General features: G+C 38.7%; 2 protein-coding genes and 1 pseudogene across 6 annotated transcripts; 1 reads left to right on the top strand and 2 right to left on the bottom strand.

Moving 5' to 3' along the window:
- Positions 1–48,262: 48,262 nt before the first annotated feature.
- LOC112628396 lies at positions 48,263–55,861 on the bottom strand (annotated as a pseudogene).
- A 3,003-nt stretch (positions 55,862–58,864) lies between these two features.
- DHRS7 (dehydrogenase/reductase 7) lies at positions 58,865–83,572 on the top strand. 4 transcript variants are annotated; one of them, XM_025391258.1, is made up of 8 exons: positions 58,873–59,032; positions 63,107–63,535; positions 72,551–72,703; positions 74,720–74,826; positions 75,598–75,837; positions 78,158–78,280; positions 78,780–78,995; positions 83,337–83,572. In XM_025391258.1, exons 2-8 carry the CDS (start codon positions 63,403–63,405, stop codon positions 83,382–83,384), a joined length of 1,020 nt encoding a protein of 339 aa, XP_025247043.1. In that variant the 5' UTR covers positions 58,873–59,032; positions 63,107–63,402; the 3' UTR covers positions 83,385–83,572. The 4 variants fall into 4 exon arrangements, with proteins under 4 accessions (XP_025247045.1, XP_025247044.1, XP_025247043.1 ...); XM_025391260.1 differs by lacking the exon at positions 63,107–63,535 and having other exon boundaries at positions 58,865–59,032; XM_025391259.1 differs by lacking the exons at positions 63,107–63,535; positions 83,337–83,572 and having other exon boundaries at positions 58,865–59,032; positions 78,780–79,401.
- PCNX4 (pecanex 4) lies at positions 59,587–137,438 on the bottom strand. Of its 2 annotated transcripts, XM_025391255.1 has the most exons (11): positions 136,942–137,438; positions 120,386–121,127; positions 113,510–113,689; positions 112,928–113,415; positions 112,577–112,677; positions 112,336–112,455; positions 109,691–110,054; positions 107,002–107,105; positions 103,086–104,116; positions 102,520–102,706; positions 93,473–94,282 (listed from the first exon to the last, which is right to left on the bottom strand). In XM_025391255.1, exons 2-11 carry the CDS (start codon positions 121,072–121,074, stop codon positions 94,031–94,033), a joined length of 3,516 nt encoding a protein of 1,171 aa, XP_025247040.1. In that variant the 5' UTR covers positions 121,075–121,127; positions 136,942–137,438; the 3' UTR covers positions 93,473–94,030. The 2 variants fall into 2 exon arrangements, with proteins under 2 accessions (XP_025247041.1, XP_025247040.1); XM_025391256.1 differs by lacking the exons at positions 93,473–94,282; positions 120,386–121,127 and adding an exon at positions 59,587–60,025 and having other exon boundaries at positions 136,942–137,437.
- Between the last annotated feature and the right edge of the window lie 6,741 nt (positions 137,439–144,179).

The following is a 144,179-nucleotide window of genomic DNA, read 5'->3' as shown; positions in this document are numbered from 1 at the left end:
AAGGCATGGTGGCATGCGCCTGTAGTTCCAGCTACTGGGGAGGCAGAGGCAGAAGAATGGCCTGAACCTGGGAGGTGGAGGTTGCAGTGAGCTGAGATTGCACCACTGCACTCCAACTTGGGCAACAAGAGCGAGACTCCATCTCAAAAAAAAGAAAAAAAAAAAAAAAGAAGTAGATCAACCAGTTGATAATGTACTCTACCACGAGCACATTTTAGTCAGCTTAAGTGTTGCAAGAAAGTGAAAAAAGTAAGTGGCCTCTCAGAGTAGTGGTTTTTTGTTTTTGTTTTTGTTTGTGTTTTTATTTGTTAAGAGCTACTACTAGCTGACTATCCTTTTCACAGACAGTTGAGTCTCCACAGCAAAAACTCCCTTTACTCTCAGAATATGTGTGGATAACCCTCAGAGTGGCAGGCTAAATGCAGTAAAATATTAAAGAGGACTTGGAGAACGTTAATGTTGCTAGAGAAGGAAAGTGAAATCATTTTTTTTTTTTAATTGACATTGAAGAAGTTGTTTCTGAAGCTTCCCCTCGCTGTCAGTGTTGGTAGAGTAAGAGGTGGTGGTCACTTGCTAAGCGTGAAGAACTAGAGGTGGAAAGTATGGGACATGCAGCACCTAGCACTCCAGAAGGGCAGCAGAAACCGTGAAAAATCTGCAGGGAGCAGGTGCAGCTTAGGGGTGCTAAAGAAGGGGCACAAGAACTAATACCCACAGGATTCACTTTAGGAACAGTGTTTTAATTGCCTCCTCCTCACCTCATTGACGAGGGAGGGTTTTTTGCTCTAGGATCATGGGAATGAGAAACACCCAACCCCCAACACCGGCCCGATGAGATCAACAGCAGTGTGTTAGTCACATATGCTTACAGCCCGGGAGGACACCTAATGCCATGCAGGGCCGCATGGGGGTTGCACTTGGGAGTGGAGCGAACAGAGAGGGGCTGTTGGAGGCAAGCTTTATAGGATCAAGAGGATATGGTGCCTCCGGATTCCCACAGGAGGACGTGATTGGCTTTTTTGAATACTGTGGACTGAACCCCACTACTCAGGGATAAGCAGGAACGGTTCTTGGTCGCTTTAACCAAGGTTGTTTAGATAGGAGACTTCATCTACAAGAGCAGAGTGAGGAAGGGAACTTGCAGTTAGGCCATTCAAGGACCTCCAGATTTTACAAGATGTCAAGGTAGAACATAAAACGAGTGCCTTGATTTTTGGCCTTGCACCACAATGACACTTAAGGGATTGGTTTATGCTGGGTTCCAGGGGCTGTAAGGAGAGAAACTCAGGTCTTGGGCAGAAGTAACTTTCTTCCTCCAGAAACCAGGGATCTCAAAACAAAATGGCAGAAGCAGAATAAATGATTAAGACAAGTTTGCGTTCGAAGGATTGCTCTGAGAAGGATCCTGCCAACAGTAGCCGTCAAGAGACTACTTATTGTCCCAGATCTATACCCGGTCGATTGAGTAAATAGAGACACCACCTATCTGCTATTTAACTCACCCTCTATAAAAAGTATTTTTTCAGCCAATGTTGCACATGTTGCACTGCAAGGAAAAGAAAAGAGAAAGTAAATTCCATGAGCCTTGTCTCTAGAGACCCACATATCCTGTCACTTAGGTAATGGGAGTGGGAAGTTACCTTGGTAAGCAGAAAGAGAAACTTGGTAAGCAGCCAGATAAACTTTTGGGGGTTTCCCAGGGTTGTTTTGTCATAGTGTGGCGAAAGGTGCTGGGGTGGTATCTTCTAAACAATCCAGCCCTATCTTGGATCTAGGTTTAGCACAATAAAGTACAAGATTCCATGATATTTAATATTTCATCACGTGTTTGATGAGTACCTTCCAAATACTCAGAATGCTGTATAAGTTTGCATCAGGACTGATCCCTTCCCTCAAGGAGCTCTCAATCTCCTCAGAGAAATAACATCGTTTTATATAAAATGGCAATGTGTAAATATGTTCCAAGATGAAGAGCATGGAAAAAGAATGTTGTAATAGAAGTCAGTATATTTTCCTTACAATTGTATTGCTTACATTTTATGCTTTAAATAACTTACTGTACAAAACACATTACAAGGCAAAACACTTTCTTGACCTATGAGCTGAATCTCTTATGTACCCACAAACTAAACAGTGGTTAAAGTTTCTTTCTGCTTTAAAATGTGCCCATTTTAGTGCAAGTACTTGCAGATATCAGTTAAGGTGTGTGTGGGGGTACAGGAGGGAAGTCTCCTCACTCACTCTTCACTACGTTTGACACTGTTTGACAGCCCCTGAGTCTGAAGGTGTACAATCTGTCTAATCCTTCAGCCAATCTTTCTGTGGTCATTCTCCCTCTTTCATTTCAAGTCACTTAGGAGACACCTGGGGGTGACAATTGGAGGAATAAATTAAAGTGTGATCATTTAGAGAAGTCAGACAAATACAGAAGGTCTAAGCTATTTGGAGATTTTCCTAATAAACTTTCCTAAGTGGGACATTTCCCACTTTAGCCAAACTTCTATTTAAGCGTACAGTTTGAATCAGGTTATGTTTCTGTCCCTGCCATCCATAGAACTTGGTCATATTAGTGCTAGCCCTGGAGAGTTCTGCCCCAACTCCAGGTCATTCTTGGTCCATAATCTGGTGGTGAGCAGTCTTGGCTTGTCATTAAAACTGTGGGGCTTTTAACTCTACAAGTTCAGGTCCTGCCCCTCAGAAATTCTAATGTAGGGATCTGGAGTTTGTCCTATGAAATCCACTGTGTCAAGGTTGAAGTGAACTGATACCCATTTAATGTAAAGGGAAAACCTTAAACAATTATTACTGAATGACAATGTAATCACCTTTCTGTGAATTCATTGTTGCTGGAAGTTTTCCAGCAGAGGCTACACTTTTGAACTATCAGTCCTCTTTCTCCAGCATAAAACATAACTATGCCCTAAGCACCCTTTCTACATTATCTCATTAATCTGTACACATTTCCTGTAGGGAGGATGTCATTACTATTCTCATTTTACAAATGACAAAAGTGAGATGCAGAGTGTAAATGATTTGCCTAAGATCAAACAGCCAAGAAAAGATGAAGACAGGACTACCGTGAAGATAATTGCTGATCTACTACCCCATGTGTTCTCAGTCCTGTAGATATGCCCTGGCCCAAGGAGATGGCAGAAAGCCTAGGCCACTTGTCAGTTTATTTGAGGACCCTTAGATTTGATTGGACATCAGGGTGGGAAGGGGTGGGGTGGCTAGAGCCAGAGATTACACTGCTGCAGGTTTTCCTGCTAGTCCCACCTGCTTATGTACCTTGAGCCCGTGAGTTCTGCTGGGCAATCTATATAGAAATAACTGCTATTATTTACTGAGAGTTTGCCAAGTGCCCAGCACTGTGTGAAATGTTTTACTTGTAAGAGCTTATTTAGTTGCTGCAGCAACCCTATGAAGAGAGAATTAGATCTTCATTTTGTAGATGTGGAAACTGAGGCTGAATGTCTTGCCCGGGTCATACAGCAAAGCCATGAATCAAACTCAGGTATATGTGTGCTCAAAGCCTGTGCCCTACAAAGGGATTGTTTTGGAGACAGTGATGTTCTGAGGGGCAGGGAGGACCTACTGAGATTGGTTGTCCCCTCGGAGTGTCTCAGTGTAGACCAGTGAATATTCACTTGGTTAGCCTGAGAGTGTACCCTGGGAGCTATTTCAGCCCCGCAAATGACATTTCACTGGGACATAGCCACTCCGAACTGTTATCAGATATAAGAGACTCCAGGATTTCTGAAATGCAGATACAAGTTATAATATGTTTTGTGTGGAGATGGAAATACTGTGTGTGTGTGTTGTGTGTGTGTGGACACCTGTATATATGCACATGTACATACACACATGTAAGTGTATGGTATAGAGAATGTCAGGGGAATGGGGTTCTACCCCTGTCTGCCACTCTATATTCAAGAAAGTCCAGAAAGGAAGTAGGGCAGACCTAGGGCTTTTTGAGGACATGCTTTCACTCTGCACATGAAACAGGCTGCCAGACTCTAAGAGCTTCTAAAAGGCCTTAAAACCAACTCCCAGGTTTCCAACCTCCAGCTCAAGTACTCTTTGGCAGCTGTGAATTTCTCAGGCCTCATTGGTATCACCAACCCATCTCCCTGGGGGTCCTGGAACTTCTCAGGAGTCTGGGGTCTGGGGTGCTGGCACGGAGGCCCATGGGGGTCACAGGCTTGTGCTCCTGGGGTATCTAAAATCCACTACCACATCTCAGGACTCAGAGCCCCAGGAAACCAGGACTTCCAAAGGCCGCACTGGCTTTCCCTGCTGTGCTTAGGACAACAGGCTAGTTTAAAGCATGAAAAGGATAATTGTGTCCACACTTGGTACTCAGAATGGCTACCTTTTTGTCCTACTGCTATACTTTCTGACACGGAACATTACACCTGCGTCTTTCATTCCCCTGCTACACCCTCCACCAGGGTCTGGAATCCCACAGAAGCTCCAGGAACCAGGTGCTTTGGGGAGGGAATGGGTAATGGCAGACAGGAGTCTGCAGCAGCTTGTTAGTTTGGCACATGGCTTTGGACTCAGACAGACTTGGATTTAAATCCTGACTCTGCCTTGGAGGAGCTTGATGGTCTTGGCAGGTCACATGCTTCCTTGACCTTTGTTTCCTCCTCTGAAAAACAAAGGCACTAATGCCTGTCTGTGTGGTGACCTGGCACATCCCCTACCTTGGCCATGGCAAGTGCCCAACACACAGACGTGGTGCGATTTCAGCCACAGTGAGAAAGGACCCTTGGGCCAAAACAAATCCTTACCTGACAATTTTCTGACATGATCTGGCTTTTATGCACCTCTTTAGCCTCAAACAGGAGTGGTGCCCGCACTCTGCTTCCTTGAATACCACCATGATCTTTGTCACTGCTGTTCCTTCTTCCTAGAATGCTGTTCCCCTCAGACCTCCACTCTGTTCATCCAGTTAGCACTGGCTTCCAGGTCTCCTCAGTCACCTAGAAGAGAACCTTTAAGGGCTCCCCTGGCTCAGCTTTGTCCTCACTTGTGTGATTATTTTAATGACGTTTGTTAATTAATTCAACTACAAACTGTGGATGAGACAAACGTTAAGCAATGTAAACTCCATGAAGGTGCCTGTTTTACTCACCAGTGCCTGGTACATACTAGGTCTCAGTAACTATTTGTTGAAAGAATGAATGGATGAGAAATGCAATCGTTTAACTGAAAGGAATACAGTTGTCACAATGCTAGCGCTCCCTCAAAATGTTAGTAGTTATTCTGAGGTCAAAAAGAGGTCCATGGTCAAATTGGACACTTTGGGTAAAGCAAGTTAGACAGGTTTCTTCTCAGTAGAACTTCTCAACATCTTAATACGCTAATGTGCATTATGAATTTCTAGTGGGAAGAGGCTTAATACCAAACAAGGAACCTCCTTTGTCATTTGCACCTTTCTGTGAATGAGTTTAATCAAAGCTTAGCCAGAGCGTAAGTGATGGGGAAGTAGAAGTTCCAGGCTCTGAGGGTGAGGAACTCTACCTGTCTTCAGCCTGCCCCCAAATGCAGAGCCTCTGGGCTTCTGGGAGCAAAATCCACTTGAATACATGAGGAAGCTGGCCTGTTCACAACTCACCCCCACAACTGAATCTTGGCACAACAGTCTAAACCTGGACCTAAGTTGTCATTACTGCTATTTTTACCAAAAGACCTCTTTCTTACATTAGCCATGGAGGGATTTAATCTAAAAAATTTTTTTTTGCTGTTTATCTTCTTCAATAAAAAGTGACTTTGAGAATGTGGTGTAAGGTTGATGTGTCCCAAGAAACAGACCTGTTCCCTGTCTGGATTTGTTTTCTTTTATTGCTTTTTAAATCCAGCATTCCTCTTTTCATTTCTGGCTTAGGCTACAGGGCAGTACTGGTTTTGCTCAAGTGGAGTCTCTATTTGGAGTTGATTGAAAAAACAAAACTGGCTAAAAGAAGGATCAGGACAGTCCTAAATATAATTAAAATAGAAATAAAAGGGAGACACATAAACCAGATGGGTATCCAAACCTGGATGGTTTCTGTGTTCCAAACATTGACTTCTGAGAAGCTGTATTTGAATGCAAGAATGGAGCAATGCCTGATGCCTCACAGTGGATGTAGCATGTGGATGAGGTTGGATAGAACAGAGTTGACATGTTGACTGCTGTGATTCATGGTGCTTCCAAGATGGCGCCACCATAACAGAGTTGGTATTTACAGGCAGGGCAAACTGCAAAGCAGGGAGAGTTTATCTCTAGTTCTTCTTTCTCCAGGTTCAGCAGGGAAACTCAGATTGCCCTCTCACTAAGGGTGCTGTTGCTGTCTCTCGGTTTTCTTTGGCCTAGCATTCCAATTTTTTCATCTTACTCGTTCGAGATCCTGATCCTGGTTCTAAAACTAATCCAATAAATCAATTCACTAGCTAATGGATGATGGTTTAAAAATGTGACTTCCTCCTTTTACCTAAGATACTTGTATTTCGACAAGGATCATCTGGTTGATATCAAACAAGGCACTCTAATGGTGAAAAGTCAAGCAGTAGGGAGATGCCGCGTAGATTGTCCTACAGTTCCCTTCAAGTTCTACAGAGAGGCAGCTGTCTGCTCTGGCTGGGTAGGGTTGGCTCTGTTACAGATCTTTGCTGTGCAGTAAAGGTAGGTTAAAGGGCAGCACCGAATGGAACGAGAATAGAAAACAGCACATGGAGATGGTATTTTGTCCATGGATTGGGGATTACTATCCTAAGCAGTCAGAATTTTTCCAGCAGAGTTTTATACAATAAAATAAATGTGTTCTGCACTTTTAGTGTTTAAATAAACATGGAGGATTTATTTCTAGCTGTAATGTAAATTGGTGATGTAGAAAGTTATGAAAAGAGAATGCATCCAAAAACTTGAGACCTCCTGGTTTCTGTCACTGCTCTGTAAGCTTAAACAACACTGATTTCTACATAAATAACTCACCCCTTATAAAATATATGTAAAATAATTTACTGTAAGAATTTTCCCCTTAAAAAAGTACCTTTAGTGTGAACAAAAGTTTATGGAAACTAGCATGAGTAAACCAAGAGCAAAGGGCAATATATGTATGTATAAATATATAATATATTCTCTGGATCTTCTAATTTTCTATATTTGTATTTGAAATTATAATCAAAGGCCATGACCCAAGATAGCCATTCCTATAATATACCCTGAAATAGTGGTTTTCCAACCTTCTTCTACTTTGACCTGCAGTAATAAATCCATTTTACCTTGCGATCCAATACACACACACACCCTGAAATAAAAATTTCATAAAACGAAGCTAACGCTTGTTACATGCAATAGCTCTGGTATTTTTATTCTATCTTCTTCAATTTCTTTTTTCCTTCTTGTTTTCTTAAAAATTGATATTACTAGTTCACCAGCAAATTGGTACCCACAGTTTGAAAAGCACTGCCCCAGAAACTCTCACACACATAAAATGTGTATAGCAGCACTGTTCGAAATAGCAAAGAAGTGGGGAAATGTGTATGGCTAATGATAAACATTGTGTATCAAAATGGAGTATGACTTGGATTTGGAGGTTAGAAAAGGACTTTTGAGGAAATGACACTTACATTTAGACTAGAGGGTAAAGCCTGGCAAGGAGTATTGGACACTGAGCAGGCTTTGAGTAAACAAAACCTTGGCACCCTCCAGGAACTGAAGAAGGCTAACGTGGTGGGGCCGTAGCCAAGGAGACAGATATGTCATAAGATTGGGATAGTGGGAATAAATTGTGCAATGTTTTCTAGGCAATATTAAGGATGGAAGATTTTAATTTATCTAAGTGCAGTGGGTAGTCATCGAGGGGTTTTAAGCTGGGAAATAACACAGTCAAATTTATCTTTTTAACCATTGCCCTGGCTCCTATGTGAAGAATGGATTCACATAGAATGGAAGAAAAAGGATCAAGGGACCAGGTACAGTGGCTTCTGACTGTAATCCCAGCACTTTGGGAGGCTGAGGTGGGAGGATCAGTTGAGCCTGGGTGTTCAAGACCAGCCTGGTCAACATAGTGAGACCCAGTCTCTCCAAAAAAATTAAAATATTTCCCAGGTGTGGTGGCGTGCACCTGTAGTCCCCTCTACTCCAGATGCTGAGGCAGGAGGAGTGTTTGAGTCCAGAAGTTTGAGATTATGGTGAGTTATGATCATGCCACTGTATACCAACCTGGTTGACAAAGCAAGACCCTGTCAAAAAAAAAAAGAAAAAAAAGAAAGAGAGAGAGAGAGAGAAAGAAAGAAAAGAAAAAGAAAAGAAAAGAAAAGAAAAGAAACATGGAGGAAAACCAGTTAAGAAGCTATTGTAAAAGTCTGATGGCTTGGATTGTGGTGAGAGCAGAAACAAAGATAAGTGGATTCCAGGGAATATTTTAGAGAGATATATCTATGGGACTCAGTGATGGCTTAGTTAGAATTGAAGGTGGGATTGAAGGAGAGAGGTGAGATTGAAGGTAAGGGCTATATCAAGGATGACACACCAAGTATTCATGCTAGAGCATCTGAGTAGATGAAAATGTTATTTATTGATGTAGAAGACCAAAGGAAAGCACATTTGAGCAGGCAAGGATTAAGAATTTGGTTTTGTAAATCTTAAATCTGAGATGCCTGTGAGACCTCCAAATAGAGAATTCAGGTTATCAATTAGCTATGCAAACCTGGAGCTCCACAAGGAGACTAGATTAGAGATGTATATTTGAATCAGCAGCCTATGTAAATGCGATCATCCTGGAATGACAAAACAGAGCATGAGGAAAGGATTGAGCTCAGGACAGAGCCATGAGGAGCCCCAACATTCAGATGTGGCTTGAGAAGAAGGGATCAGAACAGGAGTCTGAGGCCACGGGGTAGTAGGAAACTTATAGTGCATGGTCTCATAGGGTCCAAAGGAAGAGATGGTTTGATAATTGGTTAGTAGTTAACAGTGTCAAGTACTGCTAAGAAGTTAAATATGATGAGATTGCTCTTCCCCTAAGTGACATGAGGTGATCTGTGAAAATAGTTCACTATTCACTTGACCCAGAAAATCCCACAAAATTATGCAAATCAAGAGGTTCAAATCTTTGTGTTCACTTTCAGAACACTCATGAAACTGCCCAGGCCATCAGGCATATGCACATACAAAAAGCCACTGAGCATCTGAAAGATGTCACTTTACAGAAGCAGTGTGTACCATTCCGACATTTCAGTGGGGGAGTTGTTGGGTGTACCCAGGCCAAGCAGTGGGGCTGAACATGGGGTCAGTGACCCAAAAATCGTGCTGAATTTTTGCTACATATACTTAAAAGTAAACAGAGATTAATGCTGAGCTTAACAGTTTAGATATAGATTCTCTGGTCATTGAGCATATCTAGGTGAACAAAGCACATAAAATGTGTTACCGGACTTACAGAGCACATAGTCAGATTAACTCATACATGAGCTCTCCCTGCCACATTGAGATGATCCTTACTGAAACAAATTTTTCTTCTTGTTCAAGAAGAAAAATGAGTGAAGTATCCAATTATTAAAGTAGAACCTGTTTATTTTTTAAATGAATAACAGTGGGTATTAAATCACTATGGTATTTTTGTTCTACTAGCTACATTTGAAAGAGTGGTACAAGAGTTTTATTATTTAATAGTAATTTAAATTTTATCAGTAATTACGTTTTTATTAACCATTCAAACTTCTGATAAAAGTGGTTAGATGTTGATTTAAAAATATGTGAGGAGGTGCCTAACTTTCACAATTCTTCTCTGCTATCAATAGTAAAAAATATCCCTTGATTTAGGCCAAATGCAGTGGCTCATATCTGTCATCCCAACACTTTGGGAGGCTCAGGTGGGCAGATCACTTGCACTCAGGAGTTTGAGACCAGCCTGAGCAACATGGGAAACCATATGTATACAAAAAATACAAACAATAAGCCAGGCGTGGTGACACATGCCTATGATCCCAGCTACTCAGGAGGCTGAGGTGGAAACATTGCTTGAGCCCAGAAGGTCGAGGCTGCAGTGAGCCAAGATCACATCATTGCATTCCAGGCTGGGTAACAGAGTGAGACCCTGTCATACACACACACACACACACACACACACACACACACACACACACTCCCTTGATTTAGTACATCAGAGCTTTACATTAATGTACAATGTACCACAGTAAGATTTAAGAAGGGAGAAATGTATGAATTTCTTCTGTAAGGTGGAAAAGGGTAATTGTGAAAAGGAAGATAAGAACCAAAAACTGGCAGGTGCATTTTCAGGTGGATAGGTTTATAAAAATGTACTAAATTGTTTTAAATTTTGCAAAAGGTAGTTGAGTATTTGTGCCCATATTCCGGGAAGTCTTTGTGTTCCACTGGGAGTTCACATAACACAGGTTAAAAACTGCTGGTTTAGCCCAAACTTCATTCTGCATCAACCAAATAAAATTAGGATTCTGTAAACAAAGACAATTCTACAGTATCTGCAATAGGTAGTCTTCTCAGAGTGAGTCAGAGAAATAGCAGTGGCAGAGAATGGGAGCTCAAGCTTTCTAGAGAACAAAGGTAAGATTGCTGGGCCATGTAGACCACCTGCTGATACCTATAATTAAGATTTTATTGTGATACAAATCTGGATTGGTTTTGTGATTTTTACGGCCACGCTCAGCTGCTTAGGCATTGACACAGGGGAGGACTGGGGGTTCTGTAGGCAGATGCTGTGAAAGGAGAAAAAGCCAATTAAGCCTCGCATATTTGTGATAGGATGATTGTAATGATGTGCTCAGGAATGTAAGCTGGTGTGGGAGAAGGGAAGGCAAAAGGGCATGATGGCAAAAAAGTGGAAAGGATCATAGATCAAAAAGCCTGAGCCAGGCACAGTGGCTCATGCCTATAATGCCAGCGCTTTGGAAGGGTGAGGTAGGAAGATCATTTGAGCCCGGGAGTTTAAAACCAGCTTGGGAATTATGGCAATACCTTCATCTCTACCAAAAAAAAAAAATTAGCCTGGCATGATGGCATGCACCTGTAGTCCCAGTTGCTTGTGAGGCTGAGGTGGGAGGATAGCTTGAGCCCAGGAGTTCAAGATTGCAGTGAGCCATGATGATATCACTGCACTCTGCCCTGGGCAACAAAGTGAGACCTTCTCTCAAAAAAAGAAAAAAAAAAATCTAACAAAACTAAGCAGGAAAGCTGGAAGGAAGAGATAATGGATGACTGATATGGTTTGGCTGTGTCCACACCTAAATTTCATCTTGAATTGTAGCTCCCATAATTCCCGCATGTTGTGGGAGGGACCCTGTTGTGGGAGATAATTGAATCATGGGGGTGGTTTCCCCCATACTGTTCTCCTGGTAGTGAATAACTCCTACAAGATCTGATGATTTTATAAGGGGTTTACCCTTTCGCTTGGCTCTCACTATTCTCTCTTGCCTGCTGCCATGTGAGACATGACTTTGCTCCTCCTTGCCTTCCACTGGGATTGCGAGGCCTCCCTAGTCATGTGGAACGGTGAGTCCTTTAAACCTCTTTTTCTTTATAAATTACCCAGTCTCGGGTATGTCTTTATCAGCAGCATGAAGACAGATTAGTACAATGACAAATGGGATGTTTGAATTTACGATTTGTTTTAAAAATGTCTGTTCCTGCCCTTTGCCTACCTTTTAATGGAATTATTTGTGTTTGTTGTTGTTGAGTTGTTTGAGTTCCTTGCAAATTCTGGATATTAGTCCCCTGTCAGATGCATAGTTTGCAAATATTTTCTCCCATTCTGCAAGTTGTCTGTTCACTTTGTTGATTATTTCTTTTGCTGTGCAGAAGAAACTTAAACTTTTTAGTTTAAGTCCCATTTGCCTATTTTTGTTTTTCTTGCCTGTGCTTTTTAGGTCTTAGTCATGAATTCTTTGACTAATGTCCAGAAGAGTTTTCTCTAGGTATTCTTCTAATATTTTTAAAGTTTCAGGTCTTACATTTAAGTTTTTAACATATCTTGAGCTGATTTTTTTATTTGGTGAGAGATGGGAGTCCAGTTTCATTTTTCTATATATTGGAATCCAATTTTACCAGCACCATTCAGTGAAAAGGTTGTTCTTTTCCCAGTGTACATTCTTGTCACCATTATCTTCAGTGAAACAAGACGCAGAATAATAAATATCACATGTTCTCACTCATATGTGGGAGCTAAATAATGTTTACACATGGACTTAGAGTGTGGAATGATAGACGATGGTGACTCAGAAGAGAATCGCAGTGGGAGGAAGATGAATGATGAGAAATTCCCTAATAGGTACAATTTATGTGAATTGGGTGATGGATACCTGAAGGCCCTGATTTCACCACTATGCAATCTATGCATGTAACAATATTGCACTTGTGCTCTATAAATTTAACAAAAAAAATCCCTTTGGGTTTTGATGCGATGAATTTCTGGGGGTGAAAAACACAAGGGGGTGACCATGGCCATGGGTAGCTGTGCAGGAATGGAGATAATCACGAATTAGAAGGGTAGGGAACTGAGATGCAAGGCTGCTGGATGAGCTTCAAGGGTAATATCAGGAGCCATGTGGAGAAGATGGCTGTCAATCAGGGTCTTCAGTGAGTTTGAGTAGGAAGCAAAAGGGTGATCAGCAATTTGTTATTCCATGGTAGGTGGGGCGTGGTGTAGTCCATACAGTGCAAGCCTAAGAGGAGAAGAGGTTTTTATAAGAAAGTGGAATGAGGAGGAATGTCTGAAAGTGGCTCTGGAGAACAACAAACAGAACACTTCTACTTCTCAACCCTGAGGGGTATGGTGCTTATCAGATTTTGAAGCTCTTTGTGCTGAGAGAATACCACTTTCCTTTCTACACATGAAGTACACTGTGATTATAGCTCTCATGTGTGGGTGAGTATAATCCTGAAGCTTTACATACACAACACTGAGAAATACAATCAAACTGGAAAAGATATTTTAAAATTTATATTTTCCAAATATATGGAAATGTATAGATTCTTATTTTTATAGACAACACGAAGAATTTCCAACATTTTTCAGTTTTCTGCTACTTCTTTCGTATCCTTATTTTCCTGAATTTAGGCCTTTTTACTCTATGGAAAGATACTGAGATACAATTTATTTGCTTCAAATTCTATCAACAGAGTAATTTTTGGTCTAGTGGCCTGTACCGCTATTTATTTTTCCACTGCTTTCTGTACTTACATGAACACCTGGTAAGTGTCAGGCACTATGTTAGGCACAGATGCAGTAGTTAACAAGACCTATCCCCTCCCATCAAGGAGCCTAATCTAATGGGGAAGATAATGTAGATTAACATTAGATACCGCATTCATTTATTTATTTATCCACTCCTGCATTGACTTTTCCATTCGTTCATCCATCCATCCATCCATCCATCCATCCATCCATCCATCCATCCATCCTTCAGTAAACATTTATTAGGCACTCAACTTAGGCATAGCACTACCTTAGCAACCTTGACCACGGTGCATTTGTGGAGATCAGTAACCCATAATTATGGGTCTGATCAGTAAAAATAAATCTGGAATTCCTTAAGGTAAAAAGTACATTTTACTAATACTTGCCATTGGATAAAGGGCATGTGGATGACCACAAAAAATACTCTAACTGTCAATATAATGTGTCTACAAGCCTGGACTCTGAAGTCAGATCAACTTGAATTCAAATTCTGGTTCTATCACTTTTTAGCTGTTTGCCTTCAGGCAAGTTTAATCTCCATGCTCCTCAGTTTTCTCAACTGTAGTATGGAAATAATACTTATTTCATAGAAATGTTGAAATTGAGCAAGATAATATCTATATAGCTTAGAAAATAAGTGCCTATTAAGTGACATGATGCCATCAAAAAATTATTAAGGCAAATAGAAACAGACAACACTACATGGCCACACTCCATCACCTCTTCTTTTTTTGGGTCAAATTTGGTAATAACCACTTTGAAAAGAAAGGACATGAACACACACACACATACATGCAAGCACACATACATGTGCGCACACACACAACTGTGACACAAGAATCTGGACAGTGGAGAGCCCTGACAGCCCAAGGAGTCCATGTAACTTCTGTGACACAAGACCTTTTCCACTTTAGCAGGGAATGAGCTGTTTACAGCACTGGCGGTCAAATCCAGTTGTCTAACAGAATTAGGTTTACATTGGCAAGATGCTTTACCTGGGGCTGAGAAAGCCACTGGTTCAGATCCAGCAGTGTCGGAATTTTGCCACATTTCTATTGGTGGGGGCTTTGGCATAAACCATCAAGGCTCCCATCTGATAATGATAACAATGAGTGAGAGGTTGTTAATTCTAGCAGGTTAACTAATACATTAACTTCTTCTAGAGAAGAGGCTTTCAACTTGCCGGCACCTTGGAATTGCTATGGAGCTGTTAAAAAGGACTGATTCCAGGTCCCACACCCAGAGATTCTGATTTAATTGGTGTGGGATTCAGTCTGAGCACAGGGATTTTTAAAAACTGCTCTAGTGATTCTAATGAGCAGCTGGGGCTGAGAACCCCTGCCTTAGAGCCTAAGGTCCCATTTCGAGTCATAGGGAAGTTCCCATCTATATTGCCTAAAGCCAATGGTTCGTGTACACACATGCGCTCATTCTCTCTCTCTCACACACACTCATACACATACACTCTAGCCACCTTCTAATCTTTGAAACCTCACTGAGAAACAAGAGTGATAAAGTGAGTAGATACTAATACAGTTTTAACTAGAACGTAGTTGAAGGAAGAAATACTTCACAGTTTGTAGGCAACAGAGAAGGCATTCAAAGAAAGAAGTAATACAGGTCTCATTTGCCAGTGGATTTCCAGCAACTGGGATGAGGGGAATGAAGGGAGGAAAGGGAAGAAGCAAGAGAAAAGAGAAACGGGGAAGGGAAGAGAGAGAGAGAGAACAAGAACACAAAGATGTGCAGATTTGGAGCCTCAGTGGGGGTTGGAGGAGGTCTAAGAAAGTCCCTGACAGGAATTCTGTGGAAAGCCCACAGGATATAAGCACAAGTTCTGCTGAGGAAGAGAAAAGACTCAGTCGATGCTGGGCACATATTTTATTGAGTTCCCATCAGTTGAATTTGTGCTTTCTTCGGCAGCGACACCCCAATCTTGTCATGCATGACCATGACCCCAGTTTAGGAGATTCGGAAGACCCTTCTGCCCTGACTCAGCATATTTTCTATTTCTTTCTTTCTTTTTATTTCTTCTCCCATTGACCTTCCAGTAGGCACTATGGCCCGATTCTCAGCACAGCCTGCAGTCTATGCACTAAGTGTAATGAGTTCTAATCTGCTCGAGAGCTGTGCTCCGCCCTTTGAGTGGTGCCAATAGATCTGCCCTGATGTCACGCACATGGTCTTGGTTGGGCTTCTCATAATCTCAGCTCTCATGTATTAATTCTGGCAGGGAACAATATGTGCTGAGGAAGAAAAATGCAGCTAAGTGGCCCAGGAAGTGATTATACCCAAACTTTGATCTTTTTATATATTGTTTGGTTCAAAGGGTAGTCATTGGTCTCAGCAACTCCTTCCCAGATACTCTCATGTGATCCTAGGTAATAAAGCCTAAAACAGTACACTTTTCTCCCTGACTCATTTTTACCAGAACAATCATCATGAAAATGTAATTATATGACAGAACACCGAGGACATAGAACTTTACTCCTTTGTTGAGGTAGTCTTTTCACATAGAATTTTCATTTGCCAGTAGCTTGATATCTGCTACTCCTAGAAAGATTTCTTTAAGATCTAAAGATTACACGATGCCCTAAATTTGAGAATCTTTGAGCTCCCTATCGACCCGTATTCTACCAATTGTGAAGTGGAACAAAGAACAAAGGACAAGTTTAAGAGGTTTCTACAAAAGAGCTGGATATCAGCAAAAGACATGACAAAAGATATAAACAAACCATAGAAATAGGAAAATGTATAGTAAAATTTTATGTGTGTGTCATTTAGTTCCTCTTCTCTTAGGAAATTATGATACATTGGGAACAATTAATACAATGATGATATATAATAAAAACATTATCATGACCTAAATGTTTATCAGCTTGATTTATTGAATAAATCATGGTATATAAATATAATGGAATATTATGGACATTAATAAATAAGATGGAATACCACATTTATTGTATATGTTAAGTGAAAATGCCAATTGCAGAACAGTGTGATCGAATTTTGAAAAAAACCTGGAAGAGACACACTACAATGTGGTAGGGTGACAGAATTTCTCTTCTTTGTGTCATTGATTTTTTTTTCACAGTAAGCATTCATAGCTTCTATAATCAGTAAAAATACAGAAACTTTTCCACCCACACCCCATAAAACAAAAAAAATGAAAGTATTTGTTGAGTAAGTAAGAATTTACAAAAAAGTGATACTACTGCCCTCCTCCGCCCACCACACACACATCTTTTTCCCCTGGTACTGGAATTCAAAGTCACCATCACTGTGACAATGACAAATAGGCAAAGGTTTGGTAGAGCCATGATGTTCTGAGATTTTTGTTAAAGAAATTCACAAGCCTGATGATTTGAGGAAAGCCTAAAAAGCTTTCTCCTTTTATGGTATTGTGTGTATATGTTTGCATACCCTTAGACACAGCTTCTCATGCATCTTTTCCAGTGACTCGCGGAGACTCTGGGTCAATGTCAAGGGGGCAGAGTCTTTTCATATTCCCTCTCTCCCTTCCTGATCCCCAGAGGAAGGCCTTCTTTTAGAATCCTTGGCTGCACCCAGCACCAGCCCTGGGAAAACTTCAAGTAGAGGAGGCTCTACCCATATTCCCTCTGCAGGACCATCTTCCTCCTCTCAGCTTCCCCTCTCACCAGTCTCTGTCACCTGAGATACCCAAGCTACTCCCCATAGCCTGTTTCTGTCAGCTGTGGTCCCTCACCACACATACCTCTCACAGCCTTTCAGGCTCCAGAATAACACTGCTTTCTATTCCTGGCTGCCAGTTGAACCATGACAACTCCTATCATGGCAGGGCAAGGTTCCTGGTTAAGAGGAATTAAAATCTCAAAACAGTGCAAATAATCAATACTCTGACAAGTAGTCACATCTCAGAAAGAGAGTTAACCTGGAGGAATGAATCTGTAATACTGTAATTTTAGCCAGGATTACAGACTAATAAGGACAATATTTTGGTGGGTGTATGTGTTAGAGTGGGGGTGGAAGCAGGAAGCTAGTTAGCAACAAAACAAGGACCAGAACTTTTGTTTCCCTGTTGCCCAATCCAGGGCTCTTCTGGCAATAGTTTTTTGCCTTTTTTTGCTTCTTCATTGGAATTTAACACTCTTAGTAGTATTTTATAATTTGAAGAAAATTTCATCCTTCAATACTTTAAAGAGAAAAAGTATTATATTGCTATAGAATGTGTGTAAAAAGCTGATTTGAACAGTGTTTGTAGTCATTTTGGCATATCAAAGGATTATTAAATCACAGTATCTCCAGTTTAAAGCAAAAAATCAAAATAGTATTAACCCCTGCCATACTGCTTGAGAGACAGTGAGCTCTGGAATCAGATTGCCTGGGTTGAGTGGGCAGGCAGTCTGATTTACATGCAACGGCTAGCTTAGCCACACGCCAGCTGTGTGACCTTGGTCAAATTAACCTTGCCTCTCCATGCCTGCGTTTCCTCTTTCATAAAACATGAGCAATAAAGGTATCCACCTTACAGGATTGCTTCTAGCATTAAATGAGTTGATGCATATAAAACATTTAGAACAGAGACTGGCACAAAGTAAACACCCGATAGATCAGCAGTTGAAGAAATGAAAGTATAGGTCACAGCTACATATATATTTTGTTGGATGCTCAAGTCAGTAAAAAATATGTTAAATATATCGGTGAGAATAGTCAGGAAAACTTAAAAAGAACAATGATAAAATGAAGACTTGCATTTCCAGGCATTACTAACTTTTATACCACCCATCAGTACAATCAGTGAAATAAAATGAGACTGTAGCAACAGTAAACAGAACAATGGAACAGAATAGAAATCTCTAAAAGCAACCCCAAACACACACGTGAATTTAGTACTAACAAGATTGACATTTGAAATTTGGGAAAAAAAATTGAGCCACCCAATAAATAGTGGTAAGACAAATGGTGAAACATTTGGAAAAGTCATCAGATCTGTTTTTTAATAATGTATACCAAACTAGTTTGGGTAAATAGATTGGATTTTCCATATGAAGGAATAATATACAGTCACTAAACCATGTTTTTGGTTGGGAATGGTGGCTCATGCCTGTAATCCCTGCACTTTTGGAGGCCAAAGCAGGAGGAGAACTTTAGGCCAGGAGTTCAAGACCAACCTAGGCAACATCTCTACCAAAAAAAAAAAGAAAAAAACCAGACATGGTGGTGCACACCTGTAGTCTCAGATACTTGGGAGGCTGAGGCAGAAGGATTTCTTAAGCCTAGGAGTTTGATGCTGCGGTGAGCTGTGGTCATGCCAATGCACTCCAGCCTGGGTGGCAGTGCTAGACCCTGCTTCTAAAAAAAAAGTTTATTTAATGACGTGGAAAACTTATCAGAGTATACGATGTTAAAAAACAAACTGGCTTATAAAACAGTTCAATACCAGTATTTTAAAATACGAATTCTTAAAGGGATGAAAGAATAAGTCTTAGCAGTTGCTTATTTCTAAGTGGTGAAATTGAGGATTATTTTGATTTTCTTCATTTTTTTCTTTATTTTTTATTTTTTTTACAGAGAGCATGTATTATCATTTTAGTTAAAATTTTAATTGAGACAATTATAGATTTACATGTAACTGTAAAAAATAATAGAGATCTGTGTACCCATTATCTGGGTTCCCCCAATGGTTATATCTTGCAAAACTATACTATGATATCACAACCAGGATATTGGCATTGATACAATCTGTAGGTCTTATTCAGATTTCCCAAGTTTTACTTGTACTCATTTGTGTATGGGTATGTATTTAGTTCTGTACAATTTTATCACATCTGTAGGTTTGGGTATTCACCAGCATACGCAAGATACAGAGCAGTTCCTTTACCATAAGAAAGACCTCTCCTGTTGCCTTTATACCCTCACCTACCTCCCACTTCTTTAAATTTTTAATTTTTATGGATACACATTAATAGAAGTTATATGTATTTATGGGGTATATGAGATATTTTGCAACAGGCATACAATGCATAATAATCACATCAGGGTAAATGGAATATCCATCACCAAACATTTATCATTTCTTTGTGTTACAATCATTCCAATTATATCCTTTTAGTTATTTAAAAATGTACAATAAATTATTGTTGACTGTAATCACTCTGTCATGTTACCAAATACTAGCTCTTATTCATTCCATCTAACTATATTTTTACACTCATTAACTATCCTGACTTCAACGATCCTTCCCAGCCTCTAGTAACTGTCATTCTACTCTCTCTCCATGGGTTCAGGTGTTTTAATTTTTAACTCCCACAAACGGGAGATAACATGTGAAGTTTGTCTTTCTGTGCCTGGCTTATATCACTTAACATAATTACCTCCAGTTCTATCCATGTTGTTGCAAATGACAGGATGTCATTATTTTTTATGGCAGAATAGTAGTCCATTATGTATATCTACCACATTTTCTTTATCTGTATGCCTGTTGTTGAACACTTAGGTTGCTTCCAAATCTTGGCTATTGTGAATAGTGCTGCAATAGACATGGGAGTTTATTTCTTCAGACTTTTCTTCAATATACTGATTTCCTTCCTTGTGGATGTATACCTAGCAGTGGGATTGCTGAATCACATGGTAGTTCTATTTTTAGTTATTGAGGAAACACCGTACTGTTCTCCACAGTGGTTATGCTAATTTACATTATCACCAACAGCATATGAAGGTTCCTTTTTCCCCACGTCCTCTCCAGCATTCATTATTGCCTGCATTTTGGATAAAAGCAATTTTTAACTGGGGTGAGATGATACCTCATTGTAGTTTTGATTTGCATTTCTCTGATGATCAATAATGTTGAGCATCTTTTCGTATACCTGTTTGCCATTTGTATGCCTTCTTTTGAGAAATGTCTTTTCAGAGCTTTTGCCTATTTTTGTCACGTTTAGATTATTACCACATTTTTTCCTATTGAGGCGTTTGAACTCCTTATATATTCTGGGTATTAATTCCTTGTGAAATGAAGGGATAAATATTTGTTTGCAGCTATTTAATCCCATTCTGTGGGTTGTCTCTTTGTTGATTGTTTTCTTTGCTGTGCAGAAGCTTTTTAACCTGATGTGACCCCATTTTTCCATTTTTGCTTTGGTTGCCTGGGCTGGTGGGATATTACCCAAGAAATCTTTGCCAAGACCAATGTCCTGGAGAGTCTCCCTGAAGTTTTCTTTTAGTAGTTTCATAGCTTGAGGTTTTAGATTTGTCTTTAATTCATTTTGATTTGATTTTTGTATATGACAAGAGATAGGAGTCTAGTTTCCTTCTTTTGCATATGGATATCCAGCTTCCCAGTACCATTTATTAAAGAGACTGTCCTTTCCCAGCATATGCTCTTGGCACCTTTGTTGAATGAGTTCACTGTAGATACATGAACTTATTTTTGGGTTCTGTATTATTTCACATTGGTCTTTGTGTCTGTTTTTATGTCAGTACCATGCTGTTGTGGTTACTATAGCTTTGCAGTATAACTTGAAATCAGGTAAAGTGATTCTTCAAATTTTGCACTTTTTGCTTAGGATGGCTTTGGCTATTCTGGGTCTTTTGTGGTTTAATATAAGTTTTAGGATTGTTTTTTCTCTTTCTGTAGAGAACATCATTGGTATTTTGGTAGGGATTGCATTGAATCTGTAGATTGCTTTGGGAAGTATGGACATTTTAACAATATTGATTCTTTCAATCCATGAACATGGAACATCTTTTCATTTTTTTGTGTGTCCTCTTCAATTTCTTTTATCAATGTTTTATAGTTTTTGTTGTAGAGATCTTTCACTTCTTTGGTTAATTACTAGGTATTTTATTTTATTTGTAGTTATCATAAATGGGATTACTTTCTTGATTTCTTTTTCAGATTGTTCACTGTTGGCATATAGAAATGCTACTGAGTTTTGTATGTTTATTTTGTATCTGGCAACTTTACTGAATTTGGTTATCAGTTCGAATAGGTTTTTGGTGGAGTCTTTAGGTTTTCCAAATGTAAGATTATATAATCTGCAAAAGGAATAATTTGACTTCCTTTCCAATTTGGATGCACTTTATTTCTTTCCCTTACCTGATTGCTCTAGCTAGGACTCTGGTATTATGTTGAATAACACTGGTGAAAGTGGGCATCCTTACTGTGTTCCAGGTCTTAGAGAAAGAGCTTTCAGTTTTCCCCCATTCAGTGTTATACTAACTGTTGTATATGAGTCTGTTGTATATGAGTCTGTTGTATATGAGTCTGTTGTATATGACTTGCATTGTGCTGAGATATGTTCCTTCTATATCCAGTTTTTTTGGAGTTTTTTATTATGAAGGAATATTGATCTTTATCAAGTTCTTTTTAGCATCAATTGAAATGATCATATGTTTTTGTCTTTCATTCTGTTGAGAAGATGTATAGTGTTGATTGATTAGCATATGTTGAACCATCCTTGCATCGCTGGGATAAATCCCATATGGTCATGATGAATGATCTTTTTAACGTGTTGTGGAATTCAGTTTGATAGTATTTTGTTGAGGATTTTTGCATCGACGCTCATCAGGGATATTGGCTTGTAGTTTTCTTTTCTTTTCTTTTTTTTTTTTTTTTGATGTGTCTTTGTCTGGTTTTGCTATCAGGGTAGTACTGCCCTTGTAGAATGAGTTTAGAAGTATTCTCCCATTCTCTATTTTTTGGATTAGTTTGATTAGGATTGGTATTAGTTCCTCTACAAATCTTTGGTAAAATTCAGCAGTGAAGCCACTGGGTCCTGGAATTTTCTTTGCTGGAAGACTTTTTATTACTTGATCTCATTACTTGTTATTCATCTATTCAGGTTTTGGATTTCTTTGTAGTTAAATCTTGGTAGTTATAATTTATCCTTTTTTTAGGTTTTCCAGTTTATTGGCATTTAGTTACTCATGGTAGTCTCTAATGATCCTTTGAATTTCTGCAGTATCCATTGTAATGTATCCTTTTTCATTTCTCATTTTATTTATTTGTGTTTTCTCTTTTTTTCTTAGTCTGTTTAAAGGTTCACCAATTTTGTTTTTCTTTTCAAACACTCAATTTTTCACTTCATTTATCTTTTATATATTTTTCATTTCAATTTCACTTATTTTTGCTCTGATCTTTATTATTTCTTCTACTAATTTTGAGTTTGTTTTGCTCTTGCTTTTCTACTTCTTTAAACAGAATCCTTAGGTTGTTTATTTGAAGTTTTTCTACTTCGATGTAGGTGCTTATCACTAAAAACTTACCACTTAGTAGTGCTTTTACTGTATATCTTAGGTTTTGGAATATTGTGTTTACATTATCATTTGTTTGAAGAAATATTTCTATTTCCTTCTTAATTTCTTCATGGACCTACTGATCATTCAGAGTATATTGTTTAATTTCCATATGTTTGTATAGTTTCCAATTCCAATTTCTCTTGTTATTGATTTCTAGTTTTATTCCATTGTGGTCAGAGAAGATGCTTGGTATTATTTCAATTTTTTGACTGTTTTAACACTTACTTTGTGATTTCATATTTGACCTATTCTAGAGAATAATCCATGTATTGAGGAGAAGAATGTGCTATTGGATGAAATATTCTGTATATATCTGTTAGGTTCATTTGATCTATAGCACAGACTAAGTCCGATGTTTCTTTGTTGACTTTCTGTCTGAATGATCTGTCCAATGTTCAAAGTGGAGTGTTGAAGTCCCCATCTATTATTGTATTGGGACGTATCTCTCTCTTTAACTCTAATAATATTTGCTTTATATCTGGGTGCTCCAGTGTTGGGTGCATATATATTTACAATTGTTATACCCTCTTGCTGAACTGACCCCTTTGTAATTACACAGTGACCCTATTTGTCTCTTTTTATAGTTTTTGTCTTGAAATCTCTTTTGTCTGATATAAGTAGCTACTCCTACTCTTTTTTGGTTTCCCTTTTCATGGAATAAGTTCTTTCATCCTTTCATTTGTCTATGTGTGTCTTTATAGGTGAAGTGTGTTTTTGCAGGCAACAGATCATTGGATCTTATTTTTTAAAAATCCGTTCAGCCACTCTGTCTTTTTATTAGAGTATTTAGTCCATTTACATTCAATGTTATTGTTGATAAGTAAGGACTTACTCCTCCCATTTTGTTATTTGTTTTCTGGTCACTTTATAGTCTTCTCTTTCTTCCATTTTGTCTTCCTTTTAGTGAAAATGATTTTCTCTGGTGGTATGTTTTAATTTCTTGCTTTTCATTTTTGATGTATCTGTTGTGGGTTTTTTGACTTGAGGCTACCATGAGGCTTGCAAATCACATCTTATAACCCAATATTTTAAACTGATGACAACTTAACTCTCATTGCAAAGATAAACAAACAAGTGAGGAGAAAACTAATAAAACTCTACATTTTAATTTCATTCCTTCACTTGTTAACATTTTGCTGTTTCTATTTATATCTTATTATACTGTCTTATGTTTTGAAAAGTTGTTGTAATTATTTTGATAGGTTCATCTTTTAGTCTTTATATTCAATATAGGAGTAGTTTCCACACAACAATTAGTGACATAATATTCTGTGTTTTTGTCTTGGTACTAACCATTGCAAGTTACTATTGTATCTTCAGGTGATTTCTTTTTTTGTTGCTGTTGAGACAGCGTCTACTTATGTTGCCCAGGCTGCAGTGCAGTGGTGCAATCTAGGCTCACTGCAACCTCTGCCTCCTGGGTTTGAGTGATTCTCCTGCCTCAGCCTCCTGAGTAGCTGGGTTTACAGATGCCTGCCACCATACCCAGCTAATTTTTGTATTTCTAGTAGAGGCAGGATTTCACTATGTTGGCCAGTCTGGTTGCGAACTCCCAGCATCAGGTGATCCTTCCGCCTTGGCCTCCCAAAGTGCTGGGATTATAGGCATAAGCCCCCATGCCTGTCCTAGATGATTTCTGATTGCTCATTAACATCCTTTTCTTTTCTTTTTTTTTTAAATTATTATACTTTAAGTTCTAGGGTACATGTGCACAAGGTGCAGGTTTGTTACATATGTATACATGTGCCATGTTGGTGTGCTGCACCCATTAACTCGTCATTTACATTAGGTATATCTCCTAATGCTATCCCTCCCCCCTACCCCCTCCCCACAATAGGACCCAATGTGTGATGATCCCCTTCCTGTGTCCAAGTGATCTCATTGTTCAATTCCCACCTATGAGTGAGAACACGTGGTGTTTGGTTTTGTGTCCTTGTGATAGTTTGCTGAGAATGATGGTTTCCAGTTGCATCCATGTCCCTAAAAAGGACATGAATGCATCCTTTTTTATGGCTGCATAGTATTCCATGGTGTATATGTGCCACATTTTCTTAATCAAGTTTGTCACTGATGGACATTTGGATTGATTGCAAGTCTTTGCTATTGTGAATAGTGCTGCAATAAACATACGTGTGCATGTGTCTTTATAGCAGCATGACTTATAATCCTTTGGGTATATCCCCAGTAATGGGATGGCTGGGTCAAATGGTATTTCTAGTTCTAGATCCTTGAGGAATCGCCACACGGTTTTCCACAATGGTTGAACTAGTTTACAATCCCACCAACACTGTAAAAGTGTTCCTATTTCTCCACATCCTCTCTGGCACCTATTGTGTCCTGATTTTTTAATGATTGCCATTCTAACTGGTGTGAGATGGTATCTCATTGGGTTTTGATTTGCATTTCTCTGATGGCTAGTGATGATGAGCATTTTTTCATGTGTCTGTTGGCTGTATGAAAGTCTTCTTTTGAGAAGTGTCTGTTCATATCCTTTACCCAGTTTTTGATGGGGTTGTTTGTTTTTTTCTTGTAAATTTGTTTGAGTTCTTTGTAGGTTCTGGATATTAGCCCTTTGTCAGATGAGTAGATTGCAAAATTTTTCTCCCATTCTGTAGTTTCTTTTGCTGTGCAGAAGCTCTTTAGTTTAATTAAATCCCATTTGTCAATTTTGACTTTTGTTGCCATTGCTTTTAGTGTTTTAGACATGAGTCCTTTCCTATACCTATGTCCTGAATGGTATTACCTAGGTTTTCTTCTAGGGTTTTTATGGTTTTAGGTCTAACATTTAAGTCTCTAATCCATCTTGAATTAATTTTCATATAAGGAGTAAGGAAAGGATCCAGTTTCAGCTTTCTACTTATGGCTAGCCAGTTTTCCCAGCACCATTTATTAAATTGGGAATCCTTTCCACATTTCTTGTTTTTGTCAGGTTTATCAAAGATCAAATGGCTGTAGATGTGTGGTATTATTTCTGAGCACTCTGTTCTGTTCCATTGGTCTATATCTCTGCTTTGGTACTAGTACCATGCTGTTTTGGTTACTGTAGCCTTGTAGTATAGTTTTAAGTCAGGTAGTATGATGTCTCCAGCTTTGTCCTTTTGGCTTAGGATTGTCTTGACAATGTGGGGTCTTTTTTGGTTCCATATTAACTTTAAAGTAGTTTTTTCCAAATCTGTGAAGAAAGTCATTGGTAGCTTAATGGGGATGGCACTGAATCTATAAATTACCTTGGGCAGTATGGCCATTTTCACAATATTGATTCTTCCTATCCATGAGCATGGTATGTTCTTCCATCTGTTTGTGTCCTCTTTTATTTCACTGAGCAGTGGTTTGTAGTTCTCCTTGAAGAGGTACTTTACATCCCTTGTAAGTTGGATTCCTAGGTATTTTATTCTCTTTGAAGCTATTGTGAATGGGAGTTCATTCATGATTTGGCTCTCTGTTTGTCTGTTACTGGTGTATAAGAGTGCTTGTGATTTTTGCATATTGGTTTTGTATCCTGAGACTTGGTTGAAGTTGCTTATCAGCTTAAGGAGATTTTGGGCTGAGACACTGGGGTTTTCTAAATATACGATCATGTCATCTGCAAAGAGGGACAATTTGACTTCTTCTTTTCCTAACTGAATACCCTTGATTTCTTTCTCTTGCCTGATTGCCCTAGCCAGAACTTCCAACACTATGTTGAATAGGAGTGGTGAGAGAGGGCATGCCTATCTTGTGCCAGTTTTCAAAGGGAATGCTTCCAGTTTTTGCCCATTCAGTATGATATTGGCTGTGGGTTTGTCATAAATAGCTCTTATTATTTTGAGATATGTTCCATCAATACTGAATTTATTGAGAGTTTTTAGCATGAAGGGCTGTTGAATTTTGTCAAAGACCTTTTCTGCATCTATTGAGATAATCATGTGGTTTTGGTCTTTGGTTCTGTTTATATGCTGGATTACATTTATTGATTTGCATATGTTGAACCAGCCTTGCATCCCAGAGATGAAGCCCACTTGATCATGGTGGAAAAGCTTTTTGATGTGCTGCTGGATTCGGTTGGCCAGTATTTTATTGAGGATTTTTGCATTGATGTTCATCAGGGATATTGGTCTAAAATTCTCTTTTTTGTTGTATCTCTGCCAGGTTTTGGTATCAGGATGATGTTGGCTTCATAAAATGAGTTAGGGAGGATTCCCTCTTTCTATTGATTGCAATAGTTTCAGAAGGAATGGTACCAACTCCTCCTTGTACCTCTGGTAGAATTCGGCTGTGAATCCATCTGGTCCTGGACTTTTTTTTTATTGTGTTTATTTGATTCTTCTCTCTTTTCTTCTTTATTAGTCTTGCTAGCAGTCTATCAATTTTGTTGATCTTTTCAAAAAACCAGCTCTTGGATTCATTGATTTTTTGAAGGGTTTTTTGTGTCTCTATATTCTTCAGTTCTGCTCTGATCTTAGTTATTTCTTGCCTTCTCCTAGCTTTTGAATGTGTTTGCTCTTTCTTCTCTAGTTCTTTTAATTGTGATGTTAGGGTGTCAATTTTAGATCTTTCCTGCTTTCTCTTGTGGGCATTTAATGCTATAAATTTCCCTCTACACACTACTTTAAATGTGTCCCAGAGATTCCGGTATGTTGTATCTTTGTTCTCATTGGTTTCAAAGAACATCTTTATTTCTGCCTTCATTTCATTATGTACCCAGTAGTCATTCAGGAGCATGTTGTTCAGTTTCCATGTAGTTGAGCGGTTTTGATTGAGTTTCTTAGTCCTGAGTTCTAGTTTGATTGCACTGTGGTCTGAGAGACAGTTTGTTATAATTTCTGTTCTTTTACATTTGCTGAGGAGTGCTTTACTTCCAACTATGTGGTCAATTTTGGAATAAGTGTGATGTGGTGCTGAGAAGAATGTCTATTCTGTTGATTTGGGGTGGAGAGTTCTATAGATGTCTATTAGGTCTGGTTGTTGCAGAGATGAGTTCAATGGATATCCTTGTTAACTTTCTGTCTCATTGATCTGTCTAATGTTGACAGTGGGGTGTTAAAGTCTCCCATTATTATTGTATGGAAGTCTAAGTCTCTTTGTAAGTCTCTAAGGACTTGCTTTATGAATCTGGGTGCTCCTGTATTGGGTGCATATATATTTAGGATAGTTAGCTCTTCCTGATGAATTGATGCCTTTACCATTATGTAATGGCCTTCTTTTTCTCTTTTGATCTTTGATAGTTTAAAGTCTGTTTTATCAGAGACTAGGATTGCAACCCCTGCTTTTTTTGTTTGTTGTATTCAGGAGACCCATCTCACATGCAGAGACACACATAGGCTCAAAATAAAGGGATGGAGGAAGATCTACCAAGCAAATGGTTAACATCCTTTTCTTTCAGATTGAAGAACTGTTAGCATTTCTTATAGGATAGGTCTGGTGTTCATGAAATCCCTCAGCTTTTGTTTGTCTCGGAAAGTCTTTATTTCTCCTTCATGTTCAAAGAATACTTTTACTGGATAACTATTCTAAGATAAAATATTTTTCCCTTGAGAACTTTAAATTTGTCATGCCATGCCTTTCTCTCCTGGCCTGTAAGGTTCCCACTGAGAAGTCTGCTGTCACACCTATTAGAGCTCCTTTGTATGTTATTGTTTCTTTTTTCTTGCTGCTTTTGGGATTCTTCCTTTATTGTTGGCTTTTGGGAGTTTGATTATTAAATGTCTTGAGGTAGTCTTATTTGGGTCAAATCTTCTTGGTATTCTATAACATTGTTGTACTTGAATATTGATATATTTCCCTAGGTTTGGAAAGTTCTCTGTTACTATCCTTTTGTATGAACTTTCTACCCCTATCTCTCTCTGTACCTCCCCTTTCAAGCCAATAACTCTTAGATTTGCCCTTTTGAGGCTATTTTCTAGCTCTCATAAACATGCTTCATTCTCTGTTATTCCTTTTTCTTTTGTCTCCTCTGACTGTGTATTTTGCTTCTTTTTTTTCCCCCTTTAAACTTATTTTTGAGATGAGGTCTTGCTCTGCTGCCTAGGATAGAGAGCAATGGCACAATCATAGCTCACTGTAACCTCAAACTCCTAGACCCAAATGATCCTCCCACTTCAGCCTCCCAAGTAGCTAGAACTATGAGCATGTGCCACAATACTCAGATAATTTTAAAATATTTTTGTAAAAGTGGGATCTCACTATGCTGCCCAGGCTGATCTCGAACTTCTGACCTCAAGCAATACTCTTGCTTTGACCTCCCAAAGTGTTGGGATTATAGGCATGAGCCACTGTGCCTGGCCTGACTGTGTATTTTCAAGTACCCCATCTTCAAGTTCACTAATGGTTTCTTCAGTTTGATCAATTCTGTTGAGAGACTCTGATGCATTCTTTAATATGTCAATTCCATTTTTTAGCTCCAGAATTTCTGCTTGACTTTTAAATTTTATTTCAATGTCTTTGTTAAATGTATGTGATAGGATTCTGAATTCCTTCTCTGTGTTATTTTGAATTTTTTGAGCTCCCTCAAAACAGCTATATTGAATTCTCTATCTGAAAGATCACATATCTCTGTCACTCTAGGATTGGTCGTTGGTGCCTTATTTAGTTCATCTGATGAGGTCATGTCCTCCTGGATGGTTTTTGTGCCTCTTGATGTTTGTCAATGTCTGGGCATTGAAAAGTTAGGCATTTATTGTAGTTTTCACAGTCTTGGCTTGTTTGTACCTACTCTTCTTGGAAAGGTTCTCCAAGTATTCAAAGAGAATTGACTACTGTGATGTAAGTCTTTGGTCACTGCAATTGTATCTGCATTAGGGTCCCCCGCCAGACCCAGTAAAGTTGTGACTCTTGCAACGTTATAGAGGTACTGCCTTGGTGGTCTTGGGTTAGATCTGAGAGAATTCCCCAGATTACTAGGCAGAGACTCTTGCTCTTTTCCCTTACTTTCCCCCAAACAAATTGAGTCTCTCTCTGTGTCTGTGCTGAGCTTCCTGGAGCTGGGAGAGGGGTGACACAAGCCACCCCGTGGCCACTGCCACTGGGGGCATGATGGGTCAGACCTGAAGCCAGCACAGCACTGGGTCTTACCCAACACCGGCAGCAACCACTGCCTGGCTGCTGCCGATGTTCACTCAAGGCTTAAGAGCTCTTCAGTCAGCAGGTGGTGAGTCCAGCTAGTGAGTCCTTGCTTTCAGGTCAGTGAGCTCCCACCCTCTAGCCTAGGGTGGGCCCAGAAATGCCATCTAGGAGCCATGGCATGGAGCCAGGAGCCTTGAAATGTACTTGCTGCTTCATCTTACTGCAGCCAAACTGTCATTTAAGCTACAAGACAAAGTCTTTCACAATCCTTCTTCTTCTTTCTTCAACCAGAAGGAGCCCCTGGTGAATACTGCCTGACTACCATCAATATTCACTCAAGGTCCAAGGGCTCTTTGGTCAGCTTGTGATGAATGCTGCCAGACCTGGGTCTCTTACTTCAGGGAATTGGGCTACCCTCTGGCCCAGGGCAGGTGCAGAAATGCTGTCCAGGAGCCAAGGCCTAGAATCTGGGACCCCAGGAGCCTGCTTGGTGCTGTAGTCCAATGTGGTCAAGCTGGTACCCAAGCTGCTAGACAAAGTCCCCTTTGTTATTCCTCTCCTTTTCTCAGGCAGAATGAGTCTGTCCCTGTGACCACCACACATGGGAATGTGATGGGTCACACTTGAAGCCAGCACAGCTCTGAGTCTCACCCAAGGCCTACGGTGAGAACTGCCTGGGTACCACTTCTGATTACTCAGGGCCCAAGGGCTCTTTAGTAAGCAGGTGACGCATCCTGCCAGAACTGGGTCCTTCTCTTCAAAATAGCAGATTTCTTTTGGCCCAGAATGTGTCTAGAATTGTCATCCAAGAGCCAGAGCCTAAAATGGAGGCATCAGGACTCTTTCTGGTGCCCTGTTCTTCTGTGGCTGAGCTGGTATCCAAGTTGCAGGACCAAGTCTTCTTTACTCCTTCTTCGTCTCACGCAGAAGGAAGTAGTCTCTCCTGGATTTGCAAGTTGCAGTGCCTGGGGTTGGGGGAAGGGTGGTGTGAGCACTCCCTTGGCCACCCAGGTGGCTGTCTCACTAGGTTATATGCACCCCCAGATAACTGATTTCAAGCCCAGCACAGCAACAGGACTTGCTCAGAAATTGTAGACATAGATGGCCTTTCAAGTTTGTTTAGGACCCCAGAGCACTGTAATCCATGCTGGCAGAGCTTGCTGGAACTCAAATTCCAACTGTTCGGATGGGCAACTCTCCTCTGGCTAAGGCTGGTTTGAATGCTTTCTGCATGGGCTCCAGGTGAATTCCGCCTCATGTTGCTTTCCTCTGTGACACAGCAGCACTGAGTTCAAATGCAAAATCCCACAATCACTTTGTCCTCCCTCCCCCAAATGCACAGTTTCTCTCTCAGTGCTATGTAGCCGCTGCTGAGGATTGGGGAGGGGTGGTATCGATAATTTAAGGCTGTCTTTCATGCCCTCTTCAGTGCCGCTTTCCTTGATATGGTGTTAAAACTAGGTACTGTGATTATTGACTTGATTTTTGGTTCTTATGAAGGTGCTTTCTTCTGTGGATAGTTATTCAATTTGATGTTCCTGCTGGGGGGATGATTACTGGAAGGTTCTATCTGACCATCTTACTCTGCCTCTCTCCTCTCTCTTGTCCCACTTTTCAACTTTGGTTCTTAACTAAGGAGACCACTAGCCTGTTCTCCACTTCTGAAATTTTATGTTAAATATGTGCTTAAATTTGTTAAATAATTTTAAATATTGAATGTTAAATAAAGGAATATTAAATGTTCAAAATGTTAAAATATGTTAAATGTTAACGAACTGTTGTTAAAGAAATACGGTAGAATCGTATAGTATGTAACTCTTTAGGATTGACTTTTCCCCCCACTCATCATAATTCCCTGAAGATTCATCCACATTATTGCACATATCAATAGTTTGTTTCTTTTGATTGCTAAGTAGTATTTCATGGTATAGATATGTCACAGTTTATTTAACCATTCATCCATTGAAAGTCCTCTGGACTGTTTCCAGTTTTGGCTATTATGAATAAAGTTGATATGAACATTTGCATGCAGCATTTGGTGTGGGTATAAGTTCATTTCTCTGGGATAAATGCCCAAGAGTACAGTTCCTGGATCATATGAGTATTTGTGTGTTTTGCTTCTAGAGAAACTACCAAAGTATTTTCCAAAGTGGCTGTACCATTTTATATTCCCACCAACAATGTATGAGTGATTCAGTTCTCTTCATTTTGGTACTGTTACCATTTTTTTTTTTTTAATATTCCCCTTCTGTTAGGTATAGAGTGATTACTCACTGTGGTTTTAATTTTAATTTCCTTGATAGCTAGTGACGTTGAACATCTTTTCATGGGCTTATCTACCATCTTCAGAGAAGTGTCTGTTCATGCTTTTGGTCCATGTTCTAATTGAATTTTTTTTTTAGTATTAGGTTTTGAGTTTTAATTTGTTACATATGTAGTTTGCAAATATTTTTCTCCCAGTCTGTAGCTTGTCTGTTTATCTTCTTCATATTCTTTGTTATTCACATGGTCTTTCACAAAGGAAAGGACTTTTCTTAGCCTATGGATGTCAAGTTGAGTTTCAAATCCGTGTAAAGAGCATTTGAGAAACTAGGTGTCTTTGACAGTGCTAGCATAAGATTGCTGGGTTATATGCAAAACTGGTTAATGTCCAGTAGGGCCATAACTATAACTTTCGTGGTTATCTCTTCTATCAGAAAGAAATTATCTGCATCTCTACTAGATGAGAACTTTTAAGCTCACTTCTACCCCCACAGAGTTGTAAAATAACCGAGTCAATACAAAGTTAAGTTCAGCACTACATTGCAAGAGCACCAAGTAATCTCTTTTGTTTCTTTCCAAGTTTCCAGTTTAATAGTGTGCCAGGAACACAACACTAAACTTAAACCAGTGAGAATCCTCAGGTCTTGAGCTGTAAATGATAGATTTCAAATTCACAGGTAATCAGCACAATCTTTTGGTTTTTGGCAAAATGTTTAGTATGGGGCGGACTGCCCAGGTTGATCAATCAACTGAACAGTTGCTAGGTATTTTGCTATCCATGGCAGTTTGAAGAGGGCTCGATAAGACTGAGCTTGAAACTTTCCTGGGCAGCAGTTTATAAGCAGGAGAGTGAGTCAGGTGACCTCACTGGCCATAGTACAATGTAGTAAGTACTCTCCACTCTTCACTACTATGCTATTCTGGGTTCCGTTTAAGACTGTTGGAGTCATGCTTTCAGTCTAACAGTCCCTGAAATGCTTTCCCCCCTCATTTCAGAGCCCTCTCATGGGCCACCATGCCCAGTGTGGATTGGCCAGTTAATAAACACCCCTGTGTCCATGACTTTATGACAGGGATGGATAACCCTAATGTGGATCTAAAAACTGTAATCTTGACTTCTCTATTGGCAGGTCCATGCCTCCCTCTTGAGTTTGTCAGTCAACACTGCATGAGATGAAGAGGCAGAAGCTGGAGAGGATACAGGAATAAACAAAGTGAGGACTCCTTCCCATGCACCAGCCTCCACAACCCACAGAGATCTCCTTTCCACTGCCCTGGAGCCTTTCAAAGGCACAATTCCTGGTGATCTAGACTTCCCATGGAGGAATTCAAAAGATCATATTTATTCATTAAGTAATGCTTCTGAACCCTTCTCCTCATTGATAACCAAATCCCCGAGGTGGCTCTGCTTTATTAATCAAGATCTTAAACTAACTTCTTCAACTCCCACTTCAGTGACCCGAAGAGGCTTTTTGTTTCTAGAAATGTGATTTCTCCACTGCCTAACTCCTGACATACAGACCTTTTTCTTAGAGTCTCCTTTTTTTATTTTTAAAAAATAAACTGTAGGCTGGGCGCAGTGGCTCACACCTGTAATCCCATCACTTTGGGAGGCTTAGGCAGGTGGATCACCTGAGGTCAGGAGTTTGAGACCGGCCTGGCCAACATGGTGAAACCCCTTCTCAACTAAAAATATAAAACTTAGCCAGGCATGATGGTGTTGGTCTGTAATCCCAGCTGCTCGGGAGGCTGAGGCAGGAGAATTGCTTGAACCCAGGAGGTGGAGGTTGCAGTGAGCTGAGATCGCTCCATTGCACTCCAGCCTGGGTGACAGAGCGAGACTCTGTCTCAACAACAACAACAAAACTATAATATACACATAAAAACGTATAAAATACAACTGTCCCACTGTTTAATGCAAAATGACAAACATGTGAAAAAACAAACAAACAAACAACCTTGTCTAATCAAGAAAGAATATTGCCAGGCCAGAAGCCCCAGTGTGCCCCTTTCCAAACACAGCTCCCTCTTTCCTTCCCTCCTCAGAGGTACCCACTATGTTGACATTTGTGATCATCATTTTCCTACTTTATAGTTTTACCAATTTTATATTCATACCTTAATAGCATAGCTTAGTCTTGCCTGTTTTTAAACTTTTCACAAATGGAATCATACCATATATCTTGCTGCCTTCATTCATTGTTATGTTTCTGAGCCTCCTCCATTTAGTTGAGTCTAAATGTAGTTTATATATACACTCATTTTTGTATAGCATTACATGATTACACTATATATTTACTCATTTTTATCCATCCTACTAGTGATGAACATTTAAGTTGTTTTAAGTTTTTGTTGAATAGGAATAGTGCTGTTATAAATATTCTTGGGCATATTTACTGATGCATATGTGCCAATAGTTTCTCCAGGATAAATATCTAGGAGTGGCATTTCTGGGTCGTAAGGTATGGATAGCTCCAACTTTGTTGGAGAATGCCAGAGAGGTTTGCCAATTTACTCCCCCTCCAGCAGTCCCCCGTTCCCCATGTGAGCAGGTGCATGTTTACAATTCTGGTGGAAACGCCTATGTGGCTTGAGATTTTACATAGTGATTTCTCTTCCCTTTGGCCCTGTGGATCCATGAATGCCTAAAGAAGCCATATTACCTAAGGCTCAGATTGAGTCTAACTCTGCCAAAAGACAGTAGGTGTCAAAGGCATCCTCACTGAGCAGGTAGCCATAAAACCACAACATCAGTGAGACATTGCCAAAGAGAAGATACAATTTTGAACACTTACAATAATTTTGCAAAGCACAAAAATATTCATTGCATCAAAAAACCTTGGCAGAAAACTATTTCAGTTTTTTTTACATAAGAGTAGAGGTTACATCATAGATATAATTTTGTGTTTTGTGCTATTCCTTTAACAAGATATGAATATTTTTCTATATTCCTACAAAAACTTTCTTGCAAATCAAAACTACAATGATATATCATCTCACCCCAATTAAAATGGCTTTAAGCCAAAAGGCTTTTATTCTTTTATTCATTATATCAGGCAATAATGAATGTCGGTGAGGATGTAGAGAAAATGGAACACTTGTACATTGTTGGTGGGAATGTAAATTAGTACAACCACTATGGAGAACAGTTTGGAGGTCTAAAAAAACTAAAAATAGAACTACCAATATGATCCAGCAATCCCAATGCCAGGTATACACCCAAAAGTAAGGAAATCAGTACATTAGAGATATCTGCCCTCCCATGTTTATTGCAGCACTATTCACAATAGCCAACATTTGGACCTACGTGTCCATTAACAGTTGAACAAATAAAGAAAATGTGGTACCTATACACAATGGAGTACTATTCAGTCATAAAAAAGAATGAGATTCTGTCATTTGCAAAGACATGAATGAAGCTAGAGGTCATTATGTTAAGTGAAATGAGCCAGGCACAGAAAGACAAACTTCACATGTTCTCACTTATTTGTAGGAGCTAAAAATGAAAACAATTGAACTTATGGAGATAGACAGTAAAAGGATGGTTACCAGAGGCTGGGTAGGGTACTGGAATGTCAGAAGGGGGAAAGTGGAAATGGTTAAGAGGTACAAAAAATAGAATGAATGAATAAGACTTAGTATTTGCTATCAAAACAGGTGACTATAGTCAATAAAAATTAATTATAAACTTAAAAATAGCTAAAGTGTATAATTGGATTGTTTGTGACACAAGGGATAAATGCTTGAAGTGATGGATACCCCATTTACCCTGATATGATTATTAAGTATTGCATGCCTGTATCAAAATATCTCAAGTAACCTATAAATACACACCTACAATGTACCCCCAAAATTAAAAACTTAAAAAAACCCAAACACTTCCTAGTAGTTATTTTATTCACCATGTAATAGTTTGTCAGTAGAGAGATGGTTGGGGCAGGTTTTAATGCCCTCCAATCCCATTGTTCATTACCCACAAGCAACCCCAAATAAATATTCCGTCTAAGTAAAAAGAGCATTTACTCTATCTAAATGCAGATTTCAGTCCCTGGTCCTCCGTCTTACAAAAGAGTGTACCCCAAGCCCCTACCACGTAGAAATGCTGGCATTCTACTGACTACCAAGAGTGTGCCGTGACTGCCTAACTCCTACCCTGTTGGTGAGCCTGCAGGTTGTTTCTAATCCTTTGAAATTTTAAATTGTCCATTCACATTGCCATTTTTCTTCTTTTGGGCTACTTCCTTGGCATACATTTTTATAAAAAGGCTTAATAAATGCAAGATAATTTTTTTCTGGAACTTGATACACAATACTAAAGTGGCATTCTTATTTATATTTGCACCCAGGATATACAAATTAACATACTGTATTTAACCAGTGTCCTTAGTCGAAAACTAAGGAAATAATTGGTCCTTCCAGAAGTCCGGAGAGTAAGTCTTGGAAGACTACACAGCCTTGAAGAATGCTCACATCACTCTCCAGGACTGCTTTGGGGAAAACCGTGCTGCTGCCATCAGGAAATATCACCACAGCTTATCTGCTGAGTCTGGGCACTGGCTGATGCCAGGAACTCTGCTGTCATTTCCAACAGAAAATAAATTCTGTGCAGCATCTGCACCCTCTCTTTTCCTTCTTCTCTAACAAAATCTCAATTGGCTATATTTTATTGGTGGAGCCTAGGTTACATGTCTGTGTATCTGTTGCAAAAGAGGTTGGGAAAATAAGTTATTTATTTTTCCTTAAGAGGCAGAACTCATAAGAACTTCTCCAAATATAAGAACATTGTTCAAAAGATGCTGTTGGCCACAAATGTGACATATGTCTGCCTCACTTTCCATAACTCTGCCAGCATTAAATGATTGTTTTTGCGAATCAGTTATAAAATAGGTTTTTTTTTTCATTTTTCTGATTACTAATTATATTTCCCCTCAAGTTTTTAATGAACTAATTTTATATTCATTTACATAAACTATCAGTCCACCTTCCTTGCCAATTTTTCTATTAGAAATATCTGTAAATGTATTTATTAATGTATTTCTTAGAAATATACAGGAACTCTTCTGTACTATAGAGCTGAAACTTGGTTGCCAATGTTTTAATCTTTCAACATCTATCAACATCTAAATGCCACAGTCATTTCTGTGCAGAGTGAAGGTCAGGTAGGCTCAGTTCGTCCTACTCTGGCCTTTGCATCTTTTCATTGCTGTGATATTGTTTATTCCAAGAAGCAGCTGGTCTCTGTTCCCCTGCATTGACATATGCCCAGATAATTTCAAGTTACTCCAGAAAGAGAAGGAAATATGAATCCAAAAATCACAAGTATTTGTTTGTTTTGTGTTTGTGCACATTACATGAATCAAGTTTTGTAGGAAGCATAAGGACATTATCCCTTCAAGTGGCTAAGATAGATGCTCTCGTCTCAGATGGTATTTTTTAAACAAAAACAACAGACTTGACCTTGACATCTTTCTCTCATCTTCATTGTGGATTGATGAGATAGGCAAGGGAAATACTATTTGTTCTTTCTTTATGCCTAGATCCTTCACCCAAAGGATTCATTAGTTTACAAACATTGACCTCAAATTGAACCCAAGCCCTATTTGTCCACTCCACTCTACAAATGGCCATTTTACATAAAAAAGCAGAGCTAAGTAATTTTATCGAGGTTATAAATGCCTTAACAACAAAGCCAAGAATTGGATATTTCTGTTTTGGTCCCTTATTATTACTATTTCATATACCGTTTGTAGAGAAGTATACAACTACCCACTTACATTCTCCAGAGCCAGGGCATTAGGCAGCATTCTTTGGGGCACCAATCTGTAGTCCTTTCTCCTACACCAATAAAAATTTTAAAGATGCAAGTTACCTCCTAGACTGTTGGGAAAAGGCCCAAATCCTTCTGGAGCAATCTGCCCGTGTTTTCTGACACATAAGGATTTGCTCGCTAATGCCTCCCATGTCTCTCTGGAAGGACTTTGATGAATGAATGGCATTTTCCACTACTTGGTGAATTGTGTGCTCCTGTGGATAATAAAAATAAATCCAACCAACATGATTACATTTCAGAGAAGAGGTGACAGAGCAGAGAGCAACCAATCAAAACTATCTAGAGCACCAAATTATGCCCCAGAGGAGTCATCTTGCATATCCTTGGTTCTGTTTCCATGGTAGTAAGGATTGCTTGGGATATTCAAAGGCAATTTAAATGCATTTAGGCCACAGCTTACAAGGGGATAATCTTGAGAAAATCAGAAGTGAGTAAACATTAACAGCTAGTAAAATAAGCAGTTTTGAAAACTGCACTCCATCTTGCTTGCTTTTCTGTTTAGGGAAAAATATTTTTTTTGACATCTGGAAATTATGTCTGCTTCTAACTTGGGCTTAAGATGACTCATTTCAAGACAGTGCCACAATTGCCATATGCTGGAATGCAGAAACTTGAGGTTGCTTATTTTTTAAATTTAATTTTTTAGCTTAAAGATATGAATTTGCATTACTCTTCTCCCCAGGGCCAGCCTGAGGAGTGTGCAGACCAGGCCTGGAGGGTCCCCCTCTCTGAAAATACAACTGCTCACTGATGCTGCAGGGATAGAGATTCACTTCTTTAAGTTCTGCGGACGTTTTAGTGTTTCAGAGTCTCCAGGGGAAATTCAAAGGTCCCTCTGCGAAGGCAACTTAGACTGGCACCTGAAGCATCACTAGTTGTTCTCTGCTAAGACCCTGGTAGGAACCTGGAAAGAAGACATGAGATGGACACAGAAAAAGGAAGAAGGGACTGGAAGAAGGAAGTGCCAGTAGCAAAAACGAAGAGCCTATTTTCTCATTTTTCCCCTAGAGCATTTCATGATTGTAATAATGGGACAAAGGCCTAGTGTTGCTCTATTTATTGTATAATTTTGTTTAACAGATACCTTTTTAGCACTTACTATGTGTTAGACACCAATCTATACACTTTACAAATATTAACTCACTTATTCCTTATAACCACCTTAAGGCATGAACCCTTTTATTATCCCCACTGGACAGAAGAGGAAACAGGCACACAGAGGTTGAGGTGGAGGGTCTCAAGGTCACAAGCTAGTAAGTGGCAGATCCAAGATTCTGCATCGAAGTCATTGGGTGCCAGCATGCCAGCTCTCAGCCGCTATACTCTGCCTATATACAACATTTTCAATTCTTTTTGAAAGTATTGGTATTAGAAAATGGGGATGAGAAGTCAGTTTAAGTAACAGCTAGCTCCTGGAATTTGACTTTCAGTTGGAGAATTTATAATAATGTCTATAGCGAACTGGGAAGGCAGAGTCCTGGAATTCTATTCCTTCGTCTGTTTTGTGTGGCACTTAGAGAGCTAGAGCAACTCACAACCTCTGTATTCATCTTTGGATGGAAATTTTGAAGTTCATCAGATAAGAATTTTAATTTTCAAATAAAAGAGAAGTTGAACTTTCCCAGGGGCATTTGGGCATTAGCCCAAAAGTGAAGGAAACTTCACTTTTTGATCATTCAAAAACAGAGAATAGTGGGATGAGAGAATAAAGGAGGGACTCAAAGTATTTTGTGGAATCTGAAACTCTTCTATGTGGCTTAGATCATGGGAATTTTCTTGGCCTGCATTGTGAAGGTAGCATGACCCTTTCTCTATGAGGGATGTGAGTTATTCACTGTTTCAAACTGTGCAATTGCTTCATTATGTCCACACCCACATTTTTCTGTTTATAGCCAAAGGAAAGGCCTGTTGTTGATACTAAATCACCACCTGAAAACAAGAGTATCGTAATTCTTAATTAATTCTTAATCTAAAATGTCTTACACTGTCTGGGGAACATTATATTTTATTTGAGATTGAAAAACAATCTTCAGTCATCCTTTATATGAGAAAAAGTATTAAATCTTTCTACAAATCACAAATGTCTAGATATTTAGAGGTATTAAATCTTCAAAAAATTTTTAAATAGCCTTCACAACCCTCAAAATTGTGTTCTACTTTTTAAGATGTTATGCTTTTTTACACATTAGCGAATTTATTCACAGAACATGGGTTTTAAGCCTTGGAGAGTTACGGAATACCTAAATGGTTACAAGCCATTGCTCAGAAGCCATTGCACTCCAAAGTCTCAACGGAGTGCTATTTTGGTCCCCCACAGGACATTTGGCAATGTCTGGAGGCATTTTTGATTATCATAACTTGTGATGGTAGGAGGTTGTTACTGATATTTAATGGGTTAAGTCCAGGGATGCTGCTAAACATCTTATAATGTACTAGACAGCCCCCTACAACCAAGAATTATCTGGCCCAAAATGTTAATAGTGCTGAGTTTGAGAAACCCTGCAATAGAGATTTTCAAAGCTATATTTGTAGGACTTTTTACATAGACCCTTAATTTTATGTTGCTTGCTTTATAAGCCCCCCCTTTTAGACAGCTAGTACACCTGGGAGTTTACTGGCTCACAAAGGCACCCAGTGGGACTCAATGATCAGAGAGAATCAGGGAAGCTCTATCTCAGGGGTTAAGGGTTCAAACCACAGTAAAAACAATTTTTTGAGCTAACTCAGAAAACTAATCTTTACTTATAACTTAGAAAAAATACTTGCTAAGCATTAATCTTGGAGTGAACTTTTGGAGTTCACTGCCTGGCTTGTGTTTCTCATTGCAGATCGTGGGATAACATTTGTGTCTGTATGGTTCAACTTCATGCTCCTCAGCTCCTGGAAATCTTAAAGAATAGGCATTGCCAGTAGGACCTTTTGTTAAAAGAGTACAAAGTACCACAGAGTGGTAGTAAGATGATGGACTTTGGATTCAAGTGTCATCATTTTTGGATGTGTGGTCTTCTTTAATGTAATCTTTAGGACGCTCATATGAAGATATCAATCTTAACACACTTCGTCAAATAATATGAAATGGCTCATCCATATCATATGCTCTCCAATGCCTGGCATACAGTATATGTTCAATTAATGCCAATTGTCTTCTCCCTGCTTATCTCTCTTAGGTAGAACTCTTCCCTTCCTTTCCTAGTTCATAAAAATAAAACTTGGACTCTTTTGCAAGTATTCGGAAGGGAAGTTCTGGCCTTACTTCCAGCTATGATATTCCTCTACAAGGGAGTAGAAAAGATTTGATTGGTGAGATTTGGGGAAAAGAGCCCCATGAGTTCACATGGAGCTTTTGTACAGATGACACAAAAGGGCTCCCTCTGGGTGGACACAGCCCTCTGTCCACATGGCTTGATGGACAGATGGTATCTTTATGTAACATAGATTCAAACCAGTGAGTATAGCTTAGCTAGTGAAATGTGTGCTGGATTTCAATCCCTACCTGCTCCTTGGCTGGCACCCTGTGCAGGCAACAACCCACATTGACATAGGCATTCTCATTTTCAGAACTGCCCTGCCTGCAAAGGGCATATTTTTTCCTCTGTTCCTGATTCTATGGGGTAATCACACCTGGATCAAGATCCAATGACAGGCTTCCAGAGGCAGGCTTGTTTTTTATTCCATGCTAGTAGGTATGAGGCAGGTAGCTGTCTGCCTAGTGGGAAGGTGGTTGCTGAGCAAATCTTAGCTGATTTACAGGGTCAAGAAATCTAAACCTTGGGGAAGGAATAGGAAGCTTGGTCTTGCCTGAAGGTCCATGTAGCAAGAAAAAGGTCTTTTTCTTTCTTTCTTTTTTTGAGATGGAGTCTTGCTCTATCACCCAGACTGGAGTGCAGTGGTGTGCTCTCAGCTCACTGCAAACTCCTCCTCCCAGGTTCAAGTGATTCTCATGCCTCAGCCTCCTGAGTAGTTGGGATTACAGGTGTCTGCCACCACGTCCAGCTAATTTTTGTATTTTTAGTAGAGATGGGGTTTCACCGTGATGGCCAGGCTGATCTCAAACTCCTGACCTCAAGTGATCCTCCTGCCTCAGCCTCCCAAAGTGCTGGAATTACAGGCATGAACCATCACACCCAGCCCATGTAGCATTCTTCATATCATTCCTGACTGTTGTTCAATTGGTTCAGAATCTATAGAGGAAAGGGGTGAGATGAACATTTAAGAAACTCCAAGCCAGGCACTATGACACACGCCTGTAATGCCAGTGCTTTGGGAAGCCGAAGTAGGAGGACTGGAGGCCAGGAGTTTGAGACCTGCCTGGGCAAAGTAGTGAGATCCTGTTGCTACAAAAAAATTTTTTTACATAATTAGCGGGGAGTAGTAACACACTCCTATAGTCCCAGCTGCTGGGAAGGCTGACCTGGGAGAATGGCTTGAACCCAGGAGTTCCAGGCTGCAGTGAATTATGATGAGGCCACTGCACTCCAGCCCAGCGACACAGCAAGACCCTGTCTCTAAAAAATAAATAACAAATACATAAATACAGCTAAAATAAAACAAAAGAAACTCCAACACGTTTATGTGGTCATTGATTCATTTATACTACAAATGCTTTCCAGCATTTTCATGTGACAGGTACAATGGTATAACTTAGGGATAAAACTTTGGATCACATATAATTCTATGCTCTAAAAGTACTTACAGCCCAGTGGGAAAGAGAAACAAGTCACAACAACATGGTGTAACTAGCTGTCTAATAGACATATATATGGGGCGCTTGGGAACATGAGAGTAGAACAAGAACTTAGTCTGTGAGGGGCAAAGAAATCCAGAACTCCTCTCCCAAGAGAGGTGACACCTGAACTGTCTTGAAGACAGAGGAGACGTTTTGCAAGCATATATGGAGGTGAGTGGGAACATGGAATCTAGGGTGATGCTCAAACTTATGGCTTGGGCAACCACGTGAATAGTGGGGGTAGTCATTAGGGATGAAGAGGTAGAGAGAGAGTTTTGGATGTGCAGCTTGGAAATGATGGCCTGTGTGTGTCACCTGGAGTTGTGTAGTAGCCATATATGGCAGATACTGTATTAAATGATTTCTATGTTTTATTTCATTTACTTTTTCCCAAACTGTATGAATTATATACAATTATCTCCACCTTACAGATAAGGAAAGCAAGGCTTTTCTCAAGGCCATACAGTGGCAGAGCTGCAATTTGAATGCAGGTGTGTCTATGCCAAAGCCCATATTCTTTCCAGGATCTGAAGCTGCTTCTGGGCTAGATAATAGAGGTCAGGGCTGAAGAATCTGGTTTGCGGATACTTAAGCCAGAAATGATGGGTCACTCTGCATTTGCATTTACCTTGTTACAATTGCGTCTAGATGTTCTTGTCATAGTAATTTACATAACATAATTTAATTTATACTATTCTTTCTTCTTTTTTTTGTAATACAAGAGCTAATTGTCCAGTGGTATCTTTTTATTATTGTTTATTTTTTCTTACTTTATAAGTCAAAATTCAAGCCATAATTCAGTCAGTTTTAATGCTATTAACAGTTTGCTGGCTGACTCCCAACCAACCACAATTTAATCTGCTTTGATAGGAGCATACCATTTTCACAGGCAGAAGAACTGATCATTGTAGTCAACCCAGCTCACAGCTTAAATGTGGTCTCAAGAAGATAAAAAGTTTATCCCATGAGCTAGAACTAGCATATGCATTATAAAAACTGCAGCTGGTGATGCCACAAAGAAAGCATTTGTTTGAGTTTATTTTTTGAAGCTGCCAAAGTAGAAAAACAGTCTGCTTTCACTCTGACCAGAACTGACCCTCTCTTCTATATCTCTCTCTCTAGCTTTTCCTCATCTCTATCTCCATCTCTTGGTTTCTCTGACTCTGTCTTTTCCTTCTTTGTTAACACGTTGGAATTTATTGTTTAAACTTATAATTCTCAAAACCAGAAAATCAAGGCCTCTTTTGGAAGAGGAAAATGTTATCTGACCAGATTAATAGGCATAGGGGAATATTCAAACAGCGGGAATGTCCTGGTTTTCATGTACCTTTCATTGAAATTAAGAATCAACATCCAAAATTCTTCGTAAATCATGTTGTACGCAACTATTGAGTAATAAATACAAATCATCCAGTAGAGGGCGATGCTGACTTATTTATGGGTGCCTTCAGTAGAAAATGCAAATTAAGTAATAAAAGACTTTTCTAGGTGTAAATTGTTCAACCCATATGCAGATCAGATTATTCTTAATGCAGTAAAATCATCTTAATTAACATTTAATTGAATCAGATCTTGTGATAATTTGCTCAAAGACTAAATTAAATAATAGTTTTTAAAAGCCCTGGGCTGAGAATTAATGAATCCGCTTTCACTTTTCCTCTAAACCTGGGGCTCTGTGGCCTTTAGATAGCCTTTTAAGCTCTCCGAGCCTCATTTTTCTCACCTAGAAAATGACACATTTGGCCCAGAGAGAGGGTAAATTCCCTTTTGCTTTAAGAAGCACTTATTCTATGAACCAGTATGTTAAATATATTAATTCTGTAAAAGAGATTTTCTGGGGAAGTTTGAAGGGGTAATTTCCAATCCTCACTCATCATCAGAATCACTGAAGTAGTCTCATTCCAAAGCCTTTGCAGGACTTTCCAGGAAATAAAGAGGACTAGATTGTAAGTGGTGTGAGAGAACGCACATATCACTGGCTCTCCTGAGACTTCAACCTTTATATACTTATGAAGAAGTTCTGACATCATACCAAGAAAGCAGTTTGAGTTCAAGATAGACACTTGATGTACATCAGGACATCAGAGGGCAAGAATTATCTAGTGCTCATGTAGCTCATCTAGTTACGAGTGCTCATGGAGCTGGTTCTTCCCTCCTTACTGAGTCATGGAAGACTATACCTGCCAGCCTCCTTGCTTGCATTCTCACACAGAACTTTTTCTGTAAAAATCCAGATAGTAAATATATTATTCTTTGTGAATCATATGGTCCCTGTCACAATAATCAACTCTAGTGTTGTCGTGCAAAAACAACTGTATCATTTTTCTATATCTTGTAACAATTTATGCAAAATTTAGTGGCTTAAAACAGTACACATTTATTATCTCAGTTTCTGTGGGACAAAATCCTGGCATAAACTCACAGGGTTCTCTGCTTCATGGTCTCTCGCAAGGCTATAATCAAGGTGTAGGCCAGCGGTATGGTCTCTTACAGAGGCTCAACTGGGAGAAGATCTGATTTGAAGCTCACTTACGTGGTTGTTGATTGGATTCATAGAGCGTTTGACTGAGAGCCTTGATTCCTTGTTGGCAGAGGCCACTTTCAGTTCCTTGCCTGTGGGCCTTGCACACATGGCAGCTTGCTGCATCCATGCTTGCAAGCTGAGAAGGCGAGAGTGAGAGAATAATAGCAAGAAGAGGTCACAGTCTTTCCAAATTGAACCACAGAAATGACACTCCATCATTTTTTTTTCCTAGATGGGGTCTTGTTATGTTTCCCAGGCTGAAGTGTAGTGGCTATTCAGTGGTGTTATCATAGTGCACTATAGCCTCGAACTACCTGGCTCAAGAAATCCTCCCACCTCAGCCTCCTCAGCAACTGGGACTATAGATGCATGCAGCAATATCCAGTTTCCCATCACTTTTGCTCTATTGTATTTGTTAGAAGCAAGTGACTAGATCCATCCCCCATTCAAACAGGAGAATTGCATAAGGATGTAAATATTAAGGGAGAGCGATCCATGTCAGGAGATACCTGACACAGCAGCCATGGACAGTATAACAATAAGTGGGCAAAGATGTGTTCCTATAAAACGTTATTTATAGAAAAAAGGCAGATAGAGTAATGTCAGCAAAAATGGTAGAGTAGGTAGCTCCCAGAGCATGTCTCTCCACAGAAAAATCAAAAACTCAAGCAAAAACTCTCAGAATCAACTTTGTGAGAATTCCTTAAAACAAACAAAAAAATGTACAGCTCCAAAAGTGAATACTGAATGAAGAAAAAGGGAACTAAAAGTGGTAAGTTATCAAAGAGAGTAAAAATGTAACCAGCAAATGGAAGAAAATATTTGCAAATCATATATCTGATAATGGATTAATATTCAAAATATATAATTATTATAACTTCACAAGAGCAAAACAACAACAACAAGAGTACACATACAAAACAGCTCAAATACGGGCAAAGGACTTGAAACAGCATTTCTTCAAAGCAGATGTAGAAATGGGCAATAAACACATGAAAAGATGCTCAACATCACTAACTATTAGGAAAATGCAAATCAAAACCATAATGAGATACCATGTTATATCCGTTAGGATGGTTACTATCAAAACCTAGACAATAACAAGTGTGGCTAATAATGTAGAGAAATTGAAACCCTTATGTGTTGCTCATGGGGATGTGAAATGCTACAGCCACTGTGAAATACGACATAACAGTTCTTTAAAAAGTTAAGCATAGAATTTTAATATAATTACAGTAATTACACTTCTGGGTCTATACCCAAAAGAATTGAAAGCAGGAACTTACACAAATATTTTTCCTTTTTAGTTGACATGTAGTAATTTTACATATTTATGGGACACAGAGTAATATTTTGATACACGTATGCGACGTGCATTGATCAAATCAGGGTAATTAATATATCCATCACCTCAAACATTTATATTTTGTGTGTGTGGGGAATATTCGAAATCCTCTCTTCTAGCTTTTTGAATAATTAATACATTATTATTAACTATATTCGGACTGTAGTTCTTACAGTACTATAGAGTCTGATAATTTATTCCTCCTATCTAGCTGTAATTTTGTGCCTGTTAACTGACCTCTCTCTATCCTTCTCTTGCCCCTACCCTCCCCAGTCTCTAAGAACTGTAATTCTACTCTCTACTCCTATGAGCTTACGTTTTGACTCCCACATATGACTAAGAGTATACAATATTTATCTTTCTCTCACACAAATATTCACCAATATTCATAGTATTATTCATTAAAAGGTGGAAATCACCCAGATTTCTATTGACAAAAGAATGAATAAACGAAATGTAACATATACATACAGAGGAATATTATTCAGCCTTTAAAAAGCAATGAAATTCCAAAACATGCTATGACATGGATGAACCTCGAGGATATTATGCTAAATGAAATAAGCTACACATCAAAGGACAAATATTATATGATTTCATATATATGAGGTACCTGGAATACTCAAATTCATAGAGAAAGAAAGTAGAATAGTGGTTACCAGGGCCAGGGGAAAAGGATAGGGAGTTATTGTTTAATGGATACAGTGTTTCAGTTTGAGATAATGAAAAAATGTTTGCAAATTTGGATCACATTGGCACAACAATTTGATTATACTTAAGGCCATTGCATTGTATATTTAAAGATAGTTAAAATGGTAAATTTTATTATGCATATTTTACCATGATAAAGAATAAATGGAAAAAAAGAGTAATCTCTAGCTACAGAGATGAAATACAGCACAGTGACAAAAATCACAGATTCTAGAGTTCCACCTCCTACAAATCCCGGCCCTGCCATTTACTAGCTGCATGACATTAACTTCTCTATCCCTCAGTTTTCTCACTTGTAAAATGAACATAATAATAACACTATCTCACAGGGTTGTTCAGAAGATGAAATTATTTCATATTCGTAAAACATTCAGAAAAATACCTGGCTATATAAGAGTTTATTAAATAAACATTATAATACTGTTCTTTATCTTGCTTTTAAGTTTCAATTTTTGACAAAAAATTATAAAGCATGCCAAGAAACAAGAAAGTATGGCCCATTCACAGAAGAAATGAACAAAAACTATCTCTGAGAAAGCACAGACATTGGACTACCTAGTCAAACTGTCTCAAATATGCTCAAAGAGCTAACGGAAACCGTGGACAAAATGTGAGAGAAAATCAGGAAAATGATAACTGAATAGAAAATATCAATAAAAAATAGAAATTATAAAAAGAAACCAGACAGAAATTTTGTACCTAAAAAGTAGAGTAACTGAAATAAAAATTTCTCTAGAGAATTTTAATAGCATATTTGAGCATGGTGATAGAAAGATTAGCAAACATGATGATAGGTCCATTGAAATTATTCAGTCAAGGAATGCAGAAAAACAAACAGTGCCTGAGAGACCCATGGGATGCCATTAAGCAAACCAAATACACATATTGTGAATCCCAGAAGGAGAGGAGAGGACAAAGTGGTCAGAAAAAAATATTTGAACAAATAATGGCTAAAAATTTCCTGAATTTGATTTTTTAAAATTAAAACATGAATCTAAACATTTAAGGAGCTCAATGAACTCCAAAAAGGATAAATGCAAAAAGAATCATGCCAGGACACATAATCAAATTATCAAAAGACAAAGATGGGGAAGCAACTCATCATGTACAAGTGATCGTTAATAAGACTGATGGTGGGTTCCTCATTAGAAATCATAGAGGCCAGAAAGCAGTTGGGTAATATTTTTAATTTTTAAGATTATCTTGTTATTGTTTCTGTTTTGTCTTTTACAAGATGAAAATTTAATAAAAATTGTTCAGTGGGTATGTGTAATCCACAGGGCTATATAGTTACATGGGATTGTGATAGGAATTTAAAATAGAATAGATGCTGGAGTAAATGTTACATATTATCATCATCTGACTTGTCTTCTTCATTCAAAGATTCTTTAGCATATTTATCTGCTTATTCCCTTATACCTTTTGAAACAATTTCATGTCTTCCTTTAGTTAAACCACTAACCCCGCTGAGTTCTTAAGCTTTATCCTTAACTTCATCATGTACTATGTAAATTACTTGAGCAACTTCTTTAACAGTGTCATAGCAGGTCATTGCTTTCATTGGAAGCTTTTCTATTTCTGTTTTACAGCTTGCCTGGCTTTGCCCATGGCACAGCCCCAATAACCATATAAAACACATGATGAGTCCATCATGGAAAATTGTGCACTGTCATTCATACTGTAAGACCCTAACATGAAACTGAAGGCAAAAGATCTAACGGCACTATAGAGTGTATATGCATGTATATACATGTCCACTGTGTTTGCAAGATGTTTTAGTGGAGTGTTATAGCCAAAGTTAGATTTAAAGTTGGAAACTTCTTCTCTTGCTATGTCTGCTAAAGAGCAAGCAACTTCCAACAAACCTGCTGCCAGCATTCCAACATTCCAATCCAATGTGCTGATCAACATTAATAAGTCATTTGTTGGAAACTCCTTCACAAAGTTTTGAAAGCACTAATTTTTTTAGACCCCAAAAGCAATGCTATGTTTATATATGATTCCAATCACTATACTATTTCCCACAGCTTTCATAGCATATTCAACTTGAAAAGCTCTTTCACCAGAAGAGAATGTAGAGGGTGACAGGTCATACTTAGGGCCTGATGGGAGGTGATTGGATCATGAAGGTGGATTTCTCATGAATGGTTTAGCACCATCCCCTTGATGCTGTTCCTGTGATAGTGGGTGAATTCTTGCAAAATCTGGTTATTTGAAAGTATGTAGCACCTCCTCTCCCCTCTTGCTCTCTCTCGCTCCTGCTCAGGCCATGTGACATACCTACTCTTCCTTTGCCTCCTGCCATGATTGTAAGTTTCCTGAGGCCTTCCCAGAAGCCAACCAGATGCCAGCATCCAATGCTTCCTTCACTCTCTGTCCCGCAGGAGAGACTAGGCAATTACCCATTTTATAACTTCAAGTCAACATGGTATTAGAAATTCCTGACAGTGCGCAAAAAAAAAAAAAAAGAAATTAAGACATAAGAATTGGGAAAAAGAAATTAGACTATAATTATATTATAAATAATAGGTTTAATTATATAGAAAACATATAGAATTTAAAAATAGGAGAATTTAAAAATAGTAGAATTTAGCACAGTGCCTTGTTATAGAAGCAATTTATAATAGTTAATTTCATATTCATATACCAGCAGCAAGCAACTAGAAAACATAATTTAAAAGAACATAAAATTTGAAATAGCATGAAGCAATATTGAGTACAAAGGAACAAATACAGCCATGTGTTGCTTAATGATGGGAATACATTCTGAGAAATGGGTTGTTAGGTGATTCTGTCATTGTGGGAACATCATAGAGTATACTTACACAAACCTAGATGGTATAGCTTACTATACATCTAGGATAGATACTATACCCTAGGCTACAAACCTGTGTAGCATGTTACTGTACTGAATACTGTAGGCAATTATAACACAATGGTAAGTATTTGTGTATCTAAACATATCTAAATATAGTCTCAATTTAGCAATTTTACTCTTAGGAATTCATCTCATAGAAATTCAGCTCATAGAAGTAACAGCATCAGTATAGAAGGAACACACATACACAAGGATATAAACCATTGGTTGTAGTTATTTAATACAAAAAGGAAAGAGTTTTAATGCCCATCAGTAATGGATGTGATTGAATAATTGTGATATATCTATTCAATGAGGCAGTGGATAGTGATTAAAAAGAAAGTGCCAAATCTATTGAATCTATCTGGAGGGATGTTCATGATATTGGTAAACTGGAAAGGCAAGTCTCAGTGTGAAGCGTATAATACAATACTGTTTTTATAAGTTCAACCAAAAAACCATAGGGATATTGCTGATATTTGATCATTTTTAAATCTACGAAAATGGAAAGTTCGTATAATTCATTATAATATTTGAGAATGTTTATATGAGAAAGGGAATGTTGTAGGAAGGCTCATCCCAGGCGCTGAGCTATGGTTAGCCTACTGTGGTAGGTGAGAGTTCACACAGGGAAGATCATCTACTTTTCCTTAAGCCTTCCTGCATCATTTATTTACATGGATTGCAATAAAGTTTTGCTATTTTTGAAATTTTTAAAAAATCTATTAAGGTTAATTTATAAAAATGAAAAAGTTTTTAATTTGAAATCTTTTTTTTTTTTTTTTTTTTGAGACAGAGTCTCGCTCTGTCGCCCAGGCTGGAGTACAGTGGCCTGATCTCTGCTCACTGCAAGCTCCGCCTCCCGGGTTCACGCCGTTCTCCTGCCTCAGCCTCCCAAGTAGCTGGGACTACAGGCGCCCGCCACCGTGACTGGCTAATTTTTTGTATTTTTAGTAGAGACAGGGTTTCACCGTGTTAGCCAGGATGGTCTCTATCTCCTGACCCCATGATCCGCCCGCCTCGGCCTCCCAAAGTGCTGGGATTACAGGTGTGAGCCATCGCGCCCAGCTGAAATCTTATTTTCATCATTTCAAAGCAAGTGTTTCATTATACTGGCAACTGACTTCTGAAAAGGTAAGTTTCAGAATGTAATATGCACTTCCTAATTCACTGCCTAATGGATAACTAAATTTATAAATGAGTGATAGCATTTTGATGACTTTCCCCCCCACATGCATACTTCACAGCATTATTTTAATCTAATCATTAAAGTAAAAGGCTCATTCACCAGAATGTAAGTTCCATCAGGGAAGGAATTTTTGTCTGTTCTATCCATTGTTGTATTTACAGCTCATAAGCTGGTATATAGTGAGTGCAATTGTTTTTAAATGAATAAATGAATGCTTTGGTGGGAGTGAAAAGGAAGACGAAAATTCTCCAGTAGTTTGTGTGATTCTGTGAGACGGTAGACAACGGTAATGATGGTTTTGTATCAACTTGGGTGAGATAAGGAAATTGGTACTTTTACAATATGGCACAAATTTTTCTGTACCTAATCAACAAAATGCAACAATATTTTTCTTTTCCTATTTGAATTAGATTTCTCTTTAATTACTCATCACTGTTGATTAATATAATAGGTTACTGATACTCTACAGAAATACAACACACCAGCTGCTGCTCCCTTTGGCAAAGTTCAGGGGTTTTGTTTGTTTGTTGGGAACAGGATCTTGCTCTGTCGCTCAGGCTGGAGTGCAGTGGCCCCATCAAGGCTCACTGCAGCCTCGATCTCCTGAGCTCAAGTGATCCTCCTGCCTCAGCCTTCTGAGTAGCTGGGACTACAGTTGCATGCCATCACATCTGCCTAATTTTTTACCGTTTTGTAGAGACAGTGTCTCACCATGTTGCCCAGGCTGGTCTCTAACTCGTGGGTTCAAGTGATACTCCCACCTTAACCTCCCAAAGTGTTGGGATTACAGGTGTGGGCCACCATGTCCGGTGAAAGTTTAGGTTTCATTCCAAATATTTTGAGTAGGTAACTGACTTAGGCTTTTAAAAGAGAACTCTAGCCATTGAGTAGAAAATAGACATGGGGGAGGAGGAGTGGAGAGTGACAGTCGTGGGTCCAGTGAGGAGGCCATCGCAGTGATTAAGTGAAGAGGTGATGTTAGCTTGGACCAGGATAATGGCAGGATTTGAGATGTAGTCAATTAGAAGAGAAGCCTATTTAGAGCTAGAAATAGTAACTGGCTTATTTGACCATTTCAATCCCACAGGGGTATACATTTGAAACAGTTTTATTCTAGTTACTATTAAATCTTCCTTTCTTGTCCCTTTACAGTATTTCTGATAGGTGGCACAGTTATCTGATCATGTGCAAGCATTATAATGCCTGATCTAGCCTATTTCAATGTAAAACTTTATCTCAATTTTAATTTCATGTTCATCTCTTCTCTACCCGCTACCCACACATGCTCACTCCCCATCTCCCATTGCTACCCATGCAGGCCAATTTTGGAATGGGAGAGGGGAGATGAAAAGGGACAAGTCACTTTTTTTTTCCTTTTTCAGATGAAGTCTCACTTTGTCGGCCAGGCTAGAGTACAGTGGTAAGATCATAACTCACTGCAGCCTCAATCTCCTGGGCTGAAGCCATCCTCATGCCTCTCCAGTGTCTGGGACTACAGGCACACACCACCTGGCTGGGCTAAGTTTTAAATTTTTTTGTACAGATGGGGACTTGCCATGTTGCCCAGGCTGGTCTCAAATTCCTAGGCTCAAGCAATCCTCCCAGCTTGGCTTCCCAAAGTGCTGGGATTGCAAGCGTGAGCTGCCGCGTCTGGCCTTCACTTTTATTTAAGTGGTTGTGCGATTAATTGCAAACCTCTCCACTTTGTTGATGCCTTCTGTGCAGCGGACATCCAAGTTCTTTGGTCTTTTGAATGGTCATATGGAGGCTGTCAGAATGATTCCAATGAGACCTCCCTCTGCCTAGTTTTCTGCCAGGGGAGATCGGACCTCTTCTAATCCAACCTCTTCTAATCTCTCAGCTCCATCCCCATGGTCTTACTGTCTGGTTCCCTTTGTCATGCTGCCAGTCCCCTGATGTGGTGACATAAGTCTTGTTACCTCCCATCACTTTGGTCTCAGGGAGTTCTAGAGTCCTTGCCACACCCAGTAATGGTCTTACAGGCAGCCCCACTGTGGTCCCTCTCTCTGCTCTGCCATCTCACTTCTCCCTTCTCTTTTCCCTGTTGAAGTCTGTTGCCTGAGCAAGAGCTAATATCAGTCTCCTTTCTCAACAGTCTCCGTTCTCTCGGGTATCCCAATTCCTGTGAGCTTCCCTCCTTTGCATGAGGAAGGAGGAAAAAGCCACGGCCCTTCTCTGAGGCTGTTGACTCACTGCCTCATTTCCCATGACTCTTTCTGACATTTCCTTCTGGGACAGGTTAAAAATGGGAGAGGGAATCACTGGGGCCATGTTTAGGAGTGGCATGACAGGTTCTTTTCCTATGAATAAGTCTGAGGAGGTGTCTGGCTGTTTTTAGAATATGGATTGTGCAAGATGTATCTTTTTTCTCAGAGCTGGATTCTAGTGGCCAATTCTGAGGCCACAAGAAAATTTCCACTCAACATCTTATTAGGGATGATTCTGAGGTTTGGGGCTGCACAAATAGAGTATCATCTACTGAGGTGGGAGAACACTGCAGGTAGAAACAGTTTGGAGGTAGGAATCATGAGTTCTGTTTTAGATATTGTAAGATTAGATGAGGATTAGGCAACTAGTCAGGATGTGAGTTTGGACCTGAGGGGAGAGGTCAGTGCCAGAAACACACTTTTGGGACTCAGGAGAGTACAGAGAATGCCAGCATATACGAATAGATAGAGGAGAAAGAGAAGGTCAAAGACTGTCCTGCGGTACTCCAAATTCAAAGGCCAGGAAAAGGAAAAGGAGAACCCAACAATGCAGACTAAGAAGGAACCAGCACCTATGAGCTAATGAAGTAGCATCGCTGTCTGGGGTACACACCTGGGGTTCATTGTCTCACGCCAAGGAAATCAAGGACACCGACACAAGAAGTGGGTTTAGGAGCTGAGGTTTAACAGGCAAAAGAAAGAGAAAGAACAGCTCTGCCTCTTGCAAGAGAGAGGGACACCTGAATCAGACTTCCAGCCCACAGCTCAGTGCACCAGATTTTATAGACAGGCTTGAGGAGGCAGTGTCTGATTTACATAGGGCCCACAGATTGGTTGGACCAGATGTGACATTCACATAACACATGGGGAAGCTGGCTACTCCACCCTAATCTTACTATGCAAATGGGGTCTTCACCTGGCTGGTGCCATGTTTTCTCCTCCTTACTGTACACGTGGTTTGGCAAAGAGAAGGGAAGATGGAGCCGTCATTTTGATCATACCTAGTCCCAAGTCGCCTTTTCCTATTGACAGAACTGCTGGCATTCACCCATGCAGGCTTCCAGCTTGCTTGTCTATATCTGCAGCTTGATTTTACAGGCTGCTCTTTGTTAGAAAAGCAAATGATTTGGTGGCTGCTTTTCATTAAAAGGAAAACCTTACTGAGGACTTCCTTACCCTATCTGCCTAAATAATTTCTTTTTAACCTCTATATCAGTAAGAGGGACATCACTGGAAATGAAGTAAAAAAAAGGGGTTTGAAAAATGGAAAACGGAAAATGGAAAAAGGAAATGACCAACTGTGTCGAATGCTGTTGAGAGGCTGAGTAAGATGAAGACTGACCACTGATCATTTAATATATCAAGATGGGGATCACTGGTGACAACAAGAAGAGTGGTTTCAGTGGAATAGTGGGGACAAAAGCCTGACAGGTGTAAGTTGAAGAGAGAATGAAGATGATGAAGTGGAAACAGTGCACATAGAAAACTCTTGAATTTCGATTTAAAGGGGCACAGAGAAAAATGAAACAATAACTGGAGGAGAATGTGGGGGATCAAAGAAATGTTTTTTCTTTAAGATGGAACATATTGTGCCTGTTTTATACTGATGCAAATTTATAGAGGAAAAAATTTATGATGGAGGAGAGAAAATAACATGAGTAAAATTGCAATTATAATTAAGGTCAAAATTATAATAAAGCCATAATTATGATGATCTTTATAAAAGTAAAAAGCACTATATCATGTAGGACTCTTGGTTGCAAGTAATAGAAATTGAATTCAAACTAGTTGAAAAAAAAATCAGTTGAGTTAAAAAAAAAGGAAAGAATTTATTGACACAAATATCAATTGGGAGAATACAGAATGGGTCATAAAACTAGGGGAGAAGCCTCAAAAACTAGGGATTTAACAGTGACCAAGCTCTCCTCATTCATCTTTCATGTCTGTTTCTGGTTTTCTTTGCATGTTGTTCTCATTCTTTCATAGTTCAAATGTGCCTCTTCCACCTGGTCAGTGAGTTTGGTCACATTTTCCCAAAGCAACAGAAAAATCTTCCCCAACAGCACTAGCCAGTGAGTCCTTGGAGGGATGCTGAATGGTTGGCTGGGCTCATGTGTCCATCCCAGAACTCATCGGTTAGACTAGGGGGATGAGCATTCTTTGGCCAGGTGTGGGTGACATATGCAGCCACTGGCTGACTAGTGCTTACACACTTACTTCTTCCCTTGCATTTTTTAAAGTGCCCCTTACTGACAAATGCAACTCTTCTGTATATAGTCCATGCATTGCTTCCCAAAGAAAGACAACCTGAAGTCACTGGCATTCACCTTCAAGTCTGGTACCTCTTGTTGATGTACATTCCTTTGATGCAGATGTGGTCCAAACATATTTAAATATATTAAATAATACCTGTAAGAACCTCCAACACACACAATATCCAATGTTAGAGGGAAAGACAACTACAATGAGACCTCTCACTGATCCATGGCATAGTCATGTCTTGCGCTGCAGAGACAGGAAGGCCTCACTCCTTGACAGCAAATTGCCAATCTGGTTATGGTAAGCTCTGTACACCAGAAGGAACAAAGGTAAGGAGTTGTCTTCCCTTCCCTGCACTGTTATTGGAGCCAGTGAGGGATATAAGAACTGCCTCAGCAACTGTGCCATGTAGGCCCGAAGTTCTCTGACAACACAACTCTCTTACCAGGCAGTCCACTCTGTTTCCTGGGAACCCTGTGATTGGTGAGGGATGCTGATGAGGGAAAGAGTGCAGACCTGGCCTAGCTAAGGGAGTGTTTCCTGGAGACACAGGGGGAGACATTACACAGCGGGCACAGCCTGTCATGTGTGCTTTTCAGCAAAACTCCATTAAAAAAAAACATTTTTTTTTTTTATTCCCTCAATCCATCTGCCCAAGGACAACTATCCAGGACATCCTCTTTGCTACATGCCAGGTAATGAGTTTATCCACAGATTGTGTGAACAAGATGTATTGTTTCCTGGCTGCTTATACTTTCATCTCTCTCTTTACCCTTTTAAATAATGCTTTGCTTTTTTTTACTTGAATCTTCTCTTTCATATATATAAGTAAGCTGAAGAACTGTAGTTACTTGAGTGAGAATAACTAACTCTTTCTGAAGTATTATTTTTTGAGACAGGCTCTTGCTCTGTTTCCCAGGCTAGAGTGCAGTGGCACAATCGTAGCTCACCACAGCCTCAACCTCCTGGGCTCCTGTGATCCTCCTGCCTCAGCCTCCAGAGTAGCTGGGACTACACATGTGTGCTACCATGCCTGGCTAATTTTTTTGATTTTTAATAGAGATGAGATCTTGCCATGTTGTCCAGGCTGGTCTCAAATTTATGAGCTCAAGTGATCCTCCCACGTCTGCCTCCCAAAGTGCTGGGATTAGAGGTGTGAGCCACCATGCCCAACTTAAGTATTATTTTTGACACTAGTGAAAACTTTTAAAAGTTCCCACACTCCTAGGAAAGATTTACAGCCAGTATACAAGATCAACCACCAGAAATGATTTTAAATCTACTTAATCAGTCAACAACTCACCTCTGCAAGCATGCCTCTGGAAGCCATCCCAGCAGCGACAATCCCTTGCTTGTGAAAGCAAACCAGCTGGGAATGGACTGCTTCAATGAACATACCACTGAGTGCCAACGAATCTACTAAAGTCTCACTCAAGTAACTACAGTTCTTCAGCTGACACTGACCTACTCTGCCAGTCACCAAACTCCATGCTTCTGCAGAACCGTATTAAGATCAGTTCCCTGACCTGCTTAGAGAGACTGGGCCTGGTCAGCATAGCTCTCCCTTATATAACCAAGCAATAAATTCAGCTTTATTTTTTGTTTATTGTGATGGTCTGAATGGTGTTCCCCTGAAATTAATATGTTGAAGTTTTAACTCCTAGTACCTCAGAATGAGACTGTATTTGGGGATGAGGTTGTTAAAGAGGTGGTTAAGGTAAAACAAGGTCATGTCAGTGGGCCGTGATCCAATATGATTGATGATGCCCTTATAAGAAGAGGAGATTAGGACACAGATGCACACAGATAAAAGACTATAAGAAGACAGGAGGAAGACGGCCATCTGCTATAGCAGGACGAGCCACAGACAAAACTCCTTAGATATTGGGTTAAAGAAGGAAGGAGCTTTATTCGGCCGGGAGCTTCCGCAGACTTGTGCCTCAAAAGCCAAGCTCCCTGAGACAGAAATTCCTGCCCCTTTTAAGGGCTTACAACTCTAAGGGGGTCTATGTGAGGATCATGATCGATTGAGCAAGCATGGGGTACAGGACTGGGGCTGCATGCACTGGTAATCAAGACAGAACAGGACAGAACAGAACAGAACAGAAAATTTTGCAATGCTTCTTCACACAATGCCTGGAATCTATGGATGATACAAGCAGCTAGGTCAGGGGTTGATTTTTAACACCAGGATGGAGGTGCTGCGCTGGGCTATCTGACTATTGATCTTATTTTTGCCTTTCTGTAACTTTTGCTTCCTCTTTCTTTTTCTGAGGTATGACACAAGGAGAGAGGGGTGGTCTTCCTTACTTCAAGTCAAGGAGGAGGACCTTAGAGGAAACCAGCCCTGTCAGCTCCTTGACCTTGAACTTCTAGCCTCCAGCACTGTGAGAAAATAAATTTCTGCTGTTTAAGCCACCCAGTCTGTGATACTTTGTTATGGCGGCCCTAGCAAATTAATATAGTAATGTTTATTTTGGATATTGAGGTCTCTAGACACTAGAAATCAACATCAAAATTCTTACCGAATGAGGGTAATGACCCTGGGCTTTGCTTGAGCACTTCTGTCTCCAAGTAACAGGCCTCATTGCTGTGCTCGGGTTCCTGGCCCTCAGGTTAGTGGTTTTCACTTGGACCTCAGGGTGGGGGCAGAGGCAGGCCACATCCTTAGGGTACGGGGTTTACCTATGGAGGCACCAATACATTCCTTAATATTTCTCGTAAGCTAATTTGAGTGGGTCTCTGCCATTTGCAGTTGAGAGTACCGACTGATTAAGATATTAGTACCCAGAAGTAGAGTGCTAGAAATGAAAGATCCTAAAATGTGAACTGTTGTGTCAAGGTGGGGTAGGAGGCAGTGAGGCTCTCTCCATCTCCCTCCATCCCTGGGTGGGAAGTGGGCAGTCTTTATGATATGGTAATGAAGCAGCTAATTAAGATGTTATTGTAGTTTCTTTGGGATTCAGACCTGTACCTACTAAGGTGGAAGCTTCAGGGAATCCAGCAGAACAAAGTTAGGCTGCTCTGGTGTGAGAGGCAGTATCATATGGTGGTTTAAGAGCAAAGACTGAAATTGGACTACCTGGGTTCAAAGACCCTATCTCCTAGCTGTGTGACCTAGGGCAAGTTACTTAATCACAATTAAGCTTCCTCATCAGGGAAATGGGAATTAAAATAGTACCTAACTAACTGGATTATTGTGAGGATTAAGGGATTTAATATATATAAAGCACTTAGAATAGGCCTGGCACTTAGAAAGCATATGGACAGGTTAACTCCTGTTGTGTTGGTTACTTCTTGTGGCTCCTGCCAGGATCCTACTAGAAAGAGATGAGCCTTGGTCTTAGCTGGGAACAGCATAGAGCTTTGTTAAAACAGATCATGCTCCTCACTGCTCTCATGCACCATCTCAGCAGACAGCAATCCAAGACTGCTTAGGGTTCGGAATTACAAAATCAAACTCCCCACTAAGGCTAAATTTGGTCTGAACAAAAGTAAGGGCAAGGCAAAGAGAATAGACATTAGACAGGGACCTGAAAGGATCCAGAAATGGGACTTTACATCCCACAGAGGAAACAGGTAAGGTGCTTCCATACAGTGACAGAGAATAGACCAGTGGCTGCCTAGGGAAAAGGTAGAGGAGGGGTGGATTTCAAAGGGTCACCCCATTTGGGGGTGACGGAAATGTTTACCTTGATTGTGGTGATGGTTTCACAGGTGTATATATTTGACAAACTCCTCAAATTGTATACCTTAAATATGTGCAGTTTCTTGTACTCGAATCATACTTTAGTAAAGGTATAAACAAGAGAGAGCCAGAGGTAGAAGCTGCAATATCTTCTGTGACCTATCCTTGGGAGTCACACACTCATCATTTCTGCAGCATTCTACTGGTTGCAGTGACCAACCCTGATACAACATGGGAGGGAAATACATGGTGGTTTGCACACAGGAGGTGAGCATTCGTGGATCCATCTGGGGGATTTCTGGCCATCCCTCTATGTAGAGAGAACAATATGTACAAGGCCTTGAGGTGGGCTGGCATTCCAGAAAGCCTTAACTGATTACTCACCTCTGCTGAAAAGTTGACTGTTACTTGGTGCAATGGCTTTTTTGTTTTTTGGTTTTGTTTGTTTGTTTGTTTGTTTTGTTTTGTTTTTTGAGACAGGGTCTTGCTCTGTTGCCTAGGCTGGAGTGCAGTGGCACCGTCAGTCTCGGCTCACTGCAACCTCTGCCTTCCAGGCAGTCTCAAGCGATCCTCCCACTTCAGCCTCGGTGCAATGTATTTTAACACATCATCTGTCACATCTTCCAAAATTTGAGTCCCAGGTTCTCCAGAACCTCAAGGGGTTAGTTAGACTAACCACTTTCAATGCCTAAGTCTTCTAATATGTCAAGTTCTCCTCTGACCTTACGCTTTGGTTTATAAAGAGTGAAATTATGAGAAGTGTCAGCATGTTTGCAAGTTGATGGGATGGAGTATGATTTAAGAAGCAAGAAAGAATCTTGTTTTCCTTAAATCTGAGAGCATAAATTTCTGTTCACTCTGCTTATCTCCAAGGCTGGTTCTGGCTGGAGAGGGGAGAAAAAAGAGAAAGAGAGAAAAGCATCGAGCAGTTTTAGAATTTTAAGAAAATATTCGCATATTTTAAGAAATTTAACCTAATTTTTTTAACTTTTTACTTTAAAATGATTATAGATTCACAGGAAGTTGCCAAGATGGAACAGATGTGTACCCTGTACCCCGTTCCCCCCACTAGTAATTTTACATAATTTTAAAACAATAACAGAACCAGGGGATTGGTACTGGCAAAATCCACAGACCTCATTCAAATTTCACCAGCTTTGCATGTACTCATGTGTGTATGAGTGTTCGAAGTTCTAGATTCGAATAACCACCACCACTACTAAATCATATACCAAGATATATAAAGGGAAGTTTGAAACACGGCATTTAAGGGAGAGAGAGAGTGAGAGCCATAAACTGCTTATGTTTAAGAGTCTCAAGATACTGTGGAAATTGGCTAATCTAAACAAGCAATCGATGCACTGATATGGGGAACTGCTTGTGGTGAATAGTGGAGTGAGATATTCTTATTGAGGGATCCCATGAGATTACTAAAGATAAGAAAATAACTTATATTTTCTTGTAAATAAGACTCTAGGTAAGACCTTGTCTGCCTGAAGAATATCAGAAAACTAGACAATGACCTGAATGCTTGTACCTGGGGTATAGCCAGGCAGGTGTAAGCCAGAGCGTGTGGTGGGAGGCAGCTAATAGATTGCAGAGCTCCTCTCCACTGTGGCCAGCCAGGTTGCAGGATTTCTGAGTAAGGGTGCTGTGAGTTTTTGGGGCAGGGCAATTCTTTGTTGGGTATGTCTTTACATAGTGCCCAGACCTTTAGCACTCTGATGGCACCCTGGCTAGCTGGCACTATGGCAACTGTTCATCCAATACATTTCCAAAAGCATCTAAGGTATGTGAAAACACCCTCAATCAAAAACCACAAACCCCTTCTTGTTCTTGAGGAAAAATATTCCCTCCCTAGACTTCCTCGGTTCCTGTTTCCACTCACAGCTTCCACTCACTTTTTCTTTTTCCCCCGCCCAGGGACTGCCGATCTTGGAGGATCTGGATTTTTAAAGTTATTTTTGTGTAATTCTTTTGTTATGGAAGGTGGCAATTGCTTACGCACAGCTGCCTTCATCTTAGCTGACCTGAATGGGCCTTAGCTGCCATGAATGGGCCTGAGCCCAGACCATCAAAAGTGGCCATTACTAAAAGGAGGGAAGGGAGGGTACCATTCTATTACACCTGCAATTAAAAATGAAGGTTACCAGTTATAGAAAGACTTTAGGACCCCTTGGTTGTGACTTTATTCAAAGCATTTTAATAATACTCAGAGAAGACTGACATATTTAATGCTAGCAACTCTTATTTTAACATTGACTTCGGAACTTCAAGGAGGTTTTAAAAAATTGAATTTTAATTTTTAATTTTTGTGGGTACATAGTAGGTCTATATATTTATGGAGTATATGAGATACTTTGATACAGGTATACAATGTGTAATAATCACTCATGGTAAATGGGGTATCCATCCCTTCAAGCATTTATCCTTTGTGTTACAAGCAATCCAATTTTACTCTTCTGGTTATTTTAAAACATACAACTAAATTATTATTGACTATAGGCACCCCATTGTGCTATCAAATACTAGGTCTTATTCATTCTTTCTAACTATAATTGTACCCATTAACCATCTCCACTTTCCCCCAACCCTCTCACTACTCTTCTTAGCCTCTGGTAACTATCCTTCTACTCTCTCTGAAGGAGGTTTAAATTTCAAGGAAAGGAGAATTCAATCAATGTGGGCTTATTGTTTCTCATGTCAACACTAAGCTATGTATTGCAGACTCTTCAAAAGGAGCATCAGATTTGCTACTCTATTTCAAGGATTCTAAAGTTCTATTGCAACAATAATATATTAACCGCAAAAATAATTAAAAAACAATATCAGACATAGTTCAGAAGTAATTGTGGAAAGAGCTGAGATTTGGGTAGAGATGACTGTGAGTCCAGATAACTCCAAAAAGCTTTTTAGAGAAGGATGAGGGTGGGGAGGTTTATAATAGGATTAAAAAAAGAGAAGGAAGAGCTGTTTAAGGAAATTCGATTACTGCAAGTAACATTCTTCAAAACATTTGAAGAAAAACAAAAGTTTGGCACGCAAGACTGGAAAAAGAAAACAACATTGGGGAAGGAAGTCACTGCTTCTTTTATTTCCATGACTGTTTTAAAGTCATATTTAGTTTCAGCCAAGGAACAGCCTTTGACATCAGAGCATACAAGGTATTCTAGGACATAAAGAGGATGAAAGTTCTACTGCATCAACGTCCAGAACTTTCTCCATTTGGTCACAGGTCGTTCTCATACATGGCCCAGTATCTATGCACTCTAACTGGGTCCCTCTGAGGCTTGTGAATGGAAAGCCCTCTTGCTTTCAAATGCTTGAAAACAAGAAAGATGCTACTGTTAATGCCTTAAACACATGTAGGTATTTAGTGGGAAGTAATGAAATGTTTTGAAGCTCATTTCAAACGGAAATTAATCAAGAACAGTAGTTTACTCTTTTGTGTATTAGAGTAGGCAAGACCTTGGTATTTTCATTACGTTCTCTGTTTTTATTTGCTGTTTATATTAGGATGTGAATCATGGCTTGGGTAAGGGGAGGATTTGGTACCAAGCTAGGCTTTGGTTGCCAAACAGACACTTTAGCTGAGAGTAAGTTTGTGTGTGGTCAGAATCAGGTTGTAAGGTGCCAACACAGCACATGGCTTCAGTCTTTTCTTCTCTAATTGTAAAAGGTCCTTGTCCCCATGGAGGGACCATTGCCTTGACTTGTGGGGTCTTGAGTGATAGCCACACTCTTCGGCACTCTCTCGACCTCATGAAAAGATACTGAAACTTGAAAAGGGAATGTTCTTTCTGAATAGGAATGGAGAAGAGGGGCCAGGCAAGAATGATTCTTTGTCTCCTGGCTGTTGCTAGTTTTCCTGTACAGAAAGGAAATAATGTAGTATATAATATGTAGCTTCTGTTTGAATCAGCTTTTTAAAAAATACTGGAATTTTATTTGTTTATTTTTGGTAGAGACAGGGTTTCCCAATGTTGCCCAGGCTGGTCTTGGAAACCTGAATTCAAGCAATCTGCCTGCCCCGCTGGGTGTGGCGCAAGAGGGCGCGGGCAGCCCCAGGGAGGCGAGTGCGGCCGCGAGTGCTGAGCCCGGGGCGCCCGAGCGGCTCCTCCTCCCGGCCTGCTCCCTGGGCAGAGCCGGGGCGGTGCCGCTCTGGGCTGGCCGAAAGGGTGGCGCTGCGATCCCGCAGGGCAGCGACGCGACTCTGGTGCGGGCTGTCTTCTTCCCCCGGAGCTGGGCGTGGGCGGCCGCGATGAACTGGGAGCTGCTGCTCTGGCTGCTGGCGCTGTGCGCGTTGCTCCTGCTCGTGGTGCAGCTGCTGCGCTTCCTGCGGGCTGACGGCGACCTGACGCTACTATGGGCCGAGTGGCAGGGACGACGCCCAGGTGAGGAACGGCCAAAGCCGCTCCCGACTGGGAGGCCGGGCTCGGAGCTGCCGAGGCGTGTCCGGGTCTCCGGGGGTTCCGCGGTGATCCCGGGTCCTTTGCGGGTTGCGTGGAGCTTCCCGAAGGCCTGGCTGCGCCTTACGCTGGGCTGCGGGTTGGGGAGGAGGACGCGAGGGCTGAAAAGCCCCTTTGTCTTCTGTCCTGGTCGGAAGATGGCACGGACTTGCCATTCAGGCTAGGAAACCTCTCCAGGGAGTGCCAAACTATAAGAGAGCACTGGAGTCGGCGGGGCCTCTGAGGACTCTGACATCCTACTCAGGACTCAAAGGATTCTAGTGTTGCCTCAGAGGACGATACTTTGAGAACAGTGAGCGTCCCCCTGCGTTTGTAAGGGAACCTCCTTTGTAAGTACTGGAAGCCCCGTCATTCTACTACCTGAAGTTGTCTAGCCTCCACTTCTCACTCCTGCTGTTTTGAAATAAAATCTGAGATAATCCGAAGTCACTCACCTACCTACTTATTGGGATGAAAGTTGAACACTAGAAAGAATTGAAATGGCAGTTTGCTGGAGTGAGATCATTGTTGGCATACTGCCCATCTCACTTTATCTGTGTCTTGCTTCGTATTTGACATTGTGTTTGTTTGCTATATGTAGGCTCTGTGCTCAGCGCTTTATACCCATAACCTTTAACGTTTCCAACTCTTACAAGGTAGGCATTATTAGTCTTATTTTCCAGATAGGGAAACTGATGTTCAGAAAAATTAAATGACCTACCAAAAGCTAGGCTTTGGATCCTTAAGGACTTGGGGAAGTGAGGTTTCCCTAGACCAAGTTTCTGGTATAAAAATACTCAAAGCATGTTACAAAGTTTGCTTGGAAAAGATAGTAGCTCAAAAGATAGACTATGTTGTGGGGGCACTATGAGTTGGGCGTTGAGGGGGGTGATATTTATCCCAAGGTGAGAATTGGTTCTTGTGGACCAAAAAAAAAAAAAAAAAAAAAAAAAAAAAATCTGATACAGTGAGTTGTGCCCCTCCAAAGCTTAACCCCACCCGAGAAAATGTTATTCCTTAGTATTTCATTTTTCTGGTTGGGTTTTCTTGGGTATAGCCTGTGCAGCACTGACATTGAGTTCACGAAAAATACACAACATAGACGCGAGAGCAGTGCTAAGAAACTATGGCAAGTGATTGGGCTTTCTCCTTTTAAAGCCGGAATCCCAAATACTGCACAACTTCATTAACCAAGGGCTTTCTCTTGATTGATTGTTCCATCCCAGTGGGGGAATATGTGTGCCTATTGGCTGCCATTGGCTGCCTTGCAGACGTTGTTTGTGTTTGATCCTTAGTGCTTTTGTGTTCACTTGGACTTGGAGAATTAAATGAAAATAGATTATATTTTATAATTTAATCCTACAAAAAATATTCAACCCATCAAATTATGTCAAGTGCTAAAAAGGAAAATTGTTGACAACATCTGAATGAATATCTCTAAGCTACTAAAAGTTATTTTCTTATATTAAGGAAAAGTTAAAAGTTAAGATCACTGACAATTTTAAGAAATTCATTTAATATTTTCGGTTATCTTTTGCTGGAAAAGAACAGTTTGAAGGATTTTAAATTTAATTACATTGTTATTATGTAGTTATATAATTTGCAAATTTGCACATGTAGTTTGATAAATTGCTATTTATCTAAGTAAATAAGTTACATAAAAGTTATTTAGCAAAAATCTGGTGTGGAGGCATGTACCTGCAATCCCAACTACTCTGGAGGCTAAGGTGGGAGGGTCATTTGAGTCCAGGAGTTCAAGACCAGCCTGGGCAGCATAGTGAGACACTGTGTCAAAAACCATAAAAATGTTTTTCAGCAAATACAGTTATAAAGTTAGGTGTTAATAACTTTTAAATTTTAATTTAACGTTTAACTTAATCTTAAAATTTAGTCATATGCTTATTAACCAAAGAGTAAGCTTTTTTTCTTTTTCTTTTTTTTTGAGACACAGTCTTGCTCTGTTGGCCAGGCTGGAGTGTAGTGGTGTGATCTTGGCTCACTGCAACCTCTGTCTCCTGAGTTCAAGTGATTCTCCTGCTTCAGCCTCCCTAGTAGCTGGGATTATAGGTACATACCACCACATCTGGCTAAGTTTTGTATTTTTAGTAGAGCTGGGTTTTCGCCATGTTGGCCAGGCTGGTCTGAAACCCCTGACCTCAGGTGATCCACCCCATTCGGCCTCCCAAAGTGTTGGGAACACAGGCATTAGCCACCATGCCTGGCAGAAGTAAACTTTACAGAACTCCTTTTATGTATAAAGCACAGATATATGTACAGTACAGAAATGATATACCGTATATCTGTGGAATTAACATTTCACAGGAGAGTTTTAGGGAAAAAAAAATGTCTAAAAAGATTCCTGGTGGAGGTAGGGAGTGAGAAAGAAGAAAAGATTAAAGGAAAATTGAAATAGACTCAGATTCCCAAAACAGCTCAGACTGGAGAGATGGGCAGACTCTATCAAGATGGAAAAAGAAAAAAAAAATTATCTTTCTTGACTTTTCTGTAGGTTTATTATTTTTTGTCCCTTAAAAAAATAGCACACTTACGTAATACAAAAGTAAAAAATACAAAAAGATATATAGTAAAAAGTAAAGAGCTTTCTCTGACCCTTGTGCCCTAGCTACCTAGTATGCCTCTCTAGAGGCAGCCACCATTTCCTGCCTCTGCTGTATTAGTCTAGAGAAATTCTGTGCATTTCCAAGCATGTATCTCACATGGTGATATATATATATTTTTAATAGAGAGACAAGGTCTTGCTTTGTCACCCAGCCTGAAGTGCTGTGGCATGATCATAGCTCACTGCAGCCTCAAACTCCTGGGATCGGGCAATCCTCCCACCTCAGCCTCCCCAGTAGCTAGGACTACAGGTACAAACCACCACACCTGGATATTTTTAAACTTTTTGTAGAAACAGGCTCTCACTATGTTCCAGGCTGGTCTTGAACTCCTGGCCTCAACTGATCCTTCTGCCTTGGCCTCTCAAAGTGCTAGGATAACAGATGTGAACCATCAAGCCCAGCCACACATGGCGAAATTTAAGGGTGGCTAATTTTAGACATTAAAATGGTCCAGAAAAATCCATGGCAGAAGTCTAGAGGAGGAAAAATTTCAGCAGCAGCACATGTGAGCAAAACTCGTTTTTGTTAACAGTAACCTCAATAGGAGTCAGCTGTGAAGTGGCTGCCAGAAAAGATTAGGCAACCTTGGGTTGCGCTTGTAGGCTTCAGTGTCTGAAGCAACAGCTGCAAACAACAGAAGTCTCCTGACTAGCTGCTTGTATGTGCCGGCCTCTGTGCTGGGCACTGGGGACACTGCAGTGACTGAATCAGCCACAGTCCAGGCCCTCATAGACCCTACCTTCTGGGGGACAAGGGAAGTGATTTTTGTCATCTCATCCTGCTCTGCGCTGTCCAGACCCTACCGAATCATGTGTCCTGCCCTAGCCAGTACCCTTTAATAAACAGGAACATTGACCAACTAGCATTGGTGCAGGTGGGCGTGAGCAGAAGAGCGAGGAAACCTGATACCATGTCATGTAAGGGAAGGTGGAGAAATTGGATAGGTTTATTTAGCCTTAGAGGAGTAAGAGATGAAAGGACTTAGGGAAGACATAATGGTTGTCTTCCCTAACAACTGTGAGGGATTGTTATTTGGAAGACAGGTTTGATTTCTTTTCTTTTCTTCCCTAAAGAGCTTTTTGTAAAACAAGACAGCAGAATTGCAACACAATTTAAGTGTCTGTGTAGGTCACAAAAGAGATGCAAAATGTTTGCAGTATGATTAATATGTATTCATATAGTGAGTCATTCTTACACCTATACGTAAGATACTTCCATAAATTAAAAGTAGCCCAGCTCTAATAACCATAAGCTATATTAGTGGATCCCTTTTCCTAATATAACATTTAAGTATTCCGTCTGATATTGATTCCTTTAACAAATGGAGTCTACAAACTGAATTTTTAAAAGTTGTTAAAGGTGACAAACTCTTTAAACGGAGTCGTTCAGTTTACAGAAAATTCTGGGAGAACAAGCAGGATAAAACTGAGCAAGATTTTCAATAAGTATGCATCTGAAACTCTCCCATTTTTCACAATTCTGATACTAATACATTCTTAAGGAATTTTGCAAAAGTTAATCTGCTGACGAGAAATAAACCTTAAGACCAAACTCTTTGTAACTGTTCTCTTCCAGATGTGGTATATTAAGATTAGTCAAAGTTGGCCAGGTGTGGTGGCTCACGCTTGTAATCCCAGCACTTTGGGAGGCTGAGGTGGGCAAATTGCTAGAGCTCACAAGTTCGAGATCAGCCTGGGCAACCTGGCAAAACCCCATATCTACAAAAAAATACACACAAAAAAATTAGCCAGGCGTGATGGTGCACGCCTGTAGTCCCAGCTACTTGGGAGGCTGAGGTGGGACGTTGGCTTGAGCCTGAGCCGTGGAGGTTGCAGGGAGCCAAGATCATGCCACTGCACTCCAGCTTGGGTGACAGAGCCAGACCTTGTCCCCTCCCCACCTCCCCCCCACGCCCCCCAACCCCCGCCAAAAAAAAAGCTTAGTTGAGCTTAATCTACTCTCATGTATTTCCCAAAAGATCTACTCTGTGCCAGAGATAACACAAATCTGGAGTGAAAATATTTGGAGTTGGTTACTAGTATTTTACCAAGTACTTTCCTACCCTATTTCTATTTTCCCTTAAGCTTTTCTATTTTAAACACACACGACCATAATTTATATCTTTTCAGATACCAAGTAGGTAATTTTGTAAAGAAAAGATTTTTTTTTTTTTTTTTAAGATAGAGTCTTGCTTTGTTGCCCAGGCTGGAGTGCAGTGGCACTATCTCGGCTCACTGCAACCTCCACCTCCTAGAGGTTCAAGCAATTCTCCCTGCCTCAGCCTCCCAAGTAGCTGGGATTATAGGCGCCCACCACCATGCCCAGCTAATTTTTGTATTTTTAGTAGAGACGGGGTTTCGCCATGTTGGCCAGGCTGGTCTTGAACTCCTGACCTCAGGTGATCCTCCTGCCTCGGCCTGCCAATGTGCTGGGATTACAGGCGTGAGCCACTGCACCCGGCCAAAAAGAAGTTTTTGACAACAAAAAATTATCTTCCCAGATTGACAATTCAGTTTCAATGAAAAATCTTCATTTTTATAGCCTCTTTTTGTTTTCAATAGATTAAAGAGAAACCAGCAATTCTATCTTAGTATTAAATATCACAAATGAGAAGCCCTAGCTGAGAAAATGTCTTCATTTGGTTAAGTTTCAACAATTAAAGTTCAGGTTACTCTCAGAGATGATTAAGTATTAAAATTGCTTTTACAAATGTGAAACCAATTTTTCCCTAGGGGAGGGGAGATAGGAAGGAAGAAGCCAGCGGAGAAGGGGCCCAAGAAGACGGATAGGGTACATGAAGCTGTACAGTCAGTACCTGATTTGGGTCACTTTTTCAGTGTGATGGTTATTTTCTTGTATATCTTACTAAGCCTGTAATAAAAGACAGGGCTAAACCCACAAATCAGGGCAAATTTTAAAAACATTCATCTTTAAGTTTCATAAATGTGTGCTATTCTAAATCACGTCTCCAATACATCTGCACATTCTCATAGACTAACAGAATACACAAACTTATGGAAGTCTCCCGTTATGCTATGAATGTTGCCTACATCTGACATTAGCTTTATAAATATTCAATGGAACCACAAACAAAGGTACTATCACTTTTGAAATCTGTCTAATATATAAAGAAAGATCAGCCGCAATTCCATAAAACAGAAGGGCTTCAATTCTATATTTCTTTTGCTTTTTGTGTCAGTTGTTTGAAAAACACTAGAAGCTGACATGAAATTTTCTGTGTATTGTCCAAGAACTTGGTTTTCTGATGTTAGCTTGAGGTTTTCTTCCATAACTGCATCTCCTCTGACAGAGAGATCTTCAAGTGTATGTTGGAGTTCCAACACTTCATTAATAAGCTGTGTTTTTTCCTCCAGTTCCAATTGATTTTCAGCATCAACTGCATCCATGTCAATATTCGTCATCTTGGGTAACAAACTTCTGGGCCTTGGATACAAAATCCTTGATGAATGTTTGAGGTGCTGGGAGAGGGAGGGATGGAGAGGATGCCTCAGGCCGGACACTTGGACCCACCGACACCAGAAGTTTGACTTCTTCTTTGTCAAACCACAAGGCAGGATTACTGCACACTGCTACCAGTTGATAGCATTTACAAGCTTATCACATTAGTATAAAATAGATCCCTTGAATGATTAGACTTCCCCAAAAAAGGAGCTGAAGCTTCAGAGATAATTAGCTTCCTCATCCTGTGAGGGAATTAGAGATGGGTCAAGGGCTTGAGAAGAGAATTCTCAAACTGGAGTGGGAGTTGCACTGTCACTTTCCTTTCAACTCTAAGAATCTACTTTCAGGGGCTCCTAAAGGGAGACCATTATGTATACCAGATTCTGTGGAATCGGGAAACAAATGGTGCTAAATAAAAAAGTTTCTTTAGGGTGGGAGGAAGAGGCCAGAACTGTGATTGCATTAAAGGTTTACACCATCAGCTTTAAATATTTGCTTAGTTGTGTACACATCAAGAAGTCTTTGTTAGCTCGAGGCTGGTTAGTAAATCCTGTGTCTAAAACAAATGATATTCACTTTAGAGTCTGATGATTGCAGAACTTGGGAACAACAAGTAGTCAATAAATGAATAAATGATTATCTGAATAGATGTTATATTGTTCTTCATAAAGTCCTATAGGAAGGTTGCCCAATTGTGCCTTTTATGAAAGCACATTATATGACAGGAAAGCATTGTAGCCCAGACATAGTATTTGGGATGTTTCCATCCTTTGTTTTTTTTTTTTTTTTTTTTGAGACAGAGTCTCACTCTGTCACCCATGCTGGAGTGCAGTGGAGCAATCTTGGCTCACTGCAACATCTGCCTCCCAGGTTCAAGTGATTCTCACACCTCAGTCTCCTGAGTAGTTGGGATTACAGGGATGCGTCACCACACCTGGCTAATTTTTGTATTTTTTGTAGAGAACAGGTTTCATCATGTTGGCCAGGCTGGTCTCGAACTCCTGGCCTCAAGTGATCTGCCTTCCTTGGCCTCCAGGCAAGTGCTGGGATTACAGGTGTGAGCCAACGTACCTGGCCTTAGTTGAGATATTTACATGAAACCTTTTTCCTAAGGACAAGTGGTATTTTCTTGAATGTCTAAGAAACAGTTGGGCTTTAAATTATTGATCATATTTAAACGTATATCATGAAATAGTGGACAGTGTGGGCTTTGGAGCTAGATATACCTGGGCTTATATCCCGGCTCTGCCAGGATTCTTGGGTGTTTGTTTATTCAGTAGTTATTTATGGAGCCTTTTCAATATTCCAGTCCTTGTTAGGCACTGAGGCCACACCAATGAACAAGGAAGACAAGGTCCTACCCTTAATGGAATCTACTGACTAGTGGGGACAAATTAATCTCTGTAAACCTCAGTTACCTTTTCTGTAAAACTGAGATAATAATACATTTTCATACAGTTCTGGTGAGGCTTTTAATAGATAATGTGTTAAGTACATAGGAAGTAATGTAAAAATGTTAAGCCATTAGAATTTGTAACCCCGTTTCCCTGGCTGGAGAAGTTAGGAGACATAGGTTATTAAGTGACTGTTCTATGTTTTGCTGTAGCGAAGTCCATCTATTAAAAAACTTGAGCAATAATTATAATTGATGTTTATTAAACACTGAGTATGTACTGGATATATCCTGCCCTGAGTGCTTTCTATGTTTTAACTCATTTCTCAACAATCACGTGAAGGATGTGTTCTTATTCATTACATTTTCAGTTGTGGAAAATTAAGGCACCGAGTTCTCACCTGGGAACATTTCAGTGCTGTGTGTGTTGGAGCTGGCATTTGAACCCTGGCAGTCTCCAGGGATGGTACTGTTAACATCACAGTTAGGATTTAGAGCTGTTTAAAACACTACAATCATTTCCTGATTTTAACTTTTCTGATCTAAAATCAGAAATGTGATGTTAAGTGATACCTTGTTTAATATTTTTGATAAATAACATCTATTTTATTAAATAAGGTACACAGGAACTTTGCATAACAGTGACTTTACGAGTTCAGAGAGACACTGAATATCATCTCCTGCAGTGCTAACAAGTTTTTCATTGGAGAAAAGAATAAACCATTTGTCATTGCTTTAGTACTGTAACATTTTTAGTTGTTAAGAGGAACATAATTGGAGAAGCAGAGTACAATATTTCATCTCTCTGTAATATGCATTTGTTCTTGGGTGAATTACTATATTCTCCTAAGATGAAAGCTCAGGCATCGGGGGAGCATTTTTACAAAATGACCTTGAGCTGATAGGCATCAGGCATGACTGGCAAATGGGGAAAATATTACTTTAAAAATCTAGGATGTTTCCATCAACAGCACAGAACTTGGTATATTTAGATTCTTCATCAACCTCCATTGCAAAATATTAGAATAATATAATTAAAAACTGGATGGGACCTTCAGCCATCATCTAATCTGAATGGCTCATTTAATGGCTAAGGAAAGTGAGTCCAGGCAGTGATTTCCTGTTTAGTTAGCCTGTTTATCTTATCTATCATATTTATCTTATCTGTTTGTCATAAATAGAGCCTTGGGGTGAAAACATGGGGTTACAAGGCTTACCTTGAAGTAAAGTCTGGAAAAGTCATGGAGGTTCTGTAGTCTAGGAATACTATGTTGATAACTGTTATTAGTATGATTTGTATTAATGCTTTTTTTTTAGTTAAGGAGATGCTTTCTTAGAATAGTTCAAATTTTAAGCTCCATACATCATGCCTTCATATTTAGTGGTATTGTTTAAGGCTTTCTTTTCTTTTCTTTTTTCTAATCTTTGATTTATGATTGTAATTCATTGCTTATTTTCTTCCTTCCATTGTCATTCCTTCCATAGAATGGGAGCTGACTGATATGGTGGTGTGGGTGACTGGAGCCTCGAGTGGAATTGGTGAGGAGCTGGCTTACCAGTTGTCTAAACTAGGAGTTTCTCTTGTGCTGTCAGCCAGAAGAGTGCACGAGCTGGAAAGGGTGAAAAGAAGATGTCTAGGTAAGCAGATCTGAAATAGCAGCGGTGCTTCCTAGAAATAAATCAGAATCCAAACTCAAATACAGTTTTGGGACTTTCAGAGAAGAGTGAGATTTCCCCCTGGCTCCAAATGCTCTAAGTGCTTCGTCTCAGATCCTCTCCTTTTTGTCTTAATTGGCTGCCCTTGCCTTTTCTTCTTTTCTGCCACGTTTCTGTGCTTTTTTTGCACTGACTCTTGGCATTAGGGAGTGACCAACAATTGTATCAGATGCTGGTGGATTTTTAGTGACCAAGTGACTTAGATTTTTGTCTTAGAGAAAAAACAGTTGTGTTCTTATCCATGACATACATGTATCTGATCATAGAAAGTAGGAAGAATCCTTACTCATTTTATTAATGTATCAGATATTAAAATCATATGGGATAAGACTTTTATTATATAGGATAAAAGAACAGGAATGGAATTAGGTTTAAAAAATACAACTTGAGGTAATACTTTCATGTTCACATAAAGGGCAACAGTGTTAATATTTTTGTTTGAGTTTTGGTGTAGTTATGTTCACTTTTTTCTTTTTGAGATGGAGTCTCACTTTGTTGCCCAGGCTGTAGTACAATGGTGTGATCTTGGCTCATTGCAACTTCTGCCTCGCGGGTTCAAGTGTTTCTTGTGTCTCAGCCTCCTAAGTAGTTGGGACCACAGATGTGCACCACCACACCCAGCTAACTTTTGTATTTTTAGTGGAGATGGAGTTTCGCCATGTTGGCCATGCTTGTCTCGACCTCGTAACCTCAGGTGATCTGCCTGCCTCGGCCTCCCAAAATGCTGGGATCACAGGTGTGAGCCACCACGCCCAGCCATTATGTTCACATTGAAAGCAACCTCAAGTTATTATTTTTCATGCAACATTTATGAATAGTACCTAAGTTATTTTTTTCATAGAACAGGAAAGTTATTATTTTTCATGGACCATTTATTAATAGTACCTAAACTGAGATAATTTTGAATTTTCCAACAGACCATTTTTTGGGCCATCTCTCTACCTGTCATTCTTTTAAATATTTAACTTTGCTGATCAAGCTAATCACCCAGAAATGAGAGTTAGTTGCCACAGTAGTGCTCAGCAGGGCCATGGGCCTCTTTCATGATACTTCTTTCAAAGGCCTCTTGTGTTTTTGCACTGGGCCACTTCTTTTAGTAGTTGTTCCTCTGCTGCTGTGACTTGCAAGTCCTGTACTAGTGGAGTAGATGAACCAGGTCAGCATTTCTTACCTGGCACAAGGCTGTTTCCTTTTATCTTGCAGATCTGGAGTGCCCACTTTTTCATTTAATACGGTTGATGTTTCACAATTAACTCTTTTGCCCATGAAGTCTTTTTACCTCTTGTATTTTCTATATTTGCTTGTTTTTCTTACTGATGTTACTTGTATTTCAAGGTTAGAGTCCAGGAAAATTAGTTTCAGTTGTTCTTTTCATGAACAGAAAGAGCCAATCACAACTCAGCAGCATGTTTCTTGGATGGGAATTTCAGGCATGTGTCCTTTTCCCTGTTTACTTCCAGGAATCCTTAGCCTCTGGAGAGAAGCTTCTATATGTCATTTGACTGTAAGACTCTAAGCTTCTTACTGATTTTAAGCACAAATAGCTGTTTTGGGTGTAGAAGAGCAACTCATCTTTGTGAGCCTATTACAAAACAAAGGTACCTCTGTACTTCTAAAGAAATTGCTCCAAAATTTTTGCTCTTTTCTAGTTTGTAGTTTGTAGTATAATCTTGATTTCTGCTAGAAATCAAGTTGTAAAGTTAGACTGCATATTCAAGTTGCCATTCTACTTCCTGTGAGGCCAGCCAGCATTTTGTCTGGTAAGACATCATCATTTAACCACTAGTCCTCTTCCTGACCACTGAGAGGAACTCTCACAGGGTCACCCGGAAATGAGTTTGTTGCCAACTCCTTTTGCAGGGTGGATGTTAGTGGGAGTAGCAAGGAGCTTGATTGAACTATGGCATGACTTCCACACAAATTTTTGTCTTTATTTAGAGAATGGCAATTTAAAAGAAAAAGATATACTTGTTTTGCCCCTTGACCTGACCGACACCGGTTCCCATGAAGCGGCTACCGAAGCTGTTCTCCAGGAGTTTGGTAGAGTAAGTAGCACCTTATATTGATACAGTCTTGCTTTGAAGTAACTGCAGAAGAGATTCCCATCCATGGTGCTGTCATACAAAGGGCTTTAGGCAAGTGGGGTCCATGCAGTGAGATAGGACCCATGAGTTGGGCCCCTTAATCTCTGAGTCTTTGGCATTATGGAATTAGTACTTTTCATGTCTTAACAAGTACAAATTCCTCCGTGTAGAACAAAAGAAGCTAAAAATTCACAGCTGCTTTTATTTATTTATTTTTTTTGAGATGAAGTCTTGCTCTGTCGCCCAGGCTGGACTGCAGTAGTGTGATATTGACTCACTGCAATCTCCTCCTCCCGGGTTTAAGTGATTCTCCTGCCTCAGCCTCCTGAGTAGCTGGGATTGCAGGCGTGCACCATCACGCCCAGCTAATTTTGGTATTTTTTAGTAGACACAGGGTTTTCCCATGTTGGTCAGGCTGGTCTTGAACTCCTGACCTCATGATCCACCCTCCTTGGCCTCCCAAAGTGCAGGGATTACAGGCTACTGCGCCTGGCTGGCTGCTTTTATTTATTTTTATGACAATTATTAACTTTCATAAAAAGTCACCTAAAATGGGAATTTAATTCCACAGGTAAATTCGGGGTTTTATCTTTTTAATTTCTGACTTCTGGAAATATACCATTGTTCCATTGATTCTTCAAGTTAACAATATAACCAACCATCTATAGGAATTCCATCAGTCTATCCACAGGACATCCCCCAAACACCCCTTTTCTGATTTTATTTAACTAGATCGACATTCTGGTCAACAATGGTGGAATATCCCAGCGTTCTTTGTACATGGATACCAGCTTGGATGTCTACAGAAAGCTAATAGAGCTTAACTACTTAGGGACGGTGTCCTTGACAAAATGTGTTCTGCCTCACATGATCGAGAGGAAGCAAGGAAAGATTGTTACTGTGAATAGCATCCTCGGTATCATATCTGCACCTCTTTCCACTGGATACTGTGCTAGCAAGCATGCTCTCCGGGTAAGGCTGCTCAAACTCAACTCTGATAGAACTGACTTAAATGTGTATGTGGGGGATATGGCCATCACTGTGTGAGGTCCTTGGAGCTGGGAAGTGATGTGGGGAGACAGAGAGACCCAAGGAGACCTTTGGTAGAGGACACCCCCAGTAGATGCTAAAAAAGACTTGATCCACACATGCCTCTAACTTGTTGAACAAATAAATATGTATCAAGCACTGCATTGTGCCATGCAGTACAACAGACCCTGGGGATATAAAGATAGTAAGATGGGGTCTCTGCCCTGAAAAAGTGTATCATCTTGTTAACATGTCACTCTTCACCTTGTCCTTATTCCTACCACATCTTCATGGAAAATTGGGGGTCCACTTCTCCTTTCGTCTACATACACTTCAGGATGTACTTTTTCCTCCCCATTTCTGTGACTTCTTTTCTTTGCCCCTTGTAGTTGGTGTGTGTTTTGCCTGGTCTAATTATATACGCATGTCAGAAATAGGTACTTTCCACAGGATGATTAGTCCTGGTCTCATATCCTTACTGGGAAAAATTTTGACTGTATTCACTCTGGTTTCATTGGAAGAAGAAAATCTAGTCAAGGCAGAGGCAAGGAGAAAAGCTTGATTTGGACTGCGTAAGTTATAAGGTATAAATATTAGAAATGGATGAATTTTTAATGGTGGCTTAAGACTGGATATAAAGAAATTATAACGCCAATAGGAAAAGAATGATTAAAGAAGACACAACATTTATATTTAATGCTGTTGAAGTCAGTTTAAGTAGAATGTTTCACTGTTGGAATAATGAGATGCAATAGCTACATGGTTATCATGGTTTCATGAAAATTTGAAGCTTTGATTCTTTAGGACATCTTTTTTTCTGCTGCAAAGTGCAGACAACTGCAGACAGTGATGAAGCAGAATGCTACACTGATGATTTCCTCATATTTAGTAACAGGCATCAGTCACTTCCTGGAGAGCAGTTGGGCAAGCCTTAGGCAGGCAGATGGGGGAGGGCGGCCACCCATCTGTTTGGCACCATGTATCTCATAAGATATGCCGGATGCTTTCAGTAAACACAGATGAGCTGTCTGGCCTGCCCTGCAAGACTCATTATTTTATTACTGGATTTGATCCTATGATAAAATGTGGCAGGTTGAGACTGTAGTTACCAGGAAACTCTTTTTGAAGAGCACATTTCCTTCTCAGATTCTCAGTAAGCTACAGAATTAACTTGTTTATCATTGAAAAGTTTACACACAATGCTAGATGTGATTTCAAACAAGGAGAGGTTTTAGTGTTTGATGTATTGGCTTGCTTGGTGTCCTCTCTCCTCTTTTGCTACAGAGAGGCAGAAGGTTAAAGTTATGGGAGTTTTCCATTAATTTACCAAGGGTTTTTTTTTGTTTTGTTTTGTTTTTTTGGTTCATCTCTGAGTCAGGCACTGTATTGGTCTCTGATCATAAACCCTCATAGCCCCTCTGTTTGTTGGGGTCAGCATTCAGGGCTGATAGCGTTTTAACATTTTTGGATCATATACAGATGTACTGTGGGTTAGCTGTTTAGGCTTTTCAATAGATAACCCAGCCTTATAACAATGTAGTCTTGGAACATTTCCTAATTTAGGAAGAGATGAGAGGCAGTAGATTTCTGTTTACTCCCCATTGGTTTAGAAATGGTCAGTATCTTTAAGTCTAGAAGGTCTAGTCTGTTTTACACAAGTCATTCAGTAGGCAATCATATTACATTTTTAATTAGCCATGTACCCTCTTATTACCCCAAAAGATAAATGTTTGCTGAAATGAATTAATTCTGTTAAATTAGCAATATACATGGGAAAAGTGGAAATCATTCTTTGTGATAGTTTCTGTGAAGTACTACTCCCATCTTCCTCACCTTTGTCCCAAACATTTGCACTTTAGACTACTTTGGGGAATAAACAGAAACCTGACCTAAGTGATTCTCAGTGAAGGACATACACCCCTTTTTGAGTGGGGAGAGGAGGACTGGTATGAAGAGGGTATATCAGAATCTTCAGGGATAGTTTTTTTTACCTATCCAGTGCATGCCTACCATAAAAATCATTGATGGCAAGACCCATCACTATCAAAGGGGGTGAACCATTTATACCTGGAAAGAGCTGAGAATGTCTGTTCTAGATTGCCTCCAGTCTACGGTTAAAAGTGCCTAATAAGCTTGCATGATTACACTCCCTGTTCTTTACTCACACATTTTAGAACATATTTTGATAAGTCATGAGATACGTGTCTGTATTTATTTGCCTTCTTTTCCTCCTTTTTTTTTTTTTTTTTTTTTTGCCTGTTAGGGTTTTTTTAATGGCCTTCGAACAGAACTTGCCGCATACCCAGGTATAATAGTTTCTAACATTTGCCCAGGACCAGTGCAATCAAATATTGTGCAGAATTCCCTAGCTGGAGAAGTCACAAAGGTAAAAATTTCTGGTTGGGAATAATTTGAATGTTTACTAGTTACATATTGGCATTATATATTGGTGTTGTATCACTGTATATCAGAGTTTTTGTCTTAGAACTGCTTTTGTGTGAATTATTCACAAAACAACTTCTGCCATTATGAAAATTGTTTATGGAATTTCATTTGCTAAATGCATTGTCTTAATAGTTTGATTTTTATTACAAAAGTAGTAATTGTCTTTAAGCACATTAGGGTGATGCAATTCTAATTACAAGCAAAGAATCTTCACCTTTTAGTTAGCCTGCGCTGTATTATCTAGTAAGCATATGGTTTCTGTTGGGCTTTTTGAAATATTACAAATAGTTTATAAACTCCCATTAGTACTTATGGAGACTCCTAAGGGGCATGAAGCTCCACTAAAGGAACCACTCAACTAGATGGCATTTGAGTCCTTTCCAGCTTAAATTTCTGTGAAATTGCTTGGATAAATTCACTTAATTTTTAAATTTTCTTAGACTATAGCCAATAATGGAGACCAGTCCCACAAGATGACAACCAGTCGTTGTGTGCGGCTGATGTTAATCAGCATGGCCAATGATTTGAAAGAAGTTTGGATCTCACAACAACCTTTCTTGTTAGTAACATATTTGTGGCAATACATGCCAACCTGGGCCTGGTGGATAACCAGCAAGATGGGGAAGAAAAGGATTGAGAACTTTAAGAGTGGTGTGGTAAGACCAATTTCTAAGTTTCTTAATAATATGTATCGATCTTGCAGGAAGGTACAGAATTTTCCAGTGGTTAAAAAACTTTCTGGCTAGGTACAGTGGCTCATGTCTGTAATCCCAGCACTTTGGGAGGCCAAGGCAGATCACTTGAGGCCAGGAGTTCAAGACCAGCCTGGCCAACATAGCAAAACCCCGTCTCTACTAAAAATACAAAAAGTAGCCAGGCATGGTGGTGCTCACCTGTAATGCCAGCTACTCGGGAGGCTGAGGCATGAGAATTGCTTGAACCCGGGAGGCAGAGGTTGCAGTGAGCCAGGATGGTGCCACTGCACTCCAGCCCGGGTGATAGAGTGAGACTCTGTTTCAAAAACAAAAAAACCTTTCTAGCCTTCCACCAATCTCATGATATAAAGAAAAATAAATAAAAAATATTTTATCACCATGCTTATCTTTTGGTTTAGTATAAATTATTACTAGTCTTGGAGAAAGAAGTTTTTTTACAAGGTAAAATCAAATCAAAGACTGCCATTTTTTTCTTCTGTACATACTGTTTGGCCAGTGTGTGTGTCAAAATGTTCTTTCCCTACTGTTTCTCCCCACCAACTCCTACCCATCCTACCAGTCTCAACTCCCATGTTACCTCCTTGGAATGGTACCTGGCCTTCCCTCCCACTTCTCCCCAGGACCAGGTGCACCTCAGCCCCTGTGCTTTCCTGTCAAAGCACTTACTGCATTGTTAAAACAGACGCATGTGCTTTTACCTCATTCCTGAAGTACTCAGCACATCTAAGATGTGCCTATTCCCCTGTCTAAGGAAAATGCTGGTGATCATTCTTTCAGCACTCATTCTTTATAGCAATTAGTCGGGGAATACTATTAACCACTTCTGAGAAATTGTGACCCTCAAAAGAATTTAATTTATAGACAGTATAGGAAATGTAATGAAGTAAACAAAAAATTATAGATGATTATGCAGCAAAAGATTATTGCTGAGGATAGTTCTTATTGTTAGCCTTTGATATACTTTGTTACCACCTTCTTTTAGAAATGAATCAATAGGGTTTGATAGATAAAAAAAGAATTATAAAACAGGATCATACTATACATACCTGCAAATATTTAAGTAATCCACTAATTGTTAGACATTTAATTTATTCCAACTCTTTGCAGGACAGTGAAAATGAATTAGGGGGTAAAAAGTTACAAACACAACAAAATGCTTAAGAGACATAAAAGGTTATCAGACTGGGTCATGACACACTAAAATGTCCAGAGTGTGAACAATCACAAAGGAGCTTTTCATTTTCTACCAAGTAGTAATGTGGAACAGTTTGCTTTGGGCCAAATCGCTTATGAGTGTTTTGGTATTGTTGGGACTTGGTAGTGTGGGTAGAAGCTCTAAAGGTAAAGTTTCATCAAAGATTAAACCTGAGTTTTAAACATGGAGGACAGCTGATGCAGTAGCTTTGTGCCCAGTGATGGAAAGAGTTGAGAGGGACAGGCCACTGTACTACAGAGGAAGCACAGTCTCCTGGCAAAGAGCATGCAGCCTGGTGCTAGGCTACCTGGGTTCAAATCCCAGCTGTGCCCCACGCTCTTAAAGCAGGTTACTTCTCTATCACTCAGTCTCCCCATCTATTAATATAAGATGGAGATTAGTGATAATAGTGCCCAGTCACAGGATCGTATGGGAATTACATGAATTTAATATATGAAAAGCACTTAAAACACAACTTGGAGTGTTCTAAGTGTTAGCTATTGTGCTTTTTTTCCCCTTCTCATCTTGAGTTAGATATAGCAGGATATTCAGCTTCCTTAATGATCAAAGATTTTCATTATAATTGACACATAAAATTATATATATTTAAGGTATACATTGTGATGATCTAATACACTGTAAAATGATTACCATGACCAAACTAATTAACACATCTGTCACCCACAGTTACCTTTTGTTGTGGTGAGAACACTTAAAATCTACTTTTTTAGCAAATTTCAAATATGCAATACAGTATTATTAACTATAGTCACCATACTATATATTAGATCCTTAGAATTTGTAAGTTATAATAACATAAGTTATTTATCTTATAACTGAAAATTTCTAATTTTTTTTTCTTTGAGACAGGGTCTCGCCCAGTTGCCCAGGCTGGAGTCTGCAGTGGCGTGATCATGGCTCACTGCAATCTCCACCTCCCAGGCTCAAGCAATCCTCCCACCCTAGCCTCCTGAGTAGCTGAGGCTACAGGCACACACCACCATGCCTGGCTAGGTTTTGTAGTTTTGGTAGAGATGGGTTTTTGCCATGTTGCCCAGGCTAGTCTTGAACTCCTGGGCTCAGGCGATCCACCTGCCTTGGCCTCCCAAAGTGTTGGGATCATAAGTGTGAGTCACTGTGCCTGGCCAAAATGTGTACCTTTTGACCAAGATCTCCCCATTTCCCCCATTTTTCTGGCTCCTGGCAACCATCAATCTACTCTGCCTTTCAGTACGACTTTTTAGATTCCACATAAGTGAAATCACACAGTACTTGTTTTTCTGTATCTTGCTTCTATCACTTAGCATTAATGTCCATTATCCATGTTTTCACAAATGCCAGGAATTCCATCGTTTTATGGCTGAAAAATATTCCATTGTGGAATAGTATTCCATACACACACGCACACACACACTACGTTTTCTTTATCCATTCATTCACTAATGGACACTTAGGTTGTTTCCATATCCTGGCTATTATAAGTAATGCTAAAATGAACATGGGAGTGTAGATATCACTTCAAGGTACTGATTTCACTTCCTTTAGATTTATATCCATAAATGGAATTGCTGGATCAGATGGTAATTCTATTTTTAATTTTTTGAGGAATTTCCATATTTCCATAATGAGTGTACTGGTTCACATCCTCAATTTAAATAATAGGGCAGATAAAGAATATATTATAGAAGTGATTTTTTCAGAGGAAAGAGGGACCAGGGACTAGAGAATTTCAGTCCCACTGTAATAGTATTTTCAGAAATGTCCATATGAAGGGTATTTTGTTTTGTTTAGAGAACATCTAACTGTAAAATATAAACATCATTTAGCAAATCTCGCATGTTTTTTACACCTAGGCTTTTCTAAAAAAAAAATGACAGCCTTTTTCTTCCTACCACCATCTTTGAAATATTGCTTATTATATAGTCTTACTACTTTGTTGCTCTTTATTATGATAAGCTGGGCATTCTGTCATCTCCCAAAGCAATTTGTAGGACATAATACCTCATTCTTTATAGTCTGTACTCTTCCTCTCTCCATTTTATATTTTACATATATGTGTGTATATGTATTTTCTTATTGATAAGCATCTAAGAAAATGCTAGTATAACTTATTTCAAGCTAATAGTACTTGTTGTTAACTAGAATTTGCTTCTTTAGTCTAAGAACATTATGTCTGGAACTTTGTTTTTAATGAATCTTTATTATTTTTAGGGATCAAGAACAGTGGCTACACTGACTTTTGTATTATCATTATTATTATTTTGTCTTTCTTAGTGCAAAGTTTTGGAAGTAGTAAATGCATATCTTCCCAAAAGAAACATCACATCTTGGGGATTATCAAGTTGCTTTGTTTTATTCCTTAAGCAATATACAAAAAGTTCACAAATAATTTTTTTTTTCTTTTTTCTTTTTTTTTTGAGACAGAGTCTCCCTCTTGTTGGCCAGGCTGGAGTTCAATGGCGCTGTCTCAGCTCACTGCAACCTCCGCTTCCCGGGTTCAAGCAATTCTCCTGCCTCAGCCTCCCGAGTAGCTGGGATTACAGGCACACACCACCATGCCCAGCTGATTTCTTATTTTTAGTAGAGATGGAGTTTCACCATGTTGGCCAGGTTGGTCTCAAACTCCTGACCTCAGGTGATCCGCCCACCTTGGCCTCCCAAGGTGCTGGGATTACAAGCTGCGCCACAGTGCCTGCCTGGCCACAAATAATTTTAAAGCGTTATCTCCCATATATTTCAGTTCTACATAATCTGACTTATTGTTTTTATTTATTAGGGCAAAGCAGTGTAGGTATGATATGCTGATCCATAGAAGTCATTATAGAGAATTTAGCATTATAGTCCCATGCTATTTATGCCTCCTCTAAACCAGAGATGATGCTCAACTCATTAGAGGTACTTTTGTGTGCATCTAAAATTTTGGCTATGATTTTTTAATTCTAATTTAAGCGGTTTCTCAAATTTTGTGAAGATTCTTAATAGTGAACCATAATGATATAGCTCCTCAAAACAGAAGGACTTAAAATGTTAAAAACTGGGGTAAATAGGAGTAGGTACTGATTCATGTTTCTGTCCCTCTTTTACAGGATGCAGACTCTTCTTATTTTAAAATCTTTAAGACAAAACGTGACTGAAAAGAGCTCCTGTACTTTTCAAGCCACTGGAGGGAGAAATGGAAAACATGAAAACAGCAATCTTCTTATGCTTCTGAATAATCAAAGACTAATTTGTGATTTTACTTTTTAATAGATATGATTTTGTTTTCAACATGTAATGAAATAAAAAATAAATAATAAAAGATTGCCATGAATCTTGCAAAAAAGATATTAATTCATACTATATTCTTGGATAAAATAACCTTTTAAAATACTTTAGCACATATGCTTAAAATCTGAGTTAACAGATTTGTCTTAGTCCGTTTGTGCTGCTATAACAAAATACCACAGATTTGGTAGTTTATAAACAATAGAAAAATCTGTTTCTCATGGCTCTTGAGGCTGGGAATTCCAAGACCAAGGCACCAGCAGAATTAGTGTCTGGTGAAGGCTAATCTCTGCTTCCAAGATGGCACCTCATTGCTGCATCCTCCACAGTGGAGGAATGCGTGTCCTCACATGGTGGAAGGGACAGAAGGGAAAGAGGGCAAAAGTGCATTTAAAAGATCATCTAATCCCATTCATTACTCAGTCACCTCTTAAAAGCCACATCCTTTTATACTGTTGCATTGGATATTAAGTTTCAACATGAATTTTGGAGGGGACAAAAACATCCAAACCATAGCAACATAAATGTATAGAATATTTCACACACAGCAGAGTGCTGGGTAATGAGCAGATATAAAGAAGTATTTGAAATGACCTTACCTCCAGGATGCTTATATTCTTAGAAAAGTTGACAGGTATAGATGGCTGTAATTTGAAGCAGTAGGTAGGATTCATTGTACCTATTATTTATTAAACACCTGTTGTATGTCTTCTGCTGTACTGGAGTGCTTAGTATTAGTTAATTAACTCATTCCTCATAACGGCCCACTAAGATGGATGGTATTATCTACCTTTATAGATGAAGAAAGAGCAACAAGGTTTTATTTTTCCAAGGTCAAGGTCACAAAGCTAGTAAGGGGTAAAGCCATGATTAGATTCAGCTCAGGAAGATTCCACTGGCAACTCCTTACTTCTATAATTAGTTTTACTTTAATGTTTACCACCTTACAGCAGAAAACATGCACAGGCACTAATAGAAAATCAGCAGGAGTAACAGGTAAAGAAAAACATGGTCCTTATCTACAAGCAGTTCACAACTGAGCTGGAGCCAAAGTAACATACATAAAATAACTAGAATAGTTGTTGGGCAAGTCGGAAGCCACCCAAGTAGCTGTCCTTGGAAAAGAGGGAAGACGACATGTGGTAGAGGGACGACATGTGGTAGAGGTACACCATGAGGTATAGCGGGTAGAAGCAATGGAATAAATGCATACATAACAACATGGATATGTACTAGAGGCATAGTAAAGAGTGAAGACATAGAGAAGCAATGCTAACACAATACTGTTGACATACACAAATATATGTGCATAGAAGATAGTGCTCGTTTTGCAAGAAAACATACAACCTAATTAGATACATATTTAGGTATTGTAATGGTTACTTAGGATGGGGAGGAAACTGGGGGTGCACTATGGGGACAAAATATAATGAAGAGAGGACTCTTGCGTGACCAGTGATGAAAATTGGAATAACAACATTATTTATTGAATACAACACACCAGTTATAAAAATGAAAAGATTGGAATAATTCTAGAATGCCACAAAATAACATATGTCATGTGGCCTGGTACATACTATAAGCATAATAGCTCAGAAAAGGGAGATTTGCAGATAGAAGATAGAATAGTATGGAAGCTCTTTCTGATGGTGTCACTTGCACTGGGCCTTGAAAGAAAGGAATTTAGACAGATGAAGAGAAGCTTCAGGAAGCCAGGTTCCAGGTCAGTTTTGTTTTATTCATCACTGAATCTCTGGTGCCTGCTTAGCATTGTGCCTGCTGATGTCTGTTCAACTACGACAGCCAATGCATGGTAGAAGAGGTATATATAAATTAAAATCTTTAAAGATTCATCTGTATAGCTTTTTTTTTTTTTTTTTTTTTGGAGATGGAGTACAGTGGCACCATCTCAGCTCACCGCAATCTCTGCCTCCCGGGTTCAAGCGATTCTCCTACCTCAACCTCCCAAGTAGCTGGGACTGCAGGTGTGCACCACCATGCCCGGTTAAGTTTTGTATTTTTAGTAGAGATGGGGTTTCCCCATGTTGGCCAGGCTGGTCTCAAACTCCTGACCTCAAATGATCCACCCGCCCTGGCCTCCCAAAGTGCCACCACCCCTGGCCTGTGTATGGTATTTTTCTATGGCATGTAATTTTCTGTACACACCCTCTTTCCTTCTTAGGCTTTTTTGTCAACAGCCCAAGATGGAAAAGGCAGCTTTATGTCAAGGTTTGTCAAAGACAGTCAAGAGCTATGAAAGCCAAATGTTCACATTTAACTTTTTTGAAAGTATTTATTATTCACCATCGATGTATTTCTTAATCATTATCCTGAGTGGTCTTTTTAAGTAGGAAGAAAATGGTGTGTTCATTAGTCCAAAGCTGAAACACAGTTGGGGTTGTGTAAGGTGACAGTAGGTGAGTTGGTAAAAGAGTTAGCAGAAGTGACAGCTTTAGTCTGCTCAGCTACTGGATTCACCAGTAAGCCACATGAGACCTCAGTCACAATCAGTAACTCAAAGGCAGATTTAAATATAAATATCCTGTTACTTCTGACACCTTCTGAGGTATAATTGATATATGATAAATGGCACATATTTAAAGTGTACAATTTGGTAAGTTTTGTCATATGGCTACACTTGTGAACCATAACCACAATCAAGAGAGTAAACACAGGTATCAGCCCCAGAAGTTTCCCTTTGCCCTTTTGTAATCATTTCCCCTCACCCACCCCATTCCAGGCAACCAATGATGTGCTTGCATTATTACGGATTAGTTTGCATTTTATAGTTTTACATAAATGTAATTACAGACTTTGCACACATAAACTGCTGGCAGGAATGTCAAATGGTACAATCAATTTGAAAAAGACTTTTAGCAGTTCCTTAAACATTTAAATATACACTTATCATATGATTTAGCCAGCCCAGTCCTAGGTATTTGCCCAAGAGAAATGAAAGCTTATGGCCACATAAAGACTTGTAAATGAATGCTCATAGCAGCTTTATATAATAGCCCAAAACTGGAACCAACAAATGTCCACCAACAGGTGAATGGTATAAACAAACTGTGTTACATTCTATACAGTGCAGCACTACTCAGCAATAAAAATAATGAATGATTGATACATGCAACAACATGGAAGAACCTCAAAGAAGCCAGGGCATCTGGGTCTGGAGATTTCTTTTATCAGGAGATTTTAAATTATGAATTTAATTCTTTAATGGTTATAGGATATTCAGATTATTTCATCTTGGTTGAGTTTTAGTAGTTTGCGGTTTTCAAGAATCAGATTATTTATTCTAAGTTGTCAAGTGTATAAGCTGAAAGTTACAGCATTTTCTCATTATCTTTTTAATGACTGCCTGATTTGTAGTGATATTTGCCATTTCATTCTTGATGATTTGCGTTCTTTTCTTTTTGTCAATCTTTCTACAGCTTTATGGATTTTCTTGATGTTTTTTCGAAGAACCAGTTTTTTTGTTTATGTATTTTTCTATTTTCAGTTTCATAGATTTCTGCTGTTTGTTATTTCCTTTCTTTTGCCTGCTTTGGGTTTATTTTGCTATTCTTTTTCTTGTTTCTTGTGGTGGGAACTTAGCTTATTGTGCTGAGATCTTTCCTCATTTCTAATATGCTATCTTCCTAGGGATGTAGGAGACAGCTCTAGGAGACACATGGGGCTGGCTATCTGGCTTTTGGAGAGACACTGTCTACCACAAGACTAGAGTAAAAGGAGACCCTTTCAGGCAGGGAAGAGGACAGCTGCCTCTTTCGTCTTTATAAGTAGGGAAAATTAATTTTCCCTGTCCCTTGCCTAGGCAGTATTTGGCCACTTACACAGCCAAAATCCCATAAGTTCTTATCAGGTTGCTCTGGGGGATATGGACTAGTGTGAAGGTGGGCAGGTGCACTTATTTACCCTGAGTAATAATAAATCTATCTCAGACCCAGAACATCTTATGTGCATACTCAGGATAAGAATAATAAAGATGAATATTAAAAAGCAAACTTTTTATGAGTGGATACTGGTTTATCAAATACTTTTTCTGGATCTACTGAAATATTATTTTTCTCCTTTCATTCTGTTAATGTGTTGAATTATATTGATTGATTTGCAACCATCACACCAACTTCACTTTTTCAGGAAGAAACCCAACTTGATTGTGATTTATTATTCCGTGTGTGTAGGTGTGTGTGTATGTGTGTAGTTTAGTTTGCTAATATTTTGTTCGGGATTTTTGCACTGATGTTGGGGGGAATGAAATAGGTCTCTTTCTCAGGAAGTCTCTGCCAGGTTTTGGTATCTAGGTTTTCTGGCATCATAAAATGAGTTGGGGAGGGTTCCTGCATTTCTGCTGCTCTTTGTGAGAATTTAAGATTGTTTTTCCATTGATGAATCAATCCATCTAGGCTTGTTGTTTCACTATGGAAAAGCAAATAAAGTAACTATAGGTTCCATTTCTTTCACAGATAGGGAACTACTCAAATTTTCTATTTTTTCATTTGTCAATTTTGGCTCTTCCATATTTTAAAAAATTTGTTCACTTCATTTAAAATTTCCAATTTATTGGCTTGAAGTCATGCACATATTTTGTCAAATGACCGTAGGATTTGTAATATCCTTTCATTCCTGATATTGGTTGTTTCTTCCTTTTTCAGTCTACCAGACACTTATCAATTATCCTTTCAAAGAATCAACTTTTGGTTTAGTTGATCCAACTTTATCTTCATTTTCCACTCTATTAATTCTTGTTCTTTATTATCTTATTTCCTTTATTTTCCTCAGGTTTAATTTGCTATTCTTAGAATTTTTTGAGATAACTACTAGGTTCATTTTCAATCTTTTTAAATGTGCATTTAAGATTATACATTTCCTTCTAAGCATGGCTTTAGGTGTCTACCATAAGTTTTGACATGTAGCACTTTTACTATTCAGTTCAAATATATTCTAATTTTCATTGTAATTTATTGTCTGATCCATGAGTTATTTAGAAGTGTATTTCTTAATTAATGGACTTAATAGAATTTTTCTGTTTTTGAAATTATTATTGATTTCTAAGTGAATGAACATGACCAAAGAATATATTCCATCTCTATGACTTAGAATATGGTCAGTTTTGATAAATATTCCACCTGCATTTGAAAAGAATGTGTATTTTGCAGTTGTTGGGGGGTATTGTTTTATATATGCCAAGTAGGTTAAGTTTTAAAATATTCCAATCTTTACATATTTACATATTTTTGCATGGCTGCTGTTCTGTTACTGAGTATATTAAAACCTGGGAATGCAGATTTGTCTTTTCTCATTTTAGTTCTGTTCATTTAAGCTTATATATTTGAGGTTATATTGTTAAATCATTAAAATATTAGACCTGTTGAAACTTTCTGGTGAATCAAATCTTTTATCATTACAAATTGTCTCTCTTTACAATACTTTTCACCTTAAGGTCAACATTAAATAATATTGCAATAGCCACCATACCTCCTGCCCTATCGTTTTTGTTTTTGTATTTCATACTATAACTTTTTCCATTCTTGTTTACTTCCAACCCTTGTACTCCTATACTTAAGGCATCTCTTGCATAAAGGTACTTTGTGGATTTTCTTTCTTTTCACTTTGATAATCTTTGCATTTAATTGGTACACTGTCTATTCATATAAATGTTGTAACTGATATTTAGGTTTAAACCTCCTAATCTATTTGATTTCTATTTGTCCTATTTGTTCTATATTTTCTCTCCCTTTTTGATTATTCCACTTTCGCCCTGTATTAGCTTTGTAGTTATATGATTTATTTTGCTTTTTGCTGTTCTTTTAGTGGTTACCCTATAGATGACACAGCAGTCTAATATTACTTATAATCTTTCTGATAATTGTAAGGACCTTAGAATTCCTGGACCAAATGTATATATTATTGTCACGTTTTAACATTATTTATTTTAACCTTGAAGACTATTTTATATAGTTAATATTCCTTAAACTGTATATTATTTTTTAAAATTACTGTTCATTCCTACCTTTATCCATAACCCTTTTCTGGGATCATTTTCCTTCTGTCTGAAGAATCCCCTTTATTATTACCTTTAATGACAATCTGCTATTAAATTTGTTGTGTTTGAACGTGTCTTTGCCTTCATTCTTCAAGAACTGTTTTTGGGGAAAGGCTGGGTATTGAATTCTAAAATTGTAGATATTTTCTTTCAGTAACTTGAAAATATCATTCCATTGATTTCTGGTTCCCATATTTTCTGTTGAGAAGTTAGCTGTCAGTTTAATAAAACTGTGGCTCCTTTAAAAGTAATGTCTTTTATCACTGTCTGGCTCCTTTAATGATTTTCTTTTTGTGTTTTATTTTTTCTTAGGATGTGCTAAGGTGTAATTTTGTTTTTATTTATCATGCTTTGATCTTGCAAGTCTTCATGTCTTTTAAAAATTTGGAGAATTCTCAGTCATTATCTCCTCACAGGTTGCTTCTGTCATATTCTCTCTTCTCCTTCTGGAAATCCAGTTATGTGTATGTTAGATCTCCTCATGTTAAGTCTCTTATTCTCTCTACTGTATCTTCCATTCTTTTGTGTCTTAGTTTTTCATATCTGGTATTTACTTCTGACATAACTTTTAGTTCACGAATTCTTACTTCACTGTATCCAGTTTCTATCAAATCTATTCACTGAATCCTTTTATTTATTTATTTTGAGTCTTGCTCTGTCACCCAGGCTGGAGTGCAGTGGCATGATCTTGGCTCACTGCAACCTCCACCTCCTGGGTTCAAGTGATTCTCCTGCCTCAGCCTCCTGAGTAGCTGGGACTATAAGCACCTGCCACCACGCTCGGCTTTTTTTTTTTTTTTTTTTTTTTGTATAGATGGGGTTTCACTGTGTTAGCCAGGGTGGTCTTGATCTCCTGACCTCGTGATCCACCCACCTCAGCCTCCCAAAGTGCTGGGATTACAGGCATGAGACACCGCGCCCGGCCTATTCACTGAATTCTTAAACTTGATTAAAGTACTTTTAAGTTGGGGACTTGATTGATTCTTCTATATAGTTTCTGATTTTCTGCTGAAATTCTCAATCTTGTGTTTTAGATCTTTAAACACACTAAAGATAGTAATGTTAGACCCTGTGTTGTGTAGCTCATTATCTGGGTCCCCTGTGGCTCGGTCCTATCATCCGTTGCTTCTTTCGGATTTTGATCACGTTGCCTTGTTTCCTCAGATACCTTAAATAACTTTCCAATACTAAACGTGAAAAGTTATAAAAATAACTCAAAAGATCAGAGAGGATTTACATTTGCTCTGGGTAGCGGACAAAGGGTCACCTTAATCCAGTTTTGGGAAGTGAGAAGATCCTAACTGCATCTGGTTTTTCTTCACCCTTACGATTTGGATATGGTCCTTGGGGACACAACCCAATGTATGGTCAGTTAACTAGGGTTCCTTTCCCCTTCCCTACTTCCTTGGAGAGCCTTGGTCTCCAGTTTTTGTCCCTCTAACTCAGCAGCAAGGCTGTCATAAGTGTTACTTAGTGTCTCAGACTCACAACCACCTTATCCTGAATTGGCATATCTCCTACAAGAAAAGCAGCCCAAATGCTGAGCTCAGGCATCTAAGTTTCATTCTGTCTTAGATCTTAGTGATGTTATTCTTCACTGTCTTTTGGTTTTCTAATGTCTTTAAGCAGATTTAAAAATACTATTTTGCTTGGCTTTTCTAGCTCTCTGAAATAGTTGGTATGAATGCACCTTTTCTACTTCCAGTAAAGTTGGAAGTAGAAAAGGTTTTAGGGAAAATTCAGTAAGGTTAGTGTTAGTCCAAACTGCACCATTTTGTAAGCTCCTCGCTATTTTGCAGACCTTAATCAAAGTGAAACATTTCACAGGGGTTTGGGCAGTGAGAAACATCCTGCCTAACTACCTGATCACAAGGTGGAAAAAGGCCCAACCTAAGAAATATCCCTATATCTTGCTGGGCAAAGTTCCAAGGAATACCATGATGACATCCTGCTAGAACAAGGGCCAGAACCACCTCATCATGGGAGCATTTTATCAATATCCTGCTGGGCAGCAAGCCATACTGCCCAGACCCCTCACACCCATGCCTATAAGTACACCCAGCCTGGAAGCAGTGGTAGGCTCTGGTATTAAGCTGGTCCCCCACTTCTGTAGGTTTTATGCTGGACGTAAAGCCTGCATTTGCTGTCAAGCTATCCTCTTTCTGTGTGTGTCTTTCTTTAACCCTCGCCTTCCCTTCAAAATCTAACAGTCAGTTTTTAATATACTAAGTGAAGATATCAAGTAAGTGATATATACAGGTTCAGTGTAAGAAGAGAGGTTGGGTTAGGTACATATATTTGATCATCATCAACTTATTGACGCTATTTCAAGTCTTAAAGTAGATGAGATTATGGTGATTGCAGAAATACAAAGGGGGGCCTAGAACCAACTGGAGAGAAATTCTAAAATTTAGAGGTCAGGTAGAAGAGGAAAGGCAGCAAAGATGTTTGAGGATTTGCTAGGAAGATAAGAAGAAAACAAAGATAATGTAGTATCAGGAAAGTCCAAAAGAAAACACAAAAGCTGATTCAAGGAATAGTCAAATGTGTCAATTACTACTAGCTGGTTTGACAATAAAAAGGTCGATAGTGACCTTAATAAAAACTTTTTTCTTTTTTAATTTGGGGGAGTCATGGAGATGGGATCCAGATTGGAATGGTTTGACAAGTAAATGAAAGAGAAAACTTGGCCATGAATGAAATGGAGATATGAGAATAGTTTGAGGAGGATGCAAGGTTAAGGGAAGGCATAGCTTGGCATTATTATTATTATAGTGAAAATCTCTAAACAACTGAAAATTTACATTATTTGGGGGATAGTAATCCAATAAATAATATCAATGGAATTTTATGCTGTCATTAAGAGCGATAATTACGGCCAGACACGGTGGCTCACGCCTGTAATCCCAGCACTTTGGGAGGCCGAGGTGGGTGGAGAATGAGGTCAGGAGTTCGAGACCATCCTGGCCAACATGGTGAAACCCCACGTCTACTAAAAATTCAAAAATTAGCCAGCATGGTGGCGCGTGCCTTTAATCCCAGCTACTCAGGAGGCTGAGCCAGGAGAATTGCTTGAACCAGGGAGGCAGAGGTTGCAGTGAGCCGAGATCGTGCCACTGCACTCCAGCCTGGGCGACAGAGTGAGACTGTCTCGAAAAAAAAAAAAAGGTGATAATTACAAAGTACTTTTAATGACATGAGAAAATATTTCTACATGACAAAGATATAAAGGTATACAGCTAGTAAATCTCAATCATGTAAATTAAATCATAAGTCTGAGATGTGAACTCAAGAGTAATATAAAATCTTATCTTAGTAACTGTACTATATTACCTCCAAATAAAAGATAAATATACAAATCTCTTGAATTCATTAACTGAAAATTGGTCCAAAAAGTTATCCTTTAACATTGTTAGAGTGAACTGGTCCACATACTAAATAAATGGAATATTAATATCAGCTTAACTGGTACATTTCATATAATTTGAATGATTTCTAAAGAGAATACATTATTATAAATCTAGGGGGCTCCTACCGATTTCATTGGAAATTAAGTAAGAAGTAGAGGAAACTGATCTCTCAACTGATGTGGATTCATTGTTAATTCCCCTTACATGTATCTGTAAAACGTTCCTAAGCAAGAAGAGAATGAAAATAAAATTCAGATCATATTATAAAAATTTTCTTCCCATCTCCTCTTCAGTTCATATACCTTAAGACATTAGTAACTGGTAGTCCTGTTGAGTGAATTGTTTTTCAGAAGCAGTAAATTCATTTGAAAGAAATATATGAGTCAGATCTATGCTTTAGTAGTCATATGCAGATTACCCTAACATTGCTCTTCCTGTGAATATTCACATGATGAATGGGATGAACCCTGCTTCTTTCACATATATCAAAAGGATATTTGAAAAGGAAAGAAAATATCTTATTAAAAGTTTTTTAAAGTTTGTGAATTGAAGTCTATGAAAACAAACTATATAAAAACATTCAGATAATATTAGGTGTTAAAACAGCACATTTGAAAATACTATAAATTATATTAACCTTCAACAGGATCCATTATCACTACTTAGAACACTGATATGTCTATCTTAAGTATGTAAAAATTACATAGCTGTTAACTTTATATGGCAATTCACCTATTACACATTTAAGAAAGCATTACAAAATTCACTATATAATAATTACACAAATGTTTTCTCATATTTACCAAAGTCTACTAAAGTCCAGAGGGCACAAGTATTGGCCAAATAGTTCTAACTTTTACATTAGACAAAAAGATGTTTTTGTTGTTTTTTAAAACCATTAAGATGGCTAAGAGAACCAATTTTATGGAGCTTAGCTGTTCTCAGGCATCTGAATGAGGGTGGGGAGAAGTCCTGAAGTTACAAGAATCAGTTACTTTTTTAAGATGAAAAAATAAAAACATTGCATTTGATGACATTACAGTCAAAATGAGCTCTAATACAAATGTATATGGAGAGGTTTTGAAGAATAAATCGGATACCCCAGGGGAGGATCTGCTGCTTGTACCGTAAGATTTCTTAAAAGTAGTGGATGAGCTTGTATACTATAACGTTCTTCATCATCGTTTGTGGCATAAAGTAATTCCCACGAAAGATTGGCCCACTGACCTCTAACAGCTTCAGCATTCAACTTTCCCACTTGGATCAATAATTCTTGAAGGCTAAGTACTCTTCCAGTGTAAATTCCCTTTACAGTAAAAATGGTAGGAGGAGAAAAAGAAAAGAGATTACATTTAGGTCTTCATATTTTATTTATAAACTTATAGAAAAATTGCATTGTAATTAAGCAAACTTTTCCCAAGTTCAAAAAACAGAAAGTTTTAAAAATGTACACAATGAGTTGCTTGTATTCAGAATCAAGAATTACCTCTACTTCCTTTGTTCTTTAATAAAAGAAAGTTTCCTGGCAGCGATCTCAATCACCATTAGGCAAAATCTTAGTCACTTCTCTCTGTCTTCCTTCTCTGATCTGTTGCCTCAGCGATGCATAGTCATAAATACTATTTGGTGGTGAATGATACAATAGGCTCTTTTTAAAGAAACAGCTTTGTTGAGATATAATTCACATTCCATACAATCTATTTATTTACTGAATGCAATTCAATGGTTTTTATTATAGTCGCAGATACATGCAACCATTACCACAGTTAAGTTTTAAAATACCATAACCTCAAGAAGTATCCTTGTGCTCTTTAGTTATCACCATCCTATCTCCTCATTGACCCTTCCCTAAGTAACCACTAACATATTTTCTATCTTTATAGACTTGCCTCTTCTATAAATTTCACTTGTATGTGGTCTTTTGTGACCGATTTCTTTCACTTAGCATATTTTCAAGGTTCATCTATGTTGTACATGTATCAGTACCTTATTCCTTTTTATGGCAGAATAATATTCCATCATATGGATATACTAAAATTTGTTTTCAGCAATTGATGTACAGTTGGTTTGTTTCCACCTTATAGCAATTAAGAATAATGTTGCTATAAACATTCATGTACAAAGTTTCATGTGGATTTATGTTCTTATTTCTCTTAGGTATATATACTTAGGGATAGAACTGCTAGGTCGTATGTTAACTCTATGCTTAACTATTTGAGAAACTGCCAGAATGTTTTCCAAAGTGGCTGTACCATTTTACATTCCCAAGAGCAGAAGAGGGTTCCAATTTCTTCACATCTTGTTAACACTTATTTTCAGACCTTTTGATTTTAGCCATCCCGTGTGTGTGAAGTGTTATTTTATTGTAGTTTTGATTTGCACTTCCCTGATGACTAATTATACGGAGCACTTCTCATGAACTTACTGGCAACTTGTACATCCTCTTTAAAGAAATGTCTATATAGATCCTTTGTCCACATTAAAATCTATTTACCTTTTTATTATGAGTTGTAAGAGTTCTTTTATATATTCTAGTAACAGTCCCTTAACAGATAAGTGCAAATATTTTTCCCATTCTGTGAGTTGTCTACTTTTTTGATGGTGTGCTTTGAGGAACAGAAGTTTTTACTTTTGATGAAGTCATATTTATCTATTTTTCTTTTGTTTCTCATGCTTTTGGTGTCATATCTAAGAATCTATTGCCAAGTTTAAGGTCATGAAGATTTACCCTTATGTTTCCTTCTAACATTTTTATGGCTCTTATGTTTAGGTCTTTGATGTATTTTGGAGTTGTTTTAAAAATATGGTATATAAAGTAAGGTCTGTAGTGGGTTGAATAGCATCTCTTTGAAGTTACCTGTGAATGTGACCTTATTTGGAATGGGTACTTTGCAGATGTAATTAAAAATTTAGAGATGAGATCATCCTGGATTTAGGTGGGTCTTAAAGCCAGTGACTGACATCCTTATAAAAGAAAGTAGTAGGAGAATTAACAGAAGAGTATAGAGAATAAGGCCACGTAAATATGGAGATAGAGACCGGAGTTACTCAGCCATAGCCAAGGAATGTTAAGGGCCACCAGAAGCTGGAAGAGGCCAGGAAAGATTCTTTCCTAGAGCCGTTAGAGGAAGTGTGGCTCTACTGGCACCTTGACTTCAGCCTTCTAACCTTTAAAACTATGATGACAGAATACATTTCCATTTTTTAAAAAGTCACCCAGTTTGTGGTAATTGCTACAACAGCCCTGGGAAACTAATACTAGTAATCCAACATTATTCTTTTGAATGTTGCTACCAAAAGATGATTTCCCCAGTGAATGGTCTTGGCATCCTTGTTGAAAATTAGTTGGCTAAAGACCCATGGATTTATTTCTGGATCCTCAATTCAATTCCACTGATTTATATGTCTATCATTATGCCCGTACCATACTGTTTTGATTATTGTTTCATATACGTTTTGAAATTTGGAAGTATGAGTCGGCCAATTTTCTTTTTCAAGATTGTTCTGGCTATTCAGGGTCTCTTGAAATTCCATATTAATTTTAGAAAATCAGCTTGTTCAATTTCCACAAAGAAGCCAACTGGAATTCTGAAAAGGACTGTGCTAATCTGTAGATAAATTTGGAGAGTATTGCCATCTTAACAATGTTATCTTGATTTATGAACACTAGATGTTTATTTATTTAGATATTTAACTTTCTCTTTTAACAATGTTTTGTAGCTTTCAGAGTATAAGCTCTGTACTACTACTGTTCCATTTTCCCTAAGTATTTTATTATTTTTGATGTTATTTTAAGTGGGATTTCCTTAACTTCATTTTTGGTTTGTTCATTGCTAGTGTATAGAAATTCACCAGATTTTTTTATGTTGATCTTATATCTTGCAATCATCCTCAATTTGTTAATCAGTTCTAAGCTTTTTAGTTGATTCCTTAGATATTCTATACATCATCAAGATCATGTCATCTGTGAAGAGAGATAATTTTACTTCTTCCTAATCTGAATGCCTTTTATTTCTTTTTCTTGCCTAATTACTCTGGTGTCTTAGCTTAGGCTGCTATAACTAAATACCATAGACTAGGTGACTTAAAGAAGAGACATTTATTTCTCATGGTTCTGGAGGCTGGGAAGTCCAAGATCGGGGTGGTTTCATGTCTGGGTTCTGATGAGGGCTATCCTCCTGGCTCATGGATAGCCATCTTCTTATTCTGCTCTACGGCAAAACGACAGGAAGCTCTGGGTGTCTCTTCCTCTTCCTATAAGGGTACTAATCCCATCACAGGGCTCCATGCTCATGATCTCATCTAACCATAATTACCTCCCAAAGGCCCCACCTCCTACTACCATCACATTGGTGGTTAGGCTTCAACATGTACATTTGGGGTGTAAACATTCAGTCCATACCACCTGGCTAGAAGTTCTAGTACAATGGTTAATAAAAGTGGTAAGAGTAGACATTCTTATCTTCTTGATCTTAGGGGTAAGCATCCAATCTTTCACCAATAATTATGATGTTCACTGTGAGTTTTTCATAGATGTTCAGGTTGAAGAAGTTCCCTTCTTTCCTAGTTTGTTTTTACTATGAAAGGGTGAGGGATTTTGTTAGTTTTTTTATATCTACTGAGATGATCATATGGTTTGTGTCTTTTATTTATATATTTTATATATTACATATTTATATTAATAAAATATTATATAGTTTATATATCATAGTGCTTCCTGTGCTCAAGCAATCTTCCCACCTCAGCCTCCAGAGTAGCTGGGACTACAGGAACACACCACCATGTATGGATAATTTTGTTTATTTTTTTTTAGAGACAAGGTCTCACTGTGTTGCTCAGGCTGGTCTTGAACTCCTGGACTTAAGTGATTCACCTGTCTTGGCCTCCGAAAGTGCTGGGATTACAAGCATTTTCTTAAATCCAGTCTGATAATCTCTGCCTTTCATCTGGATTATTTAATCCATTCCCATTAATTTTATTACTGAAATAGCTGAATTTTGTCTGTCATTTTCCTTTCTGTTTTGTCTCATATCTTTTTTTTTCCTTTTTTTTTTTTTTGAGATAGAGTCTCGCTCTGTTGCCCAGGCTGGAGTGCAGTGGCGCGATCTCGGCTCACTGCAAGCTCCGCCTCCCGGGTTTACGCCATTCTCCTGCCTCAGCCTCCCGTCTCATATCTTTTTTATCCCTCTATTCTTTCTTGACTTTCTCTTGTCAAGAAAGTGACTATTTTGCAATATGCCATTTAAATTTCTTTAATGATGGTTTTCACTTTTTTCCTCAGTTATTTCCTCAGTGGTTGACTAAAGCTTACTATCTCTGTGTTACAAGAGTCAGTCTTAGATTTATACTAATTGTGGTGAAGCAGAAATATTACTCTTACAAAGTTCTAGTCCCTTTTCTTCCCTTCTGTGGTACTGTTATACATATCACATTACAAACGTTACAAATCCAACAGTACATTGTTTTAATTATCACTTTATATAATTTTATGCCTTTAAAAGAAGGTAAGAGAAAAGGGAGCAAGTATGCATTTATTGTGTTATATTAATTATTTTTATTTTTTTAGAGACAGGGTCTTGCTCCATCACCTAGGATAGAGTGCAGTGGTGCAATCATAGCTCACTATAACCTGAACACCTGGCTCAAGTAATCCTCCCACCTCAGCCTCTCAAGTGGTAGCTAGGACTACAAATGCACACCACCATACCTGGCTAATTTTTATTTTTTGTAGATAGGATTTGCTATGTTGGCCAGGCTGGTCTCAAACTCCTGGTCTCAAAGCAATCCTCCTGCCTTGGCCTCCCAACTTGCTGGGATTATAGTCCTAAATTACCATGCCCAGCATTGTTATGTTACCTTTTTTTTTTTTTTTTTTTGAGATGGAGTCTGGCGCTGTGGCCCAGGCTGGAGTGCAGTGGCCGGATCTCAGCTCACTGCAAGCTCTACCTCCCGGGTTTGCGCCATTCTCCTGCCTCAGCCTCCCGAGTAGCTGGGACTACAGGCGCCCGCCACCTCGCCTGGCTAGTTTTTTGTATTTTTTAGTAGAGACGGGGTTTCACTGTGTTAGCCAGGATGGTCTCGATCTCCTGACCTCGTGATCCACCCGTCTCGGCCTCCCAAAGTGCTAGGATTACAGGCTTGAGCCACCGCGCCCGGCACCCTTTTTTTTTTTTTTTTGAGATGGAGTCTCACTCTTGTTGCCCAGGCTGGAGTGCAGTGGTGCGATCTCGGCTCACTGCAATCTCCGCCTCCTGGGTTCAAGTGATTCTCCTGCTTCAGCCTCCCAAGTAGCTGGGATTACAGGTGCCCAAGTAGCTGGGATTACAGGCACCCACCACCACACCCAGCTAATTTTTTTGTAGTTTTAGTAGAGACAGGGTTTCACCATGTTGGCCAGGCTGGTCTCGAACTCCTGACCTCAGATGATCCGCCTGCTTCGGCCTCCCAAAATGCTGGGATTACAGGCGTGAACCACTGCACCCAGCCTTATGTTACCCTTTAAAAAAATGCTATTTCTCTATCTTCCTGTAGATTCAAGAATCCAGAAATGAATCATCTGGATTCACTTCCTTTATCCAGTACAGCTTTGCCCCTACTGGCTTCCTCTGTGCAATTATTAGCAAATTACATTCCTATATATTACAGGCCCAATAATACATGAATACATTTTATAGAATTGCTTTTCAAATCAGTTAAGAGAAGAAATATGCCTTTTTACTCTTTTTTATCATTACACAGTTACTTTTATTGGTGCTCTTTGTTTTTGTGTGTGAATCTGAATTATTGTCTGTGGTCACTTACTTTCAGTCTGAAGAACTCTAGTGTTTCTTGTAAGGTGGGTCTGGTAGCAACAAATTCTGTTTTTGTTTATCTGGAATTTCTTTATTTTGCTTTCATTTTTGAAAGATCCCTTTGTCAGATACAGGGTCCTTGGTTAAGCTTTCTGTTTTGGGGTTAAGGGGGCACTTTGACTATGTCATTCCATGCTTCTGGCCTCCATTGTTTCTGATGACAAATCAGTTGTTAATTTTATATGACTTTCCTTAAAATGTACAAGTAGTTTTTACTTGGTGCTTTCAAGGTTTTCTCCTGGTCTTTGGATTTCCACATTTTTACCATGATGTTATTTGCTTGCGGATCTCTTTGCATTTATTATAAAGTTCACTGAAGTTCCTGGATGTGTAGATTAATGTTTTACAATAAATTTAAGAAGTTTCAGCCATTACTTCACCAAATAATTTTTTTATCCCTTCTCTCTCCTTCTGGTATTAAGTATATGTTGGAGCAGTTAATGGTGTCCTACATTTCTCTGAAGCTCTCTTTCTTTTTATTCATTCTTTTCTCTTCTTTGGATTGCATAATCTCTATTGATCTAGAATCTTCAAGTTCACTAATTATTTCTTCTGCCAGTTCAAATCTATTGTTGAGCTCCTCTAATGAATTTTTCATTTGGTTCTTTTTTATAATTTCTATCTCTACATACATTCTCTATTTGATGTGAGATTGTCACCATACTGTCCTTTATATCTTCAACCATGGTTTCCTTTGGTTCTCTGGATATATTTATAATGACTACTATGAAATCTTTATTAAATCTGACATCTCTTCCCTCTTACAGGCAAGCCCGGTTGTCTACTTTTTCCCCCCTGGTATATGGGTTAGATTTTCCCATTTCTTTGCATATCTCAACTTTTTGTTGAAAATCAGATATTGCAGGTAACACTGTAGAAATTCTGGGTGCTGGTCCTCTTCATTCCTAACTCCAGGGCTTGTTATTATGATGTACTTGTTTAGTGATTGGCTGGCTTACTGTAGTGAAGTCAATCCCTGTCTGCTCCCTACCATCCCCCGCCCAGTTTGAAGTCTCAGATACTGCCTCTCATAGAGTACAGTCAAACTGAATGCATACAATTACCTTGGGATGGTTTTGGCAGGGTTATCTTGTCTGTTAAGTGTTCATACCCAGCTATTAAGCTCCACTGATTGCCAGCTGATTACTCTGCTTTCAACAAAGACCTGAGGCATACATTGCTCCACAGACTGATCCAATTAAATGTGAACTCCTTCAAAGGAATAGCTTTTCATGTGTTTGATCCCAGGAAGGCTCTTTGCTGTTTCTTCCCCTGAAAAAAAATCTAGCCAGTTTACCGTTTAGCTTAATGAACCTACCAGTCTCCTAGAAATTAGTTCTCACCACAACCTCCATCGTTTATGTTGTTTTCTTTTTTTGACACTATCATAAAACAGGAAGTCCTCCACTGTTTTTAAGAACATTTTGGGCTTCAATGTGTCTACACTCTGTTGCAGATAAATCAGTTCTTCTGGGAAGAAGAGATTCAGAGCTTTTGTTGCTGTCAGTAATAATTTGCTTCTTCCACTGGGCAAAGTCTCTGAGCCAGAGTTCTGGGCGATAGCATGCTTCTCTCTTGAGTGACCCTTCTGCTTTAGGAGTTAAGCACTTGGTGGAGGGAAGGAGTAGCCTCAGGTCTTTCCAGCTTGCCTCTCCCAGCATAGGACCTCCACATTATGAGCGGGCAAGAGTGAGCAAGGCCCCAGTATTTTCAGTGGCACCACACCCAAGATAAAGTCTCCATCCCATAAGTGCAGTGGGCCAGAAGGGAATCTTTGCTTGGACTTCACATGCCTGGAATGTAGCCTCAGCAACAGGTAGCTGGGACAGGATTAAAAATGTTGAACTCCTGCCCTTCCTAGGAAAACAGTCCTCCCAACTGGGAGTTGACAGAGAAGAGAGCCTATATTCTGGGTTGTACCAGTCTGAGGGGAGGTTCCATCTTGCTGAGGTTCAGGTAGGGTAGGTTTTGGTTCAAATACTGCAGTCTCTTACTATTCTCACTGGGTTTTAGCAGATTTTTTAAAATAAATTTATGTTCATTTGCTGTATGCCCTTAGGAGACTTTCTAAGACTTTAAGTGGTATTTTAAAAAAATATAATTTTCATCAGTTTCACTGGGGAGTGCATTTGCAGAGCTCCTCAAACCATAATGCCAGACAGACAAAACCACGATAAGCTCATAACATTGAATCTTTCATATTGTGTAGACTTGATGACATTTTAAATGTGGTAAGAACAAGTACTAAATCTTAAAGAGTCATCCCCTATTTTAAGTCTCTGGATTTTCACAGGTTAGGTTTGCTTCAATACAGTATAAATGTCAGCAAAATACTTTGCCACTTACAAATAACTTTTTCTAGGAGTCAAATCCAAGTGATAATTCATACATTGAACATAGGAATACAATCCATTTAGTCAAATATGTTATAGCATACTACACATACTTGGCTCTCTTATAGGTCAGGTATTGCACTATGGCTACACATTTTTAATTGGCTCCTCTTCAGTTGGCAAAGGAGAGAAATCAGCTAGAGTTCGTCTAGCTTCGCCATAAAGTCATGATTATAAATGCCTTAAAACTGTATCACAACTATAATGTTATATCATTTATCACTTAGTTCAAATACTTTATAACAGACATCCATTCTCTAAGGTTAGTATATATATGCTTAAAATTTTTTTAACCTTACCATATTAGAATCATACCCCAGAGAAAACAAGTATGGCTTTTCTTGTAAAATTGCTTCCTTCCACTTTTCATCAGATACCAAACCAATGTACCAGTCACATTCATATTCTTCAAGGTACTTAATCAGTTCTCTGAAGTCTTCTATTGGACCTAAACTTGCTTTATCAATCATTAGTTTCAGAGTATACCTAAAAAATGGAGAACCGAAGAATTTTAGAATATTTGTTGTCAACTTTATGGATCAAATAGATTTTGTTAAATCAATATTTTAAGACATTGAACTGAAATCGTATCTATCTCAGCTAAAAAGTGGAGGGAGAAATGATGCAGTTAAGGTGAAGAAATCAGTAAGCCATAAAAAAAAATAGATTTTCCATATTAACAAAACCAAAGGAAGCACAAATTAAAGCGTACTCTTGATATAATCACACTACACATGAAACTTTTTTTCATTTTGAAGAAAGTAAATTTTAAAAAACTAGAAACAACTGTCTTCTTGTACGTGATTTAGAAAAATCAATATTTTTCCGCCAATGTTATATCTTACATATGATCTAAATGGATTACCTGAATGCTTTCAGTGCTAGTTGAAACAGCTCTGGCTTTTCTGTGAGCCAGTCCAAAGCAACAGACCAAGGCAAAACACCACTGTAAACCCTCAATATATGACCAGGACTAGGAGCCATATTGTCTATTCCAAAAAAACTAAAATAACAAGTCATTACTGTATGAACATAAAAGTCTTTTAAAACTTTGTCGTTGGCAATTTCTTCCAATACATTTGAGGCCTTTTCTTCTGAATGAAAACATTCCAATTGCCTTAAAACAAATTGGTACCAGTCTTCTGGAAATAACGAGCTCAACTCCTTCATTTTGGAATTGGGCATACAGCTAGTCCTCCACTCTGCAGGTAAGCATACTAAGTGAGAATGTGAACAACTGAATTCCATGAGAGGAATATATGGCATGTCCTCTTGTTTTCCTTTGTCAACAGCAGGGTATCCTAATAGAACTGCTTTGTAAAGATCGTTTTCAGGAACAGTGCCTGTAGAATGATCACCAACCCTCTGTGATTCTACTGATCCTGGAATAAATGAGTTTGTACCTGGCAAATCTTTCAACTGTTTTTCTTCTATTACTTTTTTGATAGTTGGCTCATCATCAAAAATATTGTCATCAGACCAGTCATCAAAAGTTTCTGAATTTAAACTATCTATGTCTTCTGGGGATTTGGGAGGTGGCGAAGTGTTCGAAGCAGGCAAGATTAGAGGTGCTTTCCCTTTATTTTCAGTGTTGTGAACCTTCTCTTTCATGCCAGGCCTTTTGGAGCAGTATTGAACAAGTATCCACACGAGTACTTTAACGAGGTCACCTTTAAATTCTTTTAAGTTTTCATGAGAATCAATTATGCCTGATAGAACATTCCTGGCATCAGAATACAATTTCACAGGCAAAACAGTACAGGGTGTCAAGACATTTCCAAAGTGTTCATTAAGGGAACATACTCCTGTGTATTCTTGCTCAAAAGCATCTTCAAAAACTTCATCAACTCTGCGAGCTTCTGCAGTATGACAGGATGTTTCCTGCAATTCTAACCCCTAAAGAAGAAATAAAAAATACTTGTTTATAATCATTTATTACATAGAATACAGCAACTAGTCTTGAAAATGCCCATAGATTCTCATCACAAAAATATGGAAAGTGACAAAAACAATTTCTTTAACTCAAGAGCAACATCCTGACTTAAAGTTAACGGCACTTAACACATTTGATTCTGGATAGGATTAAAAATAATGCTACTATTTTTTTGAAAATATTATGGAAATTCTACTAGAAATTGGGCAAATTTATTAGGTATGAATATAATTTTAAAAGACTATATCCATAGTTAAGAGTGAGCCACACAGTAAAAACTTTCAAATTATAATCCTGGAGGAGAAAAAAGCAAAATTAGAATTCTACAGTATATACAGTATATACAGTAGTATTATATCCTTTCCATCCCACTTTATGAGACTAACAGCATTATTCAATGTATGGATGTGCCAGAATTTATCATTCTCCTGTTCCAGATTTCTAACATCATAATGCAGATTTACTTCTTTGATTACTTTGGTTACTGCTATGTCAGTAGTGCCTAAACCAGTATCTGGTACACAGTGGGTATGCAACAAATATATGCTGAGTGAATGAATATTATCAATATATCATTACATAAATTTTAAACACATTTTGATTACCTCCTTAGAAGGAATCACTTGAAAAGGATGTATCAGGTCACTATTTACTATTATAATTGCTATTGCTAATTTATATATTTTTACAAAGCTGTCAGTGCCTTCAGAACTTGTTTTTAAGTCACAGTTCTACCAGGTGGCTGGCACACAACTTGAGCAGGTCACCTACCCTCTGTGAGATTCCTTTTTCCTCTGTTTCAAAGGAAAATAATCCTAGTGCATATGGTTGTGACGGTTGCATGCTTTATAAATTTTAAAGTATTAATTGTTAATAGATGGCATGGCCTAACCCAGCTTGCATCAAAAAAAGACAGAAAAAAAGAGTACCATCAAAAAGTATATTTTTAAACCACATATGTCACAGAGCATAAAGGATCAATCAACATTATTAGGTATTATTAAACCATATCATTTTTAAATAGAATAAAAATAAGTAATCAAAATGTCCTCAATATTTTTTGTCTTCTCGTATGGGTTAGACTAGAACAGAGGTTCTCAATCTGTAGGTGAGTCAGCATCACTTGAGAGTGCTCTTTGAAATACAGATTTGCTGAGCCCACTCCCAAAGTTTCTAACTTAGCAAGTTCAGGGTAGGGCTCAAGAATTTCCACTTCTAACAAGTTCTCAGGAAGTATTACTAATACTAGTCTGGGCACTGCATTTTGAGAATCACTGGACTAGAGAGACAGCTTTTTAGTCACTAGTGATTTTATCCAATCTGTGCTAGTACAAGAAATTAACTTATAATTCATTAAAAAAAAAATTTTTTTTTTGTTAAAGGCCTGTTGTGTGCCAGGCACTGTTCTGGGGGCTTAGGATGTATTCCTGAATAAAAACAAGAGATCCCTGTGCTTGTGATACTTATAAAGTGAGGGACATGGGTAATCAACAGTAAAACTAATAAGTAAATTATATAGTTTGTGAGAAGGTATAAGTACTATAAAAATAAGGAAAAAGTAAAGCAAGGCAAGGGGGATTGGGAGTGCTGGGATAAAAGTGGGAGTGTAATTTTAAATATGATGGCCATAGGAGAGGTCACTGAGGAGGTGACATTTGAGCAAAAACCTGAAAGTGGTGAGGGAGTTAGATGATTATCTGAAAGCAGAGTGTTTCAGGCAGAGGGAATAGCCAGTAGGCTGGAATACAGTGAGAGGGTTAAAGTAATAGAGAAGGCCAAAGAGGGAATAGGAAGTCTGGCCATTTAGAGCCTGGCTTTTACTCTGAATGAAAGAAGAGATCCACTGCAAGGTTTTGAGTACAGAAGTGACATGGTTTGACTTAGATTTTAAAGATCATTCTGGTTGACAGTATACTGTAGGGGCACACAGGTGGAAGCAGGACAACCAATTAGGAGGTTATTTCAATTATCCAGGTAAGGGATCAAGGTGGCTGGGACCAAGGTGGTAAAAAGAGATGGGATACAGAATATGGTTTAAAGGCGGAGCCCACAGGATTTCTTGTTGGACTGGGTGTGGAAGTATACAAGTGAAAAAGGAGTCAAACACGACTCTAGTATTTTTGGCCTGAACAACCAGAAGGACAGAGTTGTCATCAAGGACTGCTAGGCTCTGGGACACACTGGTGTTAAAAGGTCAAAGAAAAGAGAAGGAACCACAAAGTAGAGAAGTAACCCATGAAACAAGTGAAGAGAAGAGAACAGCTGTGTAAAATGCTGCTGATGGTTCAAATAAGACTCGTTCTGAGAGTTGATCACTGGAGTTAGCAATGTGCCAGTCACTAGCGACCTTGACAAGAGCAGGTCAGGTGGAGTAGCAGGGTCAAAAACCTACAGTAAGTTGAAGACAGAATGGAAGAAATTAAATTGGAGATACAACTATAAGCAGCTCTAATAAGGCCATTTGCTCTTCAAGGAAGGAGAGAAATATAGTATAGCAGGTAGGGGCAGTAGGATTAGAATACAGTTTTTATTGAGAATGCTTAAATGATATAGGAGTTAAAAAACGTTACTGATTCACACTTTTGAGATGCTCAGCTAGAGAGAGGTAACAAGAATAGGACCGGAAGGAATGGAAGCAGGTATATTTTGTTATCATGCTCTATTATACAATTAACAGTCCACCCATCAACATATGCTTATTGAAATATACTTTAAAAATCGCTAGGTGTTTTCACAGGTAATTGAAAAGATATTCTTCTTTGAAACTGAGTGTTTGATGTGAACATAACAAGTAAAATTTTACACATGAACTATAAAAATACTAGAAATGTTTTAAATGCACACTGACCTTAATGTTAATACAGCAGTAAGTATAGCCACATTCCAGAATCATTATCCATATTAAACGATCCTGAAAACGGCCCAAGTAATGAGATCCAGGTAGGAGGAGACCTACAACAAATTAGAAAAAAAAGAAAATCATTTTTCAAGCTTCTTTTATTTTTGCCATGTGAATCTTCAAAACTGAAAAGACATCTAGAACTGATTCACGACTCCTACCCTATCATTAGGTCATGAACAGAAATAACTACTCACTGCGTATCAAGAGGCATTAAATTAACTCTTTACAAGAGCAGCTGGAACAGACAATCTGCAGGTGATAATACATAAAAATTCAAGGATTTTCCAGAAAAACAAATTAGAAGTTGTTGTATAAAATCTTAAATACGTGTCAATTATATTAGGAAAAGTAGAGTTTATAAAAGTCAGCTTGACAGTCATGACTTAAAATATCTTTGACATTTTTATATACATGCATATGAACATATAAAAGTATTTTATGGTTTAAAAAATGTACATAAAATGCTACCACACTGTATACTTTTTAAATTTAGTTTTTCTCTTTTATTAATGAAATTCGCCCACATCCATGGCAAACAGCTAAAATTCATTATAACTGCTGTCGAAAATACACTGTATCAATTTAATTGAATTTGAGTATTCATTTCCTCATTGATAAACTTTTCAGATGTTTCCAACTTTTCACTATTATAAGTAATGTTGCAGAAATTATCTTTGTGCAAGTCTGCTTGTACAACATGTGGTTCAGAACAGTGTTAACATACCAGAACCGACTGCTATTCTTCAAAAGGTCTGCTTATATGGTTGGTCCTTGCCTGGCATCTGGGAACCCCCTACCTGGTAAGAGTCTCCCATTGTGTCTACCTGTACAAACAATACAGTATATACTGAACACCTGCTCTCCTTTTGGGATTCTGGAGTATTGGTATGTGCTAGGCAGACAGTGCCTGCAGGACCAGCCTGCAATAAAAGCCCTGGGCATTGAGTCTCAAATGAGCTTCTCTGGCAGTCAACACACACTTGTTGCCAGGGAATTAAGCACATTCTGTGTGACTCTGTGCAACTCCTGGACACTTGCACCCAGTCTCTTTTACTCCTTGTGATTTTTCCCTTTGAGGATTTTGCTCTGCATCCTTTTGCTGTAATAAATCTTAGCTGTGAGTTCTAGTGAACCGTCAAACCTGGAGTAGTCTTGAGGACCCCCAAAACACATGTACTAGAATTTCCCTAGAACTGGAATCACTAAATCATGGAATCAGAAATGGAATCCCTCAGCCACGGGATATGTACATCTTTATTACAGACTACCATTTAACTCTTCAAAGTGGTTGTAAAAATTTACATTTCCTTCCAGAAAAGTCTGAAAGTTCTTATTCCCCATGCCCTAGCCAATAGTTGGTAGTGTCAAATTGTTTACATTTTTGCCACTCTGATGTATGTGAAATATTATCTCATTGCTTTTTTCCCCACCAGAAAATACTGTATAATACATTTCTTGGTTGAATATAATTGGTTTGATAATAAAGTATAATTTTTATCTAATTACTATTTCTGATGGGAGTTTAACCTCACAGGTGTTTTAAAAAGTAGAATAGCATTACATAATGAAAATTAATTAGCACTGGATAAAAGTATTATAAGTATAGACTATTTTCTATAAGAAAAATGACTATTCATAAAACATTTGTACTACAAAGATAAAATATTTTTCTTCTCATAAATCATCTCACATAATAATTAGAAAAGTTCAACCCCAAGTAAGCATTTTATTAAAACTCTAATCTTAAATTGCTACTCTGACTAGAATGAGTTTGTCAGAAAGTTATCTGTCATTTTAAAAACAAGTTTCAGGGGTTAAAGCACAAGGTAGGAGATGACACACTAGTGTCATCAATTTTATACCTTATCTAAAACCAACCTTGAGAAGTACAATATAGTTAAAATTTATAGTTAGTGTTTGACAAAAGCATTAAAACTCATAAAATTAGTTTACTGTCATCAAAAACCTATTTTCTTGCTAATAACTGCATAGCATTTCATTTTGGGAGGCTACCTTACCTACTGATCACTGACCAAAGTTTTTGTTATCCTGTCCAGTTATCTTGTCAGACTGCTTTAAAGTCTCTATAACTTGTAAAGTATGAATAAAATTCCCTCTGCTCCTCAAGCGGATATTATGGAAAGCTAGTTTTCACTAAACTTTATGAATGTATGCTATTGCATCTACTTGACATGAACTCATTATAAATTCATGGAAATCCTGGGGGAAAGGTGTTTCCATGTTTCAATGATGCAATTGTAATCTGAATTTATTCAAGAAAATGTATTTAAATAATTATCAAATCACTTTAATAAAAATTTCCCCAAGTATTTTTATTTTGTAACTTAATTTAGATGAAAACAAGGAGCAGGAGATAAACTTCTAATTTCATATTTAGTCCTTCTGCCTACACATCAGATTGTTACAGTTGCTATGCTATCTTATGGTTGGATAAAACTACACATCAAATTGTTATGGTTGCTATGCTATCTTATGGTTGGATAAAACTACACACCAAATTTTTATGGTTGCTATGCTATCTTATGGTTAGATAAAAAGATTGTTTCCTGTTTGTTATTTTTTTGTACTTTAAATACATCAGTGAGAAATTCTTGAGCACAACTCATTTACTTACCTAAACTTCCAGCTGCCATTGCAGTCTGCAGCACGGCAGTCAACCTGGGCACCATTTGGTAGTAGTACACTGTATCTGCACACACACAGGCTGTGGTGCCCGCTGCTCCTGGCCAACTCTGAATAGGTCGGGGAAACCCCACCAAGAACACAGGAAGGGTGAAAAGGGGGAGTAAGGGAGAAGAGAGTAGTGTAGAAAACACTATGATGACCAACACGAATGGAGAAAAGATAATGTTGAGTATACATAAAGTGGCAGTTGTTTTTCGACGTTGTTTTTTCTCTGTCCATGATGTCAAAAGTACAGTCACGGCAAACTGCAATTTAGAGATGAACCGAATCAAACGATCACGTATGATACCAACCTGTAGAAACGTAAAAATTATTTTTATCTATCCTTAAAGATTTTTCATGAATTTTCAAGATCATATAAGAAAGACTATACAGTAATTTTATTATTGCCCCAATATTTTTGAAGAAATAGATCTTATTCTTTGATTCTTTGTTAATTTTCTCCAACCTCACAATTAATAAACAAGACTACATTTTAAAGTTTGGATTTTCTTAAAAAAAAACAAAACACAGTAACAGTAAAAAGAGCTGACAGTGTACTAACTATGTTTTAAGGTTGAACCACTGTAGGCCACAAATTAGATAATGCAGAAATTGACAAGTTCCTAGAAAGACACAAATTACTAAAACTGGCTCAAGAAGAAATAAAAAATCTGAATAACCTACAAAAAGTAAAGATATTGAATAATTTAAAAACTACCCACAGAGAGAAGCTGAGGCTCAGATGGCTTCAATACAAAATATTACATACCACAAAACATTTCAGATACATATTGAATACTACAGAACACTTACGAATAATCAATACCTATCCTTCACCACCTTCTACCAGAAAATAGAAGAGTATGGAACATGTCCTAACTCATTTCAGGGAATTAGTACTACCCTGACACATAAACCAGGCAATGATATCACAAGGAAAGAAATCTAGATAAACACATCCCTCCTCCCTCCTTAGCCTCCCAAAGTGCTGGGATTAAAGGTGTGATCCACCACGTCCAGCTAGACAAGCATATGTTCTAAGAAATGTGTTTTGCAGTATCTTGAAGTATTAAACATGGAGTTCCTATATGACCAGGAATTCCAATCCTAGGTACATATACCCAAGATAAATGAAAACATATGCTCACAAATAATGAGATTCGTCATTGAGTGAATATTATACAGCGTATATACACAAACCTAGGTGATATAGCCTACTACATACCTAGGCTATATGGTATAACCTATTGCTCATAGACTACAAACCTGTACTAAATGTTACAGTACTGAATACCGTAGGCAACTGTAACACAATGGTAAGTATTTGTGTATCTAAACATTGAAATTGTACAGTAAAAATACATTATAAAAGATAAAAAATGGTACACTTGAATAGGGCACTTACTATGAATGGGGCTTGCAGCACTAGAAGTTGCTCTAAGTTAGTGAGTGAGTGGTGAATGAATGTGAAGTCCTAGGTCATTACTATACACTACTGTAGATTTTAAGAACACTGTACTCTTAGGTTACTCTAAATTTATTTTAAAAATATTTTTGATTCTTCAATAATAAATTAACCTCAGCTTACCATAACTTTATTTTATAAACTTTTTAACTTTTTGACTCTTTTGTAATGACACTTAGCTTAAAACACATTGTACAGCTACTCAACATTTTTTCTTTATATCCCTATTCTGTAAGCTTTTTTCTATTTTAAAATTTTTAACTTTTAAAACTTTTTTGTCAAAAATGAAGATACAAAAACACACATCAGTCTAGGCCTACAGAGGGTCAGATCATTAATATCACTGTCTTCCACCTCCACATCTTGTTCTACTGGAAAGTCTTCAGGGGCAATAACATACATAGAACTGTCATCTCCTGTGATAACAATGACTTCTTCTGGAATACCTCCTGAAGGACCTGTCTGAGGCTGTTTCACAGTCAACTTTTTTTTTTTTTAATACATAGGAATATACTCTAAAATAATGATAAAAAGCACACTAAATACATAAATTGTAGTTGCTTATTGTCAAGTATTACATGCTGTACACAACTGTATATGCTATACTTTTATATGACTGGCAGCCTAGTAGGTTTGTTTAAACCAGCATCACCAAAAACATGTGAGTAATGAGCTATCCTACAAGGGCTATGCCACTAGGTGATAGGAATTTTTCATCTCCATTATAATCTTATCAAACCACCGTTGTATACGTGGTCTGTCATTGACCAAAACGTCCTTATGCAGTGCATGACTGCACTGATACATGCTATAACATGAATGAACCTTGAAAACATAAAAGTGAAAGAAGCCAGATGCAAAAGATCACATGCTGCAGAATTCCATTCACGGGAAATATCTAAAATATGCAAATCCATAAAGACAGAAAGTAGATTAGTAGATTCTGGGAGTAGGCGAGATGGAGAGGGGAGATGGGAAATAACAGTTGAGGTTTCTTTTTGGGATGTTGAAAATGTTCTAAAATTAGATTGCAGCGATGACTACAAAACTGTATATACACCACTAAATGGATAAATATTACAGTATGTAAAAGATACTTCAGTAAAGCTGTTAAAAGACACATTTACCAGTAAGAGTCTGATTCCTGTATCCAGGTTTCTGTTCCACCATATGTCTGTACTGGAGATCAAATGTACTGTTGATACAATGACTGTCTCCAATAAAGCATTTTCTGTATTCTGCCATACCTGCAGTATACAAATTATTCATTTTTATCAGGTAGAATTAGATAATCTAAGCAAACTATTAAACAAAATTACAATAAAACTTAGCAATAGGAAAATACTATTAAACACATATTAGGATTACCATTCTAAAGGCTCTTGTGAATCCAATAGAGACAGACACTGACTGGAGCCCTTGTAAGGAACTGTCCAATGAGAGAAATGCTATCATGGCAAAAGGTGATACTAAAACAAAACAAAGAGAAATTTAATTAAGGCAAAACAGCTCCTTCTACCATATTTTATTTTGGCAAATATACGTTTTTTCTGAGCACATTTAAGCAATGAACTAAAAAAGCTAATAAACAAAAAAACAAAACATAAAAGAACACTTGTATGTGGTATAATACCACACAAATATGGGAATTCAGTAATATTTTTGAATACTTCCAGGATATGATTTGTAACACAAGGTTAATAGACTTTATTTTCCTACCTAAAGTTAGCAAAATCCGTCTGACAATACCAATCTTCATGAGCCTAGTTTGCTTCTCAAAGAATACAGTCACAGTTTGCACATCCTTCGGATAAAAAGGATTTCGGAAAATTCCAATGATATACACGCTTTGAATTTCTCTAAGTATCCACAGTAGTATAAGTAATATCATCAAACCATAGCCCACAATAGCCTGGGAACTGCTCTTAGAAATCTGTGAGAAGCCAGCAAAGTGATGAAGCAAACCAGTTTCTAAAAGAGCGAAGACTAATATAATGATGTAGAAAAGGCATTCCTTCCATGAAAAATGTTTTTCTGGACCACTGGGTAAATTCTTAGATTTGGTTCCAATTTTGTGACCCACATCACTTAAGTTCAGACTCAGCAAGAAACCAAATCCAGTCATGAAAAGAACCACACCAACAGTGCTTGGAATGAAATATGATGTTATAGCTGTTCCAGCAGACATGATGAACATTACTAATAACCTGTAGAGAAAAAAAAGAAAAAAAGATTTACTTGAAAAGAAAAATGTTCTTTAAGAATAAGTTACATATAACATCAATATTTAAAAATAAATACCGTAGGTGGGTTGACATAGATGAGCCTCCAAGGCCGAACTCTAAAATCTGCTCCATTGCCCATAAGAAAAGTGCATCGGGTGGGGGCAGAATCCCAAGTGCCCACAGAAAGGGTAAGAATACAAACAAGATGTGTAAAATCTGATTCATTTGTTCTAGAGCTGGCATATTTACCATAAACCTATAAAAAAAGAACATTTAAATCACACAAAATATATAGAAGAGGATCTTTTAAGGAAAAGCAAAGCAACACAGAATAACAACACACTCCCTTCCAAAAAAAAAAAAAAAAAACCACACACACACGCTACACACATAGTCTTAGTCCCAACTTTTAAATGATCAATACATACAAATTGTGACAAGTGTCCTTCTACATCAGCAACTACCCCTACACAATTGTGTACAAGCTTAGCATTTAGAGAATATGTGAACTCAAATGTGTAAAGGAGGAGGAAGTAATTAAAAGCCATCATTGAGTAGTAAGTAAATTGAATACAGGAATTTGTAAAACTGAACAACTGAGGCCAGAGCATAAACATTTCTCCCCTAAATGTCTAAACTACTACATTGGCTGAAATTCTACCAATGATTCTTCAGAGTTTTAAAATTTCATAATTTAAAATTTCAAGTAACTTTGGAAAGTCAAAGCCTTACTCACATTCATACATTAGCAGCTAAAAAAAAAAGGGGAAAGCTCTTCTCTTCCTCTTTGTCTTGTACTGTCCTGCTCCCAGAATTTAACATTGGAATGGTTAATATCAGAAATGAGCAACTCAGGTTATGACTGTATCTCTGCAGGTTAACCTAACAACTTAACTAGCATTTACAGCACTGTTCCATTTTGCATAAGCAGTGGTATGAATTTGAGAACACAAACTTGCACATTACAATCTCCTCATAAAGGAGTGACTACCTCTACCTTAAGTGGAAAAACTCAAACTTGGCACAGCACTTAACAGTTAAATGTACCATCATCAAACTGCTTCAAATAATTTAATTTTAAAGTACAGGACTATACATATTATCGATATATTATGAATTTTTTAAAAAAATAACGCTAATCAAACACTGTGTCCAGAGACCAATAAGGTCAGAGTACTTCTGGGGTTCCAAAGATAACTTTCAAAAGACAACAAAATCTCAAAACTTACGGCATAATTGTACTTGAATACCCGAACTACTGGGAATCCAAGTTGAGAAGAAAGACAATTTCTGGGGCCAGGCGCAGTGGCTCACACCTGTAATCCCAGCACTTTGGGAGGCCAAGGTGGGTGGATCACCTGAGGTCAGGAGTTCGAGACCAGCCTGGCCAACATGGCGAAACCCCATCTCTACTAAAAATACAAAAATTAGCTGGGAGTGGTGGTGGGCGCCTGTAATCCCAGCTACTTGGGAGGCTGAGGCAGAATTGCTTGAACCCAGGAGGCAGAGGTTCCAGTCAACCGAGATCACACAATTGCACATCAGCCTGGGCAACAAGAGCAAAACTCCGTCTCAAAAAAAAATAATAATAACAATAAAGAAAGACAATTTCTGAAATAATTATCCACTTAAGCATATGCTGACAATCCCAAAGCAAATGTACAGCAACTATGGATATAATATAGTAATGGCATTGTATGTTTGCTCACACAGATGTCAGGACTATGCCAACTAATACGCTCTGCCTCATAATGTATGCCCTTCAAATTTTTATAAGCAGAGAATTAATGAACACAAGATTAACAATGTGATACTAAATTAGAGGACAATACTTTTTTATAAAATAAAATTCATTTCATTCTGAGTAGAAACCATTCAAGTAACAACAAAATCAAGAAAATCAAACCATACATACATAGTAAGCCACAGGAAGGTCAAGGAAAACATGGAGATTGGTACAGTCTTTTTATTTTTTCCCCAAGACAACACCCCTCTATCAAGAACAGGATAATTTGTGTAAAAAGAACGTGCGCTCATGAAACCTTTTATCAAAACTAGATTCTACCCCTAAATCTCTTTTGGTCCTTTAACAATAAGCAATGGCAAAGTAAAGTATTTATATTCAAGGATAACATAATTGAAGTAATCAAACATTGTGATTATTTTCCTGTATATAGGACTTAGCTCCAAATGGATCATTATTGTGGTTAATTCTTTGATACAGAAAAACATTTAAATTATAATATTTCTGATAATGTAATAAAAATGTTCTAGGGTAAAAAAAATCTCAGCCCTTAAGATGACAACTTAGTTTGGAACCTAACAGCTATAAAAATGTTTCAAATTCTGCACGCTCACTAAGATCCACATGTCAAGAAAAAAGATGTTTTCTACAGTGGCTAAGATGATGTACATGTGTATCATTCATTCAAACAATTCCCGAGTGTCTGAGCTAAGCACTGGAAATATAATGTTTTTGATAAAAATTAAAATGCACAGAAAAAGTCATTTAAAAGTATTATTACACAACTGTACTAGGTAAAGAATGGGCAAGGAAAAGATTACCACGTTGTGGGGTTCACCTCTTCTGCTTCCTTTCGTATCTTCTGAAATAAAACTAAGAAACAATTTACCTGTCAACTGGCCAAATTTGAAGAGTCCATGCATTTCATACATCATTTGGCTGCAGTATCACACCTATTGTCTAGAGATGATCTCAATTCCATTATTTTCTGAATCAAAAGTGAAACCGGAGGTAATTTTTCTGGATAAAATAGTCATTTTCTTCTCTAAAAATAGATGTGGGGACTGGCTTTGTCTTTTTAGTTACAGTTAAAAAAAAACCCAAATAACTCTTTGTAATTATCAAATCTTAAACATTAAAACTGTGTATTAAATCCAACAAGATTTTAGTAAAAAACCTTTTATGTACTTTTAGAAATGAGTAATGCAGAATGTCAGGAAAACTAAATTAAAAGATTCTTTTTTAAAATTAAAGAACTTAGGACATCATTTTGAATCCAAAGATTACATCAGGCATTCAATTTCTGATCTCAGAAATGGGATACGGAGACAGTAACTCAGTAATTTGTATTCTGAAAATAACCACCTTGTAAATTTTAAATATTTTAAAGGCAATCATGTATACACACACACTTAAATTCAATTTTACTAACTTTCCAAAACAAGTATTTAACTGGAATATATTTTATAGTCAGTAAATGGTGGTGGTATTAAGAAACCAATTATAAATGGATTTCCTGTTTATTAATCCTCCCCTTACAGTTTTGGTTAGGTGAAGAATTACATGGGCATTACACCGCCCTCTGGTTCATAAATGCAGTGTAACTAGAAGAGATTAAAAGTTAAGAAATTGGCCGGGCGCGGTGGCTCACGCCTATAATCCCAGCACTTTAGGAGGCCGAGGCGGGCGGATCACGAGGTCAGGAGATGGAGACCATCCTGGCTAATACGGTGAAACCCCGTCTCCACTAAAAATACAAAAAATTAGCCGGGCGCGGTGGCGGGCGTCTGTAGTCCCAGCTACTCGGGAGGCTGAGGCAGGAGAATGGCGTGAACCCCGGAGGCGGAGCTTGCAGTGAGCCGAGATCGCGCCACTGCACTCCAGCCTGGGCGACAGAGCAAGACTCCATCTCAAAAAAAAAAAAAAAAAGTTAAGAAATTGCAAACAGACACCCAAGAAGAGGTCAGTTTCAGTGCCCAAACTGACTTAATATTTTAAAATGCCTTGTCTTAATCAGCTTGGGCTGCCATAGCAAAATACCACAGACTGAGTGGCTTAAACAACAGAAATTTATTTTCTAACAGTTCTGGGGGCTACAAGTACAAGATCAGGCTGCCAGTATAGTCAGGTTCTGGTGAGGACTCTCTTCCTGGCTTACACATGGCTGCCTTTTTGCTGTGTCTTTATGTGGCAAAAAAAGAGACACCAAGCTCTTTGGTGTCTCTCCTAAGGGCACTATCCTATCAGACTAGGGTCTCACCTTCATAAACTACCTCCCAGAGGCCCATCTCCAGATACCATCACATTGGGGGTTACGGCTTCAACGTAAACATTTTTGAGGGAACACAATTAGTCTATAACATTCCATCCCTGGCCCCTCAAAACTCATGTCCTTTTCAAATGCAAAATACGTTCATTCCATCCCCATATCCCCCAAAGTCTTCACTCATTCTAGCATTAACTCCGATGGCTAAAGTCCAAAGTCTCATCTAAATCAGATATGGATGAGACCTACGTACAATCCATCCTGAAGCAAAATTCCTCTCCAGCTGTGAACCTGTGAAACCAGATGAGTTATGTGCTTCCAAAATCTAAGGGTAGGGCAGGTATAGAAGAGACATCCCCACTCCAATAGGAGAAACAGGAAAAAAAAGGGTGATGATCCCAAGAAAGTCAAAACCTAGCAAGGCAAATTCCAATAGATCTAAGAGCTTGAGAATAATTCTGTTTGGTTCCATACTCTGCCATCCAGGCCACGGGGGTGGCAGGTCACTGCCACTGCTCTAGGTGAGGGTACTGCTTCTGTGGCTCTGAAGTTCAGTACTGCTCCCAAGGCTTTGGGTAGAGGCTATCTGACTTGTTGAAACTGAGGTGGTAGCCCTCAAGACCCTTAAATCACCTTTGGCATCATTTTCTCCTTTTCTAGAAGAATACTGCACGTTTGTAGCTGAACAGTTCTATCATTACATCCTGTCAAATCGAAGAAGTTTGACTGTCGGCCTTCATTACTTCCTGTCTCCAACCACTTCAATTCAAACTGGCAGTGTTCCTACTCATATAATGCCAAAAGCTCTTTACTGAGTGACAGTCCAGCCCCACACTTTTGGTGTTCTCTTCAGAATATGCTTTCTCATGTTTTACAATGTGGATAATCCAGGCTGAAAATTTTCCAAATCTTCAAGTTCTGGTTCCTTTTCTTGCTTAACAATCCCTTCTTCAATTCATCTCTCTCCTTTCACATTTTACTAGAAACCGTCAGGAGAAGCCAACTGCTCCTTTCAACACTGCTTTGAATTCTCCTTATGTAGGTATCCAACTTCATGGCTCTAAAGTTCTACCTTCCACAAAACACTAGGACACAGTTCAGCTAAGTTCTTTGATACTTTGTAACAAGGACTGCCTTTCCTCTGGGTTCAGGGGACTTCAGACTTCATCAGAATCACCCTTCATGTCCATATTTCTAGCATGCACATCAAAACTCTTCCAGCCTTGGCTGGGCGTGATGGCTCAAGCCTGTAATCCCAGAACTTGGGAGGCCGAGGAGAGTGGATCACTTGAGGTCAGGAGTTTGGGACCAGCCTGGCCAACATGGCGAAACCCTGTCTCTACTAAAAATATGAAAATTAGCCAGGTGTGGTGGCGCATAAACGGAGCTGTTCAGGAGGCTCAGGGAGGAGAATCACTTGAAGCCAGGAGGCGGAGGTTGCAGTGAGCTGAGATTGTGCCACTGCACCCCAGCCTGGGCGATGGAGCAAAGACTCCATTTCAAACAAAACAAAACAAAACAAAGAAACCAAAAAATCTCTTTCAGCCTCTACCCATTACCAACAGTTACAAAGCCATTTCCACATCTTTAGGTATTTGTTACAAAGGCATCCCACTTCTTAGTAGCAAAATCTTAATCAGCACAGGCTGCCATAACAAAATGCCATAGGCTGAGTAGCTTAAAGAACAGAAATTTATTTTCTCACAGTTCTGAAGGCTGGAAGTCCAAGATCAGGCTGCCAGTATGGTCAGGTTTTGGTGAGAGCTCTCTTCTTTGGCTTGCAGGTGGCCACCTTCTTGCTGTGTCCTTAGATGGCACAGAGAGGGAAAGATCAAGCTCTCTGGTACCTCCTCTCACAAGGGGACTAGTCCCATCATACCAGGGACCCACCTTCATGACCTAATTACCTCCCAAAGGCCCCATCTCCAAATACTATCACATTGGGGTTTAAGACTGTAATATATGGGCCGGGCGCGGTGGCTCAAGCCTGTAATCCCAGCTCTTTGGGAGGCCGAGGCGGGTGGATCACGAAGTCAGGAGATCGAGACCATCCTGGCTAACATGGTGAAACCCTGTCTCTACTAAAAATACAAAAAACTAGCCGGGCGTGGTGGCGGGCGCCTGTAGTCCCAGCTACTCGGAGGCTGAGGCGGGAGAATGGCGTGAACCCGGGAGGTGGAGCTTGCAGTGAGCCGAGATCGCGCCACTGCACTGCAGCCTGGGCGACAGAGCGAGACTCCGTCTCAAAAAAAAAAAAAAAAAAGACTGTAATATATGAATTCTGGAGAGGCACAAATACTCACACCGTAACATGCCTGAACATATCTACCTGGACACTAACCTAAGAAAAGAAAGCTGCAATCTATAGAGACAGAGAAAGAAAAGTCAAACTTGAAAAGGCAAGTAAAAGGGGTTATCAAACAATTTTGTGAACAATCATGTTTGTTAAAAAAACTATTTTCTACTTTTCTTCTGTAACAAGTTGGTTTTTAAAAAATCAATATTACTTCTACTATTGTTGCTATCACAAAATTAGAAATAAATTTTCTATTTGTCTTAAAGTCACTCAATTTTTATATAATACTTATGTGTATAAATTCTAAATTCTTCCTTTCCCCCCCACAGGAAAGTTCCATCTCCTTACACAGGTTTCAGCCAGGCTATCCTAAAAACTCAAAGCTCCTTATTTAAAGTGAAACACAAAATTGAAAAGTTCCTTATCTCAAAAAGGGTTTTTTAAAAAACTCTTTAATAAATTTCAACTATTGCTTTAGTATGTTTTACAGAGATTAATCCTGAAAGAATAATTATCAAAATAACCTGTCATCCAATGGTTTATTTTTAATCCATGGATTCATTTTTTTGTAACACTAAAAGGAGAGCTCTCTTACTCTGTATACTTAAAAACAAAGCAAGTTACAAAGTATTTGGGAGGTTTTTACCTGTGTGCCAGATCCACAGAAACAAAGAAAAAAATATAAAGAGGTCTCATAAGAGGAGTAATTTCATAAGTATCCTGTGTTTGGAAAGTTGCAGTCTCTGTAGCTGTGTTTACAATTAATGAATATTCTCCTATACATAATGTCATCCATCCAAAGAAGAATAGTAGAGCAGTGCCTCCCGTACTGCCATACAGCAAGGTTATTCTATTTGGGAGCAGATACCATGTTCCAAGACCACACGCTAATCCAGCAAGAACAGAATGAAAAACTGTATTGACTACATATTTCTTGCCAGGAATGAGAAATTTGACAGTCTCAGCACCAGCACAACTTGTAAATTCATGTTCATCCTCCTCTGCTAAGATATCCGTGGCTAATATTCTTTCTACTGTTGCTGATTTGTTTCTGGCGTATAAACTTGTGAACTGGATGACAAATGCAGTAAAAAGCATTAATCCACCTGAAAGTGCTGCTGTGTAATAGTCTTTCAGGATGCCTAACTGGTACAAAAGTGTTCCGACTCCGCCCCAAACCCATGGCATTAGAAAAAGAATAATTTGATTAACATATATGTAAGGAGGGGCACAATAGCCTAATTTGAATCGAGGGCCTCCAAGGACAGTCTGTGGAAAGCGCTTCAGAAAGAAGTCCTGCTTGTAATCATTCAGTAGAGGCACATCTGGACTCATCCTCACTCGGGATTATTCTGAAAGTCACATGCTTTTCTGTAACACAGCAGTTTCTAAAAAATAAAAATTAAAAAAAAGTCACTGTTTGAAAATGTCATACTTAAAACCTGTGAGGAAAAACCTCACACTACTATTTTATCTCCTTACTTCCTTCAAGGGTAGGATTTATAACTGTACTTCTCAGACCCCTTCCTGACACATACTTGACAGTGTTTTATAGCAACTTAGTGTTAGTTTGTTTATAACATATTATAAACAAAATAAATATGCTCAGTTATTTTATTTTTTGAAAGAGGGTATCACTCTGTCACCCAAGCTGGAGAGTACTGTCGTGATCACAGCTCACTGCAGCCTTGACCTCCCAAGCTCAAGTGATTCTCCCACATTAGCCTCCTGAGTAGCTGGGACTATAGGCACATGCCCCTATGCCTGGCTAACTTTTTATTTTTTGTAGAGATGGGGTTTTGCCATGGTACCCACCAGGCCGGTCTTGAGTATCTGGGCTCAAGTGATCCTCCTGCCTCGCCTACCAAAGTGCTGGGATTACAGGCATGAGCCATTGTGCTCAGCCTTATTTCTTTTTTTAAAAAAAATCATATTCTTTATTCATTTATAACCTAATATTTGGAATTAGACTTTAACTCACACATTTAAATTCTGAGGTCAATGGAAAGTCCAAAATGTCAGTACTTTCAACTCAAATCAATTTAGGCTACTTTTATTCAATAGCCATAAAATCTAAGTATCAAATAACATAAGTTATCGTCAGTTCAACTTTTCCTTAATCTTTGCAGCTTATTCTGAAAAACAGTTACCCTACACAAAACCAGCTAGCAAAGTATTACTTTGGTGGATCATGTTAGGCTAGAAAGGAAAAATTAAATTTAAAGCTATCTTAAAATAGCCTTTCTTTCAGTCAGTTTAAACATAATCTTTCCTCTAGTCAGTTCTACCTAACCAGTATCAATTCTGGAGAGAAATTTGGGGCAGCATGAAAAGTTTGGGGGGTCACCTTTAAGAATTAGTACCTTAGATCACCTCTTTGTTATACCGCTATGGAGTTTTAAAAATTGTAAACATCTATCTTCTTACATCTTCCAGTCATTGGTCTTAGTTCTGCATAGAATGAATCACAGCTTTTAACTCACAGGACAGCCCTGTAAGTACAGCTGGCCCTCTGTGTCTGTGGGTTCTGCATCCATGGATTCAACCAACCACAGACAAAATAGGAAAATAACTGTATCTGTACTGAACATGTACAGATTTTTTTCCCATTATTATTCCCTAAATAATAAAGTACAGCTATTTATATAGCATTTATATAGTATTAGGTATTCTAAGTAATCTAGAAATGATTTAAAGTACAGGGAGGAAGTGCATAGGTTATATGCATATACGATACCATTTTATATCAGAGACTTGAACATCCTTGGATTCTGGTATCTGAGAGAGGTCCTGGAACCTATCCTTCACAGATACCAAGGGATGACTATACTCACAAAATAACAGAACTACAGGGCCAAATCGAACGTTAGTGGTCTACTGGTCAATCTCAGGGAATGGAAAGAGTGCCTCCTTCCCCTTTGTACGAGCTTGTCTCGTACGCTCAGTGTACAATATTCCACTTTGTCTTATAGAAGCCAATGGGTAAGGAGGGTCACACTCCTGTGGGAGGGGATAAACATTCTGACATAAGTTATCTATGGAAGATGCCATCAGACAGGAAAATGAACTTGGATGGATGGCCTGGATTTTGAAGAATATGGATGTGCCTGAAATTTCCCCAAGGAGTTAGGTGAAAGTTGGCCCTTCTGGCTCTACTGAGATAACTCGGAAACAAGGTAGAGTGGCTTCCTGGGAAAGTAAAGATACTTTATAAACCAGATTATCTATCTGCATGTTAGTATTTCTGGGTCTTTTGTAAAGTTTTGTTTAAATGTTTTCATCCATTTGATGAAATAATCTGTGATCATATTCCAAACAGTGCAATATCTGAAGCGTTATTATGGAAACATGGAAAGATGCCCATGATATACTGAAAAGTAAAATAAACACACTACTGATACCATTTGTATCCAAAAAAGAGTACACACATCTATATATATAGATTGCTGTATGTGGCTTGCATATATATAAAAAGTTTCAGAAGGAATATTAACTAAGCTGTGTGTCTTTTATATGTAACATTTAACATCTCTTCAAATTACCAAATGTCCTCCAGAACTCTCAACCTCACACCCTGTATATACGTTCTGTGTTTTTCTTCCTGGGTACCACTGAGCTCATACTCTCTCCTTTGCCTAGGATGATGTCCTCTCCTCCCTTCCCTAATTCGTAACGTTAAACAACTTTTAAGACATTTCTGAAAATTTTGCAGAGCAGTTTGGTGTAGCTGAGTATCTCTTCTCTCTGTATACCAAAACCACTGCTTGTTCTACATACTACAAGTTGGACATCACAAATCTGAATATCCAAAATCCTCCAAAAGTTGAAACTTTTAAAGTGCCAACATGATGCTCAAAGGAGATGCTTAACGGGGCATTTCTGATTTTTGGATTTGGGATGCATAATTGGTATAATGTAAACATTCCAAAATCTGGGGGGGGGGGGGGGGGGAACCCAAATCCAAAACACTTCTGGTCTCAAGGATTTTGGATAAAGGATACTCAACCTTGTAACATGTATGAGTATACGGCATTCTTGGAGTAACTTCTTGTATTGTTCACCTCTTTACATTTTATCTTTTCAGGTTTATTTATTTTCTCTACCAATATGTTATTGGGCATAGCGGCTGATACGGTTTGGCGGTTCCCCCACCCAAATCTCATCTTGACTTGTAGCTCCCATAATTCCCATGTGTTGTGGGAGGGACCCTGTGGGAGGTAAATGAATCATGGGAGTGGTTTCCTCCATACTGTTCTTATGGTAGTGAATAAGTCTCACAAAATGTGATGGTTTTATAAGGGGAAACCCCTTTCACTCAGTTCTTATTTTCTTTTTTTTGTTGTCGTTGAGACAGAGTCTTGCTCTGTCGCCCAGGCTGGAGTGCAGTGGCCGGATCTCAGCTCACTGCAAGCTCTGCCTCCCGGGTTTACGCCATTCTCCTGCCTCTGCCTCCCAAGTAGCTGGGACTATGGGCGCCCGCCACCTCGCCTGGCTAGTTTTTTGTATTTTTTTTTTTTTAGTAGAGACGGGGTTTCACTCAGCCAGGATGGTCTCGATCTCCTGACCTCTGTGATCCACCCGTCTCCGCCTCCCAAAGTGCTGGGATTACAGGCTTGAGCCACCACGCCCGGCCTCAGTTCTTATTTTCTCTCTTGTCTGCTGCCACGTAAGAGATGCCTTTCACCTTCCACCATGATCGTGAGGCCTTCTCAGCCATGAGAAATTGTGAGTACATTAAACCTCTTTTTCTTTATAAATAACCCAGTCTCCGGTATGTCTTTATCAGCAGTGTGAAAACGGATAAATACAGAGGCCACATCTTGAGATTCTTGATTCCCCATCTTTAGCAAAATACCTTTCCAGGGAGAAGCATGTAATACTTTAATGACACAGCCTAAATAAGACAATTAAAGTTGGAAAATATGTCATATTGCTGTCTTAAAGGGAAGCTGGGAGTATTTCCCATTTTCTTTCTTTTTTTTTTTTTTTTGAGATGGAGTCTTGCTCTGTCACCCAGGCTGGAATGCAGTGGTGTGATCTCAGAACACTGCAACCTCTACCTCCCGGGTTCAAGCAATTCTCCTGCCTTAGCCTCCTGAGTAGCTTGGATTACAGGTGTGTGCCACCACACTTGGCTAATTTTTATATTTTTAGTAGAGATGGGATTTCACCGTGTTGGTCAGGCTGGTCTCGAACTCCTGACCTCATGATCTCCGCCTACTGGGATTACAGGCGTGAGCCACCGCGCCTGGCCGTATTTACCATTTTCAAAAACTTGCAGCATATCCTACTCTACTCAAAATAGTAAGCCTATAAACTGTTTATTCAGTTTTAAAATGTTTGGAAAGTATCTTATTTTTTATGGAGCAAATAATACTATCTATTCATAGTATTACTGGTTCAGGGAAGATTCTGGCTAGATCAATATACCACATAGTGACACAGGAGCAGGATGAGCCTGAGGGAGAAATATGGCTGGGTTTCTCCTGTGAAGGAAATGACTGGAGAATTTTAAGATGTCAGAAGTCCAATTTTAATTTGCTTCCTGTCCCATACTATGCTTTAACCTGCATCATCAGGAAAGGAAGAACTAGTTCATACTGAGAAAGAAGGGCAGACATAGAACAGTAGGCATAAGAGGCAAAATAAAGTGGGAGAAATCAAGAATTGAGTGAGACCAGACCAAGAAGTACAAAGAGAATGTATGTTCCCTCAAGAAGCCTAAGAAACATGGGAGAGGACACTGGTATGGTGATTTGAGTGAACAATTTTTAAAAGGCTGAAAGATACAGGATCATGTGTCCCACAGAATATACGCTGAAAAGGGGTCTGTAGTCAAAGCAGTTTGAAAAATTATACACTATACTGTCATCTTGAAGAGTCATAATGGATATTAGCAGATTAAAGATTTTGAGATCTTTGATATTAAAAAACACTTCTGCAAGTCTGCTTAAAATGTGTCATTTGAGTTTTCCAAATTCATTTGACCTTGGAACCCACTTTTTCCATGATATCTAATAACAGATCACGTAACTGATGTTTTATCGAAACTACTTTAAGAAACACTGGCCTGGGATTCCACAGGATCTTAAAGATTGAGCCAAACCGAGAACTGAAAGGGTATGCCAGTTAAGGAGGAATGTCATGAACAGAGGTACACAAGCAAAAAACTATCAGGGAAATTTGACAGGCAGCAAGCATATCAGACCTAAAGACTGATTTAAAGTATGGGTGTTTCTATTTTCTTTTCAAGGATAAAAGAGGATTACATGATGGATACTAACAACTCATTAAGGAAGTATGAAGACAAAAATTATGATTCACTGGTACCCGTTGACATTTAATTTTAATTACAGATCCTGGAACATTTAAAAATATTGAAGAATTTGAAAATACTTTATTTATAGGGGACAACAGTTTCATTTATATAGAGAAATCTTCTAAATGCTAACCTGAATTACTAGCATAGAAAACAAACTCACAATAACTAAAATGTACTCCCCCAGTGAGAATTTGGCACGTAGTTCTGAAAGACAAATAATTCCCAGAAGAACTGATGCATTGGTATGGATGCCACCTCTACAATATTCAAATTAAAAACGGCTCAAGACTTAGGAAAAAAAACAAAACTATCAAAAGAGAAATGAAGGGATAAAGATGACATTGCAACATTGATTTAAGCCATAGGCTTTCTTCATATACTACTATGAAAGTGGACCAACAAAATAGCCACAGTAATGTTGCTTTATTTGGGAGTTGTATTTCTTATGCATTACTCAGAAGAATAAGAAACAGAGATCAATTTGGCAATGTACTGAGAGGAATTCTTAGTTACCAAAACTGTATGTAACTCAGACATATATAACACCACGCTAAAAATCTGTTAAACACACACAAAAAAACAAAAGTGGCCACATTTTTGGATTAAATATATATTTCTCTAAGTTCAACAAAAAAATTTTGAGAAGTTGTAGTGATTGATTTTTGTTTAGTAAAGTTTTTTTAAATCTATCATTTTATTGATTGGTTGATTTCATTTATTGAATCCCTCTTTCTTCCTGTTTGTTAGGATTTTGATTTTTTATTGTGGTAGGAACACTAACATGAGATCTACTGTTAAACATTTAAGTGTACAATACAGTGTTGTCAGCGACAGGCACAATGTTGTAGAGCAGATCTCTAGAACTTGTTCATTTTGCATAATTAAAACTTCATACCTGTTTAATAGCAACTCCCCATTTTCCCTCCCCCAATTCTCTGGCAACCACCATTCTACTCACTGATTTGGAGTTTGTCTATTTTAGATACCTCACATAAGTGGAACGTAGTAGTTGTCCTTCTGTCACTGGCTTCACTTATCATAATGCCTTCAAGGTTCATCTGTTGTTACATATGGCATGGTTTCCTTTTTTTTTTTAAGGCTGAATAATATTCCATCGTCTGTCTATACCACATTTTCTTTAACCATTTATCTGCTGATGGACATTTAAGTTGAATAATGCTGCAATGAACATGCGAGGGCAAGTATCACTTTTATCTTGATTTCAATTACTTTGTATAAATACCCAAAAGCAAAATTGCTAGATTTTTTTTTTTTTTTTTTTTAAAGAAACCTCCATACTGTTTTGGCATAGTGGCTGCACAATTTTGCATTCCCACCCAGCATACAAGGGTTCCAATTCCTCCACATCCTCACCAACACTCATCTTTTGTCTTTTTGATAGCAGTCATCATAACAGGTGAGGTGATAGTAAGGAGTACTTCTGCACTGAGGCACTTGTCTTAACTATATTTTTGTTGTACTTTCAGGAGACTATCTTCTAATAGATGTGTTGAAATTTATCAAATCTTTGTTCACTTTAACTTCTAAGAGCTCTTCTTTAATCTCTGAGTGTTCCTTTTTATGAAATTGTTGATGAAAAAAAGTCGAACTATATAGAATATTTTAAGAGATTTATTCTGAGCCAAATATGAGTGACTATAGCCCAGACACAACCCTCAGGAGGTCCTCAAAACATGTGCCCAAGGTGGTTGGGGTACAGCTTAGTTATATATATTTTAGAGAGACATAAGACATCAAATACATTTAAGAAATACATTGGTCTGGTTTAGAAAGGCGGGACAACTCAAAGCAGGGGCTTCCAGACTATAGGTAAATTTAAACATTTTCTGGTTGACAATAGGATGAGTTTATCTGAAGACCTGGGATCAACAGAAAGGAAATGTTCAGGTTAAGATAAAGGACTGTGGAGACTAAGTTTTATTGTGCAGAGGAAGCTCTCAGCAGACTTCAGACAGCAGGTGGTAAAATGTTTCTTATCAGACTTAAAAGGGTGCCTGGCTCTTAGCTGATTATCTCTTGGAACTGGACAAGAAGGAAGGAAAACAAAGGGGAAAGGGGAAAAATCCTCATTAAAGAATGTGGATTTTTCCCACAAGAGACTTTGCAGGGCAATTTCAAGGTATGGCAAGGAAATATATTTTTGGGTAAAACATTTTGATTTTCTTCCTTATTATGCCAGAGTCAGATTGGAAAGTAAGTCAAGATATATAGGGTTAAATAAAACCCATCTGATGAGAATTTATGATTTGTAGGGCATCACTCTCTAGGCCCCTTAGACAGGAATTTGGGCAAGATTTAAGAAATCAGAGCTGAGTCCTCAAAATCCTATCATTGTTTCATGAATATGGTTTAAGAATATTAATTATGGAGGGCACGGTGGCTCAAGCCTGTAATCTCAGCACTTTGAGAGGCTGAGGCAGGCAGATCACCTGAGATCAGGAGTTCAAGACCAGTCTGGCCAACGTGGCCAAACCCCATTTCTACTAAAAATACAAAGGTTAGCCAGGCGTGGTGGTGGGTGCCTGTAATTCCAGCTACTTGGGAGGCTGAGGCGGGAGAATCACTTGAACTCAGGAGGTGGAGGTTGTAGTGAGCCAAAATGGCGAGACTGCACTCCAGCCTGGGCAACAAGAGTGAAACTCCATCTCAAAAATTAAAAAAAAAAAAATTAATTACATGTATGTATATATGTTTGGGCGTGTGTGTGTGTGTGTGTAGATAAATGCTATTTTTTTTTGTTTGTAAATTGGCTCTTCATGTCCTTTGCCTATTTTTCTATTGAAGTGATCATTTTTGAACATTTTTCTTATGAACTTGGAAGAACTTTTCATATATGAAGGGCATTAACTCTTTGACATGACGGTTTTTTTTCCTATGTTACCTTGTCCTTTTCTTTCCTTTTCTTTTTTGAGACAGTCTCAGTCTGTTGCCCAGGCTGGAGTGCAGTAACACGATCTTGGCTCACTGTAACCTCCGCCTCCTAGGTTCAAGAGATTCTCATGCCTCAGCCTCCCAAGTAGCCAGGACTAAAGGCATGAGCCACTACCCCCAGATATTTTTTTTTTTTTCCAGTAGAGATGGTGTTTCACTATATTGGCCAGGCTGGTCTCAAACTCCTAACCTCAAGAGATCCGCCTGCCTCAGCCTCCCAAAGTGCTGGAATTAGGGATTACAGGCATGAGCCACTGCACCTGACCATTACCTTTTTCTTAAAGCACTGTTAGAAGATGCTAGAAAAGATTAAATATTTAAATTTTGATAGTTATTAATTATAGGCCAAATGTGTTACTCTTCCTTCTATGAAGAAACAGCTAAAAGATAAATTATTACTTCCTACAATTTAAACTTCTAGTTACAAACTTTTGAGTACCTACAAGGTGCTCAGTGATAATACTGCTCTCTCTAACCCAAAGGTTACAATCCAGTAAATATCATTTTCCCTTCAAATAATTGTTGTTGGTAGAAGCAATTCTGGAAGTCTTTCCATTTTCATTATTAAGCAAGAAACATAAAGTTAATTTATAAATAACCTAAATTAAACAAACTCAAACTTGTCAAGAAAAACCAATTTCTGCTTGTTTAAAAATTAGACAAATTTTCAATAATAAATACAATGTATTCATCCATGTTCCTAAAAAATATTTTACAAAATCTGCAAGGAAATATACTAAAGTTTTACATTTCCAAGCATTACCACATTTTGTAATTCGAAAAACAGAAAACTTTATACCTGGCAAAGAAAACAAACTGGCCTATACACCTAAGTACTCAAAAGCATGATATGAAAGAACTTAATTTTCAGTTGCTCTGGATAAAAATCACTTGCTACTACTAGCGCAATTCTAAAAAGTATGCACATATGAAGTCTGTCTGACAGCCAAGTGCTATCTGTTGAGGGTACCAGTAGGAATCCAGAGATGCAAAGATAGCTACCATTATAATCCTGAAAATACTCTATGGAATCTTAACTGAATGCTATTCCATGGATAAACAGCTAAATTCTGGAGTCTTTTGAAATACTTTTTTTTTTTTTAGAGACGGAGTTTCACTCTTGTTGCCCAGGCTGGAGTGCAATGGCATGATCTCAGCTCATTGCAACCTCTGCCTCTCGGGTTCAAGTGAATTCTCCTGCCTCAGCCTCCAGAGTACCTGGGATTACAGGTATGGACCACCAGGCTCAGCTAATTTTGTATTTTTAGCAGAGACAGGGTTTCACCATGTTGACCAGGCTGGTCTTGAACTCCTGACCTCAGGCGATCTACCCGCCTTGTCCTCCCAAAGTGCTGGGAATACAGGCATGAGCCACCGCACCCGGCGAAAGACTTTGGTGTTTAAACCGAAACATACATTTCATGCTTTGGTTTACAAGTTATATGGTAAGCACCCTCCTCCCCAACCAGTGAAAGGAAAGTCTACCCAAGTACTAGAAAAGAAAGACTGAAAAGGAACAAGCACATTAACATCTCTTTGGATCTATAAAATGGTATTCAAATTCAAGACTTTTGGAGGAACTTTTGGAGGGTTTTTGAATAAGAGTGTTCTATAAGATCACAGTGTAAGTTAAAGAGGAAAGAAAAACAAAAAGTGGCTCAACAGTCAAAGACAGGTTTGTTTTGGAGAATAAACCTGAGAGAGGCTTCTGGCCAATTTCAGTCAGGAAAGCTCTCTCTTACAGACTAGGAGTATTTATTGGTGACAGAGCTTATTACAGGCTTGGAATGTTTCTACATGGGGGAGAAGCTTATGACAGTGTTGGAATGTCTCTGGTCGGAGGGGAGGTTATCTTGGGGCTGACATCTCTCCAGCCAGAGGGAAGGTCATGTCGGGGCTGGCATGTCTCTGGTCCAGGAGGGGTTTGGAATGTTTCTGGTCAGAGATGTTATGTATGATTTATGGTCATGCTGACCTTAGCTATAAGGCTAATGCCCTTTGGATTTTGGTGGATTTTGATCAAGGTGAAACTTAAAATGTTGGTCTTCGTCCAAGATGGCGATGCTCCTGCTCTGTCAATCCAGACCCTGTAGTTATAAAAAGGATGAGGCGCGGTGTGTTCTTTCTGGCTACTTCCTGTTGACAAGGGGATAGACAGTTTCTGAGTCTTGCATTGACTGCAGAAGTAACACCATCTGTAGATGCTCTTGGGTAGTTGTCTGTGAAATGGCCATGATTCTGTCAGTTAAAAATCTTTGAAAAAGGTTTAACTAGGCAGGGTAAGAACATTAGTCCTAGGCATATTAGGAGAGGGCCCAGGAATGGGGTGACCCATGCTATGATTCTGCTCCCAAACAAAGAATCTATTTGGTTGTTCTGGTATTCCCTTAGCTTTTTAGCCCTTTCTTTAAGTTTTTCAGCAGAGTCTCTTACTAGGCCTGATTGGTTGAGATAGAAACAACATTCCCTACCTAATGAGAGGCAGAGGCACATGTTTGGAAAGGCCCATGTATTATTTTTTGTTAGTAACCGTTATTCCTTCTATGAGGATAATAATTAAGCAAAATGCTACAGCAATTGAGATTCCCTGTCAGATATTCCACCCTGAGGGTGCTACAGTATATAGTCCTACTGCAAACAGTACAGTGAGTAAAGCAATTCCCCCAAGGGTGGCGTAGTAAATAATCTCCATCATATTTAAGACGTTCCTTTGGGCTGTCAGGGGTGCTTCCTCAGCTTTCCAGGCTTTGACTCCAGTGTGATGTATCCAGGAGTTGATTCCTGTAAAAGACACTGTCTCAATTACCCTGGTTCCGTAGATTCACTAGACATGGGGGTGAAGGATTCCGGGCACCCTCAGCTATTAGTTGTCAGTGCCCAGCAGTGAAGAGATTTCTTCCTGTGATGGTTGGGGGGCTTAGAGGCAGCGCCTGATAAAACATCTAGTTTTCAGTTCATAGGGCTTTAAGAAAGCACAACTTATTTAGAAACTTGTAGCCAGAAAAATTAGAATTTAATTTAAACTGTAGAAAATAATAAAAATTGAAAAACATTAGGCAAGACTAGAATTTAACAACAGGTGTGCTACAGTTTTTGAAACATAATTTTCTCTCTCCAGTTTCCCATTTATTAAAAGCCAAGTCATGGCAGGACTGGCTTGCTTTATTATACTTGGCTTAATTATTTGGATACAGTACAGCAAGAACAATTATTTGTTACACAGGACTTTTTTTTTGAGGTGGAATCTTGCTCTGTTGCCCAGGCTAGAGTACAGTGGCACCATCTCAGCTCACTGCAAACTCCGCCTCCTGGGTTCACGCCATTTTCCTGCCTCAGCCTCCTGAGTAGCTGGGACCATAGGCACCTGCCAGCACGCCTGGCAAATTTTTTGGATTTTTAGTAGACACGGGGTTTCACTGTGTTAGCAAGGATGGTCTTGATCTCCTGACCTCGTGATCCGCCCGCCTCAGCCACCTGTAAGTGCTGGGATTACAGGTGTGGGACACTGCGCCCGGCCAACACAGGCCTTTTAAATTGGTATTGATTTATCTGGCTCACCGATTCATTTGGCCAACTCAGCCAAAATGCTTTGTGCTGGGGGCAAATAAATCACACCAAGGACCTATGTCCAAACAGTACAAGAGATATGGGGTAGATACCTGGAAAACGATGTGACCACATTATCATATTACAAGACATTGAATGGCATGCCACCCATTGGGTGCCAACGACCAGGTATTTATTGGCTAGCTCCAAATGGGACATATTGGCTATGTGGCACTAACTTATGGCCGTGGTTACCTCCAGAGTGGTTAGGACAATGTTCCCTAGGTTATGCTTGGGCACAAGGATGAGTAATTCAGACCCTGCCAAAACCAGCAAACCTTTTTCATTTACAATCTTGTTGGACACATTTGGTATTTCAATGGTATGACCACTTAGCTTGAATCTTTGTACCACAGATAGGTATTGAAGATGTTATATGGCATATAGAGGCTTTAATGAATTACACCCAAAAGGTCCTGAATGATAGCTGCATGAGTATCTCCTCGCTAAACAAGGAAGTCATGCTTATGAGGAAAGTTGTGCTGCAAAACTGTATGGCTTTAGATAGACTTACGGCAGCACAAGGGAGGACCTGCGCCATCATAAAAACGGAATGTTGCGTTTATACTCCAGATGAATTGAAGAACATAACCTGACTTATGACTGATATGAAAACCCAGAAAACCCAGATACCTGTTAGATCCAAAACCCTCGTTAATCAACTGGTTGAGTGGTGGGTTTGGATCCTGGGGAACTTGGTGGCAGAAGTTTATTGCTTATATTAGTAATATTAATTTGTGTTGTGTCCTGTTTCTACTTACAGTGTTGTTATGGGATATGCCTGTAAATATGTCAACTGAAAGGGCTAGGGTAATGATTCCCTAGAAAATTGCTCTAATTGAGAAGGCAGTAATATAGCCTGACCCAGCTTCCAGGTGTGATTTCCTTTTGTTGCTATAAATCTGGCCTACATATTTTTTCTTTTTTTCCCCTTTCCTTTTTTACTTCCTTCCTCTCCCTGTTGTTTTTAATCTTCATGGGGCATGACTTCCTAGGAATGAGCCTTCCTAGAGACTGGGGACCTGAACTGCTAGGAATAAACCATCCTAGCAGTAAGAAAGCAGCTTGAAAGAGGGAGGAAAAACCAACCTGAGGCCAGGAACTCGTATCCTTTTAAAATGCTTTTTCCAAAAGATTTTACAGAAAAAAGAAGGGAAATGTGAAAGGAAATTAAATTTTGGGACCCCAAACTCATTTAGCCAAAGGGAAGAAGTCAAGCTGGGAACTGGGTCATGCAAATCTGTCTCCCCCTTTGGTTTCTAAACAGGATGGCTACAAGATGGAAAGCTACACACTTCCCCTGTATTTTGCCCACAAGGAAATTCCCAGTGAGCTAAAATTTCATCATGGCAATGCCAATTGATAGCTTACAGGTGCAGTTACCCCGGCCCACCAGACGTAAATGCATATCTGATTGTTTCCCACCCCATTTTGTCTGTTATCTTACGTAAAATGCAGATTCCCCCCATTTTTTCCTCTGCCCCTTTTATGTCATCTTATGTAAAAAATGCAGATTCACTGAGCCAGACAAAGGCATAAACGACTATTTGCCCCTACCTACCTCTTACATGACAACTGTGTACTTCTCAATATCCTGCCCTTTCCCCTTTAAATTTGGACACCTCAAAATCATCTTCAGAGAAAGGCATAGACTTGTCTCCTGGGCACGTCCTTAACTTTGGCAAATAAATCCAAAATGATTGAGACTTGTCCCATCATTTTTCTTGACACCCACTACAAATTCAATTGGGTTGAAACACTTTTCTTTTAAAATCAAGTATCAGGTGAAAGTCTGCTACTCACATGAATTACCAGAAAGAAATTGATTAACCTTACAAAAAAACCTGAGAACTAGTGATATTAAGTGACTTAACCAAGATACAACGTCAGTCAGTGGCAGAATGAGTTTTTAAATCATACCATGCTATTGCTGTTAGGTTTTCTTAAAAGGGAAGGTGGGGGTTAAAGAAAGATGGGGTGGGGGGGGCTCTACAGCAACACAGGTATATTGCAAAAACCTGCAGAGATGGGGGAGCAGCTTAACGCCAGAGCCTACCGTTCACAGGCTGGGGACTTACAGGTATGGGCAGAAGGGGTCTGGGCTGTCTGGTTCACTGCCCAGCAGGATATTGATAAGATGTTCCTATGATCAGGTGGTTTGGCCCTTTTTTCCGGTTGCAGGGTATGATAGGGATGTTCCTTCAGTCGGGCCTTTGCTTAGCAGGGTATGATAAGGATGTTCTTGTGCACTGTGGTCAGGTGGTTAGGCAGGATGTTTCTCACAGCCCAAACTCCCGTGGAATGTGTTACTTTGACCAAGGTCTGCAAAATGGTGGGGGGAGTTACAAAATGGTGCAGTTTGGACTAACAATTGCCAAATGAAAGGGAATTTTATTTTGAAGCTAGAGAACTGGAAGGATAACTTGGGGGAAGAGGGTTCTTTGGAGAAAAGTGGGTCCAAGAGGAATCTACAAAGTGTAAAAATGGGAAGCTTTTGAGAGCTAAGCCAGCATGAGGGGATTGGTATCCAGTACCCTGTAACAAGTGAGAAAGTGTTTAAAAAACAAGGTCCTCACCACTGTGAAAGTGAAAACAACCTATAGGATGGAAGAAAATTTGTGCAAATCATATATATATACATATATGACTTACAACTGGACTATAGAAAGAACTCTTACAATTTAATAACGAGAAGTCAAATAATCCAATCTTTAAAAAATGAGCAAAGGATCTGAATAGACATTTAACCAAAGATGATATACAAGCGGTTAATAAGCACAGAAAATATAAAATGATGCTCAACATCATTACTCATTAGAAAAACACAAGTTGAAACCATAATTAGGTACCATTTCAAATCCTCTTGACTGGCTACAATAAAAATGGCAGACAATAATAAGTATTGATGAGACTGTAGAGAAATCAGAACCCTCAAACATATCTGGCGTTATGTAAAATGATATAGCTCCTTTGGAAAACAGTCTGGCAGTTCCTCAAAAGGCTAGAGTTACCATATAACCCAGTAATTCTACTCTCAGGTATACACCCAACAGAAATAAAAACATGTATGTATACACAAAAATCTGTACACAAAACATTCATAGAAGAAATATTACTAACAGCCAAAAAAATGAAAACGACCCAAATGTTCATCAATGAATGGATAAAATGTGATATATCCACACAGTGGAATTAGGCTATAAAAAGGAATGACGTACTCATACATTCTACAACATGGCTGAACCTTGAAAACACACTAAGTGAAAGCCCGTTACAAAAGGCCACATATTGTATTATCCTATCTTTGTGAAATGTCCAAAATAAGCAAATTTATGGGGACGGAAAATAGATTAGTAATTGCTTATGGCTGGTGGGGTAAGGTTAATGGGGGAGGTGGTGACTGCTGAGGGTAAAGAGTTTCTTTTTGGGGTGATGCAAATGTTCTAAACTTGACTGTGGTAAGGGTTGCACAATTCTGTAAATGGGTGAACTCTACTGAATGTAAATTACATCTCAATAAAGCTCTTAAAAAGGAAAAAGAAAAGGTTCCCCGATTGGTATTTTCCACAGCAGTTAATAATTAGAAGGCAGCTCTTTAAGTAGGAAATTTAGGAGTAGCCAACAGATGCTCCAAACAGTTAAATTTGTAAAAAGGCAACATCTGAACTGGATGCTATGCTAAAGGTTTGGGGATCTGGCGTGAGTGGCGGTGGATACCAAATAACATGGATAGTCTTTGCCCTAACTGCAGGAATGATTTAATGAAGAAAACAAACACCTAAAAATAGTAAAAAATGAGTAAGTGAAAAATGATGGATACGGAGCAGATAACCAATGCAGCGGCATGAAAAACAACTTTCGATTCACTGGAGTAAATTCTGGTCCTGGACAGACAGGAGGTTGTGGGGACAGAGATCGAGATCAGTGGGGGAAGGAGCGCTTCACGTTCAGGGGCCCATGAGTTGAACAATTCGGACAAAAGAGGTTTAGCTGGAGATAAGGAGTGAGAGTACAGTTCTATCTAAGGGACACAGCTCCGGGTGTGCCATTTTCCATTTCGTACGAGTCTCTTAGAAACAAAATGCTACAAATTCAACAGACTAAAGTAGTCTTTCAAAGTAAAGTTAAAATCACACTGAATTACTATCTCTAATGACTGAGTTCATTAAGCGCAATAATTGCACTTACAGGTTTTGTAACTAAAAAGGAAAAATGTGTTTCTTGTGGCAATGAATACTCCAAGAACAACTTGGCTCTCCGCACAGGCTTGGACATTAAAGCGCCGAAGAAGTCCCAAGGTGGACATCGGACAACGAACGTACCTCAAGTCAACCGAGGGAAGCGAAGACGCGAAGGCATCCCGGGGACTGCATTTTTGCAGGTAAACCCGGGCTAGGCGCTCCCGCCGGGAGGTTGGCTATTGCCCGAATGCGGAGGCAGAAAAGCTGCGGCGTCCCAACAACAAGCTCACCGTGGCCCCGCCCGGGCCAGCTCTCGGTTTCCATGGCTAACGTCAACTCCGGCGACCGCCACCCGGAGCTGAACAGAGCGCGTGCGCGCTCAGGACCTGGCCGGCGCCCGGCTGGCCTCGCTGCCCCGGTCTATGCTCGCTCCGGAGGCGGGCCCTGCCGTACAGCAGGCTTGGCCTAAAGGAAGCAGGGAAATAGCGCGCTTCGTTCGCGCCAAGCTTAGGCCAACATTTGCCTGGCCAGGGACGACGGGAGTCGCTCATGCTCTGGTCTGGCACTGGGCCTAGGAAAAGCACCAGCCGCGAGAGCGGGGACGCCCTGAACTTTCCACTGGGCCGGGCCTTTACGCAGGAGCGTCGTTGCCCTGGTGACGTGACGTCCTTCCTCAGGATTGTGCGCCGGGGTCGGAGAACAGAAGTGCAACCGCCATTTTGCGCATCAGTTCCCCAGAGGTCGGGTCAGGTTGTCTTAACGCAAGCAGAGGGGTGTGGCAGGGCTCCAACCGCTCGGGGTCCCGCGACTTCCATTAATGAATTCGCACACTGGCCCTCACCACTCAACACACCGACGGTAATGAATGTTTTTTGAGTGATACTACATGCAACCTATTCGGCTTGGACGATTGGGGGATTGCATATACGTGATCACTATCGCTTTCAGTTTGTGGCCGCGTCTTAAAATACAAGGAACCAACATGTCCATCACATAAACGTGTTATTAAGATATTAGTAAAACAAGGCAGAGTTCCGGCGTTCCAATTAAAAGGCCGTGGCTGATTCTTATTAGTGTGGCGGGAATCTTTACAGCCTGGCCGCAAAGACCCCAATTAAGGCTAGTTAAAAAGTTATCCCTATATCCAGGGCTCACCTCCCCCATTCTCCACGAAATATGAGCCCCCTCCCCCCCACCAAGTTCTGGAAGCGTTCCAGATTGCCAATTGGGAGTCCTCAACACGGCCCTGGAGAGCATTAACAATAATTGGTCTCAGCTGATTTAGAGGCTCGTGTAAGGGAATTTTGAAGCTAACTTGTCGGTATCAAGGTACCCGCAACTCCCCCATGTGATTGGTTAGATACTGTAGCAGTTCTGCACACTTCAGAGTCCAAGATGACTTGTGGACTGTGTTGTTTGGATCCCCATTCCTCAAAACTATAAACGCGGCCCTAATTTTTTTTTTTTTTTTTTTTTTTAGTTCTTGGCTCTTGGCTATCCTGGAAATGATGACTTTGTATTTAAGTATTTAGGTTTTCAGGTCATAATAGAAAAATAATTACTGTGTGAATATTAAAAGAAAGCCAAAGTTGTATTTATTTATTTATTTTTAAGATATTCTGTTCAGAGGAAAAGTGTAGTTTGTTGAAAGCGTGTGGAAGAAAACCCGGGATATACATATACTTGTCTTCAAGGACTTAATTTGCAGGTAGACCCTTTCATAGTTTGGTGTCTTCACGATTTGATAGAATATGGGAAAATGTGCTGTTGGTCCATCCTAAGTTTTTCTCATTGAAACTCACTTATTGCGGGTCAGAGTACCACATTAAGCATCTTGGAAGCACCAGTTACCGCTAAGAAGTCTGTTTCATGTGGTTAAGAGTAGAGGCTCCAGAGTCAGGAACTCTGGGTTGAAACCCTGGCACCACTGCTCACTACTTGTGTGATCCTGAGGTTATGTAATTTCTCTAGTGCTCAGTTTCCGCATATCTTGTAAAATAAGGCAAACAATAGAACTTAACCCACAGAGAGTTATGTCATTGGATTAAATCAAATAATTGTAAATTGCTTAGCAGAGTAAATGGCACAGCATAAATGCTTAGTAAGGATGAGCTATTATCTTTATGTAGAGGGTGTATTTATGCTTGTTCTTCTCATGGCCTTTGGGTATGACCCAACCAGAATTAACATGTTTATTGTTGAAATATCTGCTGTTTTTCAAATATATTTGAACATCACACTTTCTTAGAATAAAATTAGTAGAGCATATGGTAGAAGCCCTTTGGTTAGCTGTGTATAAAATATTCATTCAGCATTTATTGAAATAGTGAAGGGAATAGTGGTTCCTATTTGTCAGGAACTACACTAATTGCTGTAGAAAGTCAAATAAAACATGATCCTTAAGGAATTTATCAAAATGTAACTTGGACATCAAGGATATAACTTGAACAACAGGACATCAGTAATTACAGTGTGTGTGATAAACAGGTATGCGCTGAAGTTCAGAAACAAAGTGGGACACATAATTCTGGGGAAATTAAGGATAGTTGCAATCCGGTTTTAAAGGGTGAGTAGACAGCTGGGCCAGGTGTGGTGGCTCATGCCTGCAATCCTAGCACTTTGGGAGGCTGAGGTAGGAGGATCGCTTGAGCCTAGGAGTTCGAGGCCAGCCTGGGCAACATGATGAAACCCTGTCTCTACAAAAGATACAAAAAATTAGCTGGATGTGGTTGTGTGCGCCTGTGGTCCCAGCTACTCTGAGGCTGAGGTAAGAGATTGTTGCAGTGAGCCAAAATCACCCCACTGCACTCCAATCTGGACAACAGAGTGAGATCTTATCTCAAAAAAAAAAAAAAAAAAAAAAAAAAAAAAAAAAAAGTTAGCTGGGAGAAGAGATATTCCAGGTAGAGGAACATTTATTCTTTAATTCATTTAACACATTTAGAGCATACATAGAATCAGTACTTTGTGTACCTCGTCTAATCTTAACCTCATGAGGTAGCTTATTATTATTTCAAATGTAAGGAATCTGAGCTTGAGAAAAGTAAAATAAGTGATGACATCTGGAGTTGAGTCCATATCTGTATGTCTTCAGAGTTCATATATTTTTCCTGCCCTGCGATTCACATAAAATGAAACAAATAGTGAAAAATCTGGAACTGCTGCTTCAGCCAGAGAAGATGTTTAGTCAGGCATTATCATGACATACATGTTATTGTGTAATGGTAATGCCAGTTTTCAGTTCATACCCAAGTTACTTCTCTTGCTAAAAAATAAAACAAAAACAAAACCCACCCCATAAACCCTCACTCTGCCCTGTTCCCAGAGACCACTGGCCAGAAGTCTCTGAAAATAATCAGAGCTGCAGCACCAAGTATGGGCTAAAGGGGAGGCAAAATCAGGCCCACAGTTCCGGGTGCCTTTAAAGAAGCACAGGAGGAATAATAGCTTTGGGAAGAAAGATAATGAATCTACTTTGAGACCTGTGTGTAAGGGATTGATGGGATATGCAGGTGCCTACGACCAGTTGGAAATACAGAATAGGACCTATATTACATACTGACCTTGGGAGAGAAGTTAAGACATAGAATATTCTATTTTTTTTTTTTAAAAAAAAGATAGTTGCAGTAATAAGATTGGAAAAGAATGCCAAAGTTTATATTTTAATGGGACAAGAAGAAAACTGAAGAAGAAAAGGACTATAAAATAAAAAGATTGACTTGTTATATGGCTTATTGAAAGTCACTGTATCATAGATCATGATATGCATCAAAGATCATGTGAAAGAGCATGTGGTGGGTAGAAATTTTAGAGTGTCTCAGCATGTTCGTGAGATTTGGGTTGGGCAAGTTATGAGTTATGAGAATATTGAAGACAGGAAGTACCCAATGGTTAATTACAATGTTTCATATTGAAATTTCCTTTAATACAGAAACTTTCATATCCCATAAACATTCATAAATAGAACCATCAAATAAACAATATATAATGTAATCATAGCTTTGCCATTGGTTGGTCTCAAACTTTACTCTAAGATACAATATGTGTCTTTTAAATTCCAGTACTGAAAAATTTACAGTAATTACTGATGGGGAGTGTATGATAAAGATAGTTTCAAATTTTGGTTATGATAAAGAATTTTTAGTTTTCCTGTATAACTGTTAAATTTCACTATTATTCCACATCAATAACTTCACAGATGAGACTTCATTTTAGAGGTGTTCCAATGGATATTATTTTGGAACATTGTAACTACTGGAAACTTATTTTGGATAATCGTTAAAAAAAAACAGGTGTTTAAGAAAGAACACAGTAGAATTATTAGTGGACTGGAAATCAGTAAATTGAAATATTCAAAAAGCAAGACTTTAATTTTTTAAATTATGTTACAATTTGTAAAAATTTTAACTTCACCGAAAGATCAAATTTTAATGGTAACAAAACTGTAAATGTCTGTCATGCCGGACCCCATTCACTTCAGTATGGATGGCACCAGGTTCAAGAGGCCAAATAGAGACCCAGAGGCAGCAAATGAGATACTGGGTTTGTTGAAGGGAACTTATGTACAGAGCAGTACAGTGGCAGTGGGCTGGACAGGAGAAGTGCCACCATGTGCAGAAAGCATGCAGTTTAGATAGTGCTTGCACTTAACACCCTCCCCCTAGCAACCTCCATCTGGCAACCTTCATTTGACCCAAAACAAAGGACCTCAATCTTCTGTGAGGCCCACGTTCCACAGGATGGGATGGGGCTCAGATGTTCTCATAGGTAAGGATGAATCTCTGGGTTGGCCATGATGGGAAGATCGAACCTACATTGAGGTGTGTCTGCCATACAGGGTCATTCTCAGGATATGTTTATGTTTTGCTGTCTGGTGTGTCTGCCATACACCATCCACAGGCATACTTAACAATTTGATTCTACAAAAATTAAATTACACACATCTGAATTAAGTACAATCATTCTCCTTTATTTTTGCAAACATTATTGATAGTTGATGATGCAGATTTCATAGTCTTTCTCCCAGCATTTTACACTAGATTGGAGCATCAGTTAACTTACTGACAGTAACCAAGGATATGATGCCTTATTAATTTCTAAAGCTATAACTGAAGTTAGCAACCTCAAGTAGATGCCCCTTTCCTGGCATTTGCCTGCCAAGTTCTCCATTTATAAATGTACTAACCATTTAGAATTTTGTGAATATTATCTTCACTTTCCTTTTGAATGAATATGTAAATGGAAGTGCCATGTGCAAGTTAACTGAGAGAATTTCTACTGAGTAGGAAAGTTATGATTACATAAGAGTAGGGGGGAAAAGTTAGGTGTAATTTGCCTAATGTTGGAGGAAAGCCTGTTGACCCCTCTGCAATCTTTCCAGCCTCATTATACTGTTGAGTGGAAAAGTCCACATTTGTTACAATTACTTCCTGCAGTTTAAATTGTGATGCTCTCTTTAGGTTAGTATATTTTAAAACACAAAAACTAGAGGTTACTCATATTAAATAATTATTTATGGGAAATGAAACCACATTTAGCAAATACAGTTTATGCATAAAATAACAAAAACCAGTTTTGGTGGGATGGTAGATTAGAGGTACATTTTTGAAACTTAGCTTGGCTGTGTTTAACAAAATTTAAAATGCAGTTCCCTTGACACAGAATTTCATTTAAATGTATTGAACCTATTCCTTATTGAAGACTGTTCAGTGTTTTTGCTATTACAGGTGTTTGTACTAGAAAATTTGTAATATCAAAAAAGCACAAAACAGTCTTCAATAGGGGACTGATTATGTAAAAAGATTATGTAAAAAGGAGATATATTGGCATGTACATCTATGCAAAGATGTCCAACTTACATTAATTAAAACAATTAAAAATTATGATTTGCATGGTATGATTTTATGTTAAACGATGTAAGCATGAGCATGTTTTATATATGCATATTTCTGAAGGACACATAAGAAACAACAGACCTTAACCTCAAGAGATTAACTGGGATTTGACTGGAGGGGGAACTTTCACATTTTACCTTATACTCTTTTGTGCTGTTAATACATTTTTAAATAATATATATTATTTTATAATCTTTAAATAATAAAAAAATTAAAAACAAAAGCATTAAATTGGCTGCAATACTCCTACCCTCCAAAAAACTCACCAAGCCGTTAAGTGATTTAGCCACTGTATAACCAGTATAGAGGTGTAGTGGATTTTTGTTTTTATAATAGTACCTTTATCCAGAATATATTTGGAAAACTTGTTGTTTTTCTGAATAAAGAAATTAAAGTATTGATGCTTTCATAGGAAGAGAAGTGCCATATTATTTTTTAAAGTTGTATTACAGTTGAAAATTACTGCAATTTATTTGGTATATTGGTAAATTTTGAGCTTTGATAATCAGACAGTGGGATACTAGACCGCTGTAGTATTAGATTAATAGGTCATCTTTTGAAATCTTTAAAATTAGTTCATTTTATATAGTAAATGAGAACATTTACTGAATTTATGTATACATTCTGAAGCTTGTTTGATTTTTTCAAATGTTGTCTATAAAATATAAATTTTAGCATATGTGTCAAAATATGTTAGTGTATATATACAGATATGTATATCTACAAAAATTTGTACAAATGTAAAGTATATGTTATATATAACATGCAAAATAAAATATACTCTATTTTGTTGAATCAGCAATGACTAAGTATTACTGTAGGAAATTTTTAGATGTGGTTTCTTTTTAACAGTATAGTTTTGAAGTGTAATCATTTTAATAACATTTATGCTGGTACTTTAAAATATTTTTGTTTTACCAGAGCTGTGTTTTAGACTCTTAGTTTAAATTAAAACCAATATATAGAAATAAATATTAGAATAATTATTTATCCCATAGAATTTAAAAAATTCTGTTATTTATGAATTCCAAGCCAAATATCTGATTCATGTTTTTATTACATATCAGTTTTACTCCTATAAGACTTTGTAATTGGTAGAAAATTCATACACATTTAAAGAGCAGTATGCACAAAAGAGATGCATATACTAGTAGAGATAACCATGTAGTAAGAAACAATGGATGTTTTTATTTGTGACTTTTATATAAAACTAGCCTATGAATCATTTTCCCTGTGAACTTTTTCCCTGATAATTTTTCTCCTGACATCATAATAATGAAAATAATAAAATTTTAGAGGCAAGCTTTAAGAGCATGTATGCCCTGCCTAATACAGCTAATAAAACCAAAAAACTTACCCATACTATGTACTGCAAAAATTCAATGACAGTTTTTTTATTTTGAGTGGTCAAATTCGTGTAGAAGCATACACCCTGAATTGCACAATTCAGTATCCCTGGGCAACTTGTTTCTGTATCATTCATAT

Source organism: Theropithecus gelada, chromosome 7b (assembly GCF_003255815.1).
Source record: "Theropithecus gelada isolate Dixy chromosome 7b, Tgel_1.0, whole genome shotgun sequence".
Classification (NCBI taxonomy): domain Eukaryota; kingdom Metazoa; phylum Chordata; class Mammalia; order Primates; family Cercopithecidae; genus Theropithecus; species Theropithecus gelada.
Note: the sequence above shows the minus strand (reverse complement) of the source record. Positions and strands in the feature narration are given on the sequence as shown.

Excerpts from the sequence above, each read along its gene's own strand:
- DHRS7 (XM_025391257.1), top strand. The coding sequence starts at position 63,403 with ATGAACTGGGAGCTGCTGCTCTGGCTGCTGGCGCTGTGCGCGTTGCTC. Across the intron at positions 72,704-74,719 it reads GGTGAAAAGAAGATGTCTAG|AGAATGGCAATTTAAAAGAA; the intron begins GTAAGCAGATCT and ends GTCTTTATTTAG. Across the intron at positions 78,281-78,779 it reads TAGCTGGAGAAGTCACAAAG|ACTATAGCCAATAATGGAGA; the intron begins GTAAAAATTTCT and ends AAATTTTCTTAG.
- PCNX4 (XM_025391255.1), bottom strand. The coding sequence starts at position 121,074 with ATGAGTCCAGATGTGCCTCTACTGAATGATTACAAGCAGGACTTCTTT. Across the intron at positions 104,117-107,001 it reads ACTGCTGTATTAACATTAAG|GGGTTAGAATTGCAGGAAAC; the intron begins GTCAGTGTGCAT and ends TTTCTTCTTTAG. Across the intron at positions 94,283-102,519 it reads TGGGGTATGATTCTAATATG|GGAATTTACACTGGAAGAGT; the intron begins GTAAGGTTAAAA and ends TTTACTGTAAAG.